General features: G+C 36.6%; 1 long non-coding RNA gene across 3 annotated transcripts; it reads right to left on the bottom strand.

Moving 5' to 3' along the window:
* Positions 1 to 33,799: 33,799 nt before the first annotated feature.
* On the bottom strand, positions 33,800 to 103,899 carry LOC147915906 (uncharacterized). Of its 3 annotated transcripts, none has more exons than XR_015553549.1 (5): positions 103,822 to 103,899; positions 45,815 to 46,036; positions 44,084 to 44,157; positions 36,286 to 36,407; positions 33,800 to 33,977 (listed from the first exon to the last, which is right to left on the bottom strand). It is a non-coding gene; the product is annotated as an uncharacterized LOC147915906 (long non-coding RNA). The 3 variants fall into 3 exon arrangements; XR_015553548.1 differs by lacking the exon at positions 103,822 to 103,899 and adding an exon at positions 61,257 to 61,334; XR_015553547.1 differs by lacking the exon at positions 103,822 to 103,899 and adding an exon at positions 49,435 to 49,493.
* Positions 103,900 to 144,179: the final 40,280 nt, after the last annotated feature.

Below are 144,179 nucleotides of genomic sequence, written 5' to 3'. Positions count from 1 at the left end.
AGTTCTTTATATATTTTGGAGATTAAGCCCCTATCAGATGTATGGTTTGCAAATATCTTCTCCCAATTGTTAGGTTGTCTTTTTGTTTTGTTGATGGTTTCCTTTGCTGTGCAGAAGCTTTTTAGCTTGATGTAGTCCCATTTGTTTATTTTTTCTATTGTTTCTCTTGCCCGGTCAGACATGGTGCTTGAAAAGATGTTGCTAAGACCGATGTCAAAGAGCGTACTCCCTATGTTTTCTTCTAGAAGTTTCATTGTTTCAGGTCTTACATTCAAGTCTTTAATCCATTTGGAGTTAATTTTTATGAATGGTGTAAGGTAAGGGTCTACTCTCATTTTTTTGCATGTGGCTATCCAGTTTTCCCAACACCATTTGTTGAAGAGACTTTCTTTTCCCCCTTGTCTGTTCTTGGCTCCTTTGTCAAAGATTAGCTGTCCATAGATGTGTGGGTTTATTTCTGGGCTTTCGATTCTATTCCATTGATCTGTGTGTCTGTTTTTGTGCCAGTACCATGCTGTTTTGGTTACTATAGCTTTGTAGTATATTTTGAAATCAGGGAGTGTGATACCTCCAGCTTTGTTCTTTTTTCTCAGGATTCCTTTAGCTATTCGGGGTCTTTTGTTGTTCCACATAAATTTTAGGATTCTTTGTTCTATTTCTGTGAAAAATGTTGTAGGAAATTAGATAGGGATTGCATTGAATCTATAGATGGCTTTAGGAGGTATGGACATCTTAACTATATTAATTCTTCCAATCCAAGAGCACAGAATATCTTTCCATTTCTTTGTGTCTTCTTCAATTTCTTTCAGAAATGTTTTATAGATTTCGGTGTACAGATCTTTCACCTCTTTGGTTAAGTTTATTCCTAGGTATTTTATTCTTTTTTTGCAATTGTAAATGGGATGGTATTCTTAATTTCTCTTTCTGCTACTTCGTTGTTAGTGTACAGAAATGCAACTGATTTTTGTATGTTAATTTTGTATCCTGCAACTTTACCATATTCGTTTATTACTTCTAAAAGTTTTCTGGTGGATTCTTTAGGGTTTTCTATATATAAAATCATGTCATCTGCAAATAGTGACAGTTTCACTTCTTCCTTTCCAATTTGGATCCCTTTTATTTCTTTCTCTTGCCTGATTGTTCTGGCTAGGACTTCCAGTACTATGTTAAATAGGAGTGGTGACAGTGGGCATCCTTGTCTAGTTACTGTTCTTAGAGGGATAGCTTTCAGTTTTTCACCATCGAGGATGATATTAGCTGTGGGTTTCTCATATATGGTCTTTATTATGTTGAGGTACTTTCCTCTATTCCCATTTTATTCAGAGTTTTTATCATAAATGAATGCTGTATCTTGTCAAATGCTTTCTCTGCATCTATTGAAACGATCATGTGATTTTTATTCTTCATTTTATTAATGTGGTGTATTACGTTGATTGATTTGCGAATGTTAAACCATCCCTACATACCTGGAATAAATCCCACTTGATCATGGTGTATAATCTATTTAATGTATTGTTGTATGCGATTTGCTAGTATTTTGTTGAGGATTTTTGCATCGATGTTCATCAGTGATATTGGCCTGCAATTTTCTTTTTTCATGTTGTCCTTGTCTGGTTTTGGTATCAGGGTAATGTCGGCTTCATAGAATGAGTTAGGGAGCTTCCCCCCCTCCTCAATTTTTTGGAAGAGGTTGAGAAGCATAGGTATTAAGTCTTCTTTGAATGTTTGGTAGAATTCACCAGGGAAGCCATCTGGTCCTAGACTTGTATTTTTGGGGAGGTTTGTGATTACTGTTTCGATCTCCTTACTGGTGATTGGTCTATTCAAATTCTCTACTTCTTCTTGATCCAGTTTTGGAAGGTTGTATGATTCTAAGAATTTATCCATTTCTTCCAGATTGTCGAATTCTTTGGCATATAGCTTTTCATAGTATTCTCTTATAATCTTTTGTATTTCTGAGGTGTCTGTTGTAACCTCTCCTCTTTCATTTCTGATTTTACTTATTTGTGCCTTTTCTCTTTTTTTCTTGGTGAGCCTAGCTAAAAGTTTGTCAATTTTGTTGATCTTTTCAAAGAACCAGCTCTTGGTTTTATTAATTTTTCCTATTGTTTTTTTGGTCTCTATTTCATTTATTTCTGCTCTGATTTTTATTATTTCTCCTCTTCTACTGATTTTGGTATTGGTTTGTTCTTCTTTTTCCAGTTCCTTTAGGTGCATTGTTAGATTGTTTATTTGAGATTTTTCTTGTTTGTTGAGATAGGCCGGTATCGCTATAAACTTCCCTCTTAGAACCGCTTTTGCTGTATCCCATAAATTCTGGCATGTCATATTTTCATTTTCATTTGTCTCCATGTATTTTTTGATTTCTTCTTTGATTTCTTTGTTAACCCAGTCGTGGGTCAGTAGCATTTTGTTTAATCTCCACGTATTTGTGGCTTTTCTGATTTTCTTCCTATAGTTGATTTCTAGTTTCATACAGTTGTGATCAGAAAAGATGCTTGGTATTATTTCAATCTTCTTAAATTTATGGAGACTTGTTTTGTGGCCTAATATGTGATCAATCCTGGAGAATGTTCCATGTGCATTTGAAAAGAACGTGTATTCTTCGGTTTTTGATGGAATGCTCTGTATATATCTACTAGGTCCATCTGTTCTAGTGTGTCGTTTAAGGCCAATGTTTCCTTATTGAAATTCTGTTTGGATGATCTATCCGTTGGTGTAAGGGGAGTGTTAAAGTCCCCTACTATTCTTGTGTTAGTGTCTATTTCTGTTTTTATGTCTGTTAATAATTGCTTTATATATTTAGGTGCACCTACATTGGGTGTGTAGATATTTACAAGTGTTATATCCTCTTGTTGGATTGTTCCCTTGATCATTATGTAATGCCCTTCTTTGTCTCTTTTTACAGTTTTTGTTTTGAAGTCTATTTTGTCTGGTATGAGTACGGGTACCCCAGCTTTCTTTTCATTGCCATTTGCATGGAGTATCTTTTTCCATCCCTTCACTTCCAGTCTGTGAGTGTCTTTAGGTCAGAAGTGTGTCTCTCGTATGCAGCATATATATGGTTCTTGGTTTTTTATCCAGTCAGCCACCCTATGCCTTTTAATTGGACCATTTAGTCCACTGACGTTTAAAGTAGCTATTGATAAGTATGTACTTACTGCCATTTTTTACCTTTTTTTTTTTCTCAGTGTTTCAGTAGTCCTTCTCTGTTCCTTTCTTCTTCTATACAGAATTGATGGTCACTTTAGTTTGACCTCTGTCTGAAAGCTGTACTCTTTAACTACCCTCCTCCCACCTTTTATGTTTTTGATAGCATATCTAACCTCTTTTTTTTGCATTTGTATCCATTACGCTCTTATCATGGAAATAGATAATTTTTCTTATTTGTGGTCTTCTCTTTTCCCCTTAAATCAGTCCCTTTAACATTTCTTGTAGCACTGGTTTCTTGGTGACAAACTCCTTTAATTTTTGCTTGTCTGGGCAATTTTTGCTCTCTCCTTCCATTTTGAATGATAACCTTGCTGGGTAGAGTATTCTTGGCTGTAAGTTTTTTCCTTTTAGCACTTTAAATATATCGTGCCATTCTCTTCTAGGCTGTATGGTTTCTGCTGAGAAATCAGCTGATAGCCTTATGGGGTTTCCTTTGTATGTAACTTGACATTCTCTTGCGGCTTTTAGGATTCTCTCTTTTTATCTTTAATTCTGGACATTTTGATTATGATGTGTCTTGGTGTGGGCCTCTTTGGGTTTATCTTGTTTGGGGCTCTCTGTGCCTCCTGTACCTGGATGTCTGTTTCCTTCCTTAGGTTAGGGAAGTTTTCATCTATTATTTCTTGAAATAGATTCTCTGCCCCCTTGTCTCGCTCTACTCCTTCTGGGACACCTATAACACAGATGTTAGTGCGCTTGATGTTGTCCCAGAGGTCCCTTATACTGTCCTCATTCTTTTTAATTCTTTTCTCTTTTACCTGTTCAGCTTGGGTAATTTCTTCTAGTCTTTCGTCCCACTCACAGATCTGTTCTTCTGTATCCTCTACTCTGCTTTTGAGTCCCTCTAATGAATTTTTCCTTTCCAGTATTGTATTCTTCATTTCTGATTAGTTCTTTTTTATATCTTCCATTTCTTTGTTGACATTCTCACTGAGTTCATCTATTCTTCTCCCCAGATCAGTGAGCATCCTTAACACTCTTAGTTTGAACTCTCTGTCGGGTAGGTTGCTCATCTCTGTTTCACTTAGTTCCTTTTCTGAGGTTTTGTCCTGTTCCCTTACTTGGAATGTATTCTTTTGCCTCCTCATTTTGCCTCTTTCCCTGTTTTTGTGTCTATGTATTAGGTAGGTCAGCTACGTCTCCTGCTCTTGGATAGGTGAGCTTATGTAAGTGATGCCTTAGGAGGCTTCCAGTGTGCTTCCCTCAGCTCTCAATGTTCCAGGGATGACCCCTATGTGGGCTACGTGTATCCTTCTGTTGTGACCTGTTTGCTCTCCCTGTAGACAGCCAGGGAGGCCGAGTTATGCTCCTGGCCAGCTGTTGTAATGCTCAGTTGCTTGTAGTTGTTGTGGGCCCTTCAGTCTCTTTATCAGGTGTGGGGAGCCCCAGCACAGTTGGCTGCAAGTTCTAATACCACATTTGTGTTACAATATTTCTTTTAAGTGAGTAATCCCCCAGCATGGCAGGTTGTTAGGCTCAGTGCCTTACAATTGCTGTAAGCCTCTAGCCTATTAGGTCTCTTGTCAGCTCCCTGAGGATTGCAGCTGGGTGGGGCTGGCTTCAGGCACGGGAGCACCCAATTGCTTCAGGCTTTGGAAGGTGGGGCAAACCCCCTAGTGGGTCTTTGAGAAGCACAAGTCTTCTGCAGCTGACAAGCCCTGCTGCCCACAGGTCCACACACAGTCAACACAGTCCTGCCTAGTGTGCGCACCCTGACCTCCCCAAGTGGACCCAGTCTCTCCATGGCGGGAGCCCCACACACTCCACCACTGCCCCACACTCTCCACCCACTCCTTGTGCACACCCTGCCCCGCTAAAGTCGGTTCAGTTGCCAGGCTGCAGAGAATCCAGTCACCAATCTATGCAGGCCCACAAGTTGCCTGAGGGCTTGTTGTTAGGTGGGGCCAGTCTCTAGGGTGGGCTGCCTGCCCTGGCTGAGCTGGATTAAATCGGTGCTCTAGCGGGTGGGGAAGACCCTGGCCTAGCAGGCCTCAGGGAGAACTCCAATGGCGTCTGTGTCAGCACGCCCACACCAGGCCACAACAATGGCCGCGCCAATGTCCCAGTCCCTGGAGAGGTCTCACCCCTCACCGAGATGCACTCAGGGCCTATTAGGTGAGTCTCTTTTCACCACAGCACTGTGCACCTTTCTTTCTGGTGATTTTAGGATGCTTTCTGAAACGGGTGAGTTTGGGCGTGGGCCCTTAGCCGGTTTTAGTTTCTTTGTGAACCGGGTTTTCTGGGGGTGCTCCCCAATGTTTTAGTAGCAGGCAAAGTCAGATATTATGCCGCTGGTCTCAATTGTGCTGGGTCCACAAAATGCCCCCAGTGGGGGCGCTCCCCGGCTCAGGGCCCTGCGCCTCCAGCGAGGGCTGTGTACCTCTGAGTTGCTCCCGGAGGCCGTGAAGCTGGCGGCTTGTGAAGGCAGCGTTTTTCCTCTCCATATGGGAGTCTCTGCCTCTTCTACCTCAATTAGGATTGTCCGTTGTTGCAGGAGTTCTTCTTATCCAGTTTTCAGTTCTGTCTCAGGGGTAATTTTTCCACGAATAGTTGTAAATTGGCTGTGTCCACGGGAGGAGGTGAGTTCCGAGTCTGCTTACGCCGCCATCTTGACTCGAGATCCTATGATCTATATCTCTTAAAATCAATATCCGAGGTCCTTTGATTCTAATTTTATTTTAAGCTTTTTAAAAGAGCTAAACCTAAAATAAAAGGTATAGACAGTTTGGAAATAAAACCCTAGAAGAAGGAATATTACATGTATATCAACAAAAAAAAGGTTGGTGTTGATATATTGATAACAGACTAATATACTTTTTGACAATAAAGATCTATTAAGGGTAAAAGTGATCAATACATAATGATAAAGAACCAATTCAAAGAAAACATAAGCCTTCTAAACTGTTATGTACCTAATTATACAGCTTCAAAATATATATAGCAAAAATATAAGTAATTATAAAGAGAAATCTCAAGGGAAAAAAACCTTCAAATCCATCATCAGAGTAGAAAAGAGTATTCTCAAGGAAAAAGTGAGAATGATTGAATAGAAAAAAAAGATAATAAGGAGATATAGAAGTTTTGAAAAAAAGAATAACAAACTTGATATAATAGTCATTCTAGAACACAATACTCCCAAATGAGAGTTAATGCTTTTTTTAAACTTATACATAAAATGTTTTAAAAAATAGGACATGTGATACTCCATAAAAGCTCAATAAATTTCAAGGAACAAGTATAATTAAATTAAATGTTCAGAAACCCAAAAAAATTTAAAATCTCTTTTATTAATTATAAAAGTCCCTTCTAAATAAGTCTTGGATTAAGTAATTAATATCATAACAGAAAATTTAAAAATTTAATTAAAAGAAAAGAAAATGAAAATATTATATAGCAAAACAGGGAATGCAGCTTAAATAATACTTTGAGGAACTTTTATTACTGAGATAATCATCCAATTTAAAATGTTAGGAAAAGAAAAACAGTAAAAAATGCAAAAAGAAATAGAAGAAAATAAAAGTAATGGTAGATATTAATTTTTAAAACGAGCATTCATAGCATAGAAAGGAACAAATAACTACACGTATCGTATGTATTTTAAAATGACTAAATAGAAAACCTGGCAGTTTGATCAGAAAAAAAGAGAAAGACCTTATTGATCATTATTATGAAGTTCATATATAGTTAGAAGATAAGAGTTAGAAAAGAATGTGTAACTTAAAAAAAAATTAACTCTTTTGAACACACAGATGAGAGGAACAATAAAACGAAAAAACCTGAATAGTGCTTTGTATTTAAGGTGGGAGAGTTTTTCAGAATGTCCACTTCTACCATATAGGCATCTAAAGAAAGTGAATCTGTTTAGAAAAAACTCAAGGCCCAGATTGCTCCACTAACAGTGTCATGAAATGTCTAGGAAAAGATAGTTCCCATATTATGCAAACTATTCCAATGAGTGAAAATTCTTCCCAGTTAGTATTGTAAGGCTAGTATAACCCTATACCCAAATCAGACAAGGACAATATATGTATTAGAGCACTCCAGATAAAAAGAACCACTAGTATAGATATACATAGAGAGAAACAGACTTATTATAAGGAGTTGGCTCACATGATTATAGATACTAACAAGTCCCAAGGTCTGCAGAGTGAACTGGCATGCTAGAGACCCAGAAGAGCTGATGGTATAGTTCCTATCTGAGTCCAAAGGCCTGAGAACCAGAAGACCCTATAGTGTAGTTCCCATCAGAAGACAGGCAGGCTCAAGACCCACAAAGCGCCAAAGCTTCAGCTGGAATCTGAAGGCAGGAAAAAGCCAATGTTCCAGTTTGAAGGCAGTCAGGCAGAAAGAATTCTTTTATGGAAGGTCAGTCTTTTTGTTCTATTCAGGCCTCAACTGATTGGATGAGACCCACCACTTTAGAGAAGGCAACTTGCTTTATTCAGTCTACTGATGTAAATGTTTATCTCACCCAAAAAACACCCTCACAGAAACAACCAGAGTAATATTTTACCAAATATCTGGGCACCCTGTGGTCAAGTTGACACATAAAATTAATCACCACAGTATACAAAAGAATATTAGTAACAATCTCACTCGTAGACAGAAATGCAGAAAATCCCATACTAAGTATGATCAAATCAAATCCAACATATATATGGATATATATATATATTTATGCAAAGAGAGTTTAACATTAGAAAAGAAAAACTATATTATCGTAAAAATTCAGAAAAAAATTGATAGCACTTCACACAGTTATATATGAAATTCTTTAAGGAACTAAATTGGAAGGAAATGCACTCAACCTAATAATAGGAATTTGTAATTAATCAGTAATTTTTATCTTTATAGTGAAAGCTCAAGTTTATTTTTAAATATAGGGAATAAGACAATAATAACTACTATTAATGCTTTTTTAAAATTTGTATTTATATCAGAATTTCCTTCAGCTATCTGTATGCACAACGATTATCATCCCTAGAAAAATACACTTATAAGAAAACTTAGCAATTTTTTAGAGGATATCATAAGAAAATAAAATTATATTTTATTATATAAATTAAATAATCTCAAAATTAAAATAATCATGAAACTAACACAAACGTAAATGCTCTTATGGAGAAAATTAACACTATTGAAAGGGTATAGAGATAAAAGGACAGATATATCATGTTCATGAGCAGGATGATTGTCAATTCTTCCTAATTCTCTAAAAGTTTATTTTTATTGTAACCAACGGAAACTGAAAAGCTAGTTCTAAATGTTATACGGAAAAGTAAAAGGTTAATAATAATGTGATTTTGAATAAAAACAAAGTGTGTGTCTTTACTGGAGGTCAAGATTTATTATTAAATGATATAAATTAAAATAGTACGGTAAAAGAAAATGATATATACAAATCAGTATAACAAAATCAAGTCCAGACACATTATTTTGCATGTCTGAAAACAATGTGTAAATTAGCTGACAATGTAGAGGATTACAGAAAGAAGACTGTTCAACTAACAGTGCTAACACAATTGGTTTCCATATAGAAAAATATTAAGTCACATTTACCATACAGTAAAAAAAAATTCCAAGTGAATTAAATCATAAATACAAAAACAAACTTCAAAATATAAAAGAATATCTTTGTACATTTGAGGTAAGGAAGGTTTTCTCAAAAAAAGAGACAAAAACACTTAGTATAAAGTAAAACTGATTGCATTTAATTTTAATGAAAAAATCATCAAAGGATAATAGAAAAAATGAAAAGATAACTCACAATGGGGAGAAAATATTTATCAAAGAATATGAAAAAGATACCAACCCAGAATATGCTGAGAGTCTACAAATCAATAAGAAACACACACACACACACACACACACACACATAGATAACCCAACAGAAAACAAGCAATTCATAGAAGAAGAAACATGATGGACCAATAAACACTTGTCAATATTCAGAACTTCAGTAGTTATCATGGAAATGCAAAATCATCAAATTATTCATGAAAATAAAATTATTGTTATATGGAATACAATTTCCTTCTCATTAGATTTACCATTTAAAAAAAACGTGTCAATTCCAAGTGTAAGGGAAGATGTAAAGCAACATGTGCTCTCATACACTGCTGAAGTGTAAATTGGCATAGCCTTTTCTGGGAACAAATTGGCAATATCTACTAACGCTGAAGATGTACATACCCTGTGGCCAGCAATTCTGTTCCAAGGTATAGAAATTAATGAAACCCTCACACATGTACTTCAGGAGATACAGAAAAGAAGTTCATATACATGATGTTTTAAAAAGAAAAAGAAGAGAAAACCTAAAAGCTTCTCATGAGGAACACTGAAAAATTAACTGTTGTTCATTTTTGTAATGGACTGCTCTAGCATGGTTTTATTTTTGCAATATTTTATGTCTCAGTTTGAGTGATAGGTTTGCGCAATCACTATATGATTTTTACCACTTTTTTATATTTTAAATATTGTATTATATTATGCTGGGAAAACAGGCAAAACCAGCACCATTCATGGAAAACTAGGGCTTGTGACACTGCCCTTGAGGTGGCATGCCCTTCAGCTGAAGGTCATTGCTCCTTTCAGGGCAGCTGCTCTAAACAACCCTCTCTCTGTTCTCTGGATTCCACAGGTCAGAAGAAACAGCCATCTCAGAGGTAAAATTCTCATTTAGTCACATTTATTTTTCTTTAGAATTATTGCTGAAATCTGTCCACTTCTCTTCATCTCTGCAATCATCAGCTGCCATCATCTCTCCTCTGGATAACTGCAAATGTTTCTTAACTGGTCTCTATGCACCTACTTATGATCCCCTCCAATTTGTTCCCTACACTGTATTGTAGCTGAAGGAACATTGTAGTTTAAAAGTCCATATTTAGATTATATGATTTATAATGATTTTATGATTATTATAATTAAATGATTTATATGATTTTCTATGGCTCTGACGATGAGGCTACAATAGGTAATTTGATGTCAAAATGTGCATGGTCTTGCCTTTGTCCAGCTCTCTTGCTCACATTACTCCAGTCACTACTAGTCTTTTCATTTTTTGGATCAGCCACACTCCTTCCTCCATCAGGGCCTTTGCACGTGCTCTTCCCTCTACTTCAAGCATGCTTTTACCCTCTCCTTACTTAATACACTTCTCCTGTTACTTCATTTCTCAGTTCAAGTTCACTGCCTAGGGAAGCCGTCTTTGAATCTCCAGACTATATCGGTTTCCTTGTAATTTGCTTTCATGGTTCCTTATCACTTTTCTTCATAGCACTAATCTCAGTTTGTAATTATGATCCAAATGCATAATTGATCATCTCATATATATCTCTCTTTCCCACCATGTTGAGGTCCCACATGAGTAACGATTATGTCTGCTACGCTCCTCCCAGTGGCCCCATTACCTAGTGCAGCACTGACATTGAGCTGGTACTCAATAAATATTTGCTGCGTAAGAGATAGATAAAATTGTGTCCATGAGAATTCCATTTAAAGAAAGCCCTAAATTTTTTTTTTTTTTAATTTAGGAAAATTGTCTAAGTGCCTTTTTGTGAAAGCTAATATTCTGAGGGTGCCTGAATATAGAAGACATTTCTTTGGAGGAGGAAAAAAAAGAGGAAGAGGAGAAGGAGGTGAGGGGAAAGGGAGGAGGAGGGCAAAGATGAGATGTAGGGCAAGGATGAAGAGTTCACAAAAATGATAGGAAAATCAGCAGAAAAAAGAGTAAAGAGGGGAAATACATGTCTTGTTATTCCATTATTCGTTCATCCATCCACTTATTCAGCTGGCAGCTCATTCATCTATTATTTATTGAACATTTACCATGGGCTAGGCACAGGGACTACAGCAATAAACAAAACAGAATAAGATTGTTCTCATAGCTTACAATATAGTGACATAAATATTGAAAAATAATTGAGTAAATGAACAACATCATTTCAGATAGTGCTATGCTGTGTCCTATAGAATATAACAGGATGTACTATGATAGGGCTACATATGTCATGCAGCAAGGGTGTGTGATGTATTTGCCTCTCAACATTGAGTGAAAGTTAATAAAAAAAAATAGTATAAAAGCACAATTCTGCACCTAAGGTTATTATCAGTTGAAAGGAGACAGCACAAAAGCAAGATGCATGAGGTAAAAAGGAGGACAGAGCAAATCATAGGAATAGATAGAAACTATGGACAACATTCTGGATTGACATGGAGTTAGAAAGTAGAGTTTGGGTCAAGTTCACCCATATTTCTGAGGGAGAAAGGAGCCGTAGCTGATATCAAGTTTACATTTGAATGAATGATTTAAAAGAACTTAATGAAATAAAAATATTGCAGTCCCTAACTTAAGTCCATGGAAAGATGTGGGCATCTGTAGTACAGAGGTTATCATTTTATGCCTTTCATGGAACAATGTGAAATTTAATAGCTGGACTTGGAGGAGATCAGAGTCAGAGTGGGACAAATTTAACGTATAGGAAGTGCATTTGGGGGAACATTTTATTACCTTGATTCTGTCTCAATGTCTCAGTTTCATAAGTGGAAGGACAAAAGAAACTCAGTACAGACTTTAGAAGTGAATACTTTGCTAGCTGGGAAAAAGAAGTGGCATCTATTAAGGACTCAATGGAAGAAAAAGTAAAGAGGTAAAGTAAGAAATAAATGAATGCATTATTTCTTTGCTTTTCTCTGAAATCAATAAAGAAAACCAACACCAGATGTGACAGGCAGCTTCCACTTGCTGCTCCAGTTGCATCTTTCACCCTTCTCTACCTTGCTTTATCTCCATTCTGATTGACTTCTGTGAATTATACCCACAGAGTTCATATGCCACTGGGATTACAAAAGGGTTCGGGCACTGAGGATCCTGTCAAAAAATGGGGGGTGGTGAGACAGAGAGGATAGATATTTGTTCCCCTGGATTTCTTGCTGCAACATAACTTAGGTTGGGATGACCATAGGATTTTTCTTCTAAATTGGGACATATTTGAGAGTGAAAGAGGCACTACGAATGGTTACACTCATACAAGAGGTACAAACCTCAACTGGCCCAGCCAAACCTGTGCTTAGTGCAGCCTAATTTGGGCTATATTCCTCAGTTGAAGGCTGGTGCTCCTCTCAAGGCATGCTGTTTAACATGATTCTCTCCTCTTCTGAGCACCGGATACCTCTGTTTTCCTTACTCCGCTGTTTCTCAAATATTAGCATGCATCAGAATCACCTGTTAAATCATAGATTGCCAGTCCCCAACCTCAGAGTCTGATTCAGGGCTGGGGTCAGAGATTTTGCATGTCTAACAAGTTCCCAACTGATGCTAATGGTGCTGGTCCAAGGTTCACACTTTGAGAACCACTGCACTCATTCTTTTGGCCATAAGCTTGGTAAGAGCTTTGCTGCTGCTAGCCATGAGTCTCTACACTATCCCAAGTGGTCCTCTTAACACCTGTCCACACCTATGTATATAGACTGTCTGTAAATAATTCTTCTTGAATTATTCAGGATACTATGCAATGATGAAAATCAGAGAGCAGAGATTGTAACCTCATTATAAATCCTTAAAGTTATCTTTAACTTTAATATCTTTTATCTTTAAATTCAAGGCTGACCCTTGCCTCATGGTGAGAAGGATGATTGGTTTTGTAGAGCATTACAAGATTCATATGCTTCACATGTCCTTATCACGTTTCTTGCTTTGTAATAGACACTACTGAAGAATCTATGCCCTCTGGCCTTTCCTGACTGTGTCTAGCAAGTCAGAGTTTATGACACCATGACGAGGAATGATGGAGAAAACAGCTGTGGAAATGGATCCATGTTGAGAAAATGACCCACAGTCTTCAGATGAATAATTCAGCAAAGTGCATCCTCAGCAAATGTTTAAGGGGAAAAATCAAGTATTATCAAGTTTGATTTGGTGATTTCAGTCATCTTAATGTTCACCAGAACATCTTAAGAAATGTTTTATTGATGTCTACTCAGATGAATAATTAAAATTTGTAAATACCTGCAGCTGAACCAGGGACTCTCTTACATACTCAGAGAAGGGATTGCAAGTTTATGAGCAAGTATAGGAAAAGGAAAAGGAATACAAATTAAAAGGGAGCACAATGATTTGTGTCTTCGAAGGGGCCCTGCTCCTCTCCACTTTATAAATGCCATTTTCACATAAGCCATAGTCAGCAAGAGTCTAAAACCACTTTGAGATTGGAGGTTGGCTGGGGTGGTAGAAGGGATGTAAAGAAGTTTACTTTATTCCTTTAAGGAAAAAAATTCTCAAAAGCAATACTCAAATTTAATAATGTCAAATGAACTAAAACTAAGTGCCTATATGTATCTATCTAAAAGATTTTTTTTTACCATTATATTTCCATCTCTGAGTAATGGACACATCTTAATCTTCCATATCCCACTAGATTTTCTGCCAGCACCAACATTTTCCTGGTTTTCCAAAAATTGTTGTGCAATTAAGACTGAATCTATGTAGTCTTCTCATTATCATCCTTTTCCTGTAATTCTTTGCAATACTCTCATGCAGTCTAAATCACACAGCTAGCAGTAAATGGCAGAGCTAGGTTTCAAACCTGGGTATATGCAACTGTAAAGCCAGGGTTCCTAACCATCAAACAATTCTGCGTCTTCAGCCCCCATATGTAATTTTTCTTTTTTCTTTCTTGTTTACATGGACTATTCATTCATTAATTCATGTACTGAAATAACATTTGCTAAACTCATTCTAATGCCAGGCAACCTGTTGTGACCGCATGATCCAGTATTGTGAGCAAAAAGAGAGGCACCAACCAGCTTTGAGGCACTAAGTTCCTTGAAAGCAGAGACTATGTCTTGTTTATGTCTACATTCCCTAGGATGTGGAGGGCCCTCATGGAATTCTGGTCTAATCTTCATGGCAGCACAAGTAAAGAGTCATCGGTGGTGCTTTTTAACAGTGATGGGCCTGGGAGAAGGTCTCACAGTGGATGTGTCATTTAAGTTACAAATATGATTCAGGAAGGATATTGTAAGGCCAAAGACAAAATGAAATGAACACAAACACTGTACCCGCGGTGGTACATTTGTTTCCCACAGGGATATAGGTTAGGAATTCTGAAATCACTTTATTTGTACACTAAGTTTGAATAAATAAATAAATAAATCGTAAAGAATGAGAGCCAGGCTTCTCAACATTGGAGAAAGAAGTTATAATTAAGGAAAGGGTGGAAAGGCTAGAATAAAGCCTGTGGTGCCAGACTGGAGTCAAAGGTATCAATAAAGACTCATTAAACACATACACACACACACAGAATTAAATATAAATGTGTATATGCATGATTAGTGTGTGTGTTTTTGGAGAGAGAGATATATATATATATGTAATATATATATATTTTTTTCTTAGTACTCTCCACTGAGAGGGACCAGAACAGTGGTATCTGGTAGCAATGAGCACATCCAGCACATCTCAGTTTCTAATACCATTCTCCAATATAGGTGGAGAATACACTCCTTACACAATACAGCTCCTTAGTGAACTGACTGACTCCAGGGCTTGGGCAAGAGAAATAAAGACAAGTCTGGGGCATCTTGCAATGCCAGAATATAAGGAAGTACTCAAAAAATAATAATGATTAAAAAAATCCATGAGTTCATACTTAAACAAATAAATGATTAAATAAGTAAAGAAATGAAAGGGGATGGCGAGATGTGACAACTCTTACTTGCAAAAGAATTCAAATTAATAAACATATAAATAATGAGGAAAACAGAAAATCATCACGTATCATTGTATATCACTGTAATAATTTCCTGAGCAAGATCCATTGATGAATGCAGAAATGAGTATGTGAAAATTTAAGCAGAAACAGAATATTTGCATAATCTCAAAGTATGTTACCTCAAATATTTAGTAATTTCAAAAGGAAATAAAATAAATTTACAATGGAGAAACATGTCAGACATCACCTTAGTCAAGAGCTTGAGGATAACCACCAGTAAAACAAGTCAGCATCATGTGACACCTGAAATGATTAAGGACACATTAACTCTGCTGTATCCTTTCCATGCATTCACAGCCTCAATTAATAACGAGAAGACATCAGACAACCTCAAGTTGAGGACATTATTCTACATATTAACTTACCCTTCAAAAGTGACATGAAAAATACGAAAAAGAAAACATAAAAAAAAATGTTATAAAAGACAAGAAAGACTGGGAAACTCTCACAGATCAAGGGAGACGACAGAGATGTGACAATTAAATCCATGTGGGATCCCGCAGTAGATTTTGAAACAGAAAAAAGACAGTAGTGGAAAAAATGGTTACATTAGTTAATATATTTTACCAAGGTTAATAAGGTAAATAAATATTCTATGGTAGTGTAAGTTGTTAAATAAAGGAAACTGGATGAAGGGTATCTGGGAACTCTTTGTACTACATTTGTATTTTATTTGCAAATTTAAAATTACCTCAGGAAAAAAAAAAACACTAAAAAAAAAATCCTTCAATTTGCCCAAGCTTGGAGGAAGGCTGCTTCCAGATTCTTGCCTGCTGCCCTCCTCACAGTAAGGGCTGTAGCCAGGAACTGTAGGGCACAGAGAATTTGGCACAGTAACCTCTCTTTGACGGATGTCAAGGCCGCATGAACAAGCCTCCCGAGGGAAGATGACAACTTACAGGGAAACGGAAGTACACTTCGTGCTTGGGGATGGCTGTAAACTTGGTTTAGCCACTCAGTGGAGGAAATGAAATCATAAAACAATGTTTACAAAGTCTTTGTGATAACACAGAAAAATATGCAATCTAATGTTACAGGAAAACAAAAATAAAATACACACTGTATCATAATAACTATGTGAAAAACAAACCTACTCAGAAGAGGGAAAAAAAAAGGACGAAATTAATAGCTCATGTTAACATTTCAGTATACGTCTAGATGATGGACATGGATGATTTATTTTCCTTGTTTCAACTGTTCTGTATTTTATATATTTATACCTTCACCTTGTTCCAAGAAATGATTTAAGGTAGCCTGGTCTGAATTTTACATTAATAAACATTGCTTTTAAAAATGCAAAAAAATAAAAAGATTGAGGATTTTTTGAGGCAAGGGAAGGCATTTCAGGCAAACAGAACTGTATCAACAAGGACTTGGACACACACTGCGTATTTGAGAAACTGAACAGGTCCAGTCTGATTGGAGCACAGAGTGGACGAGAGTAGATAATGAGGCTCACGTGTAGGGTGACAAAAAAATTGTGGCAGAACTTTCATGGACACCTTGAAAAGTTTCCAGACGGATACAGTGGCATAGATCTCATAGTAGAGAAGTGGTAAAGTCTGTATATTAGAAAAGAAAACTGACGTGGGAGAGGGACAGAGTAGGGGATATGGTCCACAGGCTAAGAGAATAGTTACGGGTCTGTAGCCTTAGACTGCCCTCTGGGACCCAGGATTCCTGCGGGGCTTGCCTCTGAACCAGGATTCATTAGTCTGAAGTAAATCTCCTTCCAGTCAAACCTACTCAGATGTCATGCTGGAAAATGGGTGATAAATTCACATAACAGTGTTAATGTACCCATTATGGAAAAATTGCAGTTATCACTTCCAAGGACAGACTTTCAGCTCGAGTTTTGTACCAAGATAATTTTACCAATCTATTTTTAAAAAATCTTAGTATATAAGTTGTTGATATTGACATCAAGACACTGGAAAATATTATTTTTAGTGAGAAAATGCAGTAGAATTATTATTAATTTTTTTAAATTGGGAGAGATGCAGATTAAATGTTTTATTTCATGTATTAGCCAAAACAATTTCTATTGTCTCTAGCACATTAACAGCATTTAACCCTGAAAAAAATATTAGTAAGAAGTTTTAAAAATAGGCTCTTATTTAAAGTATTGTAGGCTGCTTAAATTAAAACAAACTGTCATCAATGTGAATAAATATGGCTAATGACAAGAAGGAGCTATGACTTAGAAATTAAGAAGTAAAATTAGCATGGTTCTATATTTTTTACATTAAAACTATATCGATGAATTGAGGTCAATATCTTGTGTTTTATGCATTTGATGTAGGTTATTTGTATAAATCGGAAGCCCTCAGTCTCTGTATCTGCTGGAAGTAAAATACAGTTCACTTCTATGAAGGGCAAGTCAACATGCCACTTATGTACACAAGGGAGAATGATTTTCTTCTCTGGAGCTACTACATAACTGTTAGAATAAAGACAGTCAAAACCCCAGAGTAAAAGAAAGAATTCAAATTGAATCTAGCCCTAAGAAAGGGGCTAGATTTGGGGAAAAGAAGAGGCATGATCTAATTTACATTTCACTAGGCTCGCTCTGGCTGCAGGTTCTAAGAATGATCAGCATTGGTCTGGGTGTCGGAGGGAGCCAGGGTGAAGAGTTAGAAACTTCTGCAATAATTCAGGTGAAGGCTGAGGGAGGCTTGGAATAGGGTGTGTTTGGTGGTGATTCTGAGATGTGGCAAAAATCTGAGTATTTTTTGAAGGCAAAGCTGGCAAGATTTGCTGATAGATTGAATGTGAAATGTGAAAGAAAATAAATAATAAATCATTACTGAATGTATCCAGTTAAATTAAGAGAATGTTACTTTTTGCAAGGATATTCCACAAGAGAGGCATTGCATACAGGTTCTTTTCCTAGAGGTCAAATTTAATAAAATTTTGTTCTAAAGGAGTGGATGAGATTTAAAAAGTATGCAAGCTCACTAATAACAGGAAAAGGTGGACACTAAAACTTGACTCCCTCTGTTTCAAAATTCTACCGAAGCCTGACTTGATCTAAGATGATATGTATCTTGGAAAATGAACCAACGATAACCAAAAGTTTTAAGTATGCAGTGACCAATTGTCAAGAATGTTAAAAATAGTTGTCTTTTATCATCCCCATTATAAACAGACATTTAATATACTTTTCATATTGATTTGTTACCTATTTTTGGTAATTCTTTCTTACTTGTTCCTTATTTGTTATTAAGTCTTACCCTAAATTTTGTTACCTATTTCTTCATAAAATTCTCTACTCATTTGACTTATGGAATCTATTTTTCTTCTTGTTCTCTGAAAACTTCTCCATCTCTTTCAGGGGCTATTCTGTCTCTACTTTAACCCAAATGGTCTTCATCTGAGAGGTTTTATCTATGATTCTTCTCTTCCATAATGACAAAGATTAAGTCTCTCTTATACACTTTTTTGCCAATGCATGACACATATATTAGGTTCTCAATAAATATTTGTTGAATAAACAAATCAGTGAATATAGTAGTGATTCTCAAAAGGTAATCACATATGTAGGTGGGGTAAGGTCACAAAGAAGTGCCTTTTTAAAACTACAATAAAGATTTTGAGAAATTACGTTCTGCCACCCGACCCCTGCCCATCTAGCCCACTCGTGATGGAGAGTGGCACTTGCGTGCACTCCTATGTGGGTGATTGGTCTACAATATCTTTGAATTGAGCCTCTCATTTACTCCCAGGGCTTCAACTGCCACCCATAGGCTAAACATATCCAAATCTCCATCTCTACCTCTAACCCTCCTCAGGACTTCACCTGTTCATTTATCAATCTTCTGGATATCTTTAATTGAATTATGGTAGGCAGCCTTTAAGATAATCCCCACCACTTGATATATTCTCTCATGTGTAGTACCCTTGAACACTGTGTCGGGGGAAGAGGGAGAATCTCCCTCTGCCCTTTCCCTTAAGGTTCTTATGGCTGGCCAAATAATCAACAAGACAGGTTAGCAGGAGAAAATAATACCAAGTTTAATAACATGTATACATGGGAGAAAGCAGGGACACTGCGTTTCTCAACACAAGAGCAGAAATTCTCGTCTTAAATACCATGTTCAGTCAATGACAAAGGAGGATTTTGGGGGTGGGGGGAGTCAGTTACAGGAGATTACCACTAAAGCACAGTAAACAAGAGTAAGGTTATTATGCAGCTTTAAGGCCTCAACTTCCACATTGATAAGCCTCTAGAAATGAGGCCATCCCCCTCTCTTCTCAAAACAGAGAGGGAGATACCTTTACAAATGGAGATTTCCCTTATAAATGTAAATGATTGTCTGGCAACTCCTAGCAGGGTCATCCAGAGAATGTGGCCAGAGAGACAGAACTTCTGATAAGAGGGGCTTGTTGGTGCCTTTCCTATTGTAATCTCCATCCTACATTATCTTTATAGACGTCATGATGGATCTGTTCCAGGAAGGAGCCACCATGTCAAATTCTTTAGGCAGTTAGTGGGGGAGGTCAAATGTCCCTAGAGAAAACAACCAAGGTAAAGAGATAGATTTCAGGGTGGCCAAATCTTGATCTCCCACAACTGTATCAGGTTAGTCTTTGTGATCAATAGCATGTGGCAGAAGTGATCCCATGTCATTTCCGAGAGTAAGTTACAAAAAAGACTATGAGTTCTCTCTTGAGTTCTCTCTCCTCTCTTTCTCCGATCATTCGCTCTAGAGGAAACCATGTTAGGAGCAGCCCTCTGGAGAGGCCTACATGAAGAGGAACTGAAACCTTCTGCTAATAGCCACGTGAAATGAGCTTGGACCTGATCCCGCTTGATATGAGTACAGACCTGGCCGACAAGTTCACTGCAACCTCATTAGACGCTGAGCCAGAACCACTTTCCTAAGTCATTTCCAGATTCCTGATCTTCACAAAACATCTGAATTAATAAATATTCATTGTTTTAAGCTGCTAAGATTTGGGATCATTTATTATATAACAACAGATACTAATACGGCATCTAACACTCAAAGTAGCTCAAGCTGAAATTCTTCTGTTGCACCCTACACCTTCTTTTCTCCCCGTCTTCTCTACGTCGGTCAATGGTGCTCCCATCAATCAGTACAGTGGCTCACAACCATCCTAAAATTTTCTTCCTCCCTCAAGTCATCATATCTAATTAGGCTTCAAGTATACTAAATTTATCTTCCATATTTTTTCTTAAATCTCTTTATCCCGTCTACCATCGCCTTAAGGCCCAGGACAGAACCATGTGAAATACCACGTGGATTCTCATCACATTAATAATTCAGAACTCACTGTGCTATGACAGACACCTGCATGAGATGCTACCACACACTTCTTCATTGTTTTTCTTTATTAAAAATAATTACCTTTCTGAATTTAAAATACACTTTGTGTGGTATTTCCATGATTTGTCAGGCTAAGAAATTCTGAAAAATAGAAAAATTAGACTAATTTTGTTATTAATTAAAACTTACTCTTGTACAACACTCTATAACCAGAAAAATATTTTGTATTTATGGTGAATATAAAACTCAGTAAAACTTCATGTTTTAAGTAAGTTTTATTAAATACATTCTATAATTCAGGACTCTAAGCTTCAGAGAGTTTATAGACAGAAGTTACATAAAAATAACATTTTAGTGAACTCATGCTGAAATCCAATAATCCTTCTATTTTTTTTTTTAAGATGCATGCAATGTAAGTCCCCAAAGGGCAAGAGATTTGTCTCTGTTATTCTTTTCTATACTATTGTTTCCTAGAGCACATGCTGGTACGTAGAAAGAGTTAAATATTTGTTGGATGAGTGATTGCTCAATACAATAGTTCATGCATAGATGAAAACTTAGGTTTAGACTATAGATCTACCTCAGCTCTTCTTCCTAAGTACACAATGCTGAACAACAGGATCATCAAGAAAATTATATTGATCCTAGAGAAAGCAAATTGTCTTGTTCTTCCCCATCCACTATGATCTTTATATAATCCATTAAGCCTCAGACGAGAAAAGACTCCAGGATTCACTTAACCAGGGCCACTTCATTAAAGAGTTACACAACTCACAGAAGCTAGACTAAAACAGAAATGGGAACAGTAATCCTGAAAGAAACTCATTGAGCACAGGGCCACAGCACAAGGGTAAAGGCACCAGATGGCCCACAGTCATTTCCCTTTATTTTCTTCCATAAATCAACCACTTGGACTATTCTCTGTTCTTCAAATATGCACTTACAAACTTCTGTGTTTCTATTTATAACCTGCACTCTTCTTGGAATGTTCTTTATCTTATCCTTTCTCTGCATTCCACAATCTTCCCTTTCCTCTGTGTTTGTTAAAATCCTTGCCAGATTTTCTCAATAAAAAGAAGCCCATTTTTCTCAGTGCCTCCATGTCTCTTCCATGTTATAGAACTATTTGATTATGCTTTGTATTATAATTGTTTGCATCACTCTTTCTCCTACTAAAACAGAGTATTTCAAGTGAGTGGCTATGCTGTTTTTATGTTTTGAGTCTCTAAGTGGCTATCGTGGCATTTGACATGTAATAGAAGTTCAATAATCTCAATAATTGCTGGATTGAGTGGAGCTGAACACTGAGAAACTTCCCAGTTCAGGGAAGGCCTTATTTCAAAAAAGAGCACAATCCCTGCAACAAAGCCAGCCCTTGTTCCCGAGAAATCCTCATGTAAGCAACTTGGTTTAAAAAGGCTGCCGAAGGACAAGAATGCTGACCTTGACCTCCACCACATCCATCCTTTTACAAGAGGACTGCACTTTTGCAATGAACGCAAGCAAAAAGAGGAATGAGCGGCCATAATTTACGAGGTATCTTCCCTTTCTTGTGTTTAATTCTAAGGGTGGCTCAGTACTGGCAGCTCAGAAAAACATGAACAAAAACTAAGGGCTGGGTGGTAGAAGAGGAAGGCGGGTCACATTTAGGGGGATCACGTTTAGCACAAACACTTGGTACAGCTCCAGCAACATCTGAAGCTGTGAAGGGAGAAAACCTCTGAATCTGCTTTGGTATCTCAGAAAAAAGGAACTAATAGCAAACAAGGTTAAGTTACATCCGAAGCAGAGGTTGTGACCTCAGAGTTATGGTGATGTAATGGTCTGGGTAACAGAAAAATTGTGAATCAAGGAAGCAGCCCCTTGTGCCTTCATGTTTGGATAGCAGATATATCAGTCCATGGCTACAGCTCTGTTTCTCTTCAACAATTGTTACTCTCAAGTCAAGGGTGGAAGTGGGGCAGCCTTTCCTCTTTGCGTTGATAAAATCTGCATTTGGTTACAAAACCTTATATTTTCATTTTCCTAGATTGTTTCTAGAGGTTCAGCTGCTTCCTTTGACTCAAGACTTTAAAGTCACGACAGCCTGGTACTTTCCATGAACCTGGCATGCAGTCTCTAGGCAGCTGGCCGGGAAAAATTTGATTGACATAGGCTTGGACCAGCTCTGCGTCAAAATGGCCATCTTCATACCCACAGATTCAGCAACAAAGTTCCCTTAGAATGCTTTCTCTTTCTGTATCCCATTGCGTCAAGTGTTTCTCTATGTAAAACCTCTGATGCCTCTTGCTCTGTCTTTCTTTTAAGACCCTTTGTGCCCTCTGCCTGGGTCAGGAGGGATTTGATGTTTTAGATGATTTCCTGTTTACCAAAGCTACCTCACTGTGGAACTGGAGGTTTGTCTGCCATATACTCTAAACCACCTTCTCTTTTCATACCCAGTCCATGTTTCATTCTCAGGATCCCATCCCTAATGTTAGCATCTTACACCAAATTCTTAATTGATAGAAAAGAGAGGATGCTAAGCATTGCACCTGTTTGTTACATTCAAACGTGTGTTTCCTTGACATTTCTGTAATAGGCTTGTGTGCATGGACTCTTTAGAAGGCTTAATTCCTTCCTCACATATACCTTCCCTGAGAATTTAATGTATGGTTGATTTTCTCCAAAAGTGACATCCACACCCAGAGGCCAGGTGTCATCCCTGCTGTAGCTACTTACTCCTTCTCCTGGGTTGCAGTAAGAAGCTCCAACAGACGCCTGCCAGGAATAAACAAAGTGATATTCAAACGTGCCCAAGTCATCAATACACAGCTTAGGTAGTCATTTCTCTGGGACTTTGCTTTAATGTATATATGTAAGATGCGTTATGTGTACCCACTTTCTCCATAAACAGAAAGCAATATACATTAATACATGTATAATAGCATGGGTCTTGGAATCAGATTCTATGGTTCATTGTCCAGCATTGTCACTGTCTAGCCTTGCTACCTCTAGGCGAATGAGTTAACTTTTCTGTGTCCATTCTTATGTCTTCTAATGTATGGTGGGGAAAGGCAGAAATTCAGACATCAATCTGGGTTGTTCTAGGTAAGTGAAAAGACGGGGAAGGAGATGAGCTCCAGGGCAGAGAAACCCAGGCACAGTATAGAAGAAAACCTCCGGTCCAGGGCTCACTTTTAAATTAACAGGAAATAGCAAATTGGAAGAAGATAAGTGCGTTGAAATCTACTGAACCTTTTGAAAAGCTGAAGGCTTTCTTGACACAGGCTTGTGTGTTTGGAAGGGAAGGAGTAAAAGACATCCTGAGTGAGTGACATTAATTCCTCACCTCAGTAAGGCTTTTGCGAAACCCTAATCCTTTGAATTGGACTACCCAGGCCATTCCTAATGATATCTGTGTGGAAGAATGGCCTGCACTGGCTCCTCTAAGGCAACTCCAGGAAGTTGTAAGAGCTGGACTTAAAATCTTTCTTCTGGGGCCCCCTGGCTTAGCGGTTAAGTGCGTGCGCTCCACTGCTGGCGGCCCGGGCCCGGATTCCGGGCGCACACCGACGCACCGTTTCTCCGGCCATGCTGAGGCCGCGTCCCACATACAGCAACTAGAAGGATGTGCAACTATGATGTACAACTATCTACTGGGGCTTTGGGGGAAAAAAATAAATAAATAAAATTAAAAAAAAAAACTTACTAAAAAAAAAATCTTTCTTCTAAACTCTCCTTCTACTGGTTCCTCCAGATCTCAGCTGCAGCTACCCCTCCCCATCTCACCTCCAGATTACATACTAAGTCAGGACAGCCAACAGTCTTTTTTTTTCTTTTTCCTTCTGTATAGTTTCTCAAATCTATGCTTCTCTTTTCCTTCTTTAGTTTCACTGGAGTTGATAGTGGGGGGAGGAGCCAGCAACCTATACAATTTCTTCATCTTGACAAGAAATTACAATTTGCTCTCCTAATTTCCTGCACACATGTTGCCCTGCCTATTTTATCTGACTCCTTATTCCCTTTTGCTTGGCAAATTCCTGCTCATCCACACATCTCAGGTCATTTGTGACCTAGTCTTTGAGAGTTTTTCTCTCTGCAAATAGAGTAAGTCTGTTCCTTTTTTGTGCTACTGTGGTATTTAGTACAAGACTCCAGCATTGTTCTTTTGCATTGTGTTGCCATACTTTTTCACTTGTGTACCATTAGGTCAGGGAACAGTTATTTATCTTTGTATCCTGAACTCCAAGTACAGGGCCTGGCTCATTACATGTATTCAGTAAGTGCTGAAGTGAATTTGGAAGGAAAAAACACACCAAAGTAATCTGTGATGGAAAAACTTGGAATAGAACCCAAGTCTCCTGACTCTCCTATCCATCACCCTTCTCAGAATAATTTGTAAAGTCTCCAAAATGCAGTCTTAAAAGAATCCCAGTTCCCTAGTAGAGGATAAAGTGGCAAGTGCCATAAGAGCACTTAAGTCTGAATGGGCAAGCTGTGTCACAGGGTATAATTAGATAGAGCATCTTTAATAGGAACAAGTATCCTGAAGAATGTTAACAACTCGTGTAATGAAATTACAAGTGTAAATAAATTGCAACAGAAAGAATGAAGAAATTAAAGAACAGCAACCAGGATGAAGAGGGCAGAGGTAAATTACTTGAGATTACAAATTCAAAAATAGTGGAGAGGTAGATGGGACCCAGGATTTTGGAAAGGTCCTTACAGAGCTCAACGGCTTTAGAAGAAAAGGCAGCCACTCTAAGTGTAGAGAAAATTTGTGGGCAGATGGAGAAGAGGTGAGGGCAAAGAAAAGAGACAGGATGAGAAATATCCTCGGGAGGCTAAAAGCAGTGAGCTAAATTCAATCTTGTTTTAATTTCTTTCTATTTTAAGGTCAAGTTTAAAACCAAGTATTTGGAAGCTAGTGTAAGTAGGAAAAATCCTTTGTATATTTTTTCAAGTTTCTTAGATTGTACCACAATATAGACAGAGCCCTGTAAACTGAAGAAATAGCAAACAGGCATATTTCCCCCTGACTCGCATTTAGGGTAGTAAGTGGTCTGGCCCCTCTGGCTCTGGATTATTCCCAGTTTACTATTAATAATTCAGAATTTGTACTCTATTCAGACTCAGTTTTACTAGTTCCTTGTAAACCCACCTATCAAGCTGGTTAGAAAAGAGTTAAAGACCAATTCTTACTTTGCAAGTGAAGATGCTGAGACGTAGAGAGTGTAGGGTTTTGCATAATCTTGGGCTGAGAAACAATTTCTATGTGACTTGGTCTGTCGACATTTTGCATTGTGTTCACCCATACAACATAAATGTCTCTCTTGGCATATTTTGACACTGATGAAACAAAAGTTCAGTGGCCAAAAACCATACCCATTGACAGGGATTTAGGTCTAAAAGCCATCTTAAGGGGTAGCTACATTAAAGTCTTTAGTTAGAGATGCGGACACTGAGGCACCAAAACGTTAAATAAATAAGTTTAAAAACTAATAAATAAATTAAAAAGTTATCCCTAGTATTAGAGTTAGTTCATGGTACAGTGAGGACTCGAGCATAACTCTGCTGATTTCCAGTTCTGTTTTCTTTGAAACAATATCTCCTATGTCCTGATCAAAGAAATTAAAATTCATGTTCCAAAGAACCCTCATGACCCTCTAACATAACAAAGCCAACATTAATCTAGGCAGTATGGTGTAATATGAGGGGTGCAAAAGGATCCTTTCACAACTGAAATAAAATATAAATAAAAAATAAGTAAAATAATATTAAATAAAACCACTTGGCTTATTATCTGCATGGATTTTGGTTTATTATTTTAAAGAACTCTTCAAAAACAGCCCCTTCAAATGAAAAGAGTTTTTTTCTAGAAAAGGAACCCATTAATAACTTAGGACAAATGAATTTATCATATCTCAGTCACTGATCTCAAAGAAGACTAAAGAGGTAAGATTTAGCATTTGACAGAGGAGTGGAATCAAGAAATATGAGGCATTATTGAAGAATAAATATTTCACTGGTAGTAAAGACTGTGATGGTTCCCCTACCTATGCAGTAAATAGACCCAATATTTTGTTTTTTTTCTCCATTTTTAAATTTATTTGAACACAAATATTCTGGTTTTCTAGAATTTTAACATAACTTGAATATCAGATTTAAAACACCATTTCATGAATCTCTTACTCTAGACAGCACAGAGAAAGATCATAACATTGGGAGATCTAGTAGTCAGCCTCTAAGATGGCCCCCAATAATGCCACTTCCTGCTTTTCATACTCTTGTATTGTCCCCTCTCATCTTGTATCCAACCATAGTGTTGGTCTATGTGACCAACAGCATATGGCAGGTGAGGGCATGTCTCTTCTGAGATTAGGTGATAAAAATCTATAGCTTTCATCTTGGGCTTTCTTTCTTTCCTCCTCCCCTGCTCCTCCTCCTCCCTCTCCCTCTCCCTCTCCTTCTCCTTCCTCTTCTCCTTTTTCTCCTCTCTCCCTCCTTCCCTTACCCTCCGTCTTCTCTCCTGCCTCTCTCTTACTCCGAGGAAGGCAGCTCCCATATCTTGAGGACACTCAGGCAGTTCTGTGAGCTCTGTGGAGAGGCCCATGTGGAAAAGAACTGAAACTTCTAGCCAACAGCCAGTGAGTACTGAGGACCCCATCCAACTGTCATATGAGTGTACATGCCATCTTAAGCCTATCCCACCTGAGTAAAGGCTTTAGAGATGTTACAGGTCTAGCCAACAGCTTGACTGCAACCTCATGAGAAACTTTGAACCAGAACCACCCAGCGCCTGGATTCCTGATGCTCAGAAACTGTTAATAAGTTTTTTGTTTTCCCATTATGTTTTGGGGTAATGTTTTAATGCAGCAATGGATAATTTCTATATAGACATAGAGAATTTTAGGAAGTCATTAATATAAACAGAATTCTTTACATAAATAAACATGTGGGAAAGACTGATGGTTGGCCAAGGAAATCTGTTCTACTCAATCTATAGCCATAGAATTGTAGCTGGAAATATGACTTCCCAGGAAAACACAATATTTCCTTGACCTTACCTGTATTTAGACAGGGATATTTGACTAAAAGTTGGTCAATGGGATGGAAGCCGACTTGATGTTTGTAACTTTTGATTCATCATCAGCTTAACAGTTGTGAATGTGGCCTGGCCCATGAGATGTAACACCTCTGGGAACAGCAGAGTTTCAAAACGAATGGAAACCAATCCCTGGATGATGATTAGGATCAAGACTGGCCTTGGGATTGTTTGTAAGAAAGAAATAAGCTGCTTTATAACTCACTGTATTGTTGAGTTTACTTACAGCATTTTAGTCTTTATTATTATTAATAGAAGGTATTGAAAAGCTACCAAATGGAAGAATCAGTTTTTTATGGGGGTATGGAAATGACAGGGAGAGTAGATAGAACAGAGACATGAGAAAACTGGTTAAGACAGTCAATTGGGAAAGGGAAACTGAAAATAAGAGCACAATTCAAACTAACTAGATACCATGGGAACCCTACTGAAATGCAGGGCAAAGATAATTCAAGCACTTACTTCAAGATAGTTATTTATCACTTCCAGACAAGGGCACACCTTCCATTAGGAGTTTACTTCTAGAAAAAGCATTAACTGTTTCTTGCCACCAAGTGTACTGTAAAACACAGAAATAGCTTCTTTCTAGATTCTCCTCATTTAATTTGAGAAATATCAATTTCTTTTAAAGCTTCTATCCTTTTCCCTCCTTTGCCAACTTATCTGCACCTTACTTTATACAACCAAAATGTTATTTCTTGTTATTCATCTCTCAGTTTAATCTATTGAGGCTGGCTAGTCTGTTGTCTGGATTGTATAGGTGAGCTTAGAATAAAATTGCAAAGTAGGTTTCTGTCCTCATAAACCAGCAGTTCTATTTCTCAGTTTCCTTTGTGGCTAGAGTTAGAGATATGGGGGTGGCCAAGGGTGTTTTGGTCATCTTTAATGAAAAAGAGAAAATAATTAATAAAAAAGAAAAGTAGGAAGATGCAAGAGAAGAAAGTGATAATAGCAACTTGAGGTGCTACAGTTAGATAGTAAGAGGCACAAAATTACATAACAATATTAATTAGCATTTTTTCCTCAAGTAATGTCTCCATTCCTAAAATCTGTTTATAAAGAAATAACCCCAGGATTCATTTAATCATTGTGAGTTCAGGTTCTACTGTAGTCTTCTCATTGATTGAAACAATGAGAAACAAATCTACAGCTGCTACTGACTAGTAAAATGTACTGAGTTAAGAATTTAAAAAACTTTTCTTCCCCCAATGGCCCATTATTTCTCTAGCTAATCTGGAATTCAAAAGAAACCTTTGTCTCCTGTTCAGTGATTCTTAATATTTACTCTTTATCTTACCTTACCAGCATGATAGGACAAAATTACTTCATAAAGAGTGGCTCACTTTCACAGTGTTCCTGAATAAATATGGAGGCCCTGCTCCTGTCTGCCCCAATCGAGAATCACTATTCTAGGTCCTCCAGCCAATTAAATTATAAGCATTTTAGGCAATTATGAGCATCTTAGGCAACTAGTAGAATCCTCTCTTTCTTAACTTAAATTTCCCCCAGGTATTCAGTGCTTGTCCATTTTTTCATAATAAGGTACAAGCTATACAAACTCTGTGAATGTTGTCCCAACTCCTTTTATTTCCAACTTGCATTTCTCTTGGGCAGATAATTTTTTTTCAGGGTATGTATGGCATAATTTATTAGTTCTAGTTGCCTCTTATTTTTCTCGCACCCATTCTGTGATCTAAGATGACAATGTCTTCTCCTCACATTCAACCATTTTGCATGACAGGCTTTAGAGACAGTTGATTAGGATGAGGAATACAAATATGACTTTGGGATAGGGCTAAGCTAACTAGTTCACTTTTAGGTGGGAGAGAAGTGTTAATTAGAATCAAATAATGCAGGTATTGGTTTCATTAGCTCTGATTTCTAAGTAGTAAGTCAACTGGTCAAAGGCAAGTTACTTATAAAGTGAGTCCATAGGGTATCATCTCTCTAAGAAGAAGTTCTTAGAAGTTCAAGAGAATAGATGACATTTTTTTCATGAGGGCTGGGTAATTCAGTTCTTTCAGATGAAAAGAGAGAGTATCAGTCTTCTGAGGCCTTATATGTTCTGGACTATCGGAATAGTCACATCTACTCTCTGACATACCTACTTGGAACTATGAACCCTTAGTAAAGAGGACCTGTGATATACTCTGTCTCTTAGCTCATCCTGCATCCATTGATAATCGCTTCAAATTGCTCAACCAAGTTTAGGAACAGTAATATTCACAAGCCCATCCATATACTCTCATTTCATTTCTGTTATGACCAAATAAACATATTTAATCTGTTTGAGTAGGGCGGGAGCCAGCCCATGACTGCACCAAGTCAATGAACTTTTGTGGTCACTGGATCACACTGGCTTCATTAGCTCGATAACTAAACTATCCAGCCATAAAGAAATCAGACTTTCCAATTTTGAAGTTACTTCAAATATTTTCCATATCTTGGGAAAATTATATGCCATCTAAACAGGTAATCATAAGATGAAGAAATCATTTTAATTAAGAGCATATTAAAAATAAAAATAAGAATTCATGACAGGATAACATCTCAAACAGCAGCAAGCTCGATGAACAACAGCAATGGTGCTCAGCCACCAATCAGTCTTGTCTTTAACTGCAGCTTATTTTATTTTTCAGAACCATCTCTAATTAGATTCTTGAAATGAGACTCCGCAACCAAACTCTAAATTATATTTGACAAACTAGAGATTCAAGTCCAAATATTCTGCATGTTCTAATACACAGCAGAGAGTCCACAGAAACATGTCCAGCATGGCAAGTGATGGCAGGGAACCTGAACAGAATGTGTAACGTAAAATCCATACTCAGTGGTTAGATCTTTGTTTTTCTTTTATAATTAATGAATACTGGAAAATTATGTTTGTGAAGAAGTTGGATTAAAACCCTAAATTATTATTGAAGCAGTCAGGTACAGGTTTGACATTATTATGCACAGTGAGAGGTGCTTAAGCATTAAACTGTTTGAGGCACCATCACCAAAAAAACTTCAATTTGAATTTTTTTTATATTTTAAAGGTCCAGATGACTCCAAGTATTTCTTTGGAGCCCACCCTTATATAAAGTTTATATTTTCCTCAATCATTTCAAATATTATGCTCATAGTACTTGGAGTCCCCGCTCTAAAGATTCTTCCCCATAAAAGGATCCTTCGGCTATGCCCACAAGCAAACCTGCCTTAAGACACTGGTATTGCAGAGACTTTTTAGAGATGGTGCCCCAAGGAAACAGTGGATGTTTCAAGCCTCGAGTAACATGGTTGAGGTGGAACTTTCAAGATGTTTCATATTACATTATGTAAACAAAAAGATTCTTCACTGGCTCATCTGTTCTTTTGGAGGAATGGGATTTGATCACATCAGGAAAAGTATTACCTAGATTATAGGATTTTGTGATTCTTTGTATACCTCATAAGGCTAGTGCTTGGTGGAATATTGGCTAAGAAACAAAAATCATCAAAGTTTTTAAAGCTGTATTTTAGAACTTCCAATTTCTCTCTTTCTTCGTACAAATATTTAGTATGTACTTACTATGTGCTAGAAATGTTCTCTTAACTAGGTGAACAAAAATGGCAAAGTCCTTGTTCTCATGCAATTTACATTTTGGAGAGTAAGACAGATAATAAACAAGTAAACAAGTAATGAAATATAATTTTTGGTACTTGTAATGCTATGAGAAAAAAACAAAGCAAGTTAAGAAAATGGAGGACGTGGAGGGGCATCTATTTTATAAAAGGTAGGCAGAGAATAACTTTTAGAAGTGATAGTTAAGAAGAGATCTAAAAATTAACAAGATAACAATGACAAACTCTATGTAGTCACTTTTTCCACTTCACCACTTTCTAAGCACCTTACAAAAATAAAGCCCTTTAATCCTCATCACAACTCTCAGAAGCAGATGCAAACATTATCCTCATTTTTCAGATAGACTGAGATTGTCAGAGACTAGGTAACTTTCCCATGGTCATGCACCTAGTAGGTGTCAAAGCTAGACCTTTAGCTAGGATATCAGACTTCACAGTCTATATTCTTAACCACTGCACTGCCTTCCTGAGAGATGTCTCTAGACAGAGAAGACAGCAGTTGTGAGATTGTAAGGACATCAGGGCCGTAAGACGTCAGGGTATTCAATGAACAACACGCATCTCCATGTGACTGGGAAATAACAAGTGAGGAGCAGAGTGGCATCAGATGAACTCAGAGAGGGAGGCAGGTGCAACAAAGGTGGATTGTGGTAAATAGTTTGGGGTTTACTATGAGCACAATGAGAAACCTTGCAGGCTTTTAGGTAGGGAAGCAACATTACTTATTTTAGGGTTTGAGAAGGTCACTTTGGCTATTTCCCGGTAGACAGATTTTAGGTTAGCATGCTTGAAAACTGAGCACAGTTAGAGGACCACTGCCACAGCCCAATGAGGACGATTAGCGTTTGGTCTAGTGTGGCGGTGTGAGGAGCCAAAATGTGATAACACTAGGATATATCTGAAGGCTAAGCCATCATGATTGCATAGATCACATGTGGGAGGGAGGCAGGTAAAAAGGCACCAAAGTGGAGGATTTTAGACACATTGACACGCCAATTAAACTTTAAGACCATAGACTATATAGATTCATTAATATACCAAAAAAGACGTATTTACAAATGTTACAACACAAATATGAACGCATCATATTTCATCATTTCTAATATGCACACTTTTCACACTTTAATAAACCTAAAATTATATGCTTCGTATTTTTGATAATAATTTAGGTTTAATAAAATATTATTAATTGAACTTGATTTTCTCATGGGAGAAATTATTAGCATTTGGTGATTTGCTAAGTTTTACCTTTCCCTAATATTTCCACATTAATAGCTTTCTTTCCTAGGAGTCTCTACCAGAATATTGGCAATCTGTTAAACGACTTTACATTGTTCTTTAAACATGGACTCTGTGTATGTCATGTTTTAAATACTTGAACACAAACTACTTTAGAGCAGGAGTTTCTCAGCTTAGAGTTAGAAATGGAGTAACAAGCTCAATAAATTACTCTTAAATTGACTTGACAAATCTCAGTGGGGTGCTACACCATCCAGAATTTCTTTTTATAATGCAAAATCCAGCTAAATATCTATTTCTTCAGCCTTACTTTTTTGTTGGCTAACTGGCTATGAGAGTAATCAGAAATATCACCTGTATAACTGAAATTCCAACAGGAACAGCAAGGGACAAGGAAAAATATTCTTTAAGGAAATGATGAAAGAAGACAGAAAAGGTTACTGGCGAAAGAAGCATGAGAAGAAGCCCATTCACTAGAAGCACAGAGCTTCAACAGACACTGGCAGAAGAGTTGCCTAAATAAAGTTTATTGTTTTTCCTTTTCCAGATGAGCTCTTTCTTTTTTTTCTTTTTGGCCTTTTAGCATTAATTTATTGCAATAAAAATACTAAACAGAAAAAAAATACCAAAACATGTAAGGAAATTCAAAACACCTATATTGTATAAATAAGTTACAAAATACATTTTGAAAGCTGTGCATATAAAACAAAGCTAGCAAGATGTTATATTGACCATATTTTTCTTAATAAATAAAATATACAAACTAATTTTAATATATAGACAAACTACATGTATATTATCCTGACTAAAATATCAGTATAATAAAATCAGCACTAGGAAGGAGAACTTTTGGAAAGGTGAGTACATGTTTTTCCCATAGTGGCATGGTAGTTAATTAATGTGATTTGGTGAAAGAAATTAGGATAGATAGAAATTAATAAATCATGAAAGAGCAGAGTGTGGTCATAGTGAAGTAGCAGTAAAAAATTTATAGGCATGACACAACAACAGAGTTCATTAGGCTGCATACTTAGCAAGTTGATTTAAAAATTTAGACTCTCTGACTTTGATCTGTAGTACCTGGTGCTGGGCATTCAAAGGTAGCCAGACTTTGGTGCATTCTGGGCCATGGTGATAGTAGACAGCTGAAATCAAAGTCTATCCTTAAAACAACCATGTCTACAGTTACCTTCACCCTTTTAATGTGCATCAAAATCACATGAATTATCTTAAAATAATGGGCACTTCTTCTATATATAACATGCAAGAAATAAAAATACAATGAGATTTTTCACACCTACAGTCATTCACCCCTATTAAATAAGTACATCTTTGGTTGGAAGGTCACTGTGAAATTTCAAGAATGTCAAATACAACATATTCAATACGATTAGGGTGTTAGAAAATATAGTATATTGAATAGCTAAGCATATAATCTGGAATATCACAATATGGAATAATCAGAGTAAAAGATCACAATGCCTGACTTAATTCAAAGCAAGAAAAATAAATGGGATGAATAGTGAGTCACACTTTTTCCTCATTCAGAATTTATCTTTCAAAACTCTCAACAAAGAGTCTAAGTCATACAGTGTCTGGAATTTTTATTGAATAATTATGTATATCACAGTTTATTTCAGAAACTATTGCATGGAGCAAAATACAAAATAAACGTAGAGGATCCTCTGCACAGAGCTCTGTAAATTCGGGAATGCTGCATTAAAGGAATTCCACGACAGCTGTCTGATCTGCCCCAACAACATCCAACTCGGTATGCAATATACAAATTTCATTCATGAAGACCATCTGAGGAATTTGGACAAGGAGAATGCAACTAAGGCCAAAAAGGGACCAAAAGAATCAGGAAGAAATGAACCAAGTTGCAGAAGGACTTGCAAACCAGTGAACAGGAGGAGTCACTACAGAACTGGGTAGGTATAAAAGCACATACTCTCCGAAGGTCAAGGTGAGATAGGTTCGGCAATAAGGTGAGTACAGACTTCAGGAAAGATCATCTTTGAATTATCCCCTCCCTGAAGCCCACTGAAATGAGTAAAAATAAATAAAATCTAACAAATAAATCATCTGTACTATACTAAAAATGGTCACAGTTGCACACCATATGCTCTGAAAAATATTACCTGTCAGGTATGATAAAATGCAATAAAAAGTATCTTTAACCTCCTTGTGGGAGAACCAGCCCATTGAGTTTAGTTCATTATTGTGAACTGATTGGTACACAGGGGACCCTCAATCTCTATTTGTTGAATGGACAGCATGATTTGACTTGGATCTCCCATAATTCCAGAACAATGCAGCATTCTTGAAGTAGGTGAGATAGTTCTGAAGGGTCCTCATAAATACCTTCATTTGGGGTATCAGAAGCAGAAGTGGCGTGAGGCCAGAGCAAAAAGAAGTCACTGAGTGGGGTCTGTTTCCACTAAATCTAAGCACAGAGGAAAAGGGGCTGAAGATGAGATCAGGCCATTTTTCTCCTCCTACCACCCAAGTCAGTTAGGGGAGCCTGCAGAGAAGGAAGATATAGAAGAGATCTGAAAGAATAAGCTGCAACTACTTTTAAGGTTGCTGTTCAAAGTTGACTGAGTAGATGTAAATGCACCCTCCAAACAAAAGGCTGTGGAAAAACCTTCAAAGACATATTTTGCAAAAAACAACTATACTTGGTTAAATCTCATTTCAATATTTTAAGGAAGAGGTAAATTTCATGCCATTTTAACTATTTTAATTACTAAAATAGAAAGAAAGAACAGCTATGCCCAAGTTTGTTTGTTTGTTTGTTTTTACAAAGGTGTATCATATTAATAGACCAAAAGCAAAGTGATATTAACTAAACAGCTGACAAAAAAAAAAGACAAAAAAATTTAACACTTATTTCCAATGAAAAATAATGTAGTAACTTTGTAGTAATGGCTATGGAGATGGAGAAGATATTGGAGTGGGGTGAGTGTGGATCTTTCTATAAAATAAAATACCTATTTTGGGTAAAAAACAAGTTATTTTCATTGGAGTAGGAGGAGAAGCATTACTAGCAAAGTCAGGTGTAAGTATCCACTGTCATTAATACCTCTTAACATTATTTTGAAAGTGCTACCAATGGCAATTAAGAATTTTTTTAAAGGTGTTAATTATTTGCAGATGACTATGTAAGCATTTTAGAAAACTCAAGAGAATCAACTAAGATGCTGTTCATAAAATTAATATGACTATCAGTATTGTTACTATATGTATTCTACTGCTCGTAGATAATGTGAGAAAAGGTATCTTTGTACTATCAACAATAATATAAAATGCTTAGAATCAAATTTTAAAAAGAAAAGCATAAAGTTAAGTTATACAACTCTTCTATGGCCATAAAAAAAGACTTGAATAAATGGAGAGTCACACTTTGTTCTTGAATAATGATGTATATTTCAAAAGCTTTGATATTATAGATTGCAATTTTCCCTAAGCTCATTTATGATATCAGTGATATCCCCCACAAAATCCTACTGTGTGTAGGGGGGAGTAGTTTAGTGGTACAGGGGGATAATCAATGAAACAGTCCTCTTATAATTAAATTATTTTACTATATAAGTAAAAAATCTACATATTTTAAAAGTCAAAAAATACAACAATCAACTAATAATGAAAAGTAACAAGTTTTATTCCTATATATATCTCCAATGTTGTGCCCCAGAGGCAGTCATTTCTGTTTACATTTTTAATTCCTGTAGTAAAACGAACCATTATCCTTAAATAATGGGCTTGCATTAATATAAATTAACCCATCTGCTTAATAACTATTGACTTCCTACAATGATCAGAGTTTAGTTCATTTGCCCATTATCATTAAAATCCTATTTTTACTTATTTATTGGTTATCACTATGTAGTTGAGATGACTAGTTTCATACCCAACATCCATTATTCCCTCTTCTTTAAAGATAAAAAAAAAAAATTAAACTGCAGTGGTAGTGTACCCAGACAAAAAAATGAATTTTTAGTTGGGTTATGGATAATAAAACATGAGCAGAAGTTGTCAGATGGAGCTTTAGGCAGTTTCTTAAATCATGGTGACTTACCTGGAAGGGAGGCAGCCATCCTGCTTTTATTCCTTCCTTCTCCTTCCCGTTCAAATGATTGCTAGAGTCAGTGGTGATCATATGGCTGGCCATGAAGTAGTCTTGAGGATGGTAACCAAGCCCTAAAAAGGGCAGAACAGAGAAAAGAAGGGCTGTGAACATCAATGACATTCTGCATCCATGATAACCAGCCCTGGATCATTATCCTCAGGACTTAGTGGATGTGAGAGAAAAGGAATATCACTATTGTTAAGCCAAAGATATTTTGGATTTCTATTACAGCAGATTAACACAATTAACAATATATTATGTAACTTTCAGTAATGCATGTATATAGCTTTACATCTGGTTCACTCATCCATAGATAGTATTTCTTGAGTCCCCACTTCTTAATACAAAGAAATTAATTGTTTTTATCCTTCTTGCCACCTCTTTTCCCCAGCCCCTTTTAACCTCCCAACCTCTGTAAATTGTGTATTTTCATATTTTAATTATATGTCAATTATATTTACATTCTGTTTTGCAGCCACAATTAAATATTCTATACTTCATCTATAGTTTGGTTTTATCTCAAGAGAAGAAAATCAATAATTATTATTGATATTTTTATAAATCCATTAATATTCTTCACCATAATTAAGTAGAACACTAAATTATCTATCATTTTCTGTGTAGTTTTTTTTTTCCTAGCATATTAATTGACATTTTTTTCCCCTCGCATTGTATCTTTTTTTTTATGGTGAGGGAGACTGGCCCTGAGTTTACATCTGTTTCTAATCTTCCTCTTTTTGCTTGAGGGAGATAGTCCTTGAGCTAACATCTGTGCCCATCTTCCTCTATTTTGTATGTAGGATGCCACCACAGCATGGCTGGATGAGCGGTGCATAGGTCTGCGCCTGGGATCCGACCCCGCAAATCCCAGGTCGCTGACGTGGAGCACGTGAATTTAACCAATAGCCATGGAGCCGGCCCCCTCCTTGCATTGTATCCTACTCATAACCTAAACTCCTCAAAATTCTCAAGTATACCCTCTAGTTTATGGAATGCTTTATTTTTCCCAAGACATCCCTCCTGAATTTCCTCTCAACATGTCTGGATGTAATGCTCTTAAGTACAGCTGCACAGATGGCATCTTGGGTTCTCCACTACTTGTGTGTCTGAACTCCTTCTTTCCTGGATCAAATATTATCTTTTTCTTTTTTTTGATTTACACTTTTCTTCTTATGACTCTCCAACCAAATTTGTCTATTAACTAAACTTTCTGAGACTGTGTATCGGTAAATGTCATCACATTGCTCTCACATCAATAATTTTACATGAAAACCCAATTCTAGATGCAAAATCTTTCCTCTCAAAATTGTGGGAATTTCCCCATTGTGTTCTAACGACTAAAGTGGTTGATCAAATACTTGATCTCTGTCTTTATTTTTATTGTTTAAGATCTCCTTTGTTTTCCTCAGTATGGATAAATTTTTCAACAGGTATCTAGTGTGGAATATGGGTCTTTTATTATCTGCCTTGCTTGGAACTTGGTAAGATTGTTCAATTTTTAGATGTATATCTCTGTTCCACTTTGAAAAATAATCTCATATTGTTTATTTGATAAATTTCTCCTCATTATTTTCTCTGTTCTCTCTTTATGAAACTCCTATAAATCTAATTTTGAGCATCCTGAATTAATATACCTTTCTATTACCTGTTCTTCTATATTTTTAGTCCCCTTGATATTTGTTCTATATTTTGGGAAATATTCTCAAATTTACTACTTAGGCTTTTCATCTATAATTATGATTATATTGAAAACTGTATTTAAATTTCCAAGAACTCATTCTTTTTTCCTGTACTTTTTTTCAGCATTGTATTTTTGTTTTAAGGATACAGAGTATTTTTCTAATTTCTTTGCAAACAAAAATCAGAAATTTAAAAACTGATCTTCTGTTCTCTCAATTTTCTTTGTTTCTTTTGAGGAGTTTATTTACCTTGGTCTTTCTCTTTCAGATGGTAGATTGTACTCAAATATTTGTTAATTCTTGGTTGGTTGTTTGCATATAAGAATGATGCAACAGAAAGTCAGAAGGGGAAATTGATAAATGATAATCTGTTTTAGGATTAAAAAGGAGAAGGAAAGCATGATGTGTGGTCCCACAATTTCCAATATAAAGGTATTTACCCTGAGGCTTATACATTCACTTGGTATCAGAGACAATTTATTAAATTTATATGAAAAATAATACTTTGTTGCTATTGTTTATCTCATAGATTAAACAAATAGTTTTTTTTTTTTAATATGCTAGGCTCTGTTCTAGGCATTGGAGATATAGCTGTGAACATAAACACACTAAATCTTGTGATCTTATAAATAATAAAGAAAATAAATAGGAACATATACAGCCCTTTTGCTATATTGAAATTGATAAAGCAGGAAAGGAGGATAAGAAATGTATATGGGTATGCGCATTGGGGAGTCAAGCGAATGCTTTGTTTTACTTTGTCTTCTCGTTGTTTATTTGACAGATAGTTTTTGCTGAGCGAGTAAATGCTTGGCTATAAAAATTACTTCCTGAAGTGGAGGAGGAGAGTTTTCTATTAAAATAGACCTTTATTTTTTTTTAAATGGCATAGCTAAAAATAACTAGTACACAGAACACTCACTATGGGTCAGACATGATTTTAATCATTTTACATATACATAAAATTTACATATATTATTCATTTAATCTTCACATTAACCCTATGACGTAAGTTCTGATACAACTACTTTTTAAGTAAGATTGAAAATTAAGGAAAGGATAAGTCTTGAGTCTTATACATTAATCATACATCCCTACAATTAAAAAAAAATGAACCCACACTCATAAATGTATAATAATTTATAAATTACAAACCTATGCTACTCTAATTAATCCACACATTAGATGTTTCTGGTTTTGTTAGATGCTAAATATAATAGCAGTCCCCCCTTCATGAAGTCCACTTGACTATCTTGTACACATGCCCTACCGCTATCTAGTAGTTTAAAAAAAGGGAGAAATACATTTCAGAAAAGTGCAACTGAGAGGATCCCTGCAATCAGGAGAGTGGTTTCAGCTGGATCCTGAAGAACTAGCGGTATTTCAATGCATGCCTTCTTTATTACAAATATATCAGCAAAACACTAGGAGGCAGGAAAATCAAATAATCACTTGAGAAACACTAAGTCAATCTGACCAGAGCAGGATTCACTGAAGAGATTAAACGGAGAAATCTGAAAAACACATTAGACCAATATTATAGAGGCTTCAGTTCAAGAGTGTATGGACCTTATCCTTTAACAATGAGAGTTAAGGAAACGTTTTGAAAATGGCTAGCAAAGGGATAAAACGGTATTTTTTAAATGCCCTCATTTCACATAGTTAAAATAGCAGTTATAAAGCAAGAGGGTAGAAAAAGATCTTGCCTCTTCCTCCCTGACTCCTCTCCACCTAACAACATAATTTTCTTTGCTAACTCCAAAATAAAATATCTTTACATCCTAGACAAACTTGTTCAATCACTGAAGTACATGCCCAACAGCTTGCAGGTAGTAAGGGCACAGCCTGGAAATCTGGTTTTCTGACTCCCTATCCGTGACTCTTCACGTGTCGTTTCCAATTATCTTTACACAACTGAGTAGTAAACGCCTTTGACCAGTTTAATACATAATAACGAAAAAGATATTTATGCACTCACCACCCATCATAAGAAATAGAAAATTTATTGCTATGGGGCTCCATGCATACCTCATCTAAATCAGTCCATTTCATTCCTGCCTCCTGAGGAATTACAACGTTGGTATTTTAAAAAATGTTTTAACAAATAGAGTATTCAAAATAATTTATTATTTTTCTTTTTTATGTTTGTCGTATATGCCTTACAGAAATAAACAAAAAAATTTCATGCATACAGTTTGCTGTATTTTTAAAATATTGCTACATACAGTTTGCTAATTTTACTTCCATGCACATAAATTTATTTTTCCTTGTACTATCTATGGTTTTGGTGTCATCAGTTTACTAGCATCATAACATGCATTGAATAGTATTTCTTTTTTTTCATTCCTATTCCCTAGAAGACTGTGTTTAAAATTGGAATTACCTGTGAACATTTAATTATACTCAACTATCAACTAGGCTTGATAGTTGCTTTGTAGGAATATTTTCTTTTTCTGAGTGCAATTCTTTCTTCTTGTGTCAGTGGTAGTAAATTTTATTTTCCTCAGAATGTATTAATTTCATCTAAGTTTTCAAATGAATCAGCATAAAGTTTTGATATTATATTTAGTTTTTTTTAATTGCTAATATTGTTTATGGGTAAATTAACCTAGCTAACTACTATCAGTGTTATTCCTTTTAAAAAAGAAGATCTTGACTGTGTTCATTCCCTATTTGATTTCTATTCCAAGGGATTCTATAAACTTTATCATTTTCTTTCTTTTTTTTTTGTTCATTGAAATAATTCTAAACTCTTCTTTTTTAACGTTTAAAATTGGTTGCTTAGTTTAATCATTTGAGATTTTCATCATTTTGAATACGAATACTTGAGGCTACAAATTTCATTTTATTGCTACCTCAGTGTTATTTCTAAGTTTTAAATATACCATTTTCCTTACCCTTTTAAATATTTTTCACATCCACTATGATTTCTTCTTTGATTCATGACTTGTTAAGAATTACGTTTTTTAAATTCTAACCATAATTTTTGTAATTATTAACTGAATTACATTGTGGTTAAAGTCCTGATCTGTAGAATTCCAAACCTTTGAAATTTGTGTGACTTGGTGTATGGTCTAGCACACCAGAGATCTTAGCAAGTTTCATGTATTCTCCAGTTGTTGGTTGCAATTCCCATAAACACCCACTAGATCAAGTTATTTAAGAGAACTGTTTGAATCTTCTAAATTTCTCTTTAGATTTTCGGTTGGTGCATTTACTAATTACAAAATAAGGTAAATGATTTATCAGTTTCTCCTTGAAGTTCTGTCAGTTTATGTTCAAGATATTTTGAGATGACATTTTTAAGTGTATATGAGTTTAGATTTGTTTATTATTTTTTAATCATCCTGGTAAATTGAAGTTTTTAATGTTTTGAAGTAGTTCTCTTTATCTCTATTGTTTATTTAGTTAAAGTCTATGTTTTTGCTACTAATAATGATTAATATAACTATATCAACTTCATTTAGGTTAGTACTTGTCTGATATCTTTTTCTATTTCCTTTCTTAACGTCTCTCTGTCCTTATTTCTTAGGAGAATTCCAGTTGACAGCGTAAAACTCTGTTTAACTTTTAAAACATAATCTGCTGTCCTTGTCTTTTAAATTAAGATTTTAGTCCATTTATATTACTACTTAATAAATGCAGTCACAATATAGTGGTTAAGAAAATAAATGCTGGAGGTAGACTGCTGGGTTTGAATTCTGGAGCTGTCACTTAGAAATACATGACCCTGGCCAAGTCATTAAAACTTTCTGTGCCTCCTCATTATTTGTTAATTTAGATTCATAGCAGTAATTCTTTCATGGGGCTGTTTTGAAAATTAAATGATTTAATATTTGTAAATTCTTTCCAACACTGTCTGGAATATAGTAGGCACTATATAATTGTTTACTATTATTATATTTGAATTAAATTTTCAAACTTTTTTCTTTTGCTCGTTTTTGGCATTATTGTATTTTTATTGTTTTATTTGTTCCACTGTTTTCTCATTCTTATCTTTTATGGATTCATTAAAAAAAGAACTTTTAATCACATTCTATTTGTTTTATTATCTTTTTAAAGTCCATCATGATTTTCCCAGCAAACAGTAAAAAGGCTATTCAAAAATTAAATATTTCTGCAGATGAAATAACAAATCCACTAAATTGCTCATTAAACTCCAACAGAACTCATGGTTAACAAATATCTTATCTGCCAATTTCCGAAAACTAAGAATATGTGTGTAATCCTTTCTGTTCTGCTAAAATTCAATATAAATATTCCTTCAATTGAATATTAGTATAAACATTTAAAATATGAGCTAGAGAATTGGGGAAAAACATACTTTAGTATGGGAAGATAGGATGATCAGGCAAAAATTGATTGATAATGAATTTTAAAAAAACTTCAGACAATCTATTGCAGGTTGACTCTTTGGTTGACATATTTTACTTATAATGCATTAAAATAGGGAGAAAAAGGCTAATTCTCAGGAGCATTCCAATGCTATCAGTAAGAAGGGGCAGCATTTTCCGTGATTTCTATCTTGGGATTCTTTGATTTTAAGATCAAAGATTTTTCTTTTTCTCTTTCATTTTTAATATGCCATTCATACATCCTGTTCTGTGAATCACGTTTTCAGCAGTCTGTGCAGCCTCTATGCTAAATGCCTCCTGTGCGTTAGGTTCTACGCATAGGTTATTTTTCAGGGCTTTCCCCACATCCTGACGCTCTGAGTGAGAATAAATTTACCTTCGATATGCATAACCAAATGCTGAATCTATCCAGACTCAGAGCTAACATTGAGCTATTCTGCATCTCAAAATGGAGAAAGCAAGACACAGCAACAGCATCTCTGGGGATGGTTTGAACAAACTCTAAAGATGGAAATATCAGTACCAGTATGCATTTTGTAATTCTGAGTTAGTTTCTTAGAGTTCGTGGGAACCTTGGATATTATTTCGTTTTATCTTCTCATTTTACAAACATGGAAACTGACACTCCAAGAGAGAGTAAGTGACTTGTCTATTGCATTAGCGATTTAAGTGGCAGTCCATGGAATGGTGTTTCTCACTTGGTAATACTACAAGTTTTACACATTTAAATATATCAACAACTGCTGTTTTGTTTTTTGAGGGAGGAGGGTTATGATATACAGCTTTGCTTTCCAACTAGATTGTAAACTATCGAGGAGAAGAGCTACATTTTGTTAAAATCTGCACAGCAGCCCCAAATCCCTTCTCAAATTGAAGCTAATCCCAGGTCTGACACTTATTAGGAATTCAATAAATAGCTGAATAATTTATCTCTGGAGGGGCAATTGTAGAAACCTTGCTTTTTGTAAACTGAAAAGCAATAGAAACAGATAGTAATGTTATAAATGCTGGTGACAGAGATGAGAGATTAGCAACACCATTTCATCGAATATCACAGAAATTACCCATAATGTCATTTTCTTTGTGGAGATACCTAATAGGACTTGCCTTTAGGGGTATATATAACAAAAATTAGAGAAAGAGTATGTTAGACCCATTTTATGAGTTATAAGCAGAATTCTAGCTACTTAACTGAGGCTTCAGTTAAGTAATTTTCTGGCAAGATGATATTAAATTAAACTCTCATTCGAAAAGATGTTTTATTCTCTATTTATTTTACAATAACCTGGTTTTTAATTTATCTTATGAAACAGTTCTTTTAGAACAGTGGACTATATAAGGAAAAAGAACAAACTAGAACCACTTAGTTTGAAAGGCTTAATGAAAGGACAAGTCCTTGATCGCCTTCCTTGAAGAAAGCCTGGTAGGCAGAAGGATAACCCTGGAAGCTGCTGAAAAAGTGGTTACATCAGTCAGCCTTAGTTTGCCTATATCTGGGAAACAGCAACCTTCAAAATCGTGGTGACTCAAAAAATAAAGGTTTATTTTTGTTCATGCGTAGTCCACTGTGCATTCAGCCACCTGTACAGGGAGGCTGTCCTGTATGGGAAGGTATAGCCATCCACCTCCACATCAGCACACACTTCCTTAATCCCAGCAGCCTTTTCACTAAATGCTTAGCCCTGGAAGTAACACACTCACATTTCCACTCACATTTTACTGGGTGAAGCAAGTCATACGACCACACCCAATTTAAAGCTGGTGGTAAGCATCTTTTTTCCCGCGCTCTGAAAAAGAAGACAACAACATCAATGAACAATGTATTATCTGTGAGGCAGATGCATGTGTATCACTGATTCTACATTTGCTCAGACTTAAGGTGGAAGATGAAGGCACATATCATACCCCTAAAAGGCAACCCAGGTCTTCAGATGAATAAAAATAAATTGATCTCCCACAGTGACCTCAAATTTATTTTGAAATAAAGAAGATAGCCTCTTGGTTCTCAGCCTCAGTTCATGCATGGCTATAATTTCATGACATTTCCCATGAGGTTAAGAGTTACCCATTGCATGTCAAAGACAAAGACTGTTAGTCCTCCTCTGTTCTGGACACTGAACAACCTCGAAAATGACAAAAGTAGTTTCTTTGGCAATTTTTCAAAAATCAAGTTTCTTAGGTTTTCTAATACAAGGTCACTATAGCTAGAAATCAATCAACTGCTAGAAATCAAATGAAGAAGTGGTGGTTTTAAAGCGTGTATGTGTGTGAGTACATAGGTGTGTTTTAACACAACCCCTGGATCAAAACAAAAAAAGGGAGGGCCTCTTTTTTCACTTTCGGAAACCACAATTATTTTAAAAAATCATGCTTGCCTGGCACTAATGCAATCAATACTTACAACCATTACACATAAATGGAGCCTTTGTGCATTTAGAACTTTTAGTTTTCCTTCATTTTTGCCATGGTTTTCCTCCACCACTCTGCCAGCTGTGGTCTTCATATGGCACTAAATACTTTCTATGGTCTCAAATACAAATGCATTGCCTATAACAATAATAGGGTATTCTAGGGTTTCTCTTATTTGGGGCTCTGGTCTCAGCTCATAGTACAAATTAATATAAATAATATGTGAAATATTAACAAAATAGTACACGAAATTTGAGGCTCAGAGGAAGTAAATAACTTGGCAAAAGAGCATAGAAAGTCAGTGGAGATTTAGGATTCAAACTCAGGCCTCCTAAATCTGATTCTGGGAAATGTTTAATGAATAATCTCTTTAGCTTATTTTAATTTTTACTCTTACTTCTCTAAGACAAAAAAGCGATACTTTCCTTCTTTAAAATAAAATGATATATTTAAGAATCTTTAAAAGATATTTTCCTTGTCCAATTGGATGGTTATTTTTTTTGAGTTGCATAATCTCAGATCTCTTGTCTATGTAATAAAAGTAATTTTATTTCATTTCATGCTAAGAATAAATGTCTCCAAAGGATATGCAGAAGAAATATGTATGACATGAATTTTTTCAAATTCTCTACTTGTAGCCATCCGGGATTTCTGAATTTGTGGAATAAAACATCCTAAATTACTAAAATTCTCTATCCATTTGAAAGATTCCACTAAAGAAACATAATAATTTCTTCCAAATAGTATATTATACTTGCTTCAATTAAGTAAAAAAGGAATGTTGAATTTATTTACTTGCTCTAATCCAATCATTAGATATTGAAGTATATATTGAAGTAATTAAAAGAGACCCGAATTAAATTTTTAAGGTATTGTATGAAAAACAAATATTATGACTATTTTTGGAATGACAAAAGCAATTTGACAAGGGAAAGGAACATTGCTTCATAAGGTTATTTTGTACGTTATTCTCCGAGAAAAAGACTTTGCAGGCAGAACTTATTCATGTATTTGAAATTGCATCTTATTTCTCACCTTAGGTATCTCTCCATAGGTGCCAAGTGCAATATGTCAACAGCTGAACAGCTTATTGCTCTCAAGTGGTTTGCACATGCCTGACTGAGCTATCGAAAAAGCTGCTCAGATTTCAGGCCCTTGTAGGTCACTGGTTCTGGTAGATGTTGCAAGTTTGGCTTCTTCTCAACTCCTGCTTTCTTTCATCAAAGGGCCACTGTCAGGTAGGTAGTTCAATAAAAACTGAAGAATCAGAAAATTAACAATCTTTACTATCTGTACAAAGTAAAAAAATAAAAATAAAACAGAATTCTTATTATTCCAGTGTAGAAACTTCTATCATTTATTTGAATTGAGTGATGGAAGACCCCCAGTAAGTTACAATGTGTTATTTCCGAAAGAAAACACATCGTTATATTACCCTCAAGGTACTCACTTTCTGACCCATTTCCTATGCCTGGTTGGCTGAGAAGAGACAATAAAATCTCCTAGAATTTTGTGCCACACTTCCTCTGTTTGTAACAGTCATTTGTGTTGATTGCCATATATTTCCAGGTATGACAGTATTTCAATTCTCTTCTCCCTTTGAAAGTATGACCATATGACTTGCTTTGGCCAATAGAAATGGTGTATCTCCTGCGTGAATGGAAGCTTTAAGAGCTGGTATGCAATTTTCCATTTTCTTTCTTCCTGTTTCAATAATCTTGGAAATACCCATCAAAATGGAGCCTCTGTTATCCTAGATTCAGGAGTAACTGTGACAAGCAAAATCCCCAGTTGGGTGTGAACGCGTGTAAGAAATACATTTTTGTTGTATTCAAGCACTAAGATTTTTTTTTTCTTACCTCAGCTCAACTACTACTATCTTAACAGATACACTGTGTTCTGTCAGAGTTTGTTCAATAACAAATGAGTTAAAGAGTCATAAGGATGCAGATGCACTGGAACTGTACTGAAATGTAGCACTTTGTGTGCCTCAGGTTTTATCTATGTAAAATTAAATTCAGAGAAATTGGTTATTGCCACTAGAAACTTGCTTCCTTATTAACCACCCAAATGATGTTAAGAACCCAAAGCATGCTCACTGGACAGCCAGCCAGATGTCTATTAAATACACATGCTGCTCCTGTCTTCTCCAAGTCCTCCCATACCTCTGACTGCTCTTTCTCATGGAATGCTTCATAGATAGAGCTGAAGACTTTGTGTGCCTTACTCAAGAAACACTGAAATTTTTCTGATGGTGCTCAGTGAATTCTGACCCCACTCTTTGAAATCTCACCTTCTCATGATCTAAGTGTTATCTCAAGCAGCATCTCTTTTTGTGGCTGGCTTTCTCTTCATCTCTTATTTACACACTTCCTTTTTCCCAGAAAATAACTTAAATGGAGTTTTAAAAGAGCTGATTCTTTTAAAAGAGCTGATTCTGGAGACACATTGCCCAGGTCCAACTCTTGGCTCTCCTATTTGCTAACTTTTGGGCACTGGACAATTTAATCAAACATTTCTGTTTTTCATCTTTAGATGACAGCAAGGGAACAGTACTCTCTAACTCATAGGGCTAAATGGAAGAGTAAATAAGATAATCAGCATTAACAGCTTTACACTTAAATGTTATCATTACCTCCCATGCCAACACTGGCAAGTCACGGTGTTGGTTAAGTGGTCCTCCCATTGCATATTGGGAATACCCTTATCATATAATTCACACTATTGCAAATATGCATTAATTTTTCTCTTTCATAAAATTTGAGTAAGAGCTCCTTAACTATAGCAAATAGGGCTTTATCAATTCTGCTTCACACCCTTGTAACACAGGCCCTTTTCCATAGTTTACTGACTAACAACAGAACAGACTAGCCCAGAAGGCTTTTGACATGGGTACCTCTGGTGAGGTTCTTATGTCCCAGGCTGCTTTTATTCACAAAATTCAGACTTAATAGTGTAATCTTGCCTTGTTTGACCAACCTCTAAAGAATGAAATGAAAATTACTGAATTATTTTATTGTACCATTAAGGTCTCTGGCTATGGCAAAATAATTTCTCCGCGTCTCTGGTTACCTAATCACAACTGTGCATTTAAGTGGAGTAAGCCTAACCCACACCACTGCAGGGATATTTAAGAAAACTAATATGATATTCTAAAGGGGAAAGTTATTTTTTCTGTTTTTGTTTTGTAATTCCTAATTCATGAGTCTTTAAAATTTTGGATGTAATAACTTCTTACAATAGGTACTATTTTGTCCAATTAAATATCATTCAAGTTGTTGCTTTGAAACAAAACAAAAGGTCCAATGAAGATTGTCCACATATTTTATGTACTTCTGTCTTTGAAGATGCAATTCCCAAATGGATTGACTTTAAAATTTCTATGTGCCTGATGTACAGAAAATATTTCCATTAATTTACACAAATTTTGAGTTTTATATCTATAGCATAAAATGTTTCTAAGATGTAAAAGAATAGGAGATATTAGCGACACCCAGGAATCTGACATAAATTGTAGAAGTACTTTGTCTGTATAAGAAGGGACATTTTGATTTAGCAGATACTTTTAAAATAAAACTCTACTTTCCATTCAGAGGCAAAATTGTAATGAAGTTACATAAATAGTCTCATGTCAAAATCATACTGGCAATGTTAGATGGCTAGAATGTCTCTTCCACGACTCATTATCTTTTCAAGAAAGAAATGGAGATGTAATAAGTAGTAAAATCTATCTGAAATAAAAGAACCCACTAGAATATTTTTGCCATCTAGCAGGTCACATGCTTGACAGCTTTTAGAGTACAATTACTGTTGGAAAAACTGGGAAGGGTGTGATCATTGGTAATCTGTCTTTTTCCCAGCTTTAGAGGTTATGATGGTATCCCATAAACCAGCATAATTTCCTCATCAATCAGCATAATTTCATGCAATTTGTACTCCAGGTACATAATTTCATACAATTTGTGCTGTAGGTAGTCTAAACAGGGTTTGGTAGAATAGTCTGTAAAGTTTTTTTGTTTGTTTAGTTTCCAAAACTACCAGGCCAAAGTAAGCAAAAGGCAGACAACGAACATCCAGATTACTAAATCATGCTTTCACGGCTGTTGTTTCTCTGTGATGATTTGCCAAGGCAGAAGAATGGCTGAGAGGCTGGTTTTTCTTTTTTTTTTTTTTGTGATGAATATCAGCCCTGAGCTAACATCCATGCCAATCCTCCTCTTTTTGCTGAGGAAGACCGGCCCTGAGCCAACATCTATTGCCAATCCTCTTCCTTTTTTTTCCCTTTTTCTCCCCAAAGCCCCAGTAGATAGTTGTATGTAATAGTTGCACAACCTTCTACTTGCTGTATGTGGGAAACTGCCTCAGCATGGACGGAGAAGCGGTGCATCCATGCTCGCCCAGGATCGGAACCTGGGCTGCCAGTAGCGGAGCACTCGCACTTTAACCCCTAAGCCACGGGTCCAGCCCCGGCTGTTTTTTGACATCATGTAGTTAGGGTATAAAAATTGAAGCCTAGGTTCATTTGTGTGTGTTCCCAGTAGAATCCCCATATTTTGAGTGGAGATCCAAAGCACCACATCCTAGGAACTAGGATTAAATGGCAGCGAACAAGCACTCACACAAATTACAGCTCAGAATCGAATAATCTAGAATACCTTAGAAACAGCTCAATCTCCCAAATTGGATAAAGGTATTCTGTACTTTCTTAGTATACCTGGGCACCAGAAAGAAGCAAATAAAAATCTTTAGTGGAGTAAATAATAATATCCTAGATCACAATTTTTTTATCATAATTTTTCAAACTTACCCCCAAAAACCAGGGACACAAGGAGACAAGGTGACATGAATAAGAATCATTATATGTAATAGACAATAACTATAGGGAGTTAGAAATTGGAATATTTTACACAGAATTTGGAACAACTCTGATTACTATGTCTGTAAAATAAAATACAAGATCAAAGCAGTTTTTAGAGAGCTGTAAACTATTTAAAAACTGCATAGCAAATTTTAAAGACCAACAAACAGAATTTTTAACAACAATTAAGAATATACCAGTTAGGTATTTTGCTAAGCAAAATAAGTCAGATGGAAAAAGCCAAATACTATATAATTTCACTCATACATGGAAGATAAAACAACAACAACAAACAAACAAACACATAGATACAGAGTTTAGATTGGTGGTTACCAGAGGGGAAGGAGGTGGGAGGAGGGCAAAAGGAGTAAAGGGGCACATTTGTACCATGATGGATGGCAATCAGACTTCTGGTGGCAAACATGATGTAGTCTAAACAGAAGTTGAAATAAAATGATGTACACCTGAAATTTATATAATGTTATAAACCATTGTTACAGCAATAAAAAAAAAGAATATACCAGTTGATCAAAAACAATAGATTAGACATCTCTGAAGAGTGAATCAGTGAACTGAAATATAGGTAAATAAATCTGAAAGATTTATTCTGAAATCTGAAAGAAACAAATGAATGAAGTAGAGAGAGGTTAAGAGAATAAGGTATATGATAGGAAGGTCAAACTTCTAATTATTTGGAGTGCTATGAAAAGAGAGAATGAATAAGAAGCAATATTTAAAGAGGTAACATCTGAAATTTTCCAGAATTTATTAAAAAAATCTAAACACAGATTCAAGATTTTTTTTTTAAACTCTCAAGGATAATAAATAAAAAAAAAAAAAAACAGATGCCTAAAGAGATCACTGTAAAATTGTAAAACATCTAAGAGAAGGAGTGGTTTTACTTTTAAAAAGCTAGGGAAAAATAAAGAATATCTTCAAAGAAGAAATAGTTAGATGGCCAGATAACTTTTTAACAGAGAAACTAAAATCAAATCCATGATGTATTGAAAAAAATGGCTGCCAACCTAGAATTGTGTATTTAGGGAAGACATCCTTCAATAATAAGGGTGACAAACAAAGGTTAACAGGACTTTGCCACAAGAAGAACTTTACTAGAGGAAATAATAAAAGGTTCACTTCATAAGGAAGAATGACACCATATGGAAGTTTGGAGATACAGGATGGAATTGACAAGTATGAAAATGCAAATACACATATGTGTGTGTGTGTGTATATGTATGTATACATATGCACATGTGGCTTATATACACATATATATATGTTTGCGTATATATGTTTACACACAGTTTTGTATATATACCACTGAAACTACACAAGAAACATATTATTTCATGAACTTTTATATATATATTCTTATAGATACATAAATTCATATAATTTGGGAAGGAAGTAGTAAATAAATTCAAAGTTTCTGAAGGGCTATATATTATCAGGGAGTAAGCAAAAAGACCAAAAATAGCACTAGGCTTTGATACGTCAAGGATTTAGGTTGCAATTTCTATGCTATTCTTTCCAACGCTGTAGTCACTATCTACTTAAAGTTAGACGTAAATTAAAATCCAATTAATAATTTAGTTCTTTACTCACACTAGCCACAGTTCAAGTGCTCAGTAGTCATATGTGGCTAATGGCTACCATATAGGACATCACAGATATAGAACATTTCCACATGACAGAAAGCTCTGTTGGAAAGCATTGCATGCAGAGTAACATAAAATAACAGAAGATTGTGTGATGTCCCAAATAATTGGGAAAAAAATTCAATAATTAAAAAAAATACACAGTCCTAAAGAGTTCAAGAAAGTAAAGTATATATAGACATGAAAGTAGGAATAGAAACCATATATTAGGTAGGTGATAGATTTAAAATCACAATATTGAGAGCTATCTTAATATAAATGGAATAAGATCTTCCATTTAAAAAACAAGTTAGTAGATTGAGTATGAAAATACAACTTGACTATATATTTTTTATATGATAGCCATCTGAAACATAGGTACATGAAAGCTTGAAAATATAAGATAGAAAATGTGATATCATGACAACAAGCAAAAGAAATCAGGTGTAGCTATACTAATGTCTAGCAAAATAAATATTAAGGAATAAGGCAATACTAGAGATAAAGAGGGACTCTTCTTAATCACAAAAATGTTTTATTTCACTAGTAAGTTAAAGCAATTTTAAATGTGTATGCACTTAACCTAAATTGAAATATATAAAACATAACTTCACAGAACTAAAAAATTAAAAAGAGATAACTTCAAAATTATAATGGACAATTTTAACATGTCTCTGTGATTAAAAGAACAGTTGAAAAATATCAGTAAAATTACAGATTTGAACTATGAAATTAACACATCTGGTCTAATAGAAAAATACAGAGGACTGCTCCCTAAAACTGCAGAAGATAAATAATTTTATGCACACACAGAACATTCACAATAAATGTCTATATAATGGGACATAAAATAAATCTTAACACACATCAAAGGATTTAAGTTACAGAGAGAATTTCGTCTAACCATATGCCATTAAACCAGAAATCAGATTGCAAGTTTCCCTACCAGTCCTACATATTTTGAAGTGAAGAAATGCACACTTTTAAAAATCCCTTTGTCAAATAAGACATGATGATGAAAATCTTAAAAACATTTAAATCTTTATGAAAAAGAAAAGTTATTAGAGGACAAAAGAGCAAATTAGACACGAGAAAGTAGAAGGAATAGAATACATTAGTGAAATGAGGATACACTTAAAAAATAGAAGACAAACATATAATAGAAAGTATCAAAAGAAACAAAAGAACTTTATTTGAAAAAAATAGCAAATATAAGCAATGATGAGACTGATCAAGAAAAAAAGTAGGAGGCAAAAATCATCACTATCAGGCATTAAAATAGGAGCATCATCACAAATCTTGCAGAGAGGATTTTATGAGCAACCTTATGCTAATAATTTTGAAAATGTAAATGAAATTGACATTTTCTAGATAAATGCAATTTACAAAAACTGACAGGAGAAATACAAAATCAGAGCCAATCTTTAAAATAAACAGACATTAAATTTGTATTAACAATCCACTAAGAAACATCCATTACAAGATGACTTCACTGGCTGAATTCTACTCCAAAAAGAATTCTTGGAGCCGATTGGGGGGTGGGGGGCGGTGTTCCAAGACAGTGATATAGAAAGATCCTGAACTCACTTTCAACCATAGACACCCCAAATCTACAGCTACATATGGAAAAATTCCGTCTGATAAAGACCTGAAAACTAGTTGAATAGCTCCTTGACAACAAAGGGTAAAAGGGCCACATTGAGAGGGGTAGGAGAGGCAGAGACGTGGTCTTGCCAAAATCCCTACCTTGGCAGGCAACCCACAAGAGGAAGGGGATCTCACAAATACAGAGCTTCTCCCTGAGGAGTGAGGGGTTCCTGCCCCACATCCGGCACTTCGACCCTTAGAACGTGCAACAAAGAGATGAGCCCTCAAAACTTCTGGCTGGGAAAACCAATAAGGCCCATGTCCAGGACACCCAAAGGGCAGCAGGGAACTGAAATACTTCATTCATAGGGTTTGAGTACAGACTCACTTGCCTCGAAGACCAAAACAAAAGTAGCAGTTTGAAAAGTGCCTAGACTATGTGTGAGGGAGATTCATTTCCTATTCTTAAAACATGTGCCAAAGGGGCAGGGGCCTTTTGGGACTCTCTCTGGGAATGGAGGCATTGGCAGGTGCCACTTTTGTGCTCTCCCTCTCCCCTGATAGTGCCAGCTGGTGTGCTCTCCCACTGCCCCACTAAAGCTGGCAGGCACGCCCCTGCCCAGCACTCTCCTGCAGCCTTACGGAAACCAGCAGGCGTGACCCAGACTTGTGCTCTCCCAAGGACTTGCAGAAGCCACTGAGCACACACAGTCAACACAGGAGATGCTCCTTGATCGCCTGGCTTTGGTGGCCAGGAGGACTTGTGTTCCTGGGTCCACAGGACTATAACAATTGGAGAGACTGTTTTTGGCAGGTTACCATCTCCAGGGTGATACACAGACAGCAGACTGAAACACTTTTCCAGACTTTCTATGAAAAAGGCCTATTTACCTGTCCTGGAACTTTAGCCTGAGGGGAAGGCTTCAGGTTTGCCACACATCTAGAGGCTACAGAGGTGCTCTTGGGGAAAGTGGGCAGGGGGACACCATCTTTGAGCTTCCCTTTGGCCTTGCTACAGGCCACCAGTACCTCCCAGAAAGAAGCTTATACACTCCTCTAAAACCTCAATTTTTGCAACTGTTACCCAGGGGACACCTCCAGAATACCTAGTCTGGAGGCCAGCAAGGTTTACAATTGCAGTCCCACGGGACTGTATATATTTGCACACTTTAAAAGCTGCTGCCTGAGGGTCTGGTTTTCAATCAGCCTGAAACGAGGTGCTGTCTGAGATCCCTCTCTTTGGAACACTGACAGACCTTGGCACACCTTCTACAACTGGGACCTATCAAGAATAAATCAGGCTGCTTAGACAATCACAAAGATTGAGAGACAAACAAGAGCTAGGGCAAGGTTGAAAGATAACGTTCATCTCCTACACAAGTCTACTCTTTCAAGATTGGGAGAGGTAGTTGTTTCACCTAATACATAGAAACAAACACAGAGTCAAGCAAAATGCGGAAACAAAGAAATATGTTCCAAAGAAAAAGGCAAGATAAAACTTTCAAAAAAAGCCTTAATGAGACATAGATAAGTAACCTACCCATTAAAGAGTTCCAAGTAACACTCATAAATATGCTCACCAAACTTAGGAGAAGAATGGATGAAACTAGTGAGAACTTCAAGAAAGAGAATGAAAATATAAGAGAGTACCAAACAGAAGTCACAGAGCTAAAGAATTACAATAATTGAACTGAAAAATACAGTCATGTGTTGCTTAATGATGGGGATATGTTCTGAGAAATGCGTCGTTAGGCAATTTCATCGTTGTGTGAACATCATAGAGTATACAGAAGGGGAACAAAATTGGCCACCGTGAAACATGTCTCTTAAATATAAAGATTATTTTAGTTTGATTATTTTTAAGAAACAAAAGACTCAAAGTTCTTCCTGTTACCTCCCCCTTAACTGCCTAAAAGAATTCAGATTTAAAAAACCTGTCTCAGGAGCAAGATATCACTTTAGCATAACATGAACCAGGTTGTAGACAGGGAGGACCCTAGACAAGCCTGTTGTTGGGCTCCCCTCTGTGTTCTTCTGTTTCTCTGTGGCCAAACAAACATTTGTTTTCCAAATGTTTGCTCCTTTTCACCTACTTGTGAATTGCCCTCCTTCCCTTTGAAGTCCTTGACTCTGTCCAGCCCTGACATCTTTTGTCTTTTGCTGAGGATGGTATTTAAGGTGAAGGCTTCAGCTATTTTTGCCAGTTACTCAGTGTTCCTGATTTTCTCCTATGTATATATCTTATTAAACTTTTGTTTGTTTTTCTCCTGTGAACCTGTCTCATGTCGATTTAATTCTTAAACTAGCCAGAAGAACCTAGAAAGGTAGAGAAAAATTTCTTAGTACTTACTTAGTACTTACACAAACCTAGAAGGTATAGCCTACTACACACCCAGACTATATGGCACTAATCTCATGGGACCATTATCATATATGCAGTCTGTTGTTGACCAAAACATCATTACGTGGTACATGACTGTACACTACAGGGGCTCAACAGTGTACTAGATGAAGCAGAAGAGAGGATCAGTGGTCTAGAAGATAACAGCAAAGACATCAGTGGTCTAGAAGATATACCCAAAGACAGCAGCAAAAAGAAAAAAGAATTTTAAAAGTGAAAATAGCTTAAGGGACCTATGGAACAACATCAAATAGAAGAAAATTTGCATGATAGGGGTCCCAGAAGGAGAAGAGAGAGATAAAGGGGCAGAAAACTTATGTGAAGAAATAGTGGCTGAAAATTTCCTTGACCTGCAGAAGGAAACAGACATTAAGACCCAGGAAGCCCGGAGAGTTACAAAGAAGATGAACACAAAAAGATTCACATCAAGACACATTATAATTAAGATTCCAAAAGTTAAAGAGAGAATCTTAAAAGCAGCAAGAGAAAAACAACTCGTTAAGAACAAAAAAACCCCTATAACACTATCAGCAGATTTGTCAGCAGAAATTTTGCAGGACAGAAGAGAGAGGCATGATAAATTCAGGGTGCTGAAAGAAAAAAGCCTCCACCAAGAATATGCTACTTGGCAAGGTTATCATTCAAAACTGAAGGAGAAATGAAGAGTTTTCCAGATAAGCAAAAGCTACAGGACTTCATCACCACTAAACCAACTTTACAAGCTATGTTAAAAGGACTTCTTCGAGCTGAAAAGAAAGGACAGTAATTAGTAACAAGTAAATATAAAAGCATAAATTTCACTGGTAAAGGTAAACATAAAGTAAAGGTAATGGACCAATCACTTACGAAGCTAGTATGCAGATTAAAAGACAAAAGTAGTAAAAATAACCATAACTACAATAATCAGTTAAGGGATATGTAAACTAAAAAGATGTAAAATGTGACATCAAAAACAAAATGTGAGGTGGTAGTAAACATGTAGTTTTAGGAGGCATTCAAACTTAAGTTACTATCAACTTAATATGGACTATTATATATACAGACTCTTATATGTGAGCCTCCTGATAACCACAAAGCAAAAACCTATAGTAGATACACAAAAGATAATAAAAAAGGAATCTAAGTATAACAATAAAAAAGTCATCAAGCCACAAGGGAAGAGATCAAGAGTAGAAGAAAGAAACAGAGAGAAATCACAAAACAGCAAGAAAAAAATTAACAAAATGGCAATAAGTATATATCTATCAATAATTACTTTAAATGTAAATGGACTAAATTCTCCAATCAAAAGACATAGAACGGCTGAATGGATTAAAAAACAAGACCCATCTATATGCTGCCTACAAGAGACTCACTTCAGATTTCAGGACACAAATAGACTGAAAGTGAAGAAATGGAAAAAGATATTTCATGCAAATGGAAACCAAAGGAAGCAGGTGTTATCATACTTATATCAGACAAAATAGACTTTAAAATAAAGTATGTAATAAAAAACAAAGAAGGGCATTACATAATGATAAAGGGGTCAGTCCAATGAGAGGATATAACATTTGTAAACATTTATGCACCAACATAAGAACACCGAAGTATATAAAGCAAATATTAACAGACCTACAAGGAGAAATAGACAGCAATACAATAACAGTAGGGGACTTTAATACCCCACTTACATCAATGGATAGATCATCCAGACACAAAATCAATAAGGGAACATTGGCCTTAAACCACACATTAGACGAAATGAATTTAATAGACACATAGAGAAGATTTCATCCAAAAGCAGCAGAATATACATTCTTCTCAATTGCATATGGAAAAGTCCCCCTGACAGACCATATGCTAGGTCACTAAATGAGTTTCAATAAATTTATGAAGATTGAAATCATATCAAGCATCCTTCTGACCACAATGGTATAAAACTGGAAATCAATTACAAGAAGAAAACTGGAAAAATCACAAATATGTGGAGATTAAATAACATGCTACTGAACAACCAATAGGTCAGTGAAGAAATCAAAGGAGAAATAAAAAAATACCTTGAGACAAATGAAAATGGAAATACAACGCATCAAAATCTATTGGATTCAGCAAAAGCAATTCTAAAAGGTAAGTTCATACAGATACAGGCCTACCTCAAGAAATAAGAAAAATCTGAAATAAACAATCTGCCTTTATACTTAAAGGAACTAGAAAAAGGAGAACAAATGAAGCCCAAAGTTAGTAGAAGGAAGGAAATAACAAAGGTCAGAGCAGAAATAAATGAAATAGAGACTAAAAAAACAATAGAAAAGATCAATGAAACTTAGAGCTGGTTCTCTGAAAAGATGAACAAAATTGACAAACCTTTAGCTAGACTCACCAAGAAACAAAGAGAGAGAGCTCAAATAAACAAAATCAGAAATGAAAGAGAAGTTACAACCAATACCACAGAAATACAAATGATCATAAGAGACTACTATGACCAATTACACACCAACAAATTGGACAACCTAGAAGAAATATATAAATTCCTAGAAATATCCAATCTTCCAAGAATGAATCATGAAGAAATAGAAAATCTGAATAGACCGATTACTAGTAAGGAGATTGAATAAATAATCAAAAACTCCCAACAAGCAAAACCCAAAGACCAGATGCCTTCACTGATGAATTCTACTAAATATTTAAAGAAGATTTAATACTTAGCCTTCTCAAACTCTTCCAAAAAATTGAAGAGGAGGCTATGGAAAGATATTCCATGCTCATGGATTGGAAGAATTTATATTGTTAAAATGTCCTATTACCCAAAGCAATCTACAGATTCAGTGCAATTTCTATCAAAATCCCAATGGCATTTTTCACAGAAATAGATAAAACAATCCTAAAATTTGTATAGAACCACAAAAGACCCTGCATAGGCAAACCAATCCTGAAAAAGGAGAACAAAGATGGAGGCATCACGCTCCCCAATTTCAAACTGTATTACAGAGTAATCAAAAGAGTACGGTATTGGCGTAAAAACAGACATATAGATCAATAAAACAGAATAGACAGACCAGAAATAAACCCATGCATATATGATCAATTAATTTATGACGAAAGAGGCAAGAATATACAATGGGGAAAGGACAATCTCCTTAATAAATGGTATTGGGAAAACTGGACAGCCACATGCAAAAGCATAAAACTAGACTACTATATTACACCATAGACAAAAATTAATTCAAAATGGATTAAAGGCTTGGATATAAGACCTGAAACCATAAGACTCTTAGAAGAAAACATAGGCAGTAAGCTCCTTGATATCAGTGTTGGTGATTATTTTTTGGATTTGACTTCAAAAGCAAAAATACACAAGTGAGACTACATCACACTAAAAAAGCTTCTACATAGATAAAGAAACCATCAAAAAAATGAAAAAGCAACCTACTGAATGGGAGAAAATATTTGCAAATCATATATCTGATAAGGCATTAATATCCAAAATATATAAAGAACTCATCAAACTCAATAGCCAAAAACCCAAACAATTTAATTAAAAAAATGGGCAGAGGATCTGAATAGACACTTTTCCAAAGAAGACATACAGATGGCCAACAGGCACATTAAAAATTACTCAGCATCACTAATTATCAGGAAAATGCAAATCAAAACCACAAGGAAATATCACCTTACACATGTTAGAATGGCTATTATTTAAAAAGACAAGAAATAAGTGTTGGAGAGGTCGTAGAGAAAAGGGAACCCTTGTGCATTGTTGGTGGTAAGGTAAATTTCTGCAGCCACTAGGGAAAACAGTATGGAGGTTCCTCAAAAAATTAAAAACAGAACTACCATATGATCCAGCAATTCCACTTTTGGATATTTATCTGAAGAAAATGAAATACTAATTTGAAAAGACATATACACCCCTACATTCATTGCCACATTATTTACAATAGCCAAGATATGGAAAAAACCTAAGTGTTCATCAGTGGATGAATAAAGAAAATGTGGTACATATAGTCAATGGAACATTATTCAACCATAAAAAAGAATGAAATCTTGCCGTTCGTGACAACACGGATGGACCCTGAGTTTATTAGACCAAGTGAAATAAGTCAGACAGAGAAAGAGCTACATGATATCACTTCTATGTGGAATCTAAAAAACAAACAAACAAACAAAACAAAATCATAGATACAAAGAACAGAATGGTGGTTGCCAGGGGTGGGGGTTGGGAGTTGGGTGAAATGTGTGAAGGGGGCCAAGAAGTACAAACTTGCAGTTCTACAATAAGTCATGGGGATGTAACGTACAGAATGGTGACTATATTCAATAATATTGTAGTGCATATTTGAAAGCTGCCAAGAGAGTAAATCATAAAATTCTCATCACAAAGGAATAAAAAATTTGTAACTTTGGTGGCAGATGGTAAGTAGAATTATTGTGGTGATCATTTCACAAATTGAATCATTACATTGTACACTGAAGCTAATATAATGTTATATGTCAATTATACCTAAATAAAAAAAATTCTTATACAAAGTCCTCTGGAGAGTATTAAATATGGAGCACTCTCCAAGCTATTTTCTAATGCTATAGTCTTAAAAGCAAAACCTAATCAAAAACAATACAAAAAATGAAATTTCATATCAATCTCATATATGAATATACAGTCATGTGCTGCATAATGACATTTCAGTCAATGACACTGCATATGTGACTGTAGTCTCATAAGGATAGAACCACATAGTCTGTGTGTAGTAGGCTATACCACGTACACTAAGTACACTCTATGATGTTTGCACAATGACAAAATCGCCCGATGATGCTTTTCTCAGAATGTATCTGCACTGTTAAGTGACACATGACTGTATATGAGAAAATCCTAAATTAAATAGTAGCAAATAGATTAAGGAATTAAGATAGATAGATAGCAATGTATATAATATATCATGATCTGCTCAGTTTTTCTTTCATGAATACAAATTTTGTTTTATATTTGAAAATCAATGCTCTTTATATGCATTGATAGAATAAAGGAGACAAATCTATTTATAAAAGAAGTCCAGAAAAAAAATCGTTTAAAGAACTTCAACATCTATTCACTTTATATCTTTAGCAAACTTGAAATAGACGTGATTTTCCATAATATGATAAAACAAATCAAGGGAAGACAAAGCCAGCAAATATTCTACTCAATTGTGAAATGTTGAAAGCTTTCTCATTTGAAACATGTCTAGAATACTCATTGTCTCTATTTCTATTAAACAGAGTATTACAGGTCCTAGCCAGTACAGTATGTCAACAAAGAGAGGGAAAAAAAGTATGAGGATTGGAAAGAAATAAACCTGATCTCATTTGCAAATGAGATTACGATGTAGAAAATTCAAAATCTACAGATAAAATGTGAGTTTAATAAGTGATTTTAGCAGGATAAAATTTTAATAAAAGAACCACATTTCATATACCAAGAAGAACTGAAGAATAAAATAATGTTACTATTTAAAATAACATCAGGAGGGAGAAGTCAAGATGGCAGCGTAGGCAGACTCTGAACTCACCTCCTCCCGTGGACACAGCCAAATTAAAACTACTCGTGGAAAACTACCCCTGAGACACAACTGAAAACTGGATAAGAGGAACTCCTGCAACAACGGACAATCCTAATTGAGGTAGAAGAGGCAGGAACTCCCTTCTGGAGACGAAAAACGCCACCTTCACAAGCCGCCAACTTCACGGCTGCCCAGGAGCAGCCCATAGGAACGCAGCCTCCATGGAGGAGCGGGGCCCTGAGCTGGGAGCGCCCCCGCTGTGGGCATTTTGTGAACCCAGCACAATCGAGGCGAAAGGCATAATATCTGACTTTGCCTGCTACTAAAACATTGGGGAGTACCCCAAGAAAAGCTGGTTCACAAAGAAATTAAAACCGGCTCTTAAAGGGCCCAAGCGCAAACTCACCCGTTTCAGAAAGCAACCTAAAATCACCAGAAAGAAAGGTGCACAGTGCTTTGGTGAAAAGAGACTCACCTAATAGGCCCTGAGTGCATCTCGGTGAGAGGTGAGACCTCTCCAGGGACTGGGACATTGGTGGCGGCCATTGTCGTGGCCTGGTGTGGGCATGCTGACACAGACGCCATTGGAGTTCTCACAGAGGCCTGCAAGCCCAGGGTCTGCCCCACCCGCTAGAGCACTGATTTAATCCAGCTCAGCCAGGGCAGGGAGCCCACCCTAGAGACTGGCCCCACCCAAAAAAAGCCCTCAGGCAACTTGTGGGCCTGCATAGATTGGTGACTGGATTCTCTGCAGCCTGGGCACTGAGCCAAATTCAGTGGAGCAGGGCGGCCACATGGAGTGGGGGGAGAGTGTGGGGCAGTGGTGGAGTGTGTGGGGCTCCCGCCATGGAGAGACTGGGTCCGCTTCGGGAGGTCGGGGTGCGCACACGGGGAAGGACTGTGTGTGTGGACCTGTGGGCGGCAGGGCTTGTCAGCTCCAGAAGACTTGTGCTTCTCAAAGACCCACATAGGGGGTTCGCCCCACCTTCCAAAGCTTGAAATAATTGGGTGCTCCCATGCCTGAGGCCAGCCCCACCCAGCTGCAATCCTCACAGAGCTGACAAGAGACCTAAAGGCTGGAGGCTTATAGCAATTGTAAGGCCCTGAGCCCAACAACCTGCCACGCTGGGGGCCTACTCACTTAAAAGATATACTGCAACACAAATGTGGTATTAGAACTTGCAGCCAACTGTGCTGGGGCTCCCCACACCTGATAAAGAGACTGAAGGGCCCACAACAACTACAAGCAGCTGAGCATTACAACATCTGGCCAGGAGCATAACTCAGCCTCCCTGGGCGCCTACAGGGAGAGCAAACAAGCCACAACAGAAGGACACACGTAGCCCACATAGGGGTCAGCCCTGGAACGTTGAGAATTGAGGGAAGCACACTGCAGGTCTCCTAAGGCATCACTTACATAAGGTGACCTATCCAAGAGCAGGAGACGTAGCTGACCTACTTAATATGTAGTCACAAACACAGGGAAAGAGGCAAAATGAGGAGGCAAGGGAATACACTCCAAGTAAGGCAACAGGACAAAACCCCAGAAAAGGAACTAAGTGAAACAGAAATGAGCAACCTACCTGACAGAGAGTCCAAACAAAGAGTGTTAAGGTTGCTCACTGATCTGGGGAGAAGAATAGATGAACTCAGTGAGAATGTCAACAAAGAAATGAAAGATATAAAAAAGAAAAAATCAGAAATGAAGAATACAATACTGGAAATGAAAAATTCATTAGAGGGACTCAAAAGCAGAGTAGAGGATACAGAAGAACGGATCTGTGAGCTGGACGAAAGACTAGAAGAAATTACCCAAGCTGAACAAGTAAAAGAGAAAAGAATTAAAAAGAGTGAGGACAGTCTAAGGGACCTCTGGGACAACATCAAGCACACTAACATCCGTGTTATATGTGTCCTGGAAGAAGAGTGAGACAAAGCGGCAGAGAATCTATTTCAAGAAATAATAGATGAAAACTTCCCTAACCTAAGGAAGGAAACAGACATCCAGGTACAGGAAGCACAGAGAGCCCCAAACAAGATAAACCCAAAGAGGCCCACACCAAGACACATCATAATCAAAATGTCCAGAATTAAAGATAAAGAGAGAATCCTAAAAGCTGGAAGAGAATGTCAAGTTACATACAAAGGAAACCCCATAAGGCTATCAGCTGACTTCTCAGCAGAAACCTTACAGGCTAGAAGAGAATGGCATGATATATTTAAAGTGATAAAAGGAAAAAACCTAGAGCCAAGAATACTCTACCCAGCAAGGTTATCATTCAAAATGGAAGGAGGGATCAAAATTTTCCCAGACAAGCAAAAATTAAAGAAGTTTGTCACCAAGAAACCAGTGCTACAAGAAATGTTAAAGGGACTGATTTAAGGGGAAAAGAGAAGACCACAAATAAGAAAAATTATCTATTTCCATGATAAGAATGTAATGGATACAAATGCACAAAAAAGAGGTTAGATATGATATCAAAAACATAAAAGGAGGGAGGAGGGGAGTTAAAGAGTACAGCTTTCAGACAGAGGTCAAACTAAAGTGACCATCAATTCTGTATAGAAGAAGAAAGAAACAGAGAAGGACTACTGAAACACTGAGAAAAAAAAAAAAAGGTTAAAAACTGGCAGTAAGTACATACTTATCAATAGCTACTTTAAACGTCAATGGACTAAATGCTCCAATTAAAAGGCATAGGGTGGCTGACTGGATAAAAACCAAGAACCATATATATGCTGCATACGAGAGACACACTTCAGACCTAAAGACACTCACAAACTGAAAGTGAAGGGATGGAAAAAGATACTCCATGCAAATGGCAATGAAAAGAAAGCTGGGGTAGCAGTACTCATATTAGACAAAATAGACTTTAAAACAAAAACTGTAAAAGAGACAAAGAAGGGCATTACATAATGATCAAGGTAACAATCCAACAAGAGGATATAACACTTGTAAATATCTACACACCCAATGTAGGTGCACCTAAATATATAAAGCAATAATTAACCGACATAAAAATAGAAATAGACACTAACACAATAATAGTAGGGGACTTTAACACTCCACTTACACCAACAGATAGATCATCCAAACAGAAGATCAATAAGGAAACATTGGCCTTAAATGATACACTAGAACAGATGGACCTAGTAGATATACACTGAGCATTCCACCCAAAAACCGAAGAATACACGTTCTTTTCAAATGCACACGGAACATTCTCCAGGATTGATCACATATTAGGCCACAAAACAAGTCTCCATAAATTTAAGAAGACTGAAATAATACCAAGCATCTTTTCTGACCACAACGGTATGAAACTAGAAATCAAGTATGGGAAGAAAATCAGAAAAGCCACAAATACGTGGAGATTAAACAAAATGCTACTGACCAATGACTGGGTCAACGAAGAAGTCAAAGAAGAAGTCAAAAAATACCTGGAGACAAATGAAAATGAAAATACGACATGCCAGAATTTATGGGATACAGCCAAACAGTTCTAACAGGGAAGTTTATAGCAATACAGGCCTATCTCAACAAACAAGAAAAATCTCAAATACACAATCTAACAATGCACCTAAAGGAACTGGAAAAAGAAGAACAAACAAAGCCCAAAATCAGTAGAAGAAGGGAAATCATAAAAATCAGAGCAGAAATAAATGAAATAGAGACCAAAAAAGCAATAGAAAAAATTAATAAAACCAAGAGCTGGATCTTTGAAAAGATAAACAAAATTGACAAATCTTTAGCTAGACTCACCAAGAAAAAAAGAGAGAAGGCACAAATAAGTAAAATCAGTAATGAACAAGGAGAAATTACAATAGACACCTCAGAAATACAAAAGATTATAAGAGATAACTACGAAAAGCTATAGGCCAACCAATTCCACAATCTGGAAGAAATGGATAAATTCTTAGAATCATACAACCTTCTAAAACTGGATCAAGAAGAAGTAGAGAATTTGAATAGAAAAATCACCAGCAAGGAGATTGAAACAGTAATAAAAAACCTCCCCCAAAATAAAAGTCCAGGACCAGACGGCTTCCCTGGTGAATTCCACCAAACATTCAAGGAAGAATTAATACCTATCCTTCTCAATCTCTTCCAAAATTTGAGGAGGGGGGGAAGCTTCCTAACTCATTCTATGAAGCCGATATTACCCTGATACCAAAACCAGACAAGGACAACACAAAAAAAGAAAATTACAGGGCAATATCACTGATGAACATCGAGGCAAAAATCCTCAACAAAATACTAGCAAATCGCATACAACAATATGTTAAAAAGATTATACACCATGATCAAGTGGGATTTATTCCAGGGTTGCAAAGATGGTTTAACATTTGCAAATCAATCAACGTGATACACCACATTAATAAAATGATGAATGAAAATCACATGATCATCTCAATAGATGCAGAGAAAGCATTTGACAAGATACAGCATCCATTTATGATAAAAACTCTGAATAAAATGGGTATAGAAGGAAAGTACCTCAACATAATAAAGACCATATATGAGAAACCCACAGCTAATATCATACTCAATGGTGAAAAATTGAAAGCTATCCCTCTAAGAACGGGAACCACTGTCACCACTCCTATTTAACATAGTACTGGAAGTCCTAGCCAGAGCAATCAGGCAAGAAAAAGAAATAAAAGGGATCCAAATTGGAAAGGAAGAAGTGAAACTGTCACTATTAGCAGATGACATTATTTTATACATAGAAAACCCTAAAGAATCCACCAGAAAACTTTTAGAAGTAATAAACGAATATGGTAAAGTTGCAGGATACAAAATCAACATACAAAAATCAGTTGCATTTCTGTACGCTAACAACGAAGTAGCAGAAAGAGAAATTAAGAATACCATCCCATTTACAATTGCAACAAAAAGAATAAAATACCTAGGAATAAACTTAACCAAAGAGGTGAAAGATCTGTACACCGAAAACTATAAAACATTGCTGAAAGAAATTGAAGACACAAAGAAATGGAAAGATATTCTGTGCTCTTGGATTGGAAGAATTAACATAGTTAAGATGTCCATACTTCCTAAAGCCATCTATATATTCAATGCAATCCCTATCAAAGTTCCAACAACATTTTTCACAGAAATAGAACAAAGAATCCTAAAATTTATATGGAACAACAAAAGACCACGAATAGCTAAAGGAATCCTGAGAAAAAAGAACAAAGCTGGAGGTATCACACTCCCTGATTTCAAAATATACTACAAAGCTATAGTAACCAAAACAGCATGGTACTGGCACAAAAACAGACACACAGATCAATGGAATAGAATCAAAAGCCCAGAAATAAACCCACACATCTATGGACAGCTAATCTTTGACAAAGGAGCCAAGAACATACAATGGGGAAAAGAAAGTCTCTTCAACAAATGGTGTTGGGAAAACTGGATAGCCACATGCAAAAAAATGAAAGTAGACCCTTACCTTACACCATACACAAAAATTAACTCCAAATGGATTAAAGACTTGAATGTAAGACCTGAAACTGTGAAACTTCTAGAAGAAAACATAGGCAGTACGCTCTTCGACATCGGTCTTAGCAACATCTTCTCAAACACCACGTCTGACCGGGCAAGAGAAACAATAGAAAAAATAAACAAATGGGACTACATCAAACTAAAAAGCTTCTGCACAGCAAAGGAAACCATCAACAAAACGAAAAGACAACCTAAAAATTGGGAGAAGATATTTGCAAACCATACATCTGATAAGGGCTTAATCTCCAAAATATATAAAGAGCTGATGCATCTCAACAACAAAAAAACTACCAACCCAATTAAAAAATGGGCAAAAGACCTGAACAGACATTTCTCTAAAGAAGATATACAGATGGCAAACAGACACATGAAAAGATGTTCAAAATCATTAACTATCAGGGAAATGCAAATCAAAACTACAATGAGATATCACCTGACGCCCGTCAGAATGGCTATAATTAACAAGACAGGAAACAACATGTGTTGGAGAGGATGTGGAGAGAAGGGAACTCTCATACACTGCTGGTGGGAGTGCAAACTGGTGCAGCCACTATGGAAAACAGTATGGAGATTCCTCAAAAAATCAAGGATAGAACTCCCATATGATCCAGCTATTCCACTGCTGGGTATTTATCCAAAGAACTTGAAAACACCAATTTGTAAAGGTACATGCAGCCCTGTGTTCATTGCAGCGTTATTCACAATAGCCAAGACTTGGAAGCAACCTAAGTGCCCATCAAGGGATGAATGGATAAAGAGAATGTGGTATATACACAATGGAATACTGCTCAGCCATAGGAAACGATGAAATCCAGCCATTTGTGACAACATGGATGAACATTGAGGGTATTATGCAAAGTGAAATAAGTCAGACGGAGAAGGTCTAATACAGTATGATTTCCTTCATTAAGTAGTAGATAATAACAACAATAAACACATAGAGACAAAAAAATAATAAAATAAAATAAAATAACATCAGAATTGTAAAACAGAGAGAACTGGAAATTAGCAAAAGATACGTGAGAAAACTATACAGTAAACTATAAATCATTATTAAGAGACTATGATGAACAAAGTTAATGGAGATATATATCATGTCCTTTGTTTGGAAAAGTCAATATTGTAAAATGTCAGTCCTCCCCTGAAATTAATCAATAGTTGCAATGAGACTCCAGTAAAATTCTAACATTTTTTTTTAGTACTTGACAAGCTGATTCTGACATTGAAATGTTAAAGGTCAAGAGTAAAGGCACCCTTAATGACAGAGAAATAGGTGGAGCTACACCACTTGTCAGTGGCCATGCTGTGGTGGTGGCTCACAAACAAAATAGAGGAAAATTGACAAGAGATGTTAGCTCAGGGCAAATCTTCCTCACCAAAAAAAAAAAAAAAATCCAGGTTCATTATGAAGACCTACTAATTAGGGCACTGTGGTATTATAAAAAAATATAGAAACAGATAAATGGAAAAAAATAGTGAATCCAGAAAGAAAACACTACATACATGAACACTTGATATATGAAAATCGTGGCACTTCATTGTAGTGGTAAAAGAATGTATTTTTTCCAAATATATTAATGGGTTATTTATTTAGATATCCATATGGTGAAAGAAAATCATTCTTGTCCCCATTGTAGACCGAAACCAACTTTAGATATATTTTAGATCTTAATGTGAAAAAAAAAAAAAATAAAGAAATCAGAAGGTACTGAAGGAGAATATATATATATTTTTTTTTGTGAGGAAGATTAGCCCTGAGCAACAGCTGTCGCCAATCCTCCTCTTTTTGCTGAGGAAGACTGGCCCTGGGCTAACATCCATGCCCATCTTCCTCCACTTTATATGGGAGGCCGCCACAGCACGGCTTGACAAGCGGTGCATTGGTGCGTGCCCGGGATTCGAACCCCAGGCCGTTGCAGCAGAGCATACACACTTAACCACTACACCACTGGCTCGGCCCCAGGAAAGAGAATATTTTTATGACCTCAATGTAGAGAAAAAATGTAAACAGGATACAAAATCCTTAATATTAAACAAAAAGACTGATACATTAGACTACATTGTATTTAAGAATTCCTGTGCATCAAAATACAGCAGTAAAAGAAAAAACAAGTACTCATTAGGAGAAATTATGAACACCTATATTGAACAATGGGCTCAACCAGGAAAATAAAAGAACCTGCAGAAATTCACAAGAAAAAGACAAATCACATACAGGAAAATATAGATAAGACATAAATAGGCATTTCAAAACACAGAATTTCTGAATTATCAATGAACATTTGTGAAGATTCTCAACTTCATTGGTAATCAGAAAAAAATGATAAAGAAGCCCCAATGAGAAACCACTAAACACCCAATAGAATGGCATATCTTCTCATTCAGCAATTACACTCCTATGTATACACACACTGAAACATACACACATGTGAACCAGGATGCATTGCATATGATAGGACTAAACTAGGAATGACCCAAATATTCATCAACATTAGAATGTATATATATATTATGTAAGCATTTTATAATCTTGTATTAGTTTTCTATTGCTGTGAAACAATTGCCATAAATTTATTGGCATAAAACAGCATGCATTATTATCTCACAGCTCAGTAGGTCAGAAATTTGCACTGGCTACATGTAGTTCTCCATTCAGGGTCACACAAACCTCTTATCTGGAGACTTTGGAGAAGAATCTACTTCCTAGCTCATTCAGCTTGTTGGCTAAATTTAGTTCCTTGTGGTTGTAGCACTGAGGTCCTAGTCTTCTTCCTGGCTGTCAGCAGCAGGTAGCTCTAAGGTCACCCAGCTCACTCTCAGGTCCCTCCATCTCAACAACAGAAGAAACTTCCTCCTATCAAATTCCCTTTATGCTTCAAATTTTACTGCCCTCTTCTAGGACTAGCTGGAGAAAATGACTAGCTTTTAAAGAGCTCACGTGATTAGAATGAGCCTACCTGGATATTTTTCCCTTTTGATTAACTCAAAGTCAACTGATTAGTAACTTTAATTACATCTGCAAAATACATTTTCCAGATATGGTAAAATAATCATGGGGGTGATATCTCATTAAACTCATAGTCCTGGGGATCAGGGTGTGAAGTCCTGGGGGAAGGGCATCTTATGATTCTACCTACCACAACTGTAATATACCATGTAAAAAAAAAATGAACAAACTACAATTAGATGCACTATCATTCAAACTAAGAGCATAATATTGAGAAAAGAAAGCTCAATGCAAGAAATGTTTACTATTTGATTGCATTTGTATAAAATTTAAAAATAGACAAATGTAAACTAGAACGTTTAGAAAGGCATATTTGGTGCAAAAACTATTAGTAAAAGCAAAGATGTAATTATCATTAAAATCATGATAATAATTAACATCTGAGCACATATGGGGGTTCTGTCATGCTATAGGAATTTTATAGTTATTAATCTGAGTTTGGCTACATTGTTAATAGTCTTATAAAAAGATACTAAGCTGGATATTTATGTTTTGTGCACTTTTATCTGTTTCTTATGTTCCACAATAACAAGTTTAAAAATAAACAGACAAAAATCCTTGACTGCAAGCATGTTATCCTGTATGTTGAATTATCAATTCTTTACTTATTAAATGTCCATTATGGGCTAGTCTGTTTAGGTGGTGGAATTACAACAGTAAACAATAAAGAAAAAAATGCCCACATGAAGCTTACAGTCTAGTGATAAGATGCTCACAGTTTTCTCCCTGCCTTTTAACTCTGGGTTTAAAGCACCAGCTTTAAAATAATCATAGTAAGGGGCTGGTGGCGCAAGTGGTTAAGTGTGTGCGCTCCGCTGCGGCAGCCCGGGGTTCGCCGGTTCAGATCCCTGGCGCGCACTGACGCATCGCTTGGCAAGCCATGCTGTGGCGGCGTCCCAGATAAAGTAGAGGAAGATGGGCAAGGATGTTAGCCCAGGGCCAGTCTTCCTCAGCAAAAAAGAGGAGGATTGGCATTGGTTGTTAGCTCAGGGCTGGTCTTCCTCACAAAAAAAAAAAAAAAAAAACATAGTAAAATAACTCAGGGGTAAAGTATTAATTTAATTTCAGTACCACCTGACATTACTTTTCTATCATAGTATCTCACCAAGATTCAGAGATTGATGTGATCAACAAAGAGGAAAAAGATCCAAAACACTTCCAGCTGAAGCTCCACTGGGGGGTGGGGGTAGGGAAGGGATGCACAGTGCAAATATCCTGGGCAGTCTTGGAGGCGGAGGAGGCTGATCCACGCAGGTACTAGAAGGGTCCCGGACAAAAATCTCTACTTATCACATCTGTTTGTCCTCACCTGGTATCCAGCTTACCACAACTTTAATTTTGCTGGGAAAAAAATGGAGAGAAAAAAGATCTTTTTTCTTCAAGAACCTGTACTGTCATGTTAAGAGAAAAAAGAATCATGGCGTGTTTATTGAAGGACTCTAAATCTTGACTTTTTAAAACATTGATAAGCTTTCATTTTTGAATATAAAAATTTATGATAAAAAGTAATCTCTCAGAGAATAGTGTGAGGCACAATATACAACTGCAAGCCATACGTGTGTGTGCCTATGTGTGCATGCATATATATAAAGTTGTAAAAAGCACTGGCTGCTGAGAACAGGAAAAACCACTATATTTAAACGTTAGTTACAGGCTATTGGAAAGGGGATGTTTCCCGAATCTTGAAGAACACTTTACTTTTTTCTGGGAAAAGAATATAAAAGAATTTACCTTGGAATGTACTGGCACAATCTTGCTTCCTCACAGTTTACTTACCCAGAGTCCACTACAGATTCTCATTAACTGTCATAAGGGTATTTGCTACATAGAGCCCCAATCGTGTGTATGTGTGTGTATATATATATGTATTATGTCCTAGTACTATGCACCATATATACACACACATATACGTACTATGAAAATAGTGTTTAATATTGACATCATTCAATTAATTTGTTTATTTAATAAATATTTGTGCCAGACAGTGTGCTGCATACAGAGAATGCTGCTATAATTAAATGAATCATGGTCTCTACCCTTACAGAAAAAGATAGCGAGTAAACAGGTAATTACTAAATAATGAAGTAGCTACCTCTGTGATGAGAGCTAAGAGGCAGAAATACAGAATTGCACTAATTTATAGAATCTCTATCAACAAAAAAATGGAAACTCAGAAAAGAGATTAGTCACAAAAATGTTCATCTCATGGTAAATTGTAGTGGCAAAAAAAGAGAAACAATTCAAATGTGAGTATAATATCAAAGATAATAAAATACATCAATTATCCAAAGCATAACAACTTAAATTATGTTATGTAGAATTTGAATAAAATGCCCAATACATATATTTACCTAAATAAGCTGCCTAGAAATGTATTATATTATCAAAGCTATTATCAATAGTCATGTATAAATATTGTAAGAAAATGTAACATTATAACCACACTGACATCCTGTGATAGATGTGATTAGATACAGAGGATTTTTTAATGTCTATTTAGAAAAATTCATGATACTATCATCTCTTCCAGCTAAAAATACAAGTTGGAAAACTGATTATACAATCTGTTTCTTCTTAACCCCTTTCATCACCTTAGTTCAGGCACCATTAATTCCCCAGCAGACCACAGCAAAGACTTCCTACAACAGTCTCTCTATGTCCAACCCTTTCCACCTTCCTTTACCTGGACATTCTCCACACTGCAGACCTTGAGATCTTCCTAAAATGAAAACATAACCTTATTATTCTCTAAGAGTTGCAATGGACATTATGTTTTTCCATTCTCCATTCAATCTCCCACTTATTATTATTATCTTTTAGCTGTTGTTTGCTTCTGCATGAATAGCATGAGGTTCAGGGAAATGAATTATATTTTCCTTCAATACTTTACTTGCAGATCAAGGGGTTGACTTGATTGGTCCAAGGTTAATCCTATTCCCCCTATCATAATCACTAGTTCCCTAAACCTAAGGTTTGGCTCATCAACACAGCATTTATCTGGTAAAGAGGTAGGCTCAGGAGATGGAATCACATTCAGGCCAATGGAATATGAATGATTTTTTTATAGGCTTCAGGAAAGGAAGTTTTATTGAGCCTATGAGAAGGCTACTAGATGAGACACTCTTATTCTGGATATTTTGGAATGCTAGAGCCATATATTCACCATAAGAAAATCCAGAATTGTGAAGAAACCAACCTACAGCGGAGGGTACACAAAAGGGGGTCTCAGGGAAATAGCACCAGAGACACAGGGTTGAGTCACTCCTGAAGCCCTGTCAACCTCTGGACTTATATTTACACAAGCCCATATGTTTCCATGTGGTTTGCTTGTTTGAATGGTGTTGCCAGCTTCTTGCATGTAATAGCACCTAAAGTAAATTATAACTCTTCTATGATTTCCTTTTGATTTTAAACAAAACTCTAACAGATGGTACTTCATTATCTACTTCGTTTGTACTTCCCCAAATTTCCCAGGTTCTCTCTCAATTCAAGGTTTTTTGTAAATGCTACTACTTTGTCCTGGAACTCCCTTTCCAATCAGTCAATTCTTGACTAAGTCCCACCTGGTGTTCTGGTTTCATCTAAGATGTGTCTTTAAACGCCCCAACTAATTCCCACCTTTTCTACAGGCTCCCATGGTAGGCTAAGCTTCTCCTTATCAAAACATCCAACAAACAAGATCTTACAGATCTGCATTTTTATTCTGTAACATCCTACAAGGGGCTAACACCAAGCACTGTCACCATCAACTAGTATTCCTTGCTCCAAGCACTGGGGCTAGAATATTACAACATCTGAATAAATAATACTGAGAAAATACATGTAAATGAATGAATGGATTATACGCATATTAGAAATTAAGGTTTTTGAGTTGTTGAAGCTTGAATCTATGAATCTACGTTATTGTTAATTAATTGAAATCACAAGGAGAATTGCTTCTTTTTTTTTTTTTGAGAATTGCTTCTTTTATACAATTTTATACACTTTGCTCTCTCTGTCCATGCTGGGTGAAGCTTCTGACAGCAAGAAAACCAACGCAATACAGCATCTCAGCCTTTCGTTAATCTATGTCTCCAGTGGCAACATGAGTGCTCCAAAATTCTTAGGACAGTCACCAAGACTGTGTGCTGACAGATGTTCGGGAAGATGTCACCACTAATATCTCCCAAGTCTTCAGTAGTGACAGGTAACTGCTCAAAACACAAAATAAGTTGTGTGTGTGTGTGTGTAGTGTATCAGTATGTATGTGATTTATGTTAGATATTGTTAAACAGCAACTTTATTCGTTTTGCAATAAGTGCTTTCATTGAGTGAAGTTCTCTGCTATAGGTTGATTTGTAAATGTTTATTATGGCAACAATGGAGTAAACTAGGTAGAACATGGGAAACAGAACTAGGCATTTGTGAATAGGAACTGATCTCTAGCATTTGCACACTGTGTAGCCTTGGCATATGAATTTGTTTCTTCTAAAATATGAACTTGTGATTACTATAGAATTTTTCTAAGCATTAGAGATAATATCTGTAAAATATTTAGGACAGTTCCTTCTACATAAGAAGCTTTTGATAGAGTGGGTTTTGTGACTGTTTTTATTGCTGCTGCTGTTATTATTAAAGATTACCATTCAGTTAAAAACGGCAGTCAGGCATATAATCTTTAATATAATTGTTCCATATGTTCATAAAGAAAAGAAAATACTAGCAGAACCAAACATCTCAGCTGTCAACCGGAAACCAAAATTTATCTTTGTTTTATTTCAGCTACTTGGAAAGTGTGTGAGGTGAGAAGTTAGGGGGAGTGAGGAGTTTACATAAAAGTGTGAAGATAGGGTGAGGTGTGTGAGGGGAAAGAGGCAGAGTGAAGAGGAACAGGGGAAGAAACTAGCCGCTAAGCTGCTTCGCCATGTGTTTTATCTGTGTTTTCTCATGACATCCTTCTTTTTTTTTTTTTTTTTAATTTTTTGTTTATTGCAGTAACATTGGTTTATAACATTGTAAAAATTTCAGGTGTACATCATTATACTTCTATTTCTGCATAGATCACATCATGTTCACCACCAAAATACTAATTACAACCCATCACCACACACATGTACCCAATTATCCCTTTCACCCTCCTCCCTCCCCCCTTCCCCTCTGGTAACCACCAATCCAATTTTTGTCCCTATGTGTTTATTTATTGTTGTTGTTATCTACTACTTAATGAAGGAAATCATACGGTATTTGACCTTCTCCCTCTGACTTATTTCGCTTTGCATAATACCCTAAATGTCCATCCATGTTGTCACAAATGGCTGGATTTCGTCGTTTCTTATGGCTGAGCAGTATTCCATTGTGTATATATACCACATCTTCTTTATCCATTCATCCCTTGATGGGCACTTAGGTTGCTTCCAAGTCTTGGCTATTGTGAATAACGCTGCAATGAACACAGGGCTGCATGTACCTTTACAAATTGGTGTTTTCAAGTTCTTTGGATAAATACCCAGCAGTGGAATAGCTGGATCATATGGGAGTTCTATCCTTGATTTTTTGAGGAATCTCCATACTGTTTTCCATAGTGGCTGCACCAGTTTGCACTCCCACCAGCAGTGTATGAGAGTTCCCTTCTCTCCACATCCTCTCCAACACATGTTGTTTCCTGTCTTGTTAATTATAGCCATTCTGACGGGCGTCAGGTGATATCTCATTGTAGTTTTGATTTGCATTTCCCTCATAGTTAGTGATTTTGAACATCTTTTCATGTGTCTGTTGGCCATCTGTATACCTTCTTTGGAGAAATGTCTGTTCAGGTCTTTTGCCCATTTTTCAATTGGGTTGGTAGTTTTTTTGTTGTTGAGATGCATCAGCTCTTTATATATTTTGGAGATTAAGCCCTTATCAGATGTATGGTTTGCAAATATCTTCTCCCAATTTTTAGGTTGTCTTTTCGTTTTGTTGATGGTTTCCTTTGCTGTGCAGAAGCTTTTTAGTTTGATGTAGTCCCATTTGTTTATTTTTTCTATTGTTTCTCTTGCCCGGTCAGACGTGGTGTTTGAGAAGATGTTGCTAAGACCGATGTCGTAGAGCATACTGCCTATGTTTTCTTCTAGAAGTTTCACAGTTTCAGGTCTTACATTCAAGTCTTTAATCCATTTGGAGTTAATTTTTGTGTATGGTGTAAGGTAAGGGTCTACTTTCATTTTTTTGCATGTGGCTATCCAGTTTTCCCAACACCATTTGTTGAAGAGACTTTCTTTTCCCCATTGTATGTTCTTGGCTCCTTTGTCAAAGATTAGCTGTCCATAGATGTGTGGGTTTATTTCTGGGCTTTCGATTCTATTCCATTGATCTGTGTGTCTGTTTTTGTGCCAGTACCATGCTGTTTTGGTTACTATAGCTTTGTAGTATATTTTGAAATCAGGGAGTGTGATACCTCCAGCTTTGTTCTTTTTTCTCAGGATTCCTTTAGCTATTCGTGGTCTTTTGTTGTTCCATATAAATTTTAGGATTCTTTGTTCTATTTCTGTGAAAAATATTGTTGGAACTTTGATAAGGATTGCATTGAATCTATAGATGGCTTTAGGAAGTATGGATATCTTAACTATGTTAATTCTTCCAATCCAAGAGCATGGAATATCTTTCCATTTCTTTGTGTCTTCTTCAATTTCTTTCAGAAATGTTTTATAGTTTTCGGTGTACAGATCTTTCACCTCTTTGGTTAAGTTTATTCCTGGGTATTTTATTCTTTTTGTTGCAATTGTAAATGGGATGGTATTCTTAATTTCTCTTTCTCCTACTTCGTTGTTAGTGTATAGAAATGCCACTGATTTTTGTATGTTGATTTTGTATCCTGCAACTTTACCATATTCGTTTATTACTTCTAAAAGTTTTCTGGTGGATTCTTTAGGGTTTTCTATATATAAAATCATGTCATCTGCAAATAGTGACAGTTTCACTTCTTCCTTTCCAATTTGGATCCCTTTTATTTCTTTCTCTTGCCTGATTTCTCTGGCTAGGACTTCCAGTACTATGTTAAATAGGAGTGGTGACAGTGGGCATCCTTGTCTGGTTCCTGTTCTTAGAGGGATAGCTTTCAGTTTTTCACCATTGAGGATGATATGACATCCTTCTAAGTAGGAATTATTGTAACCATTTTACAGATGAAGAAACTGAGGCTCAAACAATTAAAATAACCAAAGGCACAAATTAAACCTGGGTCTTTATAAACCCCTAAAGCTGTGATTTTCCCACCATAACATTTGTCTTCAAACTAAATATTGGGAATCATCGTCTATTAAACTTTCAGAGTGAATGAAGGCAAATATATCAGAAATATTAACAGTTTTTCATAAGCTAAAATGGGAAAGAAATGCTAGTGCTCATATTGGCTAACCTCCCGTCAATGTAAACCTAATATAATTTAGTGAAAATAAACTAATTTTATCGATACCAAGCTTTTCATGAATGTGTCTCTTACATAAAGGCAAGATCATGAAATAATTATTTACTCAAATCATAATACAAAATAATAAAACAAACATACACTATAACTATAACAATGTAAGCATATTGAATTCTAAAGAAGTCAGAAAGAAAATGCACAAAAATGAAGGAATTGGACTAGGATAAGAGAATTATGATTTTTCCTCAAAATTTAAGTACTTTTGAGATATTTCTTTCAAGATACAATATAAAATTAAGAACAAAGATAATAAATGTTCTAGAATTTAAAATAAAAAAAGAGAAAGAAACAGAAGAAAACTTACTAGATAAATACATTTTCAGGGAAAAAATACTTAGATCTCATATGGTAGTGTATTTGCACGTGTCACGAAGGATGATACTCAGTGGTCTTAATTTTTCCATCTTTTGCTTGAAGCATTGCAAAATAATGGAAGATAAATCTGTTCAGAACATTTCTCATAGTTACCCCACAGAACACTGAAACTGGCAGCTACTTCCAAATTACTGGTTCATCCACTTATTCATGCATTTCATGATCTTTGATTCTTCTATGCACTCAGCACAGTGCTAGGCTCTGTTAGGAACAAAAAACAAATACAAACTTGGACTGAATTCCAGGAATTTATGAACCCATTAGAGCTGATATCTAATGGGCTTACAAACACAAAAACACACGTTTTCCAGGATTTAATTAAATGAGGCCAAATGTGGCAAGTGCTGATAGGGATAGTGTAGATAATAAGTTCCAGAGTAAGTCAGAAAATCAAGATACTATTTTGGGCTAGCAGTTTCAAGAAAGGCATCACAAAAGTGAGGTCACTTGAACTGGACCTTGAAAAGTAGGCTAGATATATTCAAAGGGATATCAACACCTCCTTACCCAAAAAAATAAGAGCTTCAATATCTTTATTCCACAAAATTATAAGTCTAACAATGACCTTTCTGCAGTTCTATTCCAAAATGAATTATTCAATTTATCATACTGTCAGTCAACCAGTAAGCCATTTAGTTAGTACTTTATTCTACAAATATTTATTGGCCCTATTTTTGTATGGAGTATTATGCTAGGGGACAAAGATACAGTGATGGGCTAGACAAGCTAGTTTCCATCTTAATGAAGCTGACAATCTATCAGGAAATATAGGATTTAAATAAATTATTAGCCCAAAGCATAACTTCCCATTGTGATAAGGATTAGGAAAGAGAGATACCAGTTGATAAAACGACATATTATAAGGAAATCCAGCTCCTTAGCATAGACCACACAGGCTGTGCGCTTCATAACTTCAGGGACATCTTTCACAAAAATTACAGTGTGCAAGTGATTGAACTTTATTTTAATTGAATGGGAAGTTACTACTGGGAGTAACGTAATGAGCTATCCATTTATAGAAGATGCTCTGGCAAAAGTGTGATGAATGGATTTGGGGCTGAGAACAAGAGGTGGTATGGAAAAAAAAATGTTTTTTTCTGTAGTCCTTGGGACAAATGGCACTGGTGACGGGAATGGAGTCAAAGAGAAGTGGATGAATATATTCAGAAGACAGAATTGATAGGACTTGTTGCGGGTTGTATACAGGGGCTGAAAAGGAGGATGCAAAGTTCTTGAGGTGTTATTTACTAACAAAGGCCACAGTGTTAATGAAACTAATTTGGTGGGAATATTAGAGAATTTTTCTTTATACGTACTTTGTAAGATTTACCATGAAACCCTTAAGTGGAAATATCAATTAGGCATTTGCATATATGTATGGAAAAAACATAAAATGGGCTGGAAATTTTTATTTGAGATTCTTTGATGAGAGTGTATAAGATATGCTAAAGGGAAACAATAATGACAACAGAAACTAGGATTAATTTCATGTATTGAAGCACCAATTTTCCAAAAGCCACAGTAATTAAATGAACTTCATCCATCTTAAGACATTAACTTGACTCCTCAGTTCACATTCACTAACCTTGTGGTTGGTGAGCACTTTTCTGCATCCTCAGGCCTTTAGCTTTGGCTCTTGGTATAACACCAGGATAGGCTATTTGGCACAATCATAGCAGTCACCCATCATCATCAAGTCCCTCTATTTTCCCTCAGGAAGTCCTTGTAAGAATCTGATGAATTTTTATATTTCTCTATATGTTTAGCCTAGGAAAACTCCCAATGAGCTTCTGCTCTCTGGCCCTTAGCTTTTGATTTCATTTATCTTCAATGATAATCAAGAGCCACTATGGAGCAGCGAAAAGAACAGGTATTCAATAAATAGACAGACCCAGTTTAAACTGTGGCTCTACTTGTTTTAGATGAGTTACTCCATCAATCTTACTCATCTACCCTGTGAACGTTAAATGTGGAAACGTACCTAACAGTGCCCAGCATAAATTAGGTGCATGACATCTGTTACTTTCCATTTTACCCTAATGAACAATCCTTACTCTGTTTTTACTTCCTTCTAGTCTATATTTCTGATCACTGTCTTCCTTTCCTCCCAGTCCTAGGTTGTCTATTGCTCCAGCTTGGTACATTCCGTGCATCTAATTCTAGCTGATTTTAGATGGGGGAAAATCCACTGTGGGAACAGTGTATGTACATAGATTGCTGTTTGTTTACCACGTAAAGAGATATAATTACAGTGTACAAAGAACTGAGGAAGGCTTAGTAATCAAACCTCAATTTAAGAAAATAGAGTGAAATAATGATAATCTGTGAATCCACAGGCAGAAGGGGGTTCTGGATGGCCCTGTGCTAATAATACTGCATATTTGTATGGACACTTGTATTTATCAGAATTCTTCATGTCCATGATTTTATTTATTACTTACAATAAATTATGAGGTAAGAAGGGATGATATGACTCTCATTTTAAAGATAAGAAAACAAAGGCTCAGAGAATTTAATAGGTTTAGAGGTAACCCATGATGGTTCCAAGAGATCTGAATTCCAAGCCAGGCTCTTAAACCAGCTGTTCCTACAAATCACTTATATTCTTTGAGTTGCTCAGTCCTCTCATTGGTAAGAGAAGAACAGGACTTCTTTAAGATTTATTCCATACTTACAAGTATGAGACTCTATATCTTATCCAATATAAAGAGATAATTGGCAGAACTGGGATAAGAATTCTATTCTCTAATTCAAAACATATCCAATGCACCACTTTGTTCAAAGCACTTTTCTGGGCCCTGAATGCATAGGAATGGTGATTTGGTCCAAATAAAACATCTCAGCAGCTGCATGGGAAAGACAGAAGAAAGCAGACAAGGGGGCTGTCAAGTCTTAAAATATTCTTACGCTTCCTACAAGTAAAGAGCAGGTGATCAAGATATTGTGTCAGTAGGATAAAAGTTCTAAGTGAAAGAGCATGGCACATGTATAAATTATAGTGGATAAAATATAAGAGTGGCCCTATCAGTAGTTTTGAAATAGCTGAGACTGGTGTCTGGAAGTTGGATATACATGGCTTTTTTAACAATCCAGATGGATTAGAAAGAGTAGTGGGGATGGCTAGGGGGGAATTTGTAGAGTGTGGTGGAAGGATCATGTAAGGACTTGACTAGATGTGGAGGGATTATTGGCTGAGCCTCAGTTTTCTGGATTGGTCAACAGGTAAATATTGGTGCTGTTCCTCCAATAGGCACTGCCTCAGCAACTTCTCACTCGGTGTCTGCTGAAAATAAATAAGCAGCTCTTTTGTCCTCAAGTTTGGACTACTAGGGTCAGGTGGGTGACCACGTTATGGTATGATTTAGTGGTTAGGAAGCTTGTCAGCATGTCAGTTTATCGAGGAGACAACTTTCGTCCATTTATGCTTTTGAGCAGATGCTATATATCAGGAAAAGATATTTCTACTTCAGACTGAATAAATACAGGCAGAGTTACTTGGGTAATCTGAATGGAGTTATGATAGGAACAAAGTGGTAAAAATATTTTCTCCATCTCCATCTAAAAACTGTCATAAGAACAGAGGATATATACAATTTTATCATATATTTCATTTGGTTAATAAATCAACAAAAACTGGGAACTTTTTGGAAAGTATCGATGCAGACAACAATTTGAAGAAAATAACTATATTTGTTATCTAATTCATTTAGCAAAGTTTTAATAAGTGCTTATTATGCCCCAGGCGTTATGTATGATATTGAATATAAATACTGATATAAATATAGATATAGGTATATCTATATCATTAGACTGAATGTTTTACAGTCTGGTGAAGAAACAGATATATAAAACAGAGAAAAAATTTTGAAAGAAATTTTCATATGCCAATTTCTCTACAAAATGAATGCATAAAAGGATTTACCTGTGCCTAGGGAAGTCAGGGAAGGCCGCATAAAGTATAGGCTTCAAGTGAATACTTGAAAAACGAGCAGGAGTTTTCAGAACTACAGCTGTGCATAGCACACACATTACAGAAAAAGAGAACATGTGTCAGAGATTGTTCAAGAAACTACAAGGAGTTCATTATTTCTGGAGGCTGGAATAAGAGTTAGATTGGTAGAAGAAATGTATTAACAGGCATACAGGCCAGACCAAGACATGAAGGATCTTACAATACGTGCAAATAAGTTTAAATTATATCTTGGAAGCCATAGAGAGACACTGATGAAATTTGAGAACAGGAATGATATCCAAAGTGTCTCAAAAAGTGCATTTTTATAGTGCTGAAAATAGATCAGCTTTGGGATGAGGAGAGCATCCTAGAAGCAGAGATGAAGTTAAGGAGTCTTTTACTCTAAACCAGGTAAATGAAGAGAAGTGTCTCAACTGGGGACATGGCCATGAAGCTATAAATGGGAAAATATATGCTGGTGGACACAATCTGAGTAGACTGACTTTGTTCTGTCTTCGGGAATAGAGAAATAAATGATGTAATTCAACAAAGTCATGGTAGCTGAGGCAGGCATGGGGGAGAGATGACGTATTTGGATTTGCGGCTGTGTGGATATGACCTGGACCTCTTTTCTTGGTTCTCAGGACCCTAAATCAAAAGTTAAATTCCAGAGTGAAGAGGTCATTGAAGGAGAAAATCAGATTCATTATTTACTGCTGATAATTGCTAATTTTAGTCTAAGGGCAATCAATTAATCAACTGAAACATAATTTAAATGGCTTTGCTAAATTATTAGGATATCATTGTTAATGCAAAGGCTCCATTGCATGATGTTGGTAATCACATTATTATGTCTAAAAAAAAGACTACATTGTTTCCAGTATTTGGTTATAAATCCTTTGATTTTGGGGGAATTATTATATATATTACTATTATTATTATTGGGATGCCATTCAAGACATAGGCAAATAATACAGATGTTATGGCCAGGGAAGAAAAACATAAACAGAATTTTTGTCTTAAAGCTCCTTATGTAGATCAAATGTCATAATGTCCTGGAAGTGTCTTAAAAGCAAGAACTACAGGAAGGGTTACTGAGTGACTAACTTAAGAAGCTTAGGTTTCAAGACCCCTCACTTGCCTGAAGCTCCTTACAAGGAGCCCAGGCAATGTGTTCATTTAGTCATCGGTTGTTGTAAGATTTGACCAGGTATAATATTTTAACCACACTCAGTTAAGAATGGACTCTCACCATGTTGATGTCCCCCACCACACTTATTCTCCTGTCAGGTAGTGTGATGGCTATTGGCATTAAGGAGTGGACTAAAGAGATGTTGACATGAAATACTGAGACCAAAGAAGAGAATATAAGATGTATAATATGCTACTACAATAAGACATCAACAAAAAACTTGTTAAGAAATGACACCAATTCAAAGAGTATTTAGATTAGTTACTGCAAGAAACACTGAAATGCTCCAAAATCTCAGAGCTTATCTGTGAATAAAGCTTGATAGACATTTTACTAAATTTAACAAGAATCCTAGAAATGTTCATGACATTACCAATAATGACTTGTGATAAATGGTAATAAAGAGATTAAACTGTAGTAAACAAATGAATGAATGAAAAATAACCATGATAAACAAATAACCAAATTATTTTTTTCCATGTAGAAAACAGTACAAAATTGTTGTCATATGAAGAGGTGATTTTGTAGCCAAAATAATGTAGAAGATAGGGTAAGTAACAAAGAGCACTGCCAGGATATTAATGAATAAAAATATTATATTATTTTATGGATTTTTAAATTGTTGGTGGCATTTGTCAGCTTTTTAAAATTCGTAATTTGTCATGATTATTGATTATAAATAAATGTTATTTTATACCTAAGTTTGTAGTCATAATTCTGTATAAAAAAGGGCCTCCAAAAACATGTAAGTTTTAGGCCACACAAGACACTGCAATATTTCTCTTAAGATCCTTAGTACCAAATAGAAAGCTGTACAGAAAATTGCTCAGTAAGTGCAGATGGTTAAGTGCACAAGAGTTTGAGGACTTAGTGACTACATTTTAAAGCTAAGTGAGGAAAGACAAAGAACATAGTGTCTTCATCCTATTGTAAGAGTAAGGTAAAGTGAATTCAGGGAAAGTGGAAGCTCAAAAACAATATTTTAGTCTCAGCTCTATTAGTGCATTTTCGACTGTTTATGTTTGGAAAAAATACCTTCATAAACTACTTGGGCATGGGCATCTGTCTTGACAGATACCAAGACCTTGGAGAAGGAGGAAGCTAATTTGCATGAGACAAAAAGTAAAAAAAATTTACTTTTGCTCCTGATTCTGAGGAGGAATCAAGAGAGGTGAAAAGGCTAACAGAAGAGAAGAATAAGGGGAAGATTAGGGGAAGGGATGTGTGTGAAGGAGAAACAAGAGAGAGTAAAAAGGTAGAGAGAAATTGGACTAAGTGAGAAATGACAGCAAAATTCCCCTATAATATGGAGGTTAAAGACTAGTTTAAGAATGGTGAAAACTTCTCTTCTATTTGAGTAATATATTATTTGCAAAATAAAGTGTTCTATCCTTCATCTGCCCAACTCAATCCTTTACTGACTGAAATTCTAATGAATTGAACTCTACTCAAAATGCATAGTAAAATACTTTTTTTCTTACTACCTAAAAAAATTGGTTGAAATTTACATATGGACCAGAATACAGAATTCTACAAAACAGCAAAAACCTGGGAGAAAGAAGAGGACATGAGAATACGTGAAACTTGAGAATTAGTAGAAATGTAGAAATCCAGGCTCTGGATTTCTGCAGGCCACTGAATTGAAAGGTTTGAAACTCTCTGCCCAGATCTTTATAGGCAGGGAATTGTCTGAGTATCATCAGTCTACACTACCTTTCTCCTTGACAGAGGAAAAATAGAGAAAGCAAGAGAAAAATAATGGAAGGAGGGAGGGAGAGAGGAAAGGAAAAATGGATGGAAGGAAAAAGAGAGGTAAGGAGAAAGGATGGAGAAAAAGAATGAGAAATTATTGCAGGAAGGAAAGAAAGAGAAAGAAGAAGTTGTTCATCTCTATATGAATTTCTCACAAGAATCTCAAACTCAACAGACTAATCTTCACCTATCAACCACTAAGTCAACTTCTAGAATCTCTACTTCAGCCCAGGGTAGCCACCGAAGGAGGGTGAAAGGACAAAGTATATGTTGACATGGACTGTAAAGGAAGAATTTGTGATTAAGGATGAAAATGTAATGTTTTTGAAAATAGCACTAACTACATATGACTTGAGCTCAATGGGGAGTGGAAAAATCAGCACCTTCCACACAAACGACCAAAGAAGAAGAGGATCCAATTTAGAAAATCTAGCAGAAGGATAATTAAATGAGTAAGACAAAGGTGTGGAGAAAAATATTGATGATGATACTGGAGTTTTCACAGGGCACTGAGGCAGTAAGAGGCTATGGGATATGAAAAAAGTACACTTTTGAAAGATTACTCTGACATTGTATTAGATGGCTTGAAATTGAGATTGATGTTATAAGGCTTTAGAAATAGTCCAAAGGGGAATGACGAAAGTTTGAAAAACAGTAAGGGTAGAGGAAAAAAGGGATGCAGAGAAATATAACTGAGATTTAAGATATAAGATAACTGAAATCTGGGACTAATTGGCTGTAAAAATCAAGAGAAGAGAAAGAGTTAGGAATTATTTTTAAATACTTGGCTTGATCAACTTTGCCAATTTTAGAACCATTCTTTGCAAAAAGAGAAAGATATTTGTATCAGTTGCCCCTGATACAACTCTAAAAGCAGCACTATCTGTTCCTTTCAATGTAATTCTGTAAGAATTCGTGATTTTTTAATTTAAAATCAGATCCTCCCACTAGAAAATAAACTCCCAGAGGGCAGGCAAATCACTTATCCACACTTAGCAAGTGGCTGACACATTCTGGGCAAACAATAATAATTGTCAATGTGGTCTGATTCTAAAATTGTATTCTAAAAAACAATTCCAAGGACTTAAAATTTTCTTATCCAAATATCTACTTAATTGCTCTTTTTTCTTCTTTCTGTTTGGCATTGGATAAATCACTTACTGCTTATCTCATTTATATTGTATGTTAAATGTATATAATGCTACCTTGTATATTTCAAGAGCTTTTGTTGGAATTCAATGGGATACTTTAAGCACTCTAAAAAAGCAAATAAGATATTATGAGTAGATGAAAATAAGTTTGGATGGCGAAAAAATGTATATGTCTGTTCTTACTATTTACTGCAAGAACACAAGCTCATCGATCCTTTTTTATAGTGATATGTAATTCACAAGTCTGGTTTATTTGCTTTAGATCTAGAAGCATAAATTTCTTTTTTCACTTACACAGCAAGGTGGAATTGTGAGTACAATTACAGTAAAATGTGTGTTGATTTCCACAGTCTCTAGAAACTGGAATTTCTGATATGCCCCAGTTCAGAGATTTTTAATTCACAGTATTTCACATTAATGTTGGACTTGCTGTAGGCTCTTTTTCTTAAGACATCTGATGCCTTTAGGAAAAAGTTAACTCTAGCTTTCTGAGGTATTACTCATTTATAGCACTCAGAATAGAGAGCAATGGAAATAGCAGAATGGAGACCTATCTAGAGGCAACATGTCTTTATTCTGTAGTGCCAGAAATGCTTGCCTGTCTGGCTGCCTTTCTTACTTATTGCCCTACAGCAAATTCTAAAGGTACTTATTTTTCCAGATCACCCACATTTGTGCATAAGCAAATAGAATTTATCTCAACTGATCTTGGAACATGAAATCAAGTTATGCTTTGAATTACTTTTTGAGAATGGTGACATGTTCTTATATGCAAAGAACTATATACATATAACTAAAGAATAATGAATTATATAGAAGATTTTGAAGTTTATAAGGCCCTTTTATATGTAATATCTCATTATAGTCTCAAAACAAGCTTTTGAGTCAAGCATGGCTGAAATTGTATTTCCTTTCAAGAGACTTACATAAGACAACTTCAATATATAGCAGACGACAACCACATATATTAACTATTATCACTAAATGTATTTGGGACTGAGTAAAATCTGTCAATAAACAATTCTGTTAAAGCATTGACAGAGTCCTATGGAGTAATGTGAATAGTGAAATCAGGGTGGGTGATTTTATGATGCATAACACAATATTATGCCATGATATCATTGGATTTGTGATTATTGTTAATTGTCTGTCTTTTGTATTTTTCATCCCTTTAGGTATACATCAAATAAAAAGTCTGCAATGAATGCAAAAATGTTGCACATGCTGGTGTTAAAAAAAATAGTGAGAGTATTGGGACTAAATAAATCTGGATATAAATCTCCATGCTATCACCTACTAGCTTCATGTCCTTGGAAAAGTTACCACTTCCCTCTGAGGTTCCATTTCTTCATTCTTAAAATGACAATAGCAATGCTTCCATCCTAGCCTGGTTATGAAAATTAAGTGAAATAGCATGTATAAAGTGGCAAACACCAGGTTAAGAAATGTCATTCATGGGGCTGGCCCTGTGGCCTCATGGTTAAGTTCAGCACGCTCCGCTTCAATGGCCCAGATTCACGGGTTTGGATACTAGGCACGGACCTACATCACTTGTCAGCCACACATTTTTATATGTCGTGGTGACCCACATATAAAAATAGAGGAAGACTGGCACAGATGTTAGCTCAGGGCAAATCTTTCTCACCAAAAAAAAAAAAAAAAGAGAGAAACATCATTCTTCTTTCCCTCTGCTCTCCCCACTCTAGAAAGCAGCAGGGAAGAAACTCACATAGCATTCTAAGTACACATACCCCAAATCACACTAATCAAATTATGCAACTCTATTATATATGGAAAAATCCCAAACAGTGCCAATTTGAAGGAGAAACTGTGCAGTACAGAACTAAAAATACCATTTACATCATTCAATTAACACTAATATTCCAGGTGAACTGCAAAAAAAAAATCTGCATTGTACTGAGTTTGCAAAACTACCACCTCTCTAAGCCTATATGGAACTATAATGAGGCAATTCATTGTGATAATTCATCTCGAGCCTGTTTTCTTCTCATGAAAGCAATCGGTCAATATTTTTGACTTCGTATGACATAATCTAACAATTAGTTAAATTTAAATAAAGCAAACGCATCAATCTTGCCCACTTCAACTGACTTTATGTGAAACAATAAACAATATTTCATAACAACTGTTGTCCATTGATGTGTGATATTTGGATATAAATTGATAAATAATGATAGCTACTTGTATACAAGAGGTTAAAGATATATTTATTTTGGAAAAAAAGGCAAAAATAGTGAATAATATCTGAAACCATGAGATTATTTTACATATTTGAGAATATTGCGGAATTCAGGCAGTTTACTCTTTCCATGGTTCTAATATGCATACATTTCAGTTAACAAAAGTTTAGTTAAATAATGTCAGTCCCCAGCAACACAGTTCAAATTTCAAGTATATACTCACTGTTAATATACCACGGAATATTAACAGTGAGTATCTGGATAAAGTACAAACTTCACCGATACAGCTCTTCAGTTCACAAATCACTATATAAACAACAGATACACATTGTGATAAGCAACCAATAACATCACTTCTTTTAAAGTCTGTTGGTCATTGGTCAATGCACATCTGTTATTCATTGCAGACAACAAAGTGTATAGTTGTGTTGACTCCTTGTTTCCCAGGTATAAGTCCATGTGACACTTTACAAATGAAGGAGGAACTCAGTAAACAAAGATGAAAGTGCAGCAAAGAAATAAAAAGTGATAATGATGGAAGTGAAACTTGAATTGAAGATACATGGAATTTAAAGAAGAAATAGCCAACGGGAGGAATGTTGACACTGGTGACACTCCAGAGACTCTAGATATGCAGCTAGAGGAACTCAGTAAAGGCCAACTAATTGATGTAAAAGAGGAAAATTGTGACAAAAAAGATGTCCCAGGGAGACTGATAAAGTGATAATGTCAAAAAAAGAAAGGAACCCTTGAAAATATTTCATGAAATTCAAAGTACAAAGGGTTAAATATTAGAAGCTGATTCAAACTTAGGAAAGAGTATGACATTTTGTCAATGCATATGCAAGATACTTGCTCTCTGTCATAAGTTATACAACAAGACAAGCAACGTTCAAGCTACTCTCTGTAAGGATTTTTTATTAACAAAGAAATAAAAACTTTAATTTTCAATGTTTCTAATGTTTTAAATTATAGTGTGTAAAATACTTTACTATTTTTTTCATTTTCCTATACATTTATAACTGACAGTAAGTGAATTTTTAACGTTTTGATAAATATCTTAAAGGTCATGGAATAATCAGAATATTTCCCATTGATTTTTATGGTCCCTTTGTAAGATTTCAGGTGCATGGGCTATTTCACAGTCACACGTTACCGTGCCAAGTGAGAACTGCTGTAATTAAAACATTAAGAAGTATAAAAAGGAAGCTGTGCCTTGGTTTCACTTTTTAAATGAAAGAGATGACTGAATCTAGGGAGCATTTTTTTAATTCCAGGGGTCTTGAAAAATCCAAATATATGCTTGGGTATCTTTACATGTTTTCATTTTCTCATGGTTATCAAATGGTTTAATAGAGGCAGGAATTCAAATGTAATTTTTCTTTTTACCTGAAATAATTATGGAGCTTAGAAACAGAGCAATAAACAAGTCTTTTATTTGTGACTATGGCCATTTCTATTTCAATGCTTCTGGCAGCCAGAGTTGAACCTTTTAACAGCGCTTAGTGTTACTCAGCGTCCATGAGTGAAGTTGAATATGTAAGGAGCTGAAAGCCTAGACAAACAGGCTGACTAGTTTTGAAGGTTCAAGGCCTTTCACAGAACCCACTGATCTAGAGTATTTTCTTCTCTTTACTCCATGCCCATAGGTTTAATTTTTTACTTGAATGCTATGAAAATAACTGAAGTGATGAATCGCATTCTTGCGTGTCTCCATGGTTTTGTTCTGACTTTCCAGTTCATATAAAGAGATGCCACTTTCCCTGCTCCCACCATCTCATGACCACATGTTCCTATCCTGGTTTTCTGGATTTTCTCTGATGCCTAGTTCCCAAGACTCAATGGAGTGCCCTTACTCCTTTTTTTAAAGTCATGTCAAAACAGGGGAGGAGCAAGAGGTTAAATTCCTCGTGAGTCTTTAATGGTACTATTTAAGGAATACATGTGACTGATATCTTAAGCTTTCAAAAGGAACTCAGAGGTAATTGCATTGAAGGTAGAGTTCTTATGTTTTGAACAGGGGTAAAGCCAGACAAATATTGTTTGGTGACTGTTATCATGACTTGTATTAAGTCAAGGTAGGGTGATTAAGTGACAACTCCCAAATTTAAGTGGCATAACACATTAAAGTTTGCTTTTCATTTAGAGTCTAAGGGATCCATGTTGATTGAGAGAGGTTGGGAAGGAGTTCTGCAACACGTACTCATCAAGAGTCTCAGGGTCCATCAATCCTGAGACTCAGTGTCCTCTGTAATCAGATGGTGGACCAAAGGAAGAGAAGGCACACCTGCTTTTCACTCTCTTTGCCTGAAGGTGACACACTTCACTTCTGCTCACATTCTGCTGGTGAGAATTAATCACACAGACTCACCTATTTGCAAGGGGATGGAATATAGTCTATTCATATACCCTGAGAAGAAGGGAACCTGATGTTGGTGAGCACTCGTATCTTGACATGGGGTCTTATTTAGACTCAGCCTAACTAGATGAAAGCAATCATGGACCCAGGGCCAGCTACATAATTTGAGTGGCCCAGAACAAAATGAAAATGGAGGGCTCCTTTTTCTAAAAGCAGGAAAATAGGGATAATCATGCCTTTATCATAAAGTATCTATAATGTATTTTTATGCTAAAAACATAAAAAGTACTAAAATATAAAACATTTTCCTTTCTTCCACAGACTCTCTTGACATAGCATGGTGTTTTTTATTTGCTATTTAATGTCATCCTCCCTGAGGCATGAAGATACTTGCAGGGCATGTGTAGAGCATCATATGTACCTGGAGTGCTGGCCAGGAATCAGTGTGCATACATGACTCACCAGCTGCTGGGTTCCCCTACTGCCAGCCTCTGAACTGACTTGTCTTGCTGGCTACAAGTGGGGAAATCAATCTTCCCTTCCGTCAGCTTCCCACTCCAACCCATGGCAGACAGGTGACCCTCAAGAGATTGAAACCCAGGACATGCTCACTACCTGGATCTGGGGTGGGCCAGAGCTTCCCTCCCACTGATTCACCCATCCAATGGCCATGGAGCTGCTGGCCTGCTGCAGGGATTGTGTCAGCATGTCCAATCCTGAGTCTCCTCATGACTGTGCCCCAGCCCCTGCTAGCTGCGGAGGGTGACGGCAGAATGCAGGTCTCCCCGTGAAAGAAAGACCTGGGCGCTGCTCCAGATGGAGAGCTATAGCAGTCCCAGGGCAGAGGAAGAAAGGGAAAGGCTGTGCAAGCCCAGACTCCAGGTGGGTAGGAGCCAGTGGTTGAGAACCCCATGTTGGGGTAGGGGGGAGATGATGGGAGACTGCACTGCCTGTGAGCCAAGGCTCCAAGCTACCAGCGCATGTTCCATTGTCCCATTGGACTTCACTTACAAACCACAGATTTAAAGATAAAATTGTTAATAGTTTCAAGACAACCTCAGAGCATTAAACTTTCTTCTGAGTGTTAAGTCCCTGTGCAGCTGCGCTGGTCATGCCCACGAAGCCGGTCCTGCGGAAACCACGCTGGTTTGGCCATCACAGACTCCCACAGAGATGCCCCCAGTGGAGAAGTGGCCTTTAGGCATCCTTCTTCCCTTTTTCACATTTATTACACTGAAGTGTCACCATACAGAAGGGACGTCTACAAGGGTTTTTAACATCGGTGTCCTTTCAAAATCACAAATCATGAAGTTTCTGCCCCATGCCTTTGACAGAAATGATTTTTCCTTTTCTGAAATGATTTTTTCTTTCAAAGGTTTTTGTTTGTTTTTAATAGTTTAAGGAATTATTTCTATGTTGCCTCTTCCTAAAGGTTTTCCATGATCCCCCAGGGGGAAAAGGCTCCTCCTTCCTTTCTTTAATTGGGTGATTTACCACAGGTAGTAGCGTACATATTAGAATCTCCCTGGGGCATTTTTGAAACTATCTGTGCTTACCCACATCCTCCACACTGAAGATTTAGGCATAAGAGACACGTACAGATTGAAATATTTCTCAATATTTTTCTGAAATAACAAAGTTTCAACCTTCCATTGAGGTCTATATTTTAATGCCTAGACTTTAGGCAGACATCTTTCTTCTACTAAGCATTACTTATGTTTTTCATTACATTTGGGTTCATGACAATCTCTCCTGGAATGGACATAACTTTTGCACAGAAGGAGATGTTATTCCTCTTTTTTTCCCATGTCACATATATCCTTATCTAGTACATAGTGGGTACTCAAGAAATATTTGTGATTTGAATGAATGAGTTTAGATTAACATAAATTTTGGCATCTGAAATCTCAAAACAGAGAGCATAAATAAGGACTTAGCACAGTCTGACATGTCAAATGCCTGATATTGCTTCGGGATGACTGTAGATCCTAAAGTTCAGCCTTAGATCAAATGAGCCATTCTTTTCACTTGGAGAAGAAAGCCAGCCTGGGCAATAATGTTTGGGGAGCTGGCACGCTTTACAGTCTTCCTCCTTCACAGAAGTATAAGCCTGGCTCCTGTAAGTCTTTCTGAGTGCCTTTTCTTTGCTGTTTTCTCTCTCAGTCCACTTTCTGTTTGCTTTACAGGTTTGCAAAGGTTATGTATTCACTCGAGTAGAATGGCAATCTTGACGTTGTTGAGGTCTCCAAAGCCAGACTGCACAAATGTTTGTGCATTTTCTTAAATCAGAGTATTTAGCCAATTGGCTGCAGCATCTGCCTTGGATATGGTAAATTCCCTCTGGTTAGCACCAGCTCCTGAAATTTTTGTAAAAGCCAAGGTGATTTCTTCACCTCCCATTGTATTATGACCACAAAACATGCATCATGGATAGCTTTGGACTGATACTACTTTTCCTTTTAATTCATCGACTAACTAGGATGTGCACATGAGCCAGAAACTCTTAATAATATGAGAGAGTTCTTAAAAATAATTACTCAACAATGATAAATTACCATATTATAATACATTGTCCTAAAGCTGGAACTTTTTATAAGAAAAACAAGGTGAATCAGCCAAGTTAGTCAGTAATGATGTTTCCACTTATTGTCAAATGTCAATTTCCTTAAAACAGGAGTAATTGCTATTTTTTTGCTGCTGATTCAAGGTCCTTTAAAACTCACCAACACGGGGAAGCATTGTTTAATTAACTCCATCTGACCTTGACCACCTCTCTGCATCCCTTCACTTGTTATTATTTAAGCCGCTCCTTTACTAGCTTGAAATATTTTGCATTCATTTGTAATATAAAATAATGTAATGCAATACCACATGATTTGACATATAACATATGTAGTTTGGCTATCATTTATGTACCTAGCACTGTTAAGTGCTTTACATAAATTATACAGTCCATCATCATAACAAATTGGTGATATTATTATTGCTATTTTTTATGTAAGAACATTGAGGTTTAAAAAGTTGACTATTTATGGAATAATTTTGAAGGTGGCTTGATAAACATGTATATTCCAAGAAAACACAAAGCAACGACTAGATCATAAGATCTCAAAATAGGGGTTAGGAATCTGAATCTTTTTTCTAGCAAACTGGGTGGTTCATAGCCATTCTAAAAATTGAGAACCACTAAAATACATTTAGTTTGTCTTTCTGATTTCCTCAACTAGACTGAAAGTTCCTAAGAGGAAAAAAAAAACACCCACTTTTATCTGTTCCCAATCTCTCAGTTACTACCTGTGAGTATTGTACACCATGAGACAATTGTTTGTAAAGAACAGATATGGGCTTTGGTGTGAGAAAAATAAAAATTCTCTTAATTTCTTTGAGCTCCAATAAATGAGAATCATCAGGTCTACTGCAGGCTCCTGAGAGGACCAATGAAATAATGTGTCACTCAGAAATACTTGGCAATTGTATTTCCTTCATTGACTACTTAAAGGAAAAATAGATTCCTGACCTTATTAGAGAAAAAAAAATGCTGATAATTAGGTCCATGTAATCAAATTTGGGGCACATCACATATAAATCATTTCCCACAGGATTTTCAATGTTGTTTTAAAGAAAACAGCAGTGAAGGGATTAGTCTAGTACTAAGGAGAAACGAAGTACATGATCAGCAATCAATTCCATAATCTCTAGTCATTGAGTCTTAGTAGAGGGGTGAATAACTTATGGGGATGATGGAGGAAAGAATTGGAATGTCCTATTTGACCCTCCTGCCCTGGCCAAATACCATAGACAGAAGATAGAAAAATTTGAGTTGTTCTCTGAAAAGCTGTTCTTATTAGCTGAGTGGTTCTGTAATGGATGCACACTGGAATCACCTGCAGAGTTTAAAACCCACCAACGCCTGGGCCTCAAACCCAGACATTCTGATTTAATTAGCATGGAATTCAGCCTAGGCATGGAGATTTTTATAAGTTCCCCAGTGATTATAATGTGCCTCTAAACCTGGAAACCACTGTTGAGGGATTTTCTCTTCCCTGTATTTTAGTTTCAGCCAAGAGGCAAAGCCAAGTCTATTCACTCACGATACCTTTCAACATTGGGCAGACACCGCATATAGGAGAAAGGTGTATTCTCACTGTCATTGACCTCACTGAGCTCTGCTGGGCATAGCTACTTTTCTGGGGCCTGGGATCCTTTTGCACTGACTGCCCATTGAGTTATCTCCCTAAGGAGGAACTCTACTTATACTCTTTTCCTGCTGATTTTTTTTTCAGTAACTTGAATGAGTGAATAAATGAGATGCTTAAGCAAGGAAAAAGTATCCGATGGTGGACTGAAAGCACTGAAGCTGCATTTCCATAACCCCGTTTCCTATCCTGGATGGATCTTGCCCTGACCCCATAACAGCTCCTTTTCCTGTAACCACCAAACCACCAAATGAAGAGATGAATCCCTGTCCTGATGCAGTCTGTAAGTGGTACTTCATTAGGGGTTTGGTATGAAAGTTTAACACAGTGGTTCTCAACCCTTCCTGCAAACTGCCATTACCCGGGGAGCTTAGAACACGTCTTATGCCAAGGCCTCACCTCCTCAGGTTCTGATTTAATTGGTCTGAACATGGGGGTTTTTTATAAGATCTCCAGGTTATTCCAATGTGGAGCCAAGTTTAAGAACCACTGCTCTAACAAGAAAATAGCTTAATATACTTAAAGAGATTTAGTTTAACAAAATGATCATTAAGGTAGGAGGAGGCCAGAAACAACTGATGAGAAACATGAGTATTTAGCAGGAGAAAAGAATGTTGCTAGGAAATTGTATAGCCCAACCTGGGAAAGCAATATTAGGGTGACTGAGAAGACAAAAGAAAAGCCAGATAGAAAGGACACATTTCAGACAGTATAGGGAACACTCCAGTCCTAATATGTGGGTTTATGGTATGCTGGGGAGGTCCCCAACAGATGCCCTTTCAACTCAACACCCGAATTCACCAAATCAGAAATTATTCTTTCTAAAGGCTGAGATGACTATTAAAATAAACATGATTTGGGGAAGGTAATGCCTTCAACTGTTACTATTCTTTTACATATCTTTGTGAATGAAGATTTTTAAGACCTAGAGAGGCTTTGGGGAAAGATGGAAGAAGAGAACCTGCTGGCCAGTCATTTCTTCATTTTGAGGAAGAGGGATAAATTAGACAAAGAGGTCTAAAATTTTAGTTAAACACACACACACACACACAAGTACACATAAAACACAAACTTTAAAACCTGGATGTATGTTTGACATCCACCATACTACCTGTCCGAACTTAGGCAATTTAACTGTCCTCACTTTTAATTTTCTTATCTAGAAAACAGAAGTACCAGTCAAATGACTCATAGTCTTGTTGAAAGAAACAAGTGATATAAATGATGCCAAAGTGCTCTGGTTAGGGTAGCACATAGTAAATTTTCAGCTAACTGTCTAAATCAAAACCACAATATAAATATTTTTAATTACTCAATAAAATTCTGTTTCCAAAGTAGCTTTGATCACTTTCTACTCCTTTACTAGTTTATTTTCTTCATAAAATTTATTATTAGTTATTACTTATTTAACTCCATCTCTGTAGTACCTTTTATTCATGAAATATGTGGGGAAACAAAGAAAGGTAACTCTTTGCTTAAACAGATTAACTTTTTCTTCCTAACAGGAAAGTTCTGATTTTATGTGAGCTTCAAGTTTGTTCATGCTATTGGGCCCATGACTTGAGGTGCAAAACTGCTAATTCTATCAGGGAAATAAAGTTTTGTTTTCTTCCATATGGTACCTGCCCTAACAATTATTGGAAAGTAGGCCTAGCTGCTCTTTGAACCTTTTTCCCCAAAACTTGTCCATCTAACCCCTCATCTTTGCCTTGAACATCTCTCCAATTCTTTGGGCACCCTAAGCTTATCCAGCTCCCCCAAGACTATGCCCAAGCTGGCTGCTGTGTGAGTCCCAGAGAGTGTTAGCTGAAATAAGACAGGTTCTATTCCTTCACTGGCATCTGAATGTCATGAAGTGCTCTAAAAGATGCACTAGATTAGAAATCACGGGAAATTTAATGGTGGAATCTGAGCCACTATTCTGAGTATGTTGGGGAAACATTTGGGGAGCTAGAGGCTTTGCTATGTGCTCCTAAAGTATACTCGTAAAAGCAACTCGGGTTTCCTCTATGGAGCTACTGATGATCATTTTATGCTGTGTCTCTAGTTCTCCTGAACAATTCTAAAATTCATCTCTGTCTTTCTAACTTCGTATTCTTTACTACTTTAGAATGTGTCTAGCCACGTGAAAAGAAAAACTTAAGACTAAGGCCTAGCTTATCTGGTTGAAGGTGGAAGGGTTTTCAGGAAGATGGAAAGTTTTTAGGGAGTTAAATTAAGGAAGAGTATATCTCCAAAGAGAGCCTTGCAGACACATCATGGGCCAACTCCAAAGCTTTGTGTCTGCAGAAAGGTTTATGCACACAGAACAATGGATCACTCTGTTTGTCCAGATGTACATACAAGAGCTCTGTAATCCTTAATAATCAATCAATTTGGTGAAAAATAATTCTGAATGAAATAGTTATCAGGCAATTATTCTAATAACAGTGAAGACACGTAGTGTTTGTTATGTCAACAGCATTGCTCTAAATGCTTTGCATATATTAACTTATTTTACCTTGGTATGGATTTTATGAAATGGATAGGAGCATTTTTCTTCATTTTACATATGAGGAAACATATGTAAACAGAGAGGTTAAGTAACTTGCCACTTGCTAGAAAGTGGGAAAAGTAGTATTTTAACCTAGGTGGCTGAATCTGTCCTTTTTACAAATTAGCATGATTTCCCCCAATTCTAGTAAGTTATATGTGTTTGAATGTATAAATAGAATCAATGTGTCAAGCATATTAATAATTAGGTAAAATTAAATTCAAAGCATATGAATTTCTATAGGTTTGATTAAAATCAAACTAGGCATTTATTTTCATAATATTTTCTGTAGTAGGGGTGTCATATACATAAAAACTTTTTGATAAATTCAATAAAAATGTCACATTACAAGCCTTTATATTGGTGTATCCACTGTCAAAGTGTCCTCCTAGCTACCAATTGATCTAATCATCACAAAAGTATATGGTCAAAAAAGAGTTTGGAGAAATAGACAAATGGTATTTTTCTGTACCTCATAGATACATAGCTACCCTAGGATTTGTCCATCTAACAATCGGTCCCTATGGGAAGAGGACAGGATTTCAGTGTGAGGATTAAAACTTTGAACCTAATTCCAAGGAAAGGACCCTAGGTTAGACTCCAGAGTACAGGTTAGTCCTCAGAAGCAGCTCCAGGATACTTGCGAAAACAACCAGCAACAGTGATCAACAAACAAAAGAGAATTCATTTGGATTGAAGTAATTTATTATACCAACATGCAATTATCTAAACTTACTAGAAGAGTAGGTCTTCAGTTTATTCAATTCTGGTGCTTAGAATAATGACATCTTGCTTAAACAGAAGCCAATCATAAGCATATCTAGCTGTCCGTAGCAATGAAAATTCTGAAAAAAGACCACATAATCTTCCAAGCAGCCAAAATTATGTGTAGGTACTTAGGTGCCATTGAAGATTTGGTAAGGCCTTGACCAGATTCAACTGAATTTCATCAACATTAATATAATGAGTTTTATGCCTGTGTGTTACTGTATTGCATGAAATCAGCCGAGTGAATTTATCAGAAGTGATATTATCAGAATCAGAGATTATGTTTGAAATGATACAATTAAAAGAATAAGTTACATGCTAAGCAGAATAATGGCTGCTGAAGACATCTATGCCCTCCTGCCCAGAAATTGTGAATATACTACACACATGGCAAAGTAAAATTAAGGTAGAAGATAGAATTAAGGTTGCAAACTAGCTAATTATGAATTATCCAGGCGGGCCCAATGTAATCACTAGAGTCCTTGAGTGAGTGATTCCTTAAAAGATCTTAAGGGAGACAGAAGAGGAGAATCAGGAAGTCAGAGAGTAAGAAGGAGATTTGCTGGCTTTGAAGATGGAGGGGTCTATGAACCATGAATGTGGATGGTCTCTAGAAGGTGGGAAAAGACAGGAAAGGAAAGAGATTCTCCCCTAGAGCCTCCAGAAAGGAATGCAGACCTGCCAACACTTTAATTTTTAGTCCAGTGAGACCCATTTCAGACTTCTGACTTCCAGAACTGTGAGGTGAGAAACTTGAGATTTGTAATTTACAGCAGTGATAGGAAATTAATACAGGTTATTTGGTTCATGAAAGATTTGGTTTGGGGCACTTCATAAAGGACCCCCAAAAGAGATAGGCAACCATCATCTGAAGCTTGATTGTTGTGCCATTTATCATTCTGTTTGTGCTCAGATCCACTCCTTACCTTTTCTCTGTCCCATTCAGTGGGGCAAAGTGGTAACCCTGCAGGTTTAATTTCCCATGTTCCTGTGTGAGCTGGTTTCCTGCTGGGTGCAGCCAATGAAGCAGTAGTGACAGTTTGCCATTGAGGGTGGGAGGAAAAGAAAAGCCAGAGCATCTCTGCCCACCTCTCTCTGCCTCGGGTGGTATCTCTGGAGGTGACTCAGGTCTTCTTTCTGCTTCAGGTACAACTATAAGAGGATGTTTGGCAGCTTGATCCATCTCACATTGGATGTCCCATCTCACCCTGGGATGTCCCTGGCATTGGTTTTAGCCCCTGCTAGATGGCCTCTAGTTCTTAGCTCTAGACATACATTCTCTCCATTGTCTCTTAGTCCTTTTAGCTGTTGCTTACCATTGAGGAACCTGGTTCTCACCTGATAGGATTATCAGCTTTCCTATCACCTGTGTAACCAAATACTTGGATTAAATTCCCTCTGTTTGAAATACCCAGAGAGCTTTTGTTTTCCTAACTGGAACCTGTGATGAATAATAAGTTCCGAAGCAGTATGAGGTTTCTTAAGTAATTTTAGATATAATTATAATAGCCATGGTTCTTGGTGAGGAAGATTATCTTTTGGATGACTATCAGAAATAGGATTCATGGACATGGAAAAAAATCGGTAACAGTAACCTGTATAACATGATAAAGATGAGGTTGATGATGATAACGCTGCTGCTGCTGTCGCTCATTATGGCAATGACGACAATATCAACAGTGATGAAAGAATCACAGAAGCAGTGTACTACTATTGAATGAAGGTTTTATACTCAGTAGTATAAAACTAGTTTGTTATCAAAACTAGTTATCAAAACTAGTAGTATCTGAGCAGGTGATCTGCCACTTAGTAGCTCTAACACTTAAATAAGCACTTCATGGCTCTTTGTTGTTGCATCTGTAATGTAAGAATGATAATATATACTTATGGATTTGGGGAGGATATTAAATAAGATACACAGAAAAAGGTGATGATTTGGCATATAGGAAGCATTTAATAAATGGTAGCAATAAGGCTGATCTTTTATATTGAACTCCAGTATTAGTAAAGAAAGATTTTGTCTATCCTACAGATGAACACTCACTTTTTAAAAATTGAAGTCCTCTAACATTTGTCTAGGATTCACCTTTTTACACTTCTTTTTATTTATACTCCTAATGCACTGCTTGCCTAGCATAAGGAATTCCAAATATTGCTTCCTCCTAGTTCTTGTGTTGCCCTGCTCCATCTGCCTGATGGATTTCACTTTGCAAATCCAGACTCTAGACTCCTCATGCCACCTGTCACCACACACTCGATACCAAACTCTGTCTACCTGGTTGGACTCTTTCCAATTATTTGCTGCTGGGTGGCTCCTACACCAGGGAAACCCTTCTTGCCTCCTTTAACCCTCTGTGCTGAGCTATAGAAGATACAACAAGAGCCACTTGGCATATTACCTGTGAGCACTCTTAAGTGCTAAGGACAATGATAATATTCTGCTTTTAGCATAAAAAGAAAGACACTTTCCTTGGACATTGGAGACTACTGAACAAATTGTTGTTCCCCTTGTTCTATGAAACAATGACTAAAGCCATTTTCTGAAAATGAGTATTGTTAATCATTGGATCATTAACCTTTACAATGTCAATGCGTTCTCCATATCAAACTCAGTTAAATGACTGCCGGAGGTAACAGTTAAGGGAACATTTCACACAGATGAACATATTAATGCTTTATTTAGTTCTAAATGCACTGTGAAGAATTTAGGTGAGAGCTAATTTATGTTAGGAAAGCAAAATACCTGAAAGAACAATCTCACAGCAAGAAAGTGGGGATTTGACAGATAAAATGTAGCCTGCCTTCTAATCTTTCACATTTCTTTCCTCTCTACTTTTCATTGTTATCTCACATTTTGCTTTCTTACTTCCTTTCAATAGAGAAACCAGCTTGCATACAAGTAGAGAAAGCAAGGATCACTGTGTGTGTGTTGTGTGTGTGTACACATGTCTGCACAGGTACCGTGAAGCCCACTTCTGTGAGGGGCATCTCACCATTCTGGATGGAAGCAATTTGTCTCCTCACGGCTGCCACTTGTACAAGGCACCACTTGTGTCCTGGCTCAGAATCACATTTTACACACTTCTTTTCCTTGTTCCAATGCTCCACTGGTTCAGATCACGTTGGAGTTTATGAGTTATAAGTTTAAGAAAGATTTTGTATTATAAGAGCAAGTCATTTCTTGGATTAAGTCCTTACATTTACATTTTCATCAGAAGAATTTGTGAAGTAACTTCTCTAAATTTTAATGTCTTACCAAAAGCATCCAGGTTGAAAATCAATTAATATTAACACTACATGTTTACTTAGTAGTCTGTGGCTAGCTTTCCATCACTATATGAGCAGCATATTACAAGTCAGTCAAATATATATGCTATACCTGCCCTGAACATTGAGAAACACACCTTATAGTAGAAAACCAGACATGTTCACAAAAGGCAACTAGTGAAAATTTTGATAATGTTGAATTAAGACATACTCTGCAGTGTAAGTTAAATCTAGAGTGGAGGGTCTTAACATGTCTGCATGTTAGAGACTCTTACATGGATTTAACAAGATTATGAGCTTTCCTGTCTCTCAAGAAAGGAAAGTAGAGTAAAAGAGAATTAAGTTATCTTTTACATGGAATAACTTGAATCAGATCTAATTATATAATGGTAAGTCATTTGCACATTCTGTGCTTTAACTAATACAAGTAACAAATTACTATGGCAAGCCTCTAAACTGTTCTTGACACTCTGTATGTCTAATATTTTCACTGATAATCTCTGCTCCAGGACCTAACAAACACAGAGAGCTTGAGGACTGGATCATTGAGTGAAGCTTCTGAGATCTAATATTTCAGGAGTCAATCATCTAAGCCTTTCACTTTGTGAATACTATCAATCAACTCCAATTTCTCCTGCCACATTCATATCATTGATGTTAAGCTGCTTCTATGCAATGCCAGATCCACCAGGTAGCTTCCTCAAGCAGATGAAAATGTCTGTCAAACCAATCACTCCAAGCTGTGTAGACAAGACAACTTTATGATTCCATTAATATTTCACTCTTCAAAACACTGCGTTGGTGTTATAAGGACAAAGGCATTGATTATGTCTTGGTTTGAATACCTCTCGATGCAAGACTACTTCCAGACATGCTGGTGCGTGGACAATTTGCCTTCAGCTTATATAAATTCATATTTTACAACCTATTGGCCTCCCGTGGGGATACCTGGGGCTCCTATTCTAGTTTTCCCCTAAAATATGATTTCAAAATTAATCCTCCTTACAAAAAAGTCCAAGTTACATTGATCGAAATGCATACTAATATATATATATATATATATATGCACCTGAAAATCCTTAGTATGAATTCTGCCTGACGTATTTCAATAAATGCCTTAATTTTTAATATTATGCCTCAGATAGTAGAGTGGAAGAAGTATTTCATAGGATTGAGGAGTCTGCCTGGTAGCCCTGAAATCATCCATGCAGACAGTAGCCGATCTCATCTACCTTTAAAACCTCCCATGCCAGTAGGTTTATGTGATCTTGTTTATCATTCAGAGCATTTCCTCATTTGAGCCTCTGCAGAGCTCTAAACTGAGGAGTATAAGTAGACCTGTGGAGAAGAAAAACAAAGAAAGGCTTGGAAAAATTATGTGACTTGTCAACGTCTGCATATCTAGCTAGTGACCAAGCTGGTACTGGAATTCAGATGTTGCAGCCTCCAGCCCAGATTTGTCTTAATTATTTCACACTTTTCACATCACTTTGGAAAGGAACTGGAACAAAAACTTGCTCATATAACTATGCCCTTAAGTAAGGTGGTCATATGTCTCAGTTTGCTTGGGACAGTCCAACTTATGTCACTGTCTAGAGAATTATTAATAGCACTCCTTTTCACTCTCACAAGTGTCAGTGTTCGGCTTTTAAAGTACAGAATTGCCTAAAATTTAAGATTTTTTAGAAATTTCGCAGAGAGAACGAGGTCTAAGGTTTTTAAAAGAATTCATACCATAATATTTTCATCAAATTTTTACCTACTGCAAAATCTAGCTTTTTATTTATTCCTGCAATCTTTGACCTCAGATTTCCTTACAAATCCTGAGTGTTACACTTACCATATTGGATTTGGAGTGTACAGCTGTGATAAACTGATATCTGTGCCTGGATTATTCTGTGCCCTGCTTTTGTTTTGGCGTTTCAGTCCTGGTATCTTGCCTGCCTGTGTCTCCTGTCTTTGAATCTCTTCTCCTTCCCAGGGTTTGGTTTTCCTTCTTCTATCTCATTACCAATAGCTGGGAACACCCTTTCTCTATTAAGAAGCCAGAGAGCATGCTGTTCTATTTTTTTGAATCTTATGACTATTAGGAAAACTTCTAAATCCTCTGAAATGCTCTAACAGTTTCTCTAGATATGCCCTCAATTCTGAAGCTTCATTATTCAGCTTTATGAGAGTAATAGTCCATGAGATTGACCTTCACAATGAGTTTCTACATGCAGTAGCAGAGGGGTTTACACGCCTAAATATTTGTGATCAAAATGCTGCTGGAGCTTTCCAGTTGGACTCTATCAGTCCCTCTGGCAACTAGGAAAGGCAACAATTATTAAAAACCCCACCTTGATACCCAGAACTGTGACCTCACCACTACACACTTTTCAACATATTCTTCATGATCTGAAGCTCTACTGCTTGAACCCAAGCTGTACCTCCACTATTAACTAACTCGTTAGTCTTTAATACATTATTGAATCTTGCTATGCCTCAGTTTCCTCATCTGTAAAATGAAGATTATTGTAATATCTAAGTCATAGGGTTGTTGTGAGGATTGATGAGTAACAATATGTGAAGCACCAGTGCATTGCTAGTAATACTACCAATATTTCAATCTAGATGAATCAGCTTGGTTAAAAGTAGCTAACATTCTGTGAGTACTGATTGAACACTATATTTGCTTTCAGGTGAAGTTCAGTACATGACCAAGGTTAACGTAGCATGAGCCCTGCTTCTTGAAATAACCATTCTCTCTGCTTTTAGTAGTCACATGTTCTTGCTGCCTGTAGAGAAATAGATATAACTTAAAGAGAAGAGGTCAAAGGAGAAGAAGCTAAATTTGTGTTGTAGGAAAAATGGCTACTACTTGATGCTCCTCTCTCACTGAAGAAACCAGGAAGACTGAGTAGGCTTGCATGAGTCTGCAGATTAAAACTGGAGGGGGGATTGTCTATTATGAGAAGAACGCACCAAAATCATGAGAATGTGAGGAACCAAGGAGAGAATGATGAGAGGGCTCTGAAAGTTATAAGACACAGCTCAGTAGTAGGTATCAGGAGATAAAATCAAAAGCTAAGCAGTCTCAAAGCTAAAGAAATGATGTCAGGGGAAAATGTGAAGGGAAACTGAAATTATGAGTATGACACTACCGACCTCAATCAGAATATTTGGTACATTTGTAGGTTGGAGGTAAATCCATCTGCATATGAATAGTCAGGGGTAAAGAAGAAAACTTTTCACCATGAGCAATCTCCCTTAGGGAACTGCTGCTCTCTAGTAAGGAGGCCAGTGGAATGGCCATTCTGAGACTGACATCCCCATCGTTGACATATGATACCTTGAAAAATAGATGAGGGATCCACTTAACTGATTCTTTCACCTACATTTGTTCCTTGGCAGTCTTTTGTAGAAATATTGACCTGTAAAAAAGCATACATAGTATGTATTTATATAAAGAAAGTGTGTAAGTTCACTCTGTTAACATATATAAACTAAAGAAAGGCCAAGGTAAAAATCAGATCATGTTGGATGTTGAGTTAATGAGCTATTTATGACTAGAGTTGACCAAGTGCAATACTGAACACTACATGTTTGTAACAAAAACACGGATAGCCAACAGAAGCCCTTCTGATGGAAATCAATATTGGGTCATACTCCAAAGGTTGAGAGGGACAGAACTCAGCAGAAAGTAGACTATTCCAGGAAAAGGAGGAAGCCATTCTATGCAAGGTGAAAAGTAAGAGATGGGAGAGAGTTGTTTATAGGAAGTAGTAAGTCTGGAGGAGAAGACAAAAATACTTGATTTTGTGTCTGGGAGTGGCGCAAGATTTTCACATATCTGAATTAGCTTCACTAAATGAATATCTATGTCAAGTAATAGAAGCACTCAAACTAGTTCAAGTAGAAGTAGTAGTGCAGAGACACAGGGAATTCTATGGTACTGAAGTGAAGTAAGTAAAGCCATTTATCATGGGAAATGGAGAATCATCAGGTAACTGTTCTGCGTGTGTTTCAAAGCACAAAATTTTTTGAATATTTACTCTGTTGTCCTTTCTGCATGGTTTCCTCTTCTGCACGACTTTCCGCTTTCATATAGCTTTAAGTCTCCATATTTCCCATTCTGGACTTACCTCTAATGATCTTGGAACTTAGCTCCCACATATAATAATTCAATTGTTGAAACTGCTCAAGGTTCCATACCTAAATTTCTTGGGAAGAGGTTTGGTTTGGTTTTGCCCTGAGTATACACTGGTTTCTCCCCAGGTCAGGTGTCACACCATGTCTAAACTACTATGGCCAAAGGATTGATTCATCCTGTATTAATATTCACGGGGTGTGTTGAAAAGAAAATTCCAAAGAAGAGAATGTGAACTGCTTAGGTATACCAACGTAGGTCTTTTAGTTACCAAAGTCAATGACCTATTTTCATTCCTTATTCTTCTGAAATTATTTATAAAGTTTAATATCTTTTAATCTCCTTTTCTACATTGTCCTCCATTTAACTTCCGGTATTCTTTAGCTTTCCTAATGTGTGAATAATGACTGACGCTGGATTAATTTCAAAAACTAAATATTTTAAAAATATTTGTAACAATGTCTTTTCTCAATTTTCTCCTTGACTGTCTGGATATTTATTTTTCTTCTGTCCACTTTAATGTCTATTAAGAGATACCTTAAATTTTAACTTCAGATATTTCCCTGGCTCTATCCTGGGCTTTGTTTTCTTGTATCTCAGGCTATTCTAACTCTAGCAAGAGCAGTCACATTCTCAGTTTCAATTGTTACCTCTTTATGGGTGATGTGTTCATCTCTACTCCAACTCCTAACTCTCTTCTAAAATTCAAGCCAACTGCCCACTTATCCACAGTAAAATTCCATCGAACGTATTCTGAATGTCTCTCAGACAACCCAACCTTACCAAGTCAAAATCTGCATATATTATTTCCAACTGTTTAGCTTTATTTCTTATTGAATGAGTTAAAAAGACTGAGATCCTGAGTATCTGAACCCTAAAACAGTTTCCCAAAGATGTGGCAGATTCCACTGATGGGTGGTAGAGTGTAACAAACACGTAGATTCTAGAGCCAAAACTTTGTGCTTCTAATCTCAGCTCTTCTTCCACTTACTGAATTCTCTTAGGAAGAACATAACTTTTCAGTTCCTAAGTTTCCTCCTCAGTAAAATATGGATAATTACAGGAACTACTTTATAGAGTTATTATGAGGACTGACCAACATACAAGATATGATCTGCTAAAGTCCCTATTCATATCATGTGCATTCTTTCTAAAGGACTGGTAAATAGGGAAGTTATGTTGAGTCATACATGATTTTTCCATCTGTTTATATTTTTGTATTAGTATTTAACAGCAGCTTAATGAAAAGTGCACTAGCACAGCTAAGCACAGGAAGCTGTACAAGAATTTGAGGCTAAATAAATTCACTCCAATTCTTCCTCTTGGGTCAATGTGGCCATATGCTTTGTCTTGGAAGTTGTTGATTCTCACCAATCTCATTATATTATTCCCTAGTCTTCATAATTCAGTATACTCAACTTTTTCTTCCACCCTCTTTCATCAAACTACATTCAGCTTTTTAAAATATGAAATCCTATATTTACTATGATATTTCTTTATTACAAATTTAAAATACGTTTTAAGTTGTTCTTAGGTGTTTATCAGGATCTTATAATTTTTGTTAGTACATTGGTTTCAAAGGTCTTAAGTGATCCACTCTATCTGTATTATTTTTTCCATGAACTCATATTTTTGTGCACAAGTTTGAAGAACATGATGATTTTCAGAAATGCAAACACCTGTATGTATAAAGTTTTTAGAACATGACTTGGCCTATAGATACATATTAGGAAATTTCTACTTTGTTCATAGCCAGGATTTGAGCCCCAAAATACAATTTGTCTTAAACACTGGAATGGGCCATATTTTTCCTAAACAGACTCTTTTTCTCTCGACTATCAATAGGAAAATATCCTTCTTGCCCTTTTCTTCTTAGCTTTTTCCTCAAGACCTTAACAATCTAATGGTAAAAGGAAAAGTTAATTTAAGAAAACATAGAAAGCACTTTCCCTAAGCTTTAGAATAGAGTATACCTGAATCACTCATTCTATGCCTCTTTTAACGAAGGACTCCAGTTCACCCCCGTCTAACCCCTAGATGTATACAGTTCTTTTGTCATTTCAGGAATAGAGGGGAGTACCAGTCAACCATAACATCATTGGCATAAATCAGAGGAGAAAATAAAAGATCATAAAGTATTAGCAAATGCATGTCCCATGCCACCTCTATTTGTGGTACCTTTATTCCTTCTCTTGGAAGCTTCATACCAACAATGTTGTCTTTTAAATCCTTCCCCACTCCCACAGCCATATTAGATTTTCTTTACCCACTTAGGACACAGGAACATAATGGGAAAGAGGAGATTTAAATCCTTAAAATGATTCTTAATGAGGGATTTGAACACTTTGTTTTTATTAAAAATTCAAAGACTTTACATACAAGCCTTCTGATACATTGTTCTCCCCTGGTGTCTGCATTTAACACAAGCAAGATTCTTCCTGGTATCTTGATGCACTACCTTAGCTGAGAAACACTATCAGAGACTGGCATCCCTAGTCAATGTTTGGTGCAAACCTCCTCCTTCTACATTGTTTTAGCAAATGACATCTCACAATTGTATAAACTCAATTCCCAAATCTTCTCTTTATTTTCACCTTTTGTCTTTCTCTCAACCCCCATGTCTCGTCAGTTGGCAAATCCATAGTTTCAATTCTGCAAAAACACTTATATCATCCCTTCTCCCCCCAGTCATTCTGCACTCTCTGCATTCAAAGTCCAGTCACCTCTCATCTAAAAGTATTTTTGCTTCAAATCATCCTTTCTCCCTCTCCCTCAAGAGTCAATCTTCAGTCCCCTTCCTAGAAACCAAATGACTATTAGTTATACTTCAAAGCATTTACACAATCATAATATTCTCTTTATTAAAATTGCATGAAGATTATAAATATATATTTATTATTATTTTCAGGAATAGGTTCATGCAATTATGGGAGCTGGTAAGTCCAAAATCTGCAGTGTAGACCAGTAGATTGGAGGCCCAGGAGAGCCAATGGTGCAGGTCCTGTCCTCCTGTGTGCAAGTAGCCTTGCTCAGGGAAGCCAGTCTTTTTGTTCTATTCAGGCCTTCAACTGATTGGACGAGGCCCACCCACATTGTGGAGGGCAATCAGCTCTACCCAAATTTCACCAATTTAATGTTAATCACATCTAAGAACACCCTTCAAGTTGACATAGCAAATGAATCATCACACCCTCTAAAACCTCAATCCAGCCAATCAGGTTTTCCATAACCTCTACTTTGCCTGCTACACACCCTCTGTTCTAGACACACTGAACACCCTTTCTTCCTTTTTCTATATTAATTTCAGCATATATTTACTAAGGACCTACTTGGTGCTGGACACTGAGGATAATATGAAAACAGGCTACTGTCTTTATTCTTTTGCCTCTTTGCCTTTGCTCATACTTTTCTTGGAATCCCCCCACTTCTCCACCCAACATCAATGCTGACAAATAAAACTCTGCTCAACTATCAAAACGTTCTCAACTCTTATTTCTTTCTTTAAATCTTTCTAAAGCATTACCATATTTACAACCCCCTCTTTTTTTTTCACTTGTACATTTGTTCTATATATTATTAATTTTTGTAATTGGGCTTATAGCACCTTTTGGTACATATACATGTGTGTGTATATACCCACACTTATCTTTTTTTTTTTTTTTTTTTCTATTTGACCCTGAATGGCTGAAGGGAGGAACTTTACATCCCACAGTAAGCAACTCCACTCCTGGTACATGGGAAATGTTAAAAAGAGACAAATAGAAACAACACCAGTGAGGACAGACTTAGTAACCTGCTTCTGCCTTATTCAGAAAAATCTATAAATTCAGGGCTTTGCATCCACGAGGAACAGAAGGTTCCTGCACTAGAAGAGAGTAGTGACAGTATATTCTCTGCACAATTTTGTTCCATTAAGTCTATGATCCTTAAATGCGAACTCTAGCTCACTCAACATAGAGAAGATTCAGGGCCATTCAGTGCCATTCAGTTTCTCAAAGGGCTTTTTTTAAAAGGATTATATGTTTAAGGCAAAACAACATTCTGAGTGTTGTGTTACGCATCAGGCGTAATTTGTTAATGGACTGGCACATTGAGCATCTTGGAAATAAAATTAGGAACCAAACCCCTTTGCACTCAAAAGGTGCAAAGAATTAGTGGAGTTAACAGGTTTTATGGAAGCATTTGCTGGTAGTTTGCTCTGACTGAATGCGAAGGCTAACCCTGTAATTGCAGAATAATGAAGCAGAATCCAAGGCAGGGATGATAAGGCCCGTGAATGTAATAATTTGATTAGCTAAGAAAGGATTTTCTAGAGCTGTTTGATCCAAACAAGATGATTCAGCTAAAGGTGCACACACTTTCCAATTATGACAGTCTCTCAATGGAGAGAGCCCGGTAGGAAGAAAGGACAAAGATGTGCAGATGAACAATAAGATTCCAAGTACTATTGTATATCTAAGACTATAATATGTTATTATCCCAAAGTCTAATTGTTTGAGAAAGATAGCACAGAAGAATGCCGTGAGATTTTGAAATTTATTTCAATATTTTTTAAAGTTGCCTTTGTTTTAGTGAGCAACAATGAGATACAAATTATACCTTTTATATAAGTTGCCTGGCCTTTTCCTAGGGTCAGGATTGTAGAACATTAGAGTGGAAAGAGATCTGAGTCACCTAAAGAAGTGGTTCCCAAATGCTGGGAGACAAGGAAGTGCTGAATTGGAAGCCTCAGCATCAGCTGGGGAGACTCTGAGAAATACAGAAGCCTGCTTCCCATTAATAAAAATTTTGACTCAGCAGGACTGAGATGGGGTCCAGGAATCTGAAAATCTCGTTAGGTGACTCAGATGTACAGCCATTTTAGAAACTTCTGTTGGATCACATGAAGCTTTTGCAGCATCACGGAAAAAAATATTTTCTCCCCACCACTTTTTTGGGAAAATCTCCTATGAAAAGGAATTAATATACAAGTCACATTTTAATAAAAAATTATTTATATTGAGTCACTAGTTTCCCTTACTATCCAACAAATTGGCCTTTGTTCTGACTTCTGGAATAAATTCATCTGCCCATTCCTTTCCCAACCAGATTTGTGCGTGCATGTCACTAAATTCACAACCCACAAAAGCAACCCAGCCCCCTTTGCCTCACACCTCATCCTCATTTCCACCAATTTCCAATTTACTGATTGCAGGAAAAGATATATGGCCATTTGCCAAGGAAGCTGTCTCAGTGCACCCAAGTGCCAGAATATAGTCACGCTTTGGCATATACATAGCACCATGTCACATAAACTATCATGATGCACCAAAGCATATGTCTCTTTCTACAAAAATTAAACAATTTTTCTGCCTGGATTAGAGAGCACAGATATTTAGACTGAAAGAGACGTCATTAACCCTTCCCTTGTTCCGCAAATAAATTGAAACCATAGAGAAATATCCAAAATAATCTAAAATAATCATATTTAATTTAAAAAAATCCAGTAAAACTTCTGCATTTTAAAAGTTGTGTCTATGTATATATGTGAGTATGTATCCAGAGTATATAGAATAGAAAGAGTTGCTGAGAGCTGGGATAGATATTTTTACAGATCTATCCGAGATAGATCTGTAAATTAGTCAAGCTAAATTATGGGATAAATCTAGATGAAAAAATTGCAACACTGTGACATTCAAGCTATCAGACTCTAAAATAATGTTCATTGGCTATTTTGAAAGGGAAGACAAAAGCATAAACACGAAAAGACACATGTTCATTTGGGGTTTTATAATTTGTCCATCTATACTTTAGAAATCACCCAGGTGACAGTTTTGCCTTGGGAATAGTACCAGATATATTTTGGTTGAATTCATATAGTACAAAATTCAGGTAAGGTTTCTGCACTAAACAATTGTGGGAAAATTTATTGACCTTCAGTCTTCACAGGAAAATCTATATACCTAGGTTTGCGTAGGTTTGAAAAGGACAGTGACTATGATGATAAAAATATGGGTATTGTTAATATCTAGATGAAATCCACCTTTGCTAAGGTCTAGGCAAGATAAATCGCTACAAAATTATGAAAAGTTTTGCACCTTCCCCTCACTCTGTCCTTATTCCTTGTAAATACCTTTTCTTTAATTGTTCCAATTTCCTCTTTTTTTCTTGAGAGCCTATAGTTATAGGTATCATTCCCATTCAAGTCTGATTGAAAAGAGCTCACATGCTAGCTCTCTCATAAGGCCATGTGCATTTTAACAGGAATCAAGTTTCCTTAAATGGATTACATAACTATGGAATTTCAGGCTCCTTACTGTTCACTCATTGAACAAGCATTTCGTGAGTGCTTTATGTGCCAGGCCCTCGTCTGGAACGTAAGGCTATGAAAATGAATGATGCTCAGTGCGCCTGCCACTAAGGAGTCATGTCTAGGAGACAGACAGGTAAACAATTATAAATTGCACATGATATAGTTAATCCAGGTTACTCTGGGAGCAGAGAGAAGGGGCATTTAATTCCCTCTGGAAAGTGTGTGTGTGTGTATGCATGCATGTGGGTTGGGACATTCAGGGGTAGGCTAGGGATAATTTTTTAATAGAAGGAAGGCATGACTTCATCTTGAGGGTTGAGAAGCTGGTTGATGGAGAAGGGCAGGAGAGCAACTCTCCAGTTGGAACAAGGATGGGCAGAAGTACAGAGGGAAGAAAAAAGAGGAATGTCTTTGAGGAATAATGCGTGGCTTGAAGGGCCAAAGGGGAAGAAATATGAAAGAGTGAGGAAAAGTAAACTACAAACATAAACAACCTATGGTTTTTAGCTCCTGAAACATTTTTGTGTTTTTATTTGTTTTACTTTGGACTACCAAGGATCAGGCGCAATTTACTCCTCTTTTCTTGGGTGATTAGGAAACAGAACAAATTTTTGAATAGGTATGATATGAACAAGATATCTATGATGGGTGATAAGCACTAAATCCTTCATTTGATTAAGTTACTAACATCATCACCACCCCCAGAGATTATTTTTGATTATTTTTTTTGCATTTCATTACAGTAGTAAAAACTTAAATGCCTTTACAGGTCATACGGATGATATAAGTTGGTCAAGTGTTGGCAAATAAATTGAGGGCTTAAGCCACCCTACTATGGGAAGCCACTATTCATCTCCCGCAGACAATGCTCCCATGGATCCAATATCAGCAGGTGTTTTAATCTTCCAAGAGAAGCCAGGAATCTGTATTTTTTAATATAAAATCTGATTTTTATATGATGGCCCATCATTTAAATTTTAAGGGAAGAAGAGAAGGAGGCAGCGAGGCTATCAGCCATCATAGATATCTTATCATATCATACCTATTCAAAATGTGTTCTGTTTTCTAATGAAGCGATACCGTTGAACTGAATTTACCCTGAAGAATTTTGATCCCTGAGTTACAACTTCTCTTAGTTCTTGAAATGGAACCTTCACATCTGTTCATTAACTTGGATTTCTCACATTTGACCATTATGATTTTCAAAAAACATACATAAATGAAACCAAAACATAATTTGGTTGATTCAGTTGTGGTGAGTAGATATGGTAGAACAAAGAATAAGTGGGTTTCTTGTCACCCAGCAGAAGTGGAAGGAGAAATCAATCTTGTTGACAAATGTTTATTATTTTTTTAACCCAAGTCTATTTAGTCTTTTCTAAAGGTAACTGATAAAACTGGAGTCATCTTCCTTTCTATTGCCTTCCACAGCAGTGTACAACTCAGTAAAATTCATTTATCAGAACCTATGGCTACATCTTTATGCTTTCTGGAAGAAAAAAGGGGGAAGAGTAAAACCACATTTTTCTGTCTTGAGATCAAGGGAAAACTGAACTTAAATGTTTGCAAGTTTTCTCTCAGTGAGCCATGCTGGTAAACTGTTATCCCAGAAGAAGAATTTTGAATAGTTTTTTAGTTGTTAGAGTAATGTAGCTATGCATGCATAGATTTTGAGATACAAAGCTAGTTAGCTTATTTCAGTTCTCCAAACAAAGAAAGCATCATTAACCCACTCTGACCTTTGAGCTTGACAGGATGCACTGTTCCCAGGAGCAAAAGGGGTGAGCACACTCACATTACTAGATTTGACAGTCAAGGCTCATGTCTGAATAAATCAGAAGGGTGTATTTCATATTCCTCAGATAAGGGCAGGCTCTCAGCAATACTGTAGTATGTTAGATTCCAACCAAGTAAGCTATGGTGATATTCAAATATATTAAAGTAATTAATATATGTAGTCATTTATTCATGACCACTAAGGACTTCAAACACAGTCAGGAATACATGATTCATACTAGAGAGTGGTATGTTTGCCAGAGACCTACTCATGAATTATTTGCTGGTTTCAAACCCAAATATGACCTCAATATTATCAGTGCTTTCCATATTTTTCTAATTTTTACTTTTATCAAAGTTATACTTTTTACACATTTGAAACATCAAATAGTACTAAAACATGTACTACAAAATAAAACAGTCCTCTGCTTCAACTTCCCCTAGACACCTGTCCTGATCGTCAGAGGTCACCATATTCAGTTTTTACCTATGCCCTCCAATGCTTTGTCTTCATATTTCTAAATAACTTGCTTATAATTGATTTTTTAATTAATACATCAGGTCATATTACTGACTTCTATGGTTGCTGAAAACTGAGCTTTCCAGTACCTCCACACAACTTCCAATCCCCCACCCTAAGTTAAGCATGTCCAGATTTTTATGTAAATAGTTTCTATTCACACGACTATAATTCCACAAATATTTTTCACTGATCTGCTCAGTAGTGCCCTCTGATAATATTTTTTTCTCTTATAGAATCTTTACAAACAGATCTGCCACAGATATATTAATAGTTTTTCCCAATCGTCAAACACAGTGACAAATCCTCTTATTACATTTCTGCAGACCTCTCCTTCTGTCTGTCTGTCGTCCTACTCTGTTTAGTCAACTTAGGTTGTGCTATTGTATTGTAGGTCAATATCTATTCTCTAAAGGCCTAAAATATATTTATCTTTATTACTGATTCAGAGTTGCCAGTGGATTGAACTCTTGGTTGAAATAAACTTTCCTCAGATTCTGAAGTCATTATTCCATTTAATTCCCAGATCTTGGATGGTTGTTAAGAAAAATAAAACTTTTTATTGTCATTTCTTTTGTATATGATTTTTCTCTTCCCTCTCTGGATACTTTCGGGTCTTTCTCTTTATTCTTGATACTCTACAATTTCATAAAGATTTGATTTGCTGTGGGCTTTTTATCATTCAACGTAGTGTCTGTTAATACATGATTAATACATAGCTCAGAAAATACATATAATCCAGTTTTAGCAAATTTATTTTTATTATGTATTTTGTCATATATTATTATATTATATTATCTATTTGAAATTTCTCTACATACATTTCCCCCTTTTATTTTTCTAATATTCTTGTCATCTCTGATAGTTGGATTGCTTGGATTGATCTCTTGTTGTTCATTTCTTGGTCTTTTTTGTTCTACTTTCTAGACGATTTCCTTGAATTTATATTCAAAATCCATTACTATTGTTCTCTTACTTTAATTATTATTTTTTAAATTTCATGTTATCTTTTTATCCTGGACATTTTAGTAGTGTTCTCTTTTTGTGTAATGTGATATCTTACTTTATATATCTGAAGCTATTGTGTGTGTGTATAAATTTTCATCTGCTTCCTGTACTGTTTGTTTTATTCAACTTTATTTCTTAATGTCCCATTCACGTAAGCTCTCTCAAACATCTGATAATCATTGACTCTCTATTCATAATTAAGAATAAGACACTGGAAAGCTGACTATGAGCTCAAGTTAACAGATGGGCATGCTGACTAGAGGACCTGAATGTAAGGTGATTGAGTGGAGAGGTAGATTTTTTGAAGAAAGATCCCACGTTTCAGATATTTTTAAGATATTTTTTTCCACAACATTGAGTTTCTTCAGAACCTATCTTGCAGGCTTTATCCTGGGGAGGATACAGAACGACTGCAGGGTGATAAAAGGTACCTCTGAATATTTCATCATTCAGGTTTCAGTTTCCATTTTATTTCTGTGATATTTATTTTGTCACCTTAGCTCTCCATGCCCCCCTCCCTTGTCACTGTATGCAGAAATCCGGAGGCTCTCAAGTAAAATATTTTCAGAGAACAACATCTATGTTGACTACGAGGTTGAGGGTAAGGCAAATTGATAAAGGAGGATGCCCATGGTTATCACAACTCTGATGACAGGTTTCTAACTAACTTCTGGTTTTAGCTTGAAGCCTCAACCCATCTTCCTTTGCAGTCTATGCCATCAAGCCGCAGGTTTTCAAAATTTCTATCCAGTAAACGTTGCTTCTCATTGCTATCCTTTTCTGTAGGTGCTCACTCTGGCTTTCAAATCAGGTATGGCTCTTTTCATCTAATAAGTCAATTAATAATCCTCTACTGCCCATTTCCACCTTCTAGGACTCTGCTGGCATATTGGCTCCACTGCTGGCTAAGCTCTCATTTTCTCAATCCTCATTGGTTTGTATCTCTCCCCCTTTACTGTCACCATAGAGAAATCTGCAGGGAAAGAGGAAATGCATTTCTGCCTTCAATTCATTATGTTTAACTCTTAGTCCAGATTTAGTATTTTTTTCCTCTGCATTTTTAAGAAGGATGAAAGCACCATTGAACTAAGTAGTAATTAAGATGGCCTTTTCAATTTTTAAAAAATTACTGTTTTCCTTCTGAAAGCAGTCTTGCGGTGATCGACAGAAATCCATTTCCATGCTTTTAATACAATCTTACTTCGCTCAGCTTTTTAGCAGTCCCTGGGTTGTTAGAATGTCTAAAATGACAGGAGAAAGTATCCACAGGCAAAAATATCTTACAGAAGAAAGGGCCCTAGGATTTCTGCCTAACATAATGGCTTTTTATTTTCCCTCCCCCTGACTAAGAGGGAAAAATCATTTTAAGAACTGACAAAACTATATCAACAGTTTTCATTAAAAACACATTCATGTCAACATTAAGTTCCCATCAATTATAATGGGACACTTATGTACGTGCAAAGTAAGGAAATAAAAACAGTAATGTAGGGCACATTGCAATCCACTTAGAAGAAGTTCATCATTTCCATAACAAAATCATAAACCATTTCAGATGCATGATTTATCACTAGATTACTGGAGAAAGATTTCTCTTTTCTCTTTTTCAATCCTTCTATCTAGTTCTTTGGCACACAAAATGCTTTCTTTCCCATAAAATGTTTAGAGACAGCATTCCTAACTCTTAGAGAAATAGCATATGTGAGAATGGACTTTACCCTTATGAGATGATGTTCCATAGGAATACATAAAACTACATGGATTAGAAACCTCCTGACAAATGTTCCACCTTCCAATAAACAGCTCAAGAGCATTATTCCTAAAAGCATTGAGATGAATTATGACCAATGGTTTGTCCCATGCCAGAAATCAAAGTATGGAAATGAAAGCAGACCTTCCAAGACTACTGCTTCACCCTAACTCTATCAGGTCCCTTCTAGCCCTTGAGCCAAATCCCTGCTCTTGAGCCCATTTACACGGAACGAGATAGACACCTACTCATCTGACTCATATAGCACTTTCTTTTCTTTACTCTAGTTGAGTGCCCTTTTTCTGGTCTGTGGGATATTCCTACCTTGGACTCATTCGTGAAAACGAATTCCAGAAGATGAAGTGGTTACTGAGATGGAGGAGCCAATGAACATTGTCACTAAGTCTCTATTTCATTTCTTCCTTCTGAATCCTGCCCACAGGAAACGGACAAGGGTTTGAAAACATAACTGATAATGATCATGAAGTAGCATTGATACATATGGGTGAAACACTTCATGATTTCTCTTGCTGTTTTATACACATTATCTATTTTGATCCTCATACCAATCATATGAGGTAGGCAGAAGGACTGAGCTTATTTCCACTTCACATAGTTTTAAAGAGGATAGGTGAGGTAACTGCACACAGAGATGGGATTAAATTATTGGGATTCACACATCAAATCTAAACCTCTTGCCAATCTGGTGCAGGGCTTAGCCTTTTCCTTTTACAGCAGCATGGAGTTCAACTGCAGCATTTTGCCTCTATTCTGTTTTCTTCCTTTCCTTTTTCGTCCCTGAGCCATTAGAAATAAAAGGCACCCAAATGGGAAAGGAAAAGTTAAAATTGTCTCTGTTTGCAGATGACATGATCTTATATATCAAAAACTCTAAAGACTCCATAAAAAACTGTTAGACATAATAAATGCATTCAGTAAAGTTTCAGATTACAAAATCAACATACCAAAATCAGTTGCATTTTTATATACTAACAGTGAGTTATTTGAAAGCTATTAGGAAAACAATCCCATTTACAATAATATCAAAAAGAATAAAATACTTAAGAATAAATTTAATCAAGGAGATGAAAGATCTGTACACTGAAAACTATAAAGCATTGTTGAAACAAGCTGAAGAAGACACAAATAATTGGAAAGGTATCCCATGTTCATGGATTTGAAGAATAAATATTGTTCAAATGTCCTTACTACCCAAAGCAATCTACATATTTAATGTAATGCTATCAAAATTCCAATGGCATTTTTCACAGAAATAGAAAAAACAATTCTAAAATTCATATGGAACCAGAAAAGACCCCCAATGGCCCAAGCAATCTTGAGCAAGAAGAACAAAGCTGGAGGCATCACACTTCCTGATTTCAAACTACATAGTAAAGTTATAGTAATCAAAACAGTATGTTGCTGAAATAAAAAGAGACACATAGATCAACAGAACAGAATAGAGAACCAGAAATAAACTCATACATACACATTCAACTAATTTTCGACAAAGGTGCTAAGCATACACAATGGGGAAAAGATAGTCTCTTCAATAAATGGTGTTGGGGAAACTGGAAATCCACATGCAAAAAGGATGAAACTAGACCACTATCTTACACCACACACAAAAATCAACTCAAAATAGATTAAAGACTTAAACATAAGACTGGAAACTGTAAAAGTGGCAGAATAAATCATGGAGGAAAAGCTCCTTAACTTTGCTCTTGGCAATGATTTTTTGGAGATGATGCTAAAAGCACAGAAAACAAAAGCAAACATATACAAGTGGAACTACATCGCACTAAAACGTTTCTGCACAGCAAAGGAAACAATCAACATAATGAAAAGGCAACTTATGAAACAAGAGAAAATATTTGCAAACCTTATATCTCTTAAGAGGTAATATTCAAAATATTATATTTTATATTATATATAAAACATATAAAAAATATATAATATATTTTATTAAAATTTATAAAATTTATATTAATTTATAAAATTTATATAATTTATATATTATATATAAATATAAAATATATAAAATTTATATAATTATATAATATATAAAATTTATTATAATTCAAAAAATTATAAAATATATAAAATATTATATTTTGGATATTAACTCTTAAAACTCAATAACAACAATAATAAGAAACCCAAACTCCCAATTAAGAAATGGGCAAAGGAACTGAATATTTTTCCAAAAAAAGACCTGCAAATGGCTAACAGGTATATGAAAAGATGCTCATCACTAATCATAAAGGAAATGCAAATCAAAACCACAATGAGATATCATTTCACACCTGTTTGAATGACTATTATTAAAAAGTCAAGGAGGATGTTGGCAAGGATGCAGAGAAAATGGAACCCTTGTACACAATTGGTGGAATGTAAATTGGTAAAGCTTTTATGCAAAAGAGTATGGTGTATCCTCAAAAAATAAATATAGAACTACCATATAATCCAATAATCTCACTTAAGGTATACATCCAAAGGAAATAAAGTCACTATATCAAAGAGATATCTGCATTCCCATGGTCATTGCAGCATTATTTGTAATATCCAAGATACAAAAACTACCTAAGTGTCTGATGATAGATGAATAGATAAAGAAAACGTGATACACACACACACACACACACACACACACAACAGTATAGTATTCATCCTTAAAAAGAAGAAAATCCTCCAATTTGTGACCAAATGGATACTCTTGGAAAACATTAAGCTAAGTAAAATAAGCCAGATGCATAAAAACTAATGTTGCATGATCTCACGTACATGTGTTACCTTAAAAAAAATAAAAATAGCCAAAACTTATAGTAACAGAGACTAGAAAAGTGGTTACCAGAGGCTGGGGCATGGGGGAAAAAGTGAGATTAAAAAAATATATATATAGAGAATTGTGGTTGCCAGGTAGGGAGGGGGTCATGGGAAGTTATTGTTTAATGGATACAGAGCTTTAGTTGTACAAGATAAAAAGAGTTCTGGGGATGGAATGTGGTCATGGTTGCTCTACAATATGAATGTACTTAACACCAGTGAACTGTACACTTAAAATGTTTTGATATGATAGTAAATTTTATGTTACATATATTTTTCCACAAGAAAAAACTGGGATTAAAAAAAGAAAATGAAGGCAGAAATACATAATGTTGGGTTCATGGATCTGTAAGGAGGTCTTTAGACATGAGAGAGAAAATAACTCACTTGAAATTACTTGCAAATTGTGTATCCTCCCTCTCCCCATTTGAGGAGAGATTCCAGTAGCTTTCAGCAGAGACTTAAGTAATGCCAGATATGAAAATTAAGAAGGCTAAGAAAAGTTCTATCAGATTATTGTAATTTAAAAGTTATCAAAATCCAAAGGTTTTATTGTTAGATTTACATGTTAAATTGACATATCTAATACCAATAAATTATATTATGTGTTTTCTAATCATTACAAGTAGTCTAGAGTTAGCAAATATTCTGCTTAAATGTCTAGGCTTGGCTCTCAAATTTCAAAATACTCTGAATTTGCAGATCTATTTCCTTCCTCATTTAACAGTCAAGAATTGGTGTCCAGAGAGAGTAAATGGCTTGGCCAAGGTGACACAATGCCTATTTTTCATTCTAACTAAAACCGAGAACTGCCAGATACCTTATTCTCCTTAAGGTCAGGGGACACCTAGAGCTTTATGAAATAATAATTAAGATTTATTACGAGCTTAGTATGTACCACTGATTTAAGCATTACATACATAATGGCCTGTCTCTCTTTACAACGTTATCATGAATAGGTGCTTTTTAGTTCTCACAGCATCTTATGAGTTGATGCTTTCATTTTACAGGTAAGGAAAGTGAGGCTTATAAACATTAACTTGCTTATGATCAGATAGGAAGTGACAGTCAGGTTCAGACTCAGGTAGGTCTGACTCTAAAGGCCCAACTCTTAACCACTATAATTCTTGAATTATAAATGAGGACTGAGCTATAGTCATAGGCACAGATGGTACATCTGATTTGATTCAAGATTATAGTGCTCTATGGCACAGAGATGTAAAAGCATCCAGAGGCTTAGAGCCCTGTGAAAGAAATTTCTACTTCAAATCTCTTGATAATACAGAATAATAGAAAGGCTAAGGAGGTAATTATTACTATTAATTTTTAAACCAACAATAAGCAGATGGTAGAGATGAATCTAGCCACCCAAAGCAGACCTCCAGAAAAGGGAGAGCTAATATCCTAGCTTTGCCACTTATTAGCTGGAAAACTTGGGTAGGTCCCTTAACCTCTCTTCTTCTCAGTATCGTCTGAAACCTATTACTTCTCACCTACTCTGTTTCTTCACTACTGAAATTAAAACTTTCTCTCCTGTATCCCTTTCTACTAGATCATTTTTAAGGTCATTCAAATGTGATAGAACAGATCCTATTGAAAAGAACAACAAAAACAACAAAACCTGCTTGTACCAATATTTCAACTGCAGCTCTGCCTCTCTGTCCCTCTTCACAGCAAAAATATCTTAAAAGTGTTGTTTAGAATTTTTATATCCATTTCTTATGTACTAATCTCTCTCTTTTAAAAATGTCTAAAATGAAATACAGCATACCTTAAAAACTGGTGATGTAAAACAGCCTATTAAGAAAGAAGGAATAAAATGGACATCCATGTTTTCATCTCTTGGTGAAAGAAATGGAAAGTTACTAGTAACTTACGGGTAGACTGTGTACTCCTGACCCCTAATCAGGAGTACACATTGTTCTGATTATTTTGTTAATTGTGCCTTATTTTTCTTTATAGTGTTAATATATGTATGCATTCCTAAATAATATTTTGTTTAGAGTTGACTACTTTTGAAATTTATATTACTATAATAATTCCATGTATATATTTTGGTGACTGGCTGCTTTTACTAATCAGGAGGTTTTCTGAGATTTAACTATGCTGATATGTGTAGCTGTAATTTATTCCCTTGTTCTGTTATACATTGTTCAATTATATAAATAGATACTAATTTATTTCTCCATTTAACCATTAATGGACATTTGGGTTGTTTCTATCTGTACTATAAACAAGCCTGCTACATTCTTTAACATATAGCCTATGCAAACAACTGCAAGAATTTCTCTGGAGTACATACTTATGAGTGGACTGGAAAGTGTTTAAATTTACTAGTAATGCACACGTTTGCAAAGTATTTGAGCCAATTTTTACTTTTATCAGCATATGATGAGAGTTCCTTTTTTGCTCTACAACCCTACAAAGAGATATTACCTGATATAAATGTTTTGCCTATACTTTCAAATATTTGCTCAATTTTCTACTGATTCTCTTGAATACTTTATTATTGATTTGCAAGATTCACCTATATATTGTGCATAGCAATATCATGAGAATTAAATGTATTACAATATCTTCTCTTACTTTGTGAATTTATTTTCATTTTGGTTTCTTGATGACCAAGTTAATTATATCAATCTTATATTTTGGGTTTCATTTCATAATTAAGTCTTTAATTCATCTTAAATTAAATTTAGTGTATGGACTGAGGTGGGATAGCCGTTATCCAGTAAAATTCACTAAAATTGTTCTTCCTAAACCTATTGATCTAAAACGCCTGATCTGTCATTAATTAACTTTCTATATATGGGTGGGCTATTTCACGGCATTTACATGATTTGTTATTTTTTATCTCTATCTTAGTCTTTAACACACTGTAATTAAATAGACATACAAAAAAGGGCAAAAAACCAAAAATGAATAATTACAAAGCAAACACTCATGTAGCCAATACTCAGATTAAGAAATAGAATTCTTCCAACACTCTGTAAGCCCTTCTTGTGCCTCTCCCTAAACTCTAATTCTCCATCTTCCTCAAAGTTAGTTTCCTTATTTCTACAGCTACAGTTTTTCTTATTTTGTTGAATTTTTTAAATGGAAGCATCTGATATTCATTCTTGTGTGTCTAGTTTCTGTCATTCAATATTATATTTGAGCCTTTGTGTAGCTGAGAATGGTATTTGCTTGAATTCACCAAAAAGTGACAATTGCATTAGTAGAGAATTATTTCCCACATTTTTTCTCTCCACTCTCTATGTTGTTGCCCTATTGTTATCTAAAATATAATTTTGGAAGAACATACCTGAGAAAAGTTTGTTTTTGTACATTTCTGGGTAAACTTTTTTTCACATAGATGTTTTTAAATTTGGACACAGCTATGTACAAGATTAGTGTACTGGAAGATATGTGAGTAGAAATTATCCAGACTGAAGCACAGAGAATAAAACAAAATTATATAAATTTTGGTATGACAAAAATTTGATTATATGTATATTTGTATTTCTAGTTAGATAACAGAAATAAGAATTGAATTGTTAAATATTGTTTATATGTTAAATATTGAATATGTTTGGAAATGTTAAATATTGAATATTTAACAATATAAACATTTCCAAAATTGACCAAAGACTTCAAATCACAGAATCAAGAATCTTTAACAATCCTCAAGCAGTGTACAAAAACACACATACTGTTGCAGGTTGGGTTCCCTTATAAACTGAATCTGAGATGAATATTTGCATATTGGAAGCTTATTAGGGAGTGCTCTTAGGATTAACACCTGTGGAAGAGTGGAGTAAGCAGAATTGGTCACAGGGAGAAGTTGAAATGCAATGGAATTTTAAAGGTTTCAACTAATCCCACAGGGATCTCTAAAGTCAGGGCAGTCTTTCAGAGTTTTCTGAACTGGATGGGGGCAGGGCCTTTATATGTCTGCCTCAACCGGTAATTGAATGTGAGTAGCCCCCAGGAAAGGAGTGCGACCTTGAGTAAGGTGAATCTCTTAGAGAAAGCTTTAAAGATAGAGTATACAGTCAGCCCGTTGTATCTGCGAGTTCTGCATCCTCTGATTCAACCAACCACGGATCGTGTAGTATGTTTACGATCGTCAGTTGGTTGAATCTGTGGATACAGAACCTATGAATACTGAGGGCTGACTAAGGGATCTGAGCATCCGTGGATTTTGGTATCCTCAAGGCGTCTTGGAACCAATTCCCCCCAACCCTAGTACCGAGGGAGACTGTAATTGATTGCCAAGACTCTTAGAAATGAGAGAATGAATGCTTCAGTCCTGGAGGGAAAATCTGGGTGGCACATAATACCATCTACTACACATACAGAGACACACCTAGGCACATGTTAAAAACCAAGATCAAAGAGAATATTTTCAATGCTATTTGAGTAAAAAGGTCATTACCGTTAAAAGAAACAGACTTAAACTGACTTCTCATTCAAAATCATAAAAATGAAAAAAAAAATTGAGTAACAGCCTCAAAGTGCAGAAAAAGGAATAACTGCAACTTGGAAATCTATAATACAGAAAAAAAAAATCCTTAAAAGTAAATGTGTATTAAAACCATCCGTAGACACAAAAAGAGAGAATTTATGGCTATCCAAGGAACGACAAAAGAAGTCTTATAAGGATTTCTTCAGAAAGAAAAAAAAAATAATCCCAGATAGAAAATCACAGAAGTCTGAGAAGGAATAAAAATAAGGAGCAAATGAGTAGCTATATATGAACATTCACTAGATTGTTGGTAATATTCTATTTATTTTTTTGTATGGGTGGTTTTTACGGTTCACATTTTAAAAATACTTTATGCTTTACAAGGATAAATTTTGCAGTTTTCAACATGTATGTTGCACTTACATCACACACTGTTAAAATAAAATAAAATGGAGACCAACCTTGAAGATTCCACATGTAAACAAAACCATTTAAGGCACTTAATGGTTTAGCCTAGTTTATTTCACAAACATAAGCAAAACTTAGGTTACTTATTGTAAATGCCTCTGATAATCATAAATGAAACTTAAGTCATCTTTCTAAAATGTTATAAGATAATCACTTTTAACCAATTCTCTACTGTCTGGAAACCCCGATTGTAATAACCGATAATTGTAAAAGTTAAACAACTTGCTCATTTTCACTTTATAAGCCATCCATGCCTCAGAACTTCATGCCAGTTTGGGGTTTGAAGTCTCCTTGTTCATGAACAGTTTGTTTCTCACTCAGTAAAATATTCCTATCAAGTAAAGTTCTCTAAATTTTTATTTGATAACACACACAAACAATACCTTTACACGTTGAATCCTTTGTTCTATTTTTAAGATACAGGTTCTTTTCAATACCTCAATGTCGTGATTTTCTCCCTTTCTGTTTACTTATCATTGAATATATTCCTGGCTTATGCTAATGTACAGAATTACTGGATTTAACTTGATTCTTTATCTTTTTTGTTATAGATATAACTACTCCACTCAAATCTTAAACTGTGACTGAAAAGCTTATCTTTTTTTTAATTGAGGTGTCCATGAGAGAAAGGATGGATTCTTTCTTATTTATGATTGTGCCCAACTTTATATCACCAAATTTAAGGGGCTTCAATCTATCCCTTTTACACATTAGTAAAATTGCATTTTTGATAACAGCAGTCCCAAAATTAAAGTGAAGAACAAGTGGATTGTGATGAGTGAGGAAAGGGAAGAAGTGTTATCAGCCTGAGAAGAATGCTCCCACACGGAAAGGGGAAGGATTCCCAGCTCCTGGTCAGTGAAGAGCCCATTTTTTCTGTTGGAGACATATGGCAGGGTTATTTGGATTAAACGTACCTCACACATTGCTTCAGGGTCTACTCTAATTTTGATCAGTCAGAATTCTCCTGATGCTTAGGAGAGTACTGAACACTAATCTTAGTTTCTATTGGCAATGACAAATTCATGCCTTTTTCTCTTATTAAAATTGGATGGTGAAGAGGTGAAGGACACATTTCTTTCTACTCTCACACTAGAAAATTCTCTCACCCATATTGATCATATTTAATTCATTTTATTTAATAAATCTCTGTGAGCCATTTCACAGTAAGGCAGCATATAAATATCTAATTTTTTTAAAAAATACAGGCTGTTTTCATTATTGTATTGATAAGGGTATATTAACCCGAATTTATTTAGCATTTGAATTTATTTAACCCCTTTCATCTAATAATATTATCACCACACAAATATTTGATTATCACTTAGTTTCCTACATAGGTCTGCCTATACTAATTTTGGTCTTTAAAACATCCTACTTTAAAGAAAAAAAAGTGCCATTTTTTCCCCAATGGTTTTCATGTCACTTAACGATGAATGGCTCCTATTATGAGTTCTCAAATAGTGGATGGGATGTCCGGCTTCAGTTTGGTTTTGCTACTGACAAACTTCTTGACATCAGCAACTCTCTTCAACTCTCTAAGCTTTAATTTCATTTTTTCTCATTCGATAAAATGAGAGAATATTACAGTAAACGATCTTTGTTTCCTTTTGGCTCTGATTCTCAAGCACTTCTATGAAGTGCTGAAGTTTGTTCCGGGTTATAAGGTAAGCTAGCAATAGAATTGGAAATAAAGCCCCCTGGATATATTTTTAGCTATAATGAGATGACCTAGAGAAAAGAGAGAAATTTCATAAACAAGAGAGAGTAGAAGAATAAATGAATCAAAGATGATACAGATAGAAAGTAAGGCAGGGGCGAACTCAAGATGGCGGCGTAAGCAGACTCGGAACTCACCTCCTCCCGTGGACACAGCCAATTTAGTACTACTTGTGGAAAAATTACCCCTGAGACAGAACTGAAAACTGGATAAGAGGAACTCCTGCAACAAAGGACAATCCTAACTGAGGTGGAAGAGGCAGAGACTCCCTTCTGGAGAGGAAAAACCACGCCTTCACAAGCCGCCAGCTTCACGGCCGCCGGGAGCAGCGCACAGGGACACAGCCCTCCCTGGAGGAGCAGGGACCTGAGTGGGGGAGTGCCGCCACTGGGGGCATTTTGTGGACCCAGCACAATCGAGACGAGTGGCATAATATCTGACTTTGCCTGCTACTAAAACATTGGGGAGTACCCCAAGAAAAGTTGGTTCACAAAGACTAAAACCGGCTCTTAAAGGGCCCACGCGCAAACTCACCCGTTTCAGAAAGCATCCTAAAATCACCAGAAAGAAAGGTGCATAGTGCTGTGGTGAAAAGAGACTCACCTGATAGGCTCTGAGTGTATCTCGGTGAGAGGTGAGACCTCTCCAGGGACTGGGACATTGGCGGCGGCCATTGTTGTGGCCTGGTGTGGGCGTGCTGACACAGATGCCATTGGAGTTCTCCCTGGGGCCTGCTAGCCCAGGGACTGCCCCACCCGCTAGAGCACCGATGTAATCCAGCTCAGCCAGGGCAGGCAGCCCACCCTAGAGAATGGCCCCACCCAACAACAAGCCATCAGGCAACTTGTGGGCCTGCATAGATTGGTGACTGGATTCTCTGCAGCCTGGCAACTGAGCCGACTTTAGCAGGGCAGGGTATGCACAAGGAGCCGGTGGAAAGTGTGGGGCAGTGGCGGAGTGTGTGGAGCTCCCACCGTGGAGAGACTGGGTCCGCTTCAGGAGGTCGGGGCACGCAAACAGGGCAGAACTGTGTTGACTGTGTGTGTGGACCTGTGGGAGGCAGGGCTTGTCAGCTGCAGAAGACTTGTGCTTCTCAAAGACCCACATAGGGGGTTTGCCCCACCTTCCAAAGCCTGAAACAATTGGGTGCTCCCGTGCCTGAGGCCAGCCCCACCCAGCTGCAATCCTCACAGAGCTAACAAGAGACCTCATAGGCTAGAGGCTTACAACAATTGTAAGGCCCTGAGCCTAACAACCTGCCACGCTGGGGGTCCACTCACTTAAAAGAAATACTGCAACACAAATGTGGTATTAGAACTTGCAGCCAACTGTGTTGGGGCTCCCCACACCTGATAAAGAGACTGAAGGGCCCACAACAACCACAAGCAGCTGAGCATTACAACAGCTGGCCTGGAGCATAAATCGGCCTCCCTGGGTGCCTACAGGGAGAGCAAACAGGCCACAACAAAAGGACACACGTAGCCCACATAGGGGTCACCCCTGGAACACTGAGAACTGAGGGAAGCAGACAGCAGGCCTCCTAAAGCATCACTTACATAAGGTCACCTATCCAAGAGCAGGAGACGTAGCTGACCTACCTAACACGTAGACACAAGCACAGGGAAAGAGGCAAAATGAGGAGGTAAAAGAATACATTCCAAGTAAGGGAACAGGACAAAACCCCAGAAAAGGAACTAAGTGAAACAGAAATGAGCAACCTACCCGACAGAGAGTTCAAACTAAGAGTGTTAAGGATGCTCACTGATGTGGGGAGAAGAATAGATGAACTCAGTGAGAATGTCAACAAAGAAATGGAAGATATAAAAAAGAACCAATCAGAAAAGAAGAATACAATACTGGAAATGAAAAATTCATTAGAGGGACTCAAAAAGCAGAGTAGAGGATACAGAAGAATGGATCTGTGAGCTGGACGAAAGACTAGAAGAAATTACCCAAGGTGAACAGGTACAAGAGAAGAGAATTAAAAAGAGTGAGGACAGTCTAAGGGACCTCTGGGACAACATCAAGCGCACTAACATCCGTGTTATAGGTGTCCCGGAAGGAGTAGAGAGAGACAAGGGGGCAGAGAATCTCTTACAAGAAATAATAGATGAAAACTTCCCTAACCTAAGGAAGGAAACAGACATCCAGGTACAGGAAGCACAGAGAGCCCCAAACAAGATAAACCCAAAGAGGCCCACACCAAGACACATCATAATCAAAATGTCCAGAATTAAAGATAAAGAGAGAATCCTAAAAGCTGGAAGAGAATCAAGTTACATACAAAGGAAACCCCATAAGGCTATCAGCTGACTTCTCAGCAGAAACCTTACAGCCTAGAAGAGAATGGCACGATATATTTAAAGTGATAAAAGGAAAAAACCTAGAGCCAAGAATACTCTACCCAGCAAGGTTATCATTCAAAATGGAAGGAGGGATCAAAATTTTCCCAGACAAGCAAAAATTAAAGAAGTTTGTCACCAAGAAACCAGTGCTACAAGAAATGTTAAAGGGACTGATTTAAGGGGAAAAGAGAAGACCACAAATAGGAAAAATTATCTATTTCCATGATAAGAGGGTAATGGATACAAATGCACAAAAAAGAGGTTAGATATGATATCAAAAACATAAAAGGAGGGAGGAGGGGAGTTAAAGAGTACAGCTTTCAGACAGAGGTCAAACTAAAGTGACCATCAATTCTGTATAGAAGAAGAAAGGAACAGAGAAGGACTACTGAAACACTGAGAAAAAAAAAAGTTAAAAAATGGCAGTAAGTACATACTTATCAATAGCTACTTTAAACGTCAAGGGACTAAATGCTCCAATTAAAAGGCAGAGGGTGGCTGACTGGATAAAAAACCAAGAACCATATATATGCTGCATACGAGAGACACACTTCAGACCTAAAGACACTCACAAACTGAAAGTGAAGGGATGGGAAAAGATACTTCACGCAAATGGCAATGAAAAGAAAGCTGGGGTACCAGTACTCATACCGGACAAAACAGACTTTAAAACAAAAACTGTAAAAAGAGACAAAGAAGGGCATTACATAATGATCAAGGGAACAATCCAACAAGAGGATATAACACTTGTAAATATCTACGCACCCAATGTAGGTGCACTTAAATATATAAAGCAATTATTAACAGACATAAAAACAGAAATAGACAGTAAAACAATAATAGTAGGGGACGTTAACACTCCACTTACACCAACGGATAGATCATCCAAACAGAAGATCAATAAGGAAACATTGACTTTAAACGACACACTAGAACAGATGGACCTAGTAGATATATACAGAGCATTCCATCCAAAAAACGAAGAATACACATTCTTTTCAAATGCACATGGAACATTCTCCAGGACTGATCACATATTAGGCCACAAAAGAAGTCTCCATAAATTTAAGAAGATTGAAATAATACCAAGCATCTTATCTGATCACAACGGTATGAAACTAGAAATCAACTGTAGGAAGAAAATCAGAAAAGCCACAAATACGTGGAGATTAAACAAAATGCTACTGAACAACGACTGGGTTAACGAAGAAATCAAAGGAGAAATAAAAAAATACATGGAGACAAATGAAAATGAAAATACGACATGCCAGCATTTGTGGGATACAGCAAAAGCGGTTCTATGAGGGAAGTTTATAGCGATACAGGCCTAGCTCAACAAACAAGAAAAATCTCAAATAAACAATCTAACAATGCACCTAAAGGAACTGGAAAGAGAAGAACAAACAAAGCCCAAAATCAGTAGAAGAAGGAAAATAATAAAAATCAGAGCAGAAATAAATGAAATAGAGACCAAAAAAGCAATAGAAAAAATTAATAAAACCAAGAGCTGGTTCTTTGAAAAGATCAACAAAATTGACAAACCTTTAGCTAGACTCACCAAGAAAAAAAGAGAGAAGGCACAAATAAGTAAAATCAGAAATGAAAGAGGAGAGGTTACAACAGACACCTCAGAAATACAAAAGATTATAAGAGAATACTATGAAAAGCTATATGCCAACCAGTTCGACAAGCTGGAAGAAATGGATAAATTCTTAGAATCATACAAGCTTCCAAAACTGGATCAATAAGAAGTAGAGAATTTGTATAGACCAATCACCAGTAAGGAGATCGAAACAGTAATCACAAACCTCCCCAAAAATAAAAGTCCAGGACCAGACAGCTTCCTTGGTGAATTCTACCAAACGTTCAAAGAAGAATTAATACCTATCCTTCTCAAACTCTTCCAAAAAATTGAGGAGGGGGGGAAGCTCCCTAACTCATTCTACGAAGCTGACATTACCCTGATACCAAAGCCAGACAAGGACAACACAAAAAAAGAAAATTAAAGGCCAATATCACTGATGAACATCGATGCAAATATCCTCAACAAAATACTAGCAAATCGCATACAACAACACGTTAAAAAGATTATACACCATGATCAAGTGGGATTTATTCCAGGGATGCAGGGATGGTTTAACATTCGCAAATCAATCAACGTAATACACCACATTAATAAAATGAAGAACAAAAATCACATGATCATCTCAATAGATGCAGAGAAAGCATTTGACAAGATACAGCATCCATTTATGATAAAAACTCTGAATAAAATGGGTATAGAAGGAAAGTACCTCAACATAATAAAGACCATATATGAGAAACCCTCAGCTAATATCATCCTCAATGGTGAAAAACTGAAAGCTATCCCTCTAAGAACAGGAACCAGACAAGGATGTTCACTGTCACCACTCCTATTTAACATAGTACTGGAAGTCCTAGCCAGAGCAATCAGGCAAGAGAAAGAAATAAAAGAGATCCAAATTGGAAAGGAAGAAGTGAAACTGTCACTATTTGCAGATGACATGATTTTATATATAGAAAACCCTAAAGAATCCACCAGAAAACTTTTAGAAGTAATAAACGAATATGGTAAAGTTGCAGGATACAAAATCAACATACAAAAATCAGTTGCATTTCTGTACACTAACAACGAATTAGCAGAAAGAGAAATTAAGAATACCATCCCATTTACAATTGCAACAAAAAGAATAAAATACCCAGGAATAAACTTAACCAAAGAGGTGAAAGATCTGTACACCGAAATCTATAAAACATTTCTGAAAGAAATTGAAGAAGACACAAAGAAATGGAAAGATATTCTGTGCTCTTGGATTGGAAGAATTAACATAGTTAAGATGTCCATACTTCCTAAAGCCATCTATAGATTCAATGCAATCCCTATCAAAGTTCCAACAACATTTTTCACAGAAATAGAACAAAGAATCCTAAAATTTATATGGAACAACAAAAGACCACGAATAGCTAAAGGAATCCTGAGAAAAAAGAACAAAGCTGGAGGTATCACACTCCCTGATTTCAAAATATACTACAAAGCTATAGTAACCAAAACAGCATGGTACTGGCACAAAAACAGACACACAGATCAATGGAATAGAATCGAAAGCCCAGAAATAAACCCACACATCTATGGACAGCTAATCTTTGACAAAGGAGCCAAGAACATACAATGGAGAAAAGAAAGTCCCTTCAACAAATGGTATTGGGAAAACTGGACAGCCACATGCAAAAAAATGAAAGTAGACCCTTACCTTACACCATACATAAAAATTAACTCCAAATGGATTAAACACTTGAATGTAAGACTTGAAACTGTGAAACTTCTAGAAGAAAACATAGGCAGTACGCTCTTCGACATCGGTCTTAGCAACATCTTTTCAAACACCATGTCCGACCAGGCAAGAAAAACAATAGAAAAAATAAACAAATGGGACTACATCAAGCTAAAAAGCTTCTGCACAGCAAAGGAAACCATCAACAAAACGAAAAGACAACCTAAAAATTGGGAGAAGATATTTGCAAACCATACATCTGATAAGGGCTCAATCTCCAAAATATATAAAGAACTCATGCATCTCAACAACAAGAAAACTACCAACCCAAGTAAAAAATGGCAAAAGACCTGAACAGACATTTCTCCAAAGAAGATATACAGATGGCCAACAGACACATGAAAAGATGTTCAACATCATTAACTATCAGGGAAATGCAAATCAAAACTACAATGAGATATCACCTCACGCCCGTCAGAATGGCTATAATTAACAAGACAGGAAACAACATGTGTTGGAGAGGATGTGGAGAGAAGGGAACTCTCATACACTGCTGGTGGGAGTGCAAACTGGTGCAGCCACTATGGAAAACAGTATGGAGATTCCTCAAAAAAGCAAGGATAGAACTACCATATGATCCAGCTCTTCCACTGCTGGGTATTTATCCAAAGAACTTGAAAACACCAATTTGTAAAGGTACATGCAGCCCTGTGTTTATTGCAGCGTTATTCACAATAGCCAAGACTTGGAAGCAACCTAAGTGCCCATCAAGGGACGAATGGATAAAGAAGATGTGGTATATATACACAATGGACTACTACTCAGCCATAAGAAACGATGAAATCCAGCCATTTGTGACAACATGGATGGACATCGAGGGTATAATGCGAAGTGAAATAAGTCAGAGGGAGAAGGTCAAATACCGTATGATTTCCTTCACTAAGTAGTAGATAATAACAACAATAAACAAACACATAGGGACAGAGATTGGATTGGTGGTTACCAGAGGGGAAGTGGGGAAGGAGGAGTGTGACTGGGATAATTGGGTACATGTGTGTGGTGATGGGTTGTAATTAGTATTTTGGTGGTGAACATGATGTAATCTATGCAGAAATAGAAGTATAATGATGTACACCTGAAATTTTTACAATGTTACAAACCAATGTTACTGCAATCAACAAAAAAATTAAAAAAAAAAAGAAAGTAAGGCAAAGGTGAAAAAGAATAGAGAGAAAATTGTATGAAAAACAGCCAAGCATAAAATAAAGGAACACATGACACGTCTGCATAATTTTCCTCTTACTATCTACATTTTCACAAACCCTGATTATTCAATCTAATCATTCCACTACCCCTCCAAAATTATGTTATGCAAATATCTGTGAGATCCTAAATCCTTATCATGTTTAGTAACTCTTTTTCCTTTATTCCTGAGCTCCCTCCCCAGCATCCTCCTGAATCAGATGTACCATTTCTTGGCAGCCTCACATGTGCCATTGGCCACTGTGAGTGATACTCCTCTTCTATACCACTGTCCTCCTCTTCCTCTTGTTTCCTAAACCCTGGCTGGTGTCTCTGGACTGAGAGAACAAATCTATAATGTAACCACATAATGATTTTATTTTATGGTAAACAATTTTCATTTTCTGACTGTGGCTCACCATGGCTTTTATCAAGACTATGGAGCAACAGCATCTTTCAACAGCAGCATCTGAATGTGGCTAAATGAAGTCCTACGATAAGGAGGTGATGCAAGAAATAGAGGGATCTGGTTACATTACAGACATAAGTGGCCTATAGCCCTAAAGTTTACTATTTAAGATCTTATTTTCAAGACTGGTATGATGCAATGAAAAAAAATACTGTAAAAAATAAGGTACAACCTGTGGGCTTTCCAGTCTTTATACTTGATTTAAATTGATCATACAACTCATGAGCATTACTAACAATAAACTGGTCAGTTACATGAGCAAATATATGCATATCCCAAGAACAGATAAGGGCACAAAATGCTATATCTGGATTCTGAAGGGAAGTATGTAGAGTAACACCAAGCAGGTAAAGGAAAACTGCTGGTGTAACCAGGGTGTAGTCTTGCCAAGCACTTTTGTACTGGCTGGTAAGGTCAGTCCATGGCCCTAGTTGCTCCTAACCTGGAGCCCAATAGTAGCTTCCATTTATTGAGAACCCATAAAACAACTGGCAATGATTTATGTGCTTTATATACAGTTTTAAAACAAATGTTCATAACTACTCTTCAGGTATTTTGATCTCCATTTTACAGAGATAAAACAACTTCTCTCAAGGTCCACACCACTAAGTTACAGGGCTGAGTTTGACTAACTTTAAAACTGAGGTACATAATCCTAACTCCATCTAGCACTGCCCTTCCAACCACTTGGTTTTCTGTCTTCTTCAGAAACCAATACTCTTCCAAACCAATACCCGCTGAAGCTCAGGGGCTTTGCACGCATTATATAGTTCCAAACTTGGGTTCAAATCCCAGCTCTGCTACTCACTATCCATAAAATGGAGAACGATAATACCTATCTTCAGGACCATTGCCAATGAGAGGAAATACGCGTAAAAGGTTTTTACTCCATGTCTAGCACATTGTAGCTATTCAATAATAACAGCAGTGGTTATTTTCACTTGATGTCAAGTCACTTGGCATCAATGTCTTATCCTGGATTGTGCCCTAAATTTGTATAACCTCACCCTACTGTCTCACCAGGAAAGCCCGAGCCCTTATTCAAGACCCTAGAGTTGAATCTATGTTTTTGTTTTTAGATACATGGCCTGTTGAAAAGTCTGTCTCCTAGGGACCTCCTGTGAGGATGTGGTGCATAACCTAGAAGCCCAGATGCTTAGAATGCAGAAAATGTAAAATTATCAAAGATATCTCTATTTGAGTGGGAGGATGTGGGGATACATCAATTTCAATATTTGAAAGATACAGTTTCTTATAAGCACTATTTATATAGATACTGTATTCTCTAATAGAGTTTATAGAAGGATCTTATCCCACTCCACTGCAAAAAGAAATCAACATACATTCATTTGGCAAGTTTATTTTAGGATAGGGAGATAAATATCTTGAGGCTGACATTGAAATTATTTGACTAGTCCTCCAGTATATTTAAATTTCAACATTTCATTTCCCCTTTTATTCTAATTGTTCAGCTGAAGCAGCACTGACATCTCTTAAAGATCATCTTTCCTTCAGCCATTTAAAAAGAAAATCCTGGATAAGTGTCATTTATAACCAATTGGGCAAAATTTTTCCTTTTTAAACAAACTGATAATTAAACTCTTAAGAAAGATTACCACTAAGTTACTTTTTTCTTACAGAATGTAATAAACCTTTAAATAGAGATGTATATGCATGTATGTGTCTACACACACACACACACTCTATAGGAATGAATAAATTATATAGAAACTTACATATGCATATGCCTATCAAAGCATATGGATCAAATTTGATACACTACTTGTCTTTTTTTCCTACAAGAATGGTTTTTATACATATATATTTGAACAAAAAAAAGAATAATATTATACATTAAAATTATATGAAATTCAAATTTCAGTATCCATAAAATAAAGTTTTATTGGAACACAGCTATGCTCATTTATTTATGAATTGTTCATGGCTGCTTTCACACTATAACAACAAAGCTGAGTGTGGCCCACAGAGCCTAAAATACTTATTATCTGACCCATCATAGAGAAGGCTTGCCAGTCTCTGAGACAAAACAAATACTAATGGTACCTACTCATTGCTCTCTTTGCTGTGCTGTAGTTCCTGCAGCCTACTGCTCAGGTTTCTGCCTCTTTCATTCCACTTACCCACGCTGGCTCTTGTGCATTAGTTAACCCCATGTTCACCCATAAACTGATTTCAATTGAGCTCAGCTACTCCTTATTCCATGCCAATTCCTCCATCCATGACGACTTTTACTCACTCTTTTATATGAGCAGTGTTCTCAACTTCTGCTTTTCCTCAGCACCCTTTTCGTAGGAAAAGCACCTCTTCCTAACAAAAGACATTCGTTTTCTCATTTTTCTGACTCATGGAATAATGAGAAGATTTTCTATACACTGGCTTTCCGATGATATTTTTATACCATTATATCTCCCTATATGTCAGTAACATTTTTTTTTTCTGTAGTATCCATACCTTTGCAATACACTATACTTTTACTAATTTATTCATCCATTCATCATTCCATCCATCCATCTATCCATTCATCCCAAAAATGTGTATTAGGTACACGCCAGACAAGAAGGAAGATTAAATATATTCTCTGCCCCTGCAGACTTCACATTCTGGTGTGGGAACAGACACATAAACAATTAGAGCTAAAAATACTGAATACTATATTAGAGGAAATTATTGAGGAAGATAACTAAGGATCAAAGAAAATGAAGCTTCTGTGTTTTATCATGCCTTCCAACTTTTTCAACAATTTTTAACTCTGATCTTTTATCAATATTTTTCCTTCTACTCAATTTCTCAGCATCATTATGATCTCTTAGTTCCTCAAGATCCTCTCCTCTGATAATGCTGATATCTACTTCATTCTGTTACCCACAAGAATGGCCACACTTAGGGTCATTCATAGTGATTCTGAAATTCTTCCAATGACATTGTCATTAGGTCTGTTTTCCCTAGTTGCTCTTGAACCATATTTTGGCCTCCAGTTCTTCCACATGTACCATCAACCCACACTAACTTTATCTGTCACTTCCATTAAACAGAGACATCTCCCAATTTGTCATATCAACAATGCCACACTAGATCTGCCATGCACTTCAACTTTTTGTCTTCATTTGTATTCATATTGCCAATCCTGACACTTTGGTAACTTGCCAATATTTGTTTCTTCTTCCTCATTATATTTGAATGATTGCTGCAGACAATCAAAAAAGAGTGCTCAATTGTTCTGTTAAGCATTTGTTCTCTCTAACATTATCTGAGGCTTCAATGCTATATAATATTCTTTAAAGGGGCTATTGAAAACTACTTAAGCTCCCTTCCATGAGCACTCCAATCTTCCTCTACTTTTTTCACCAACTGCTGTCAAGATAAAGTTTTTGGATTCTACTTTCTTTAGCAATACGTAGCCTGTGCCTAAATTTGGCCCCCACATCCTTGTACTGTCCAGGTTACTGGAATATAAACTTTGATACACCCTCCTGGGCCTTTGGGCAAATGGAGAGTTTAATCATTTATTCTAAAATTAGTAGAATAAATCTTCCATACTGACTCCAGATCAGCAGAGATCATGGATTCAACACAGAAACAGTAACAGAAAATATTCAGTAATAGGGAATAGGGAGTCAGATGGCAACTATACCATGGCTGGGACAGAAAGCAGCCTATTCTCTGCATACTTAATAACTAATGGCAGGACATTGAGGTAGCCACACCTTACATGACACTGCATATAAATAACATATAAGGAAGTTCATAGAATCAATTAAGTATGAAGCAGTGTTGCCTGATGGTTATGCATGTATTTCCTGAAGCCATACAGGATGTATTCAAATCTGACTCTGCCACTTACCAGCTGTTAGAACTTGGTTAGCCACATAGCCTCAAGTAGCTTCAGGATTCTATTGTGTACAATAAGGAGAGTAATATAATCCACCTCCAACACTGCTCTCATATTTAAAATGAGACTGCATGCAAAGCATATAGCAAATGTCTAAAACATAGTAAGTGCCCAATAAATGATACTTTTAAAGCAATAGAGAATAAGCATCATGTCAAAAGATAAAAATATACTATAGTGATATTGGATACAAAAATGACTACATCCAGGGGGCCAACCCTGTGGCCTAGTGGTTAAGCTTGGTGTGCTGTGCTTCAGTGGCCTGGGTTTGGTTCCCAGGGGTAGACCTACACCACTCATTGGTGGCCATGCTGTGGCAGTGACCCACATACTAAATAGATGAGGATTGGTACAGATGTTAGCTCAGGGTGAATCTTACTCAGCAAAAAAAAAAAGACTATATCCAGAAGCGAGCTTACTCTCTTGGTTATTTAGAGACAAAAAGCACTTGCCAATACTAGATGAAAAGGAATTTGCTCTGAGAACAACAATGAAACAATGAAGGTAAAAGAAAGTTCATATATATACACACTAGATCTATTTTAGCTCCCTTTACACACCATCACCGGAACTACGTCAGCGGCCTCACCTGACACTGCATTCACTGTTCTAGGATCAAACTTCAAAATCAATATTGGCCATTTTCAGCATGATGGCCCTTTGGTGCATTAAACTGAATGCATTTAAAACCAAGGAATCTCAGAAACCGTCCCCATCCCCTCAATTGCATATGTCCCCATTTAATATTTCCTCATAATTTTTAATTTTTCCAAGAGAAGTAAAATTCTTCTCTATCACAAGTTAACCTAAGAATCATACATCTTCCCTGTTCCTCCTACCTCCCAAGTCCTATATATTTTTTCCTACACTGCAATGTGGATCTCATCCCCTTCACCTCTTATCATTATTTTTAATTACCTCTTTCCTGACAACATATTATCATTGTCTCCTACTAAATATTCCTGCCACAGTCTCTGCCTTAGACAGTCCACCCTTCTAACTGTTGACAGATTGATATTCCTAAAAATACATTTTAGGAAAGGCCATGGGGAGGGTGCTTAACATTTAACTATTTTGGCAGAAGAAAGGAAATGACTTCCATAGGCATGTTTCTCACATCCTCTAATCCCAAAGAGACTATAAGTTCTTTTAATGAGAGGTTCGTACATTATTCACTTTTGTAAACCCTATGTCACCTGACATGTAGCCTGGTTCAAAATATAAGTTCAAAATGTTTATTTGTTCAGTAAACATTGGCCTGGCCCCTTGATCCATGTCATTACTCAAGTCCCTGTTCTTATGTTATCACAGAATATTTTCCCTCATACTTATTTATTTTAGCTAAGTGTAATCGGAACATTTACCAAAATGCATGGCTGGAGGAAAACGCAAGAGAGGAAGGGGAAAATGAGCCTTAGAGATTGGAGAAGTTAGAATGCTTCAGCATTTTCTTCTCTCCCATATCTCAGAAATGAGGACACCCACATTTATGCAATTCATTATTGTCCTCAGTGGTATTCAGAACTTCAAAACTGCATTTATGGAAAATAGTGAAGTTTATGAGAGTAATAAGATAAAAATGGACAGGGTTCTGGGAGAATTCACAGGATAAAATTTAAAGAAGAAAACTCAGAAAGAAACTGTTGACTTTGTGCTATATTAAATGACCAACATAAAGTTAGATAGTGAGTCTAACTTTCTTTTCTTTCTTCCAGGAACATAAATTTTATTATCCTCAGTTTAACGCAGGCAGGCAGGCAAAAGGACAGAAGAATCCTTTCAATGTACAACTGATATGTTGTGTTTCTTGTGAAAACGTATAAATTCAACCTTTCAATCATTTTTTTTTTTTTTACCATTTTCTCTACTCCAACTACCTTGGTTCAGGCCACTTTCATCCTAAACTATTGTAAGAGATCAGCATCCTAAAAGCCTCTCTATCTACTTAATGCAATCCACTATACAATTTTCCATCAGAGTTCCATATGGTCCTCTTGACTTTCTGAAATCTTTCACAGACATACTTTTTCCTACTGGAACAAAATGCAAATAACTTTTAATGGGCATACATTCCCTCAAAAATGATCTCTAAGTACCTGGCTAAAGTCATTTTTTTTTTAGACAAAAGCAATTATAAACTATATTCCATAGGATAAAAATCCCAGAAGATTGTGGAAAAGATAGATCAAGAAAAAGATACATCAGAACAGTGAAAGCAAGGAGGTAAGACTCCATTTTGTTGTTATTGTAGTTTGTTTCTCACCCAACCCGTCTGTGCTGTGGGTCCTTAAGACTACCCCCCACATTTGGATATTCACTAGAAGGACTCACAGGATTCAGCATATAGTTATCTCATGGATAAGACTTATTACAGTAATGTTGTAAGGATACATGGTCAGATAATAAGGGAAAAAGATGTACGCGGAGTCTAGAGAAATCCATGTGCGGGCTTCCTTATGCTCTCTCCCTCCCATGAGAGCTCTCGTGAAGTATACTCTTCCACAGTAACTAAATGCAGCAACATGGGTGTGATGTTTCTGCTCAGGGAAGCCCAGTAGAGATTCAGTGCCCAAAATATGTATTGGGGTTGGTCACATAGGCACCCTCTGCCTAACATGTACCAAAACCTCAGACTCCCAGAAGGAAAGCAAGCATTCTACATAAATCATACTGTTTGCACAAAATGTCTAGGAATAGTTAACCATTTTTACCAGTTAGCTGTTGCCAAATAATCACCTTGAAAGCAGGTTTTTCTAAGGATAGCATTCTCAGTCTTGATATGTTAACTGTTTTCCTGTACACTCTCAGAGTCAGATATCTAGATAACGCATAGAAAAGTGTGACCCTGAATGTATCAGAAATAGTAACGTAATCCTCAAAGGAGAAACCTGGGACAGGTTGCATTCCATAGTCAACACAGCGCAGGAGAGATGGCAGATGGAATAATTCATATAGATGAATATAAGCTAGTGCACCTGGCTCCCCATAAATACAGGTGCACAGAAATCCTGTACCCCTGGTGAGAACATGTGACAATTCTGATGGAAAACACAGACCATCATACACCGGAGAATGGGACAAAGATGCCACCATATGCAGAAGTCTTTAAGATCATAGTGAGAACCACAGATTCTAATAGTTGTTTCTAAACCCCATTCTAAATGTCTGGAAAGATCAGTCGTATCTCAGTATGTGTCTAGGACCAAATATCATCAGCTATTTCACTCCAGAGAACAAGACTTGCATCTAATGCCACAATGACAGAGAAAACTCCCAATGTGTACTTAGACTCCATCTTGAGAGTTGATGAAAGATGGGGTGCAGAATAGGGAATGACTGAGTATGTACAAAACAAACTAGATGACCCAAACTCTCTATTTACCTGAGATCTGATATGAATGGACAGAATATCAAATCTATTAAGAAATCACTTCAACTGAAAGGAAATATTAATTGACGAGTCTAAGTTGCTATGACATCCAGGAGAGAAAGGCTGGGGAGTTCATAAATAGGATTGCATGAGTTTTATGAAATAAAATTTCTACACTCTCTTTTCACATTTTTTGTACCATGATTCTTTTTTCACTTAATATAAATAATTGAATGTAATACTTTTGATAGTGTCTTTCTCTATAAAGACATAAAAGTAGGGTGATATGTTAGTGACTTGAGTGGGAAATTTCCTTATAGATTAGTTGATTAGGAAGGGCCTCAGTGTTGAATGGCAGTTTTGAGACTTGTAGGCCAAAGAGGTCCTCATAATTCAAAGTGTTCTAAACCTAGGAAAAAGCTAGTACAAAATCTCAAGTATGGAACAAGTTAAGCAAGAGCAAGGAACTAAAAGAAATTAATTTTGCAATTGTCTAGGTGAGATGTAATGGTGGCAGTAAAGGGATCAGTTTAGCACATGGAATGGGCTGAATGTGGGAAGGGGAAGAGAGAATAAGGATCCAGGGTGCTTTCCAGATCTTCACTCTCCTCCATGTGTTCATCTCAGATGATGTCCAAATAATTAAATCTATCTCTCTGGCTAGTATATAAGAGATGCAACCAAAACAAAAGCGCTAGTGATAGTACTTTTAATAAAAGAGAAAGATTTGCAGCAATGCTTTAATTCTGATCTCTTATTTCTTGTGGCTTTTATTACTATAAAAATGCTTTAAGCTTTCAAGTGAAGACTGAAACAGAGCATCTAATGTTCTTTATACTCTCTTATGTATTCAAGTTTGTCATGGCTAAGGCAGATATAGCAACTGCCATAGCGAGAAAAAGTAGAAGTGTATAAATTCAAGACAGATAAAACAACTGCCTTAGCAAGAATCAGCAGAAGTGTATAAATTCTACTAAGGTCTGAATCACCAACCACTTTATAATGTTCATGATAATGAAGGTATATTATCAGATACCTGGATGAAATGTACTCCCTACTTCAATGAGAACATCTTCTTAATTGAGATGCAATACACGGTGGGCATTCGTATGCAACAAAATAAAAAATAGACTTTATCTTATTAAAATTATAACACACTGTTTTCACTTATTAGCCTTTAATCTTGGAATATCTGGATTTATTTCCTACCAATCTATTTAGACTCACTTTGTGTATGACTCAGATGATTCCACTGTTCTAAATAAGATAATTGAAAACACCCAAATCTGACTCTTTAATTCTATTATCAACAAGAAATAAAATACAAAGATTTTCCCAGGAAGAACATGTAATAAAGTTTGCTCTTTATTAGCAAAAGCCAAAATATGAAAATCCAGACTTGTAAAACTGCTATACTGTGACTGAAATCTTTTCAATAAAGAACAAACACAGAGGACTCGGAGTCAAGATGGCGGCATAGGCAGACTCTGAACTCACCTCCTCCCGTGGACACAGCCAATTTACAACTACTCGTGGAAAAATTACCCCTGAGACAGAACTGAAAACTGGATGAGAGGAACTCCTGCAACAACGGACAATCCTAACTGGGGTAGAAGAGGCAGAGACTCCCTTCTGGAGAGGAAAACGCCGCCTTCACAAGCCGCCAGCTTCACGGCCGCCGGGAGCAGCTCACAGGTACGCAGCCTCCCTGGAGGCGCGGGGCCCTGAGCCGGGGAGCGCCCCCGCTGTGGGCATTTTGTGGACCCAGCACAAGCGAGACCAGAGGCATAATATCTGACTGTGCCTGCTACTAAAGCATTGGGGAGCACCCCCAGAAAACCCGGTTCACAAAGAAACTAAAACTGGCTCTTAAAGGGCCCGCGCACAAACTCACCCGTTCCAGAAAGCATCCTAAAATCACCAGAAAGAAAGGTGCACAGTGCTTCGGTGACAAGAGACTCACCTAATAGGCCCTGAGTGCATCTCGGTGAGGGGTGAGACCTCTCCAGGGACTGGGACATTGGCGGCGGCCATTGTTGTGGCCTGGTGTGAGCGTGCTGACACAGACGCCATTGGAGTTCTCCCTGAGACCTGCTAGCCCAGGGTCTGCTCCACCCGCTAGAGCACCGATTTAATCCAGCTCAGCCAGGGCAGGCAGCCCACCCTAGAGACTGGCCCCACCCAACAACAAGCCCTCAGGCAACGTGTGGGCCTGCATAGATTGGTGACTAGATTCTCTGCAGCCTGGCAACTGAGCTGACTTGAGCGGGGCAGGGTGTGCACAAGGAGCGGGTGGAGAGTGTGGGGCGGTGGCAGAGTGTGTGGGGCTCCCGCGGTGGAGAGACTGGGTCCACTTGGGGAGGTCGGGGCGCTCACACGGGGCAGGACTGTGTTGACTGTGTGTGTGGACCTGTGGGTAACAGGGCTTGTCAGCTGCAGAAGACTTGTGCTTCTCAAAGACCCACATAGGAGGTTTGCTCCACCTTCCAAAACCTGAAACAATTGGGTGCTCCTGTGCCTGAGGCCAGCCCCACCCAGCTGCAATCCTCAGAGAGCTGACAAGAGACCTAATAGGCTAGAGGTTTACAGCAATTATAAGGCCCTGAGCCTAACAACCTGCCACGGTGGGGGCCTACTCACTTAAAAGAAATACTGCAGCACAAATGTGGTATTAGAACTTGCAGCCAACTGTGCTGGGGCTCCCCACAGCTGATAAAGAGACTGAAGGGCCCACAACAACTACAAGCAGCTGAGCATTACAACAGCTGGCCAGGAGCATAACTCAGCCTCCCTGGGCGCCTACAGGGAGAGCAAACAGGCCACAGCAGAAGGATACACGTAGCCCACATAGGGGTCACCCCTGGAACATTGAGAACTGAGGGAAGCACACTGGAAGCCTCCTAAGCCATCACTTACATAAGGTCACCTATCCAAGAGCAGGAGACGTAGCTGACCTACCTAATACGTAGACACAAGCACAGGGAAAGAGGCAAAATGAAGAGGCAAAAGAATACATTCCAAGTAAGGGAACAGGACAAAACCCCAGAAAAGGAACTTAGTGAAACAGAAATGAGCAACCTACCCGACAGAGAGTTCAAACTAAGAGTGTTAAGGATGCTCACTGATCTGGGGAGAAGAACAGATGGACTCAGTGAGAATGTCAACAAAGAAATGGAAGATATAAAAAAGAACCAATCAGAAATGAAGAATACAATACTGGAAATGAAAAACTCATTAGAGGGACTCAAAAGCAGAGTAGAGGATACAGAAGAACGGATCTGTGAGCTGGAAGAAAGACTAGAAGAAATTACCCAAGGTGAACAGGTAAAAGAGAAAAGAATTAAAAAGACTGAGGACAGTCTAAGGGACCTCTGGGACAACATCAAACGCACTAACATCCGTGTTATAGGTGTCCCGGAAGGAGAAGAGCGAGACAAGGGGGCACAGAATCTATTTCAAGAAATAATAGATGAAAACTTCCCTAACCTAAGGAAGGAAACAGACATCCAGGTACAGGAGGCACAGAGAGCCCCAAACAAGATAAACCCAAAGAGGCCCACACCAAGACACATCATAATCAAAATGTCCAGAATTAAAGATAAAGAGAGAATCCTAAAAGCCGCAAGAGAATGTCAAGTTACATACAAAGGAAACCCCATAAGGCTATCAGCTGACTTCTCAGCAGAAACCTTACAGGCTAGAAGAAAATGGCATGATATATTTAAAGTGCTAAAAGGAAAAAACTTACAGCCAAGAATACTCTACCCAGCAAGGTTATCGTTCAAAATGGAAGGAGAGATCAAAATTTTCCCAGATAAGCAAAAATTAAAGGAGTTTGTCACCAGGAAACCAGTGTTACAAGAAATGTTAAAGGGACTGATTTAAGGGGAAAAGAGAAGAACACAAATAGGAAAAATTATCTATTTCCACGATTAGAACATAATGGATACAAATGCACAAAAAAGAGGTTGGATATGATATCAAAAACATAAAAGGAGGGAGGAGGGTAGTTAAAGAGTACAGCTTTCAGACAGAGGTCAAACTAAAGTGACCATCAATTCTGTATAGAAGAAGTAAGGAACAGAGAAGGACTACTAAAACACTGAGGGAAAAAAAAAAAAAAA

Source organism: Ceratotherium simum, chromosome 11 (assembly GCF_057802395.1).
Source record: "Ceratotherium simum simum isolate JZ-2026a chromosome 11, ASM5780239v1, whole genome shotgun sequence".
Taxonomy (NCBI): Eukaryota; Metazoa; Chordata; class Mammalia; order Perissodactyla; family Rhinocerotidae; genus Ceratotherium; species Ceratotherium simum.
This window is presented reverse-complemented; position numbering and strand designations above follow the sequence as displayed.